Source organism: Salvelinus alpinus, chromosome 29 (genome assembly GCF_045679555.1).
Source record: "Salvelinus alpinus chromosome 29, SLU_Salpinus.1, whole genome shotgun sequence".
Classification (NCBI taxonomy): Eukaryota; Metazoa; Chordata; class Actinopteri; order Salmoniformes; family Salmonidae; genus Salvelinus; species Salvelinus alpinus.
Genome location: NC_092114.1, coordinates 39,446,108 through 39,590,286, shown reverse-complemented (window position 1 = coordinate 39,590,286; position 144,179 = coordinate 39,446,108). Strand labels below are relative to the sequence as shown.

Sequence of the window (144,179 nt, the reverse complement as noted above, 5' to 3'; positions counted from 1 at the left end):
TTCTCCTTCCTCGCACACTTTGATCTTGCTTCTGGTGAAGAATCGGGTGCAAGCTGTCAAGTTTGTGTGTGAAGTAGCGTGAGAAAGGATGGAGTCCACACTGCCGTGTTCTCACCAGTCCAGCCTTCACACAGGCTTATGTTCAAGGAGACGCGCTTCAGAATCTCACTGAGAGTACACCACTAACACAAACATTAGCTTGAAGTAAAAACACACTACCACACACACATGTGGAAAAGCGAAAGCCACAAGGATCCAGAGAGAGTTTTGACAGACACAGGCGAGACAAAACCTCAGGGTTCCCACCAAATCCAAGGCTGGAGCAGACAAAAAAAAATACCCATGATGCTCCCCTCCGTCCACAAGCCACAGGACAGAGCAACCAGCACTATTGACAGCTTGGGGGACAAAGATTGCCATGGGTGAATGATGTGATGGTGTTAATTGTGTCCAAATGCAGTCCTTTTGCATTAAAACAAATAGTGTACTAGAAAAACTGTCTACAGATCTGTTAAACACCAAATGGTATACTTTAACTGATAAATGTCAGACATTTTGGTCCCTTTGACACAGTGATTATAACAACTCAAACATCTGATTATGTGAAGCCCATGGGCATTGGATGGGAACATTCCAGCTCAGAAGAGAATATTAGCATATCTATGCTAAATATTCAATTCTGTATCTTAGACGAGGGTTTTGGTAATGATTTTCAAGATTTTGAAAACCATACATAAAACCGGTCCTTAAAGTGTGTGGCATAGTACTTCAAAGTTCATCTTTCTCCGATTATGCCCGTTTCATTTAGGCTAGACTTAAACCTTTAAAAATGTTAGTTGAAGACCAAAGGACTAGATTTGAAAGCAAAAACATTTAAAATAAAAGTCTGTTCAGATTTCAAATGGGGGAGAAAAGCCCACCATAAAAGCCTAAGTATTCATGACATTCTAGAAAGAAATGCGCCTCTTCCAGAGTAAAATGTATCCAAGTTTACTTAAAATTGATGGGTCACATCAAGCTCTGAGTTTGTGAATTTGTGTAGAAGGCGGAACCTCTGTATCCTGTCAGGTGTTCACAGATCGAGAAGCCCTGACATGTTATCTGCTAAGCGGCCAAAATATTATTTGGTTACACTTGGGCTACCCTGGCGTTTCATCACACTGCAGGAGCCCTTTCAACCATGGAGCCGGGAGGGGGAGCTACCCTACTGTAGTAGTACAAATAGTCTACTGTAGTCAGTCAGTGGGTAACGGACTATGGTGCGTGCTTTTGTTTGACCTGCATTACCTGGGCTTGGTGTGTGTGTTTCCAGGCAACAACAAAAAAAATCTTCCTGCGCGTCATCATCACGGGTCAGAATACGGAGTTCACTTGCGATGGTGCAGGTTTCCAATCAGACGCTTGAAGTCTGACGACAGTCATAACCTGTTTGTTAGGGGTTTTCCACAACCATCTATTACTTGGTCAGCTAGGCCTAGCCAACATGTTGGGGAAACATAGTCATGTTTAAAAATGTAGACAGGAACAATGTTGAATATTCCCAGTGACAAACATGAGCACCCCAGCAGTCACATGCAGTGGCCTGTGCAGGCTAATTGCTCATGTGTGGGTCCTTTCACTTCGCACACAGAAGACAACAAAAAGTGCCCGGCTACAGCTGTGATGTCTTACGCGGCGGGTTGACATAATGAGTAACACAAGTGGAAAATTGGAGCTAGCGGGCCAGACTCCACTCGCGTCCTACCAGGTTGGGAGCAGTGTGACCCATTTAACTGGACTCCCGGTGCAGTTGACAAGGCACCGCTGCGCTGTTTCACCTGGGCCAGTCAGCAAGGAGCACGCAATGTTCCGAATGAAACAGACTTCACTCTCTGTGGATTTGAGAACCATGTACACCTATATGACATTCTATAATCTACAACATAAAATGTGCCTGAATATCATTGCCTATAGAGAGAATTATTATTACTTTTTTGTAATCACACTATCAATATTTCCTGGAATGTTGGCATGAATCTACATTACAATATTAACACAGAGTAGCATGAAGTAACTCCCGTATGGCATAATGACTTGGACTGTCTCCGACCAAAAAATAAAATATTGGTCGACCAAGAGTCTGTTCTTTCAACCAATCGATTGCTAGAAATGTTAAAACGTGTATTTGTCCATATATAGACACATCCTACGTGTTTAAATCAAATCAACTATATTATTATGAGCATTATTAAAAATGTAAGTTCTGACAATTTGGAACAGCGCAAACACTAAATAAATTATAAATAATACCGGAGAGGCTGATCTAATGAAAAGAAAATGTTTTTTAAAATTAAGTGGTAACCCTTTATTACAGCATAGATTAAAAAGGGAAATGGGGATACCTAGTCAGTTGTACAACCGAATGCATTCAACTCAAATGTGTATTCTGCATTTAACCCAACCCCTCTGAATCAGAGAGGTGCGGAGGGCTGCCTTAAATCGACATCCACGTCTTTGGCGCCGCGGAACAGTGGGTTAACTGCCTTGCTCAGGGGCAGAACGACAGATTTTCCCTTGTCAGCTCTGGGATTCGATCCAGCAACTTTTTCAGTTACATGTTGTGGTTGCCTGAGGCTTGGTGCTCTTGGAATCAGTAGGCTACTAAACAAACACTCAAACAGATGCAGAATCTGTCTTATTTATGTAGATATGATGTATAAAGCCAGGCACATTTAAAAAGTACGGTTATTGATTATAGGCCTAATTAAGTTGGAGTTTCTTCTCTCCTTATTTTTCTTAGACAATTATGTCCAGGGCTGTTTTCTCATCCGACACCGCTGTTGCCTCTGCTGCGTTGTTCTCAATACTAATATGCTGACTAACTCTGCTATTATGCACATAGCAACACGGTCTAGGAAAAGGTGTCAATTCAACAATGCACTGATGTGTTTCAGAACTCCAGACAGCGACCATTATCCAACGCGGGAGAAGGCGCATTTGTTATAAAATAAATGTATTTGTTGCACAATTCTTCTTACATAATATAACCATATACAATTTCCATAGCAAATGTCTTCTTCGACTGGATGGACTGTGCCCCGGCCTCCACAATGGATTAGTCCAAACAGACAGGCACGAACCAGACAGGTGTCTTGTACACCAGGATTATTTTTTGCTACTGCTCGACTAAAAGGACTCTCGGTCAACCGACAGCCTATCGACCAGTCGACTAAATGGGGTCAGCCCTAATAATGACCCATTTGTTAGACAGCGGAGTTGGGACACAGATGTGGGAGGACAGTGGCTGAGCCTACAAGATGGATTCCCGAAATGTGACGCATTCAGGAACAAATTGAACCAATGAGTGGATTGCAGATGAGTGAACGCCATGAAACTACTTAGGAACACTAAATCTGCCTTGGGGGATGTACAACTGCTCCTCCTGCAATCTTTCTTTTCAGAGGTAGTAAGAGATACCTGGAATCCTGCACAATAGAGGAACCTGGGTGGGGTGCTGACTGATGGCCCAAGGCAAGAATAACATTTGGTGTATGAAAACAAAATCCCCATTTTACCTCACCCTTTAGTTTCCCAGTTCCCACATCCCATTAGTCACCTTTTCTGGTGTTACAATGTGGGATTAAAATGAATTAAAGTAATTTTCTGTCAACAATCTACACAAAATACTGTGTAAAGGTGGAAGAAGAATTCTAACATTTGTAAAAAAATAAATAAAAATAAAAAAACACACTAGCTAATATATCTTGATTAGATATGTTTTCAACACCCTGAGTCAATACATGTTAGAGTCACCGTTGGCAGCGATTACAGCTGCAAGTCTTTCTGGGTAAGTCTCTAATAACGTTCCAGACCTGGATTGTGCAACATTTACCCATTATTCTTTTCAAAATTCTTCAAGCTCTGTCAAATTGGTTGTTGATCATTGCTAGACAACCATTTTCAGGTCTTGCCATAGATTTAAGTCAAAACTGTTAACTCAGCCACTCAGGAACATTCAATGTCTTCTTGGTAAGACCCTCCAGTGTAGATTTGGCCTTGTGTTTTAGGTTGTCTGCCAAAAAGGTGAATTAATCTCCCGGTGTCTGGTGGAAAGCAGACAAACATTTTCCTCTAGGATATTGCCTGTGCTTAGCTCCATTCAGTTAATTTTTTTATCCCGAAATACTCCTGAATGATTACACACATACCCGTAACATGATGCAGCCACAAGTATGTGTGGAATTGGATTTGCCCGAAGCATAACACTTTGTATTCAGGATAAAAAGTGAATTTCTTTGACACCTTTTTTTGCAGTATTACGTTAGTGCCTTGTTGCAAACAGGATGCATGTTTTGGAATATTTTTATTCTGTGCAGGCTTCCTTTTCACTCCGTCAATTACGTTGTGGGGTAACTACAATGTTGATGCATCCTCAGTTCTCCTATCACCGCCATTAAACTCTAACCGTTTTAAAGTCACCATTGGCCTCATGGTGAAATCCTGGAGCAGTTTCCTTGCTCTCCGGCAACTGAGTTAGGAAGGACACCTGTATCTTTGTAGTGACTGTGTGTATTAATACACCATCCTAAAAGTAATTTATAACTTCACCATGCTCAAAGGGATATTCAATGTCTGCTTTTAAAAATGTTGACCCATCTACCAATAGGTTCCTTTCTTTGCGAGGCATTGGAAATTCTCCACAGTCTTTGCGGTTGAATCAGTGTTTGAAATTCACTGCTCAACTGAGGGACCTTGCAGATAATTGTGCGTGTGGTGTACAGAGATGAGGTAGTCATTCAAAAATCACATTAAACACTATTATTGCACACAGCGTGAATCCATGCAACGTATGTGAGTTGTTACGCAAATGTTTTGTCCTGAACTTATTTAGGCTTGCCATAACAAAAGGGGTTGAACACTTATTGACTCAAGACATTTCAGCTTTAATTAATTTGGAAAAACATACACAGAACAAAAATATAAAAACGCAAAATGTTAGTCCCATGTTTCTGAACTAAAAGATCCCAGAAGTGTTCCAGACGCACAAAACTCTTCTCAGATTTTGCCCACAAATTTGATTACATACCTGTTAGTGAGCATTTCTCCTTTGCCAAGATAATCGATCCACCTGACAGGTGTGGCATATCAAGAAGCCGATTAAAAAGCATGATCATTACACATGTGCACCTTGTGCTGGGGACAAATGACAACTCTAAAATGTGCATGTTTTGTCACAGGACACAATGCCACAGATGTCTCAAGTTGAGGGAACATGCAATTGGCATGCTGACTGAAGGAATGTCCACCAGAGCTGTTGCCAGATAATTTAATGTTAATTTCTCTACCAACTTTGTTTTAGAGAATTTGGCAGTACGTCCAACAGGCCTCACAATCGCAGACCATGTGTAACCACACCAGCCCAGTACCTCCACATCCAGCTTCTTCATCTGTGGGATCGTCTGAGACCAGCCACATGGACAGCTGATGAAACTGTGGGTTTGCCCAACCAAATAATTGTTCATAAACTGTCAGAAACTCGTTGTCCTTACCAGGGTCTTGACCTGACTAAAGTTTGGTGTTGTAGCCGACTTCAGTGAGCAATTGCTCACCATCGATAGCCACAAGCACGCTAGAGAAGTATGCTCTTCACAGATGAATCCTGTGCAGGTTTCAACTGTGCCTGGCAGATGGCGGACAGAGTATGGCGCCATGTGGGCGAGCGGTTTGCTGATGTCAACGTTATGAACAGAGTGCGCTATGGTGGCCGTAAGATTATGGTATGGGCAGGCATAAGCTACGGACAACGAACACAATTGCATTTTATCAATGGCAATTTGAATGCACAGAGATACTTTGATGAGATCCTGAGGCCCATTGTCGTGCCATTCATCCGTCTCCATCACCTCATGTTTCAGCATGATAATGCACGGCCCCATGTCGCAAGGATCTGGGCACAATTCCTGGAAGCTGAAAATGTCTCAGTTCTTCCATGGCCTGTATACTCACCAGACATGTCACCCATTGAGCATGTTTGGGATGCTCTGGATCGACGTGTACGACAGCGTGTTCCAGTTCCCGCCAGTATCCAGCAACTTGTCTCAGTCCTCTTCAATGGCAGTGCAAACATTCCACAGGCAACAATCAACTGCCTGATCAACTCTATGCGAAGGAGATGTGTCTCGCTGCATGAGGCAAATGGTGGTCACACCAGATACTGACTGGTTTTCTGATCCACGACCCTAGCTTTCTTTTTTTTTAAAAGGCAACTGTGATCAACAGATGCATATCTGCATTCCCAGTCATGTGAAATCCATAGATTAGGGCCTAATGAATTTATTTAAAATTGACTGATTTCCTCATTTGAACTGCAACTCAGTAAAGTCTTAAATTGTTGCATGTTGCAACAAAGAAAAATCTCAATTGAATCCTTTAAATTCAGGTAGTAACAACAAAATGTGGAAAAAGTCAAGTGGTGTGAAAATACTTTATCAAGGCACTGTATAGGCTGGTTAACATAGCACCATGCTCTGAAATACAGTGAGGAAACCAAACTTTAGAAACACCTTCGTAATATTGCGTTTGATTATCAGGGTGTAGTGTAATATTTGTATTTATTTAACTAGGGTAAGTCAGTTAAGAACAAATTCTTATTTACAATGACGGCCTAGGAACAGTGCCTTGTTCAGGGGCAGAAAGACAGATTTTTACCTTATCAGTACGGGGATTCGATCTAGCAACCTTGCGGTTACTGGCACAACGCTCTAACCACTAGGCTACCTGCCACCCCTTTGCCGTGTGACATGATGCAAGACACACCTCTTTGTACTAAACTAGAGAACGACTCGATCTTGCGAACTAGACCTACTCAGGGATGCAGAAGGGTGTGATTGCGGCCCACAATTCAGGGTGTTCCTGCATATATACTTCTATTGGCCCATTTTTAAACCACAAACAAAGGGCATAGGGATTTGCAAATGACTGGAACTACAGTAGCTACTTTGCTATGGATTCAACAATTAATAAGAATAACAATACTAATACAAAAACGTTCAATTGCCTAGTGTTTGTTGGCTGGCAACATTTTTGATTAGCCGAAATCTTCCCAAATGTAGGGCACACTCACAAGAAATATCGGACCAATGACAATGGTATCGGACAGGCATGTCCCCCATGATGCATGTAACGTTGGCATTCTACAACTTAGCTACTCTAGCTAGCTAGTTAATGGAACTTCGAAAAGTTGTGCCTGAGTTAAAAGGGCAATTCACTTTTCAACCTTTTTCATTATATCCAGCACCATAACAAATTGCAAAAATCACTGAAGTTGGAGACTTCCTCACTACCTTTAAGCATCAGCTGTCAGAGCAGCTTACCGATCGCTGCAGCTGTACACAGCCCATCTGTAAATAGCCCATCCAACCAACTACCTACCTCATCCCCATATTGTTTTTCTGCTCTTTTGCACACCAGTATTTCTACTTGCACATCATCATCTGCACATCTATCACTCCAGTGTTAATTACTAAATTGTAATTACTTCACCACTATGGCCTATTTGTGTCCTTACCTCCTTACTTAATTTGCACACACTGTATAGAGGTTTTTCTACTGTGTTATTGACTGTACGCTTGTTTATCCCATGTGTAACTCGCACTGCTTTGCTTTATCTTGGCCAGGTCCCAATTGTAAATGAGAACTTGTTCTCAACTGGCCTACCTGGTTAAATAAAGGTGAAAAAAATATATATAATAATAATAAATAACAGCGGCGGTCGTTGACGTTTAAGATGAGGGAGGACAACACATCTGAAAATTGGGTGTTTATATGATCTGTAGTTAAAAAATAAAGGTCCTAAAAAAATGCTTCTCTGTGACGTCACCGGGTAGAATGAAAAATTGTTTCAATCTTTGATTTTCAAAATCTGAAAAATGTCTATCTGGGTGGGGGGGATTTTAATGCTCCCCACGTCATGGGGAAACTCAGTGTTTGAAATGTTTATAATTGAAACGTAGAAAAGTTCGCACATATGTAGACACTGGTTTTGTGCTGAAGATAATGAAAATCGGGCTGAAAAGCAGTGGCTAAACGTCGAATGGGTGTCCTACAATGCCCAACTAACATCCCTGGTTGCTAATTAGCTAATGGAGAAAACTAAGAAAACAAACAAACTATTTTGTTTATCAACAGGTCAGTAGTGCCCGTTTGATAGCTAACGTTACCTTGCTTAACATGGGCTAATGTTACTCGCCAGGAATGTCAATTTTGGGCGAATTGGCTAGTTAGCTAGTCAAGTGTGGAAGTTTGAAAGTTGGTTAGCTAACTGCATCGACTAATAATAGCCATGTAAACTTCGCTATCAGACACCGATATAGTAAACTGTACGCTAACAAATAGACAGTGGTGTGAGCAACGGATTTCCCGTAATTACTTCACAAACTTCCCCTGACAAGTTAGCTAGCTAGCTCTGCTTGGACTCGAGTGGGAAATTGCGGCAATTCATTTCTAACGTTAGTTAGCTAACTAGCCTAGTGCAATAGCTTGTATGGATTTTCAGTCTCATTACGCAGAGTTCTCACTAAGTTATTAGTACGATAACCATGGGTCATTTATCACACAATGGTAGATCATTACAACTGTATCATTTACCATTACCAAATGTATCCAGGTGAGATTGTGTTGTTACGTGAAACAATAACAAGTGCCAGTCGAGCGCCATAAAGTATCAAGCACTTTCCAGTGGACAACAGGGACAGACAGTTCCATTCGGACAATAGTTGGTCCGCGAACATTATCGTAACTTACCCGTATCCCCCGGGGTTTTCATGGTGACTCTGGTCAATTCAGACAGTTTCCCGTTTGGTTTCTAGCTCGCTTGGTATCCGACACCCAGACTTCGTTGTTCTTCTTGATATGTTGCAAAATTCCTCGTTAGCTTTAAAACTTTCCCGTTTCTAAGCTTAGCCTAAATCCCTCTGTTCTCAAGCGCTCTAAACCCCTGGCCCCCTACTGTTCCCTAGTTACTTTTGAGCTCCAAGTTGTCTTTTTTGTCTTCTTTTTTTACAAATCGTTGAGACGAATAATGTTCTAGCTTTGTATAAATCCAATCGTCAGCTCTGAATGGCGTTGAACTTTATGTCCGTCGTGCTGATAGCGGGGGAATGCCTTGTAACACTCGGTTCTAATTATTTAGCTCATCAATTTAACCGCGTTACAATGTTGCATAGTCGAATCTTCCACATCATCATTCCAGCAGTCAAAACAACGCAAGAAAAATTCTCAATCTGAGTAGTATGGAACCACGTTTTTTTTCTTTCTCTTTCTACAGACTTTTCATTTTCCACTCACTCCGTATTCTCTACCCCCCTTCCTCTCTAGGGGTGTCGTGTTTCGCTCTCCCTACCACACGGGGCCGCCCACGCGGACCTGGGAAGGAGCTACGCCTACTTGCCATCCGCCTAGTTGGCGTCACTACACCGTGCGACGTTGCTGTGGAGACCCGCCGCTGGTAAATTGATGTATCCTGTTTTGCCGCGAATATGTAACCGCGTCAAATCATAATCAGTGATTATTGTGTAGTCTTCCCACTTACTGGACAAACAAACATATGGTTTCAAAGTGGTGCACCTGTAAAGCAGGATAGCATCAGAAACCACCAAATCAAAGTAAGCATCAACAAACTCAACATACATTTTTTTTTTACCTTGCATCTGTGTCCCTCTGGGCCGTGGCTCCGGTGGACTTGCTATCAAGTGGGGCCAAAGCCAGACCACTAGTACTTTTCAGCATTCATTTAAACAACAATGGCTAACTGTGAACTTTAGCACCTTCTCACAAAGCAACTGTTTTGATTATACAGAGGTTGTTGATTGTGCGCTTCACAAGTCCTTACTGTCAGCCCTAGCTATGAAAACACAATTTCCCTTGTATAACATAAGGGTAAGTATACACAATGCACTAAACCCCTGACCCCCTACTGTAACACTGGTGTCACAGTCGAAAAGCAGCATATTTTGTGTATTGATGGTAAGATATTGGCTAGTGCAACATTGTGGACTCAATTTGAACCTGAATGCATCACCAACATGTCCTGTTATCCTTTTCAGTCATAGTTTTTTTTTTAAATGTATTTGACCTTTATGACCAAAGTTATCCTATTTCCACTTTGTTCTCAATTGACACTAGAATAAATGTTTCTGACTAATATCAATGCCACATAAGCTGTTTTCTACCAGAGAAATTGTTTATTGCCTTCAGTTGCTCTTTAATTGCGTTTCTCATTCTATTCGGGCCTCATGAAGGATCCTTCAGACTTTTCGTTATAGGAGTATTTCTTTAGAGATCCGGGAGAGAACATAAATGATATTACGGGAGAAAGAAAAAGTTGATGAGACCCAAGAGGAGGGTTGGAGAGGAGATGATATGTGCGCCGTTGAAGAAACCGATGGAGGGGAAATTGAAGTGGAGAACAACAAGGGATCGTAGGTGGCCTTCTATTTCTTTTCATCCAACTCTCTCTCACTCTCACTCACTCGCGTTGCTCCCACTCCCTCTGTCTCTCCCTCCCCTGTTCTTGTTTCCTCTGAGTGGTTGTGTGTGGAAACTGAAGGGTAGTAGGTGACATTTCATAGGCTGTCATACACAAGCAACAGAGTAACAGAACAGTGTTAACGTAGCCGAAAACAGTCCTCCACCACTGCGCCAAGCATCTCCTCTGCCTCCCTTCTACCAACCATTGGCATCATATGTTTCCATACACTAGTTATTAATCCAAAACCTCAAGCCATATTCCATTATTCTTTTCATCCCTCGCTCCCATTCCTTCTCCAAAGAGTGTGAAGAAACTGTGACCCCCAGTAGCCAACTTGTCTAGGGTGAGGTAACAGTTTTGCTGTTATACACAATAACGTAAGTAAGTAAGCACACTATATACAGGAAATATTTAAAAAGTTAGTTCCAATACCATATTTACAGTTGAAGTCGGAAGTTTACATACACTTAGGTTGGAGTCATTAAAACTTATTTTTCAACCACTCCACAAATGTCTTGTTAACAAACTATAGTTTTGGCAAGTTGGTTAGGACATCTACTTTGTGCATGACACAAGTCATTTTTCCAACAATTGTTTACAGACAGATTATTTCACTGTACCACAATTCCAGTGGGTCAGAAGTTTACATACACTAAGTTGACTGTGCCTTTAAACAGCTTGGAAAATTCCAGAAAATGATGTCATGGCTTTAGAAGCCTCTGATAGGCTAATTGACATCATTTGAGTCAATTGAAGGTGTACCTGTGGATGTATTTCAAGGCCTACCTTCAAACTCAGTGCCTTTTTGCTTGACAATGGGAAAATCAAAAGAAATCAGCCAAGACCTCAGATAAAAAATTGTAGACCTCCAAAAGTCTGGTTCATCCTTGGGAGCAATTTCCAAACGCCTGAAGGTACCACGTTCATCTGTACAAACAATAGTACACAAGTATAAACACCATGGGACCACGCAGCCGTCATACCACTCAGGAAGGAGACGCGTTCTGTCTCCTAGAGATGAATGTACTTTGGTGTGAAAAGTGCAAATCAATCCCAGAACAACAGCAAAGGACCTTGTGAAGATGCTGGAGGAAACAGGTACAAAAGTATCTATATCCACAGTAAAACGAGTCCTATATCGACATAACCTGAAAGGCTGCTCAGCAAGGAAGAAGCCACGGCTCCAAAACCGCCATAAAAAAGCCAGACTACGGTTTGCAACTGCACATGGGGACAAAGACTTTTTGGAGAAATGTCCTCTGGTCTGATGAAACAAAAATAGAACTGTTTGGCCATAATGACCATCATTATGTTAGGAGGAAAAAGGGGGAGGCTTGCAAGCCGAAGAACACCATCCCAACCGTGAAGCACGGGGGTGGCAGCATCATGTTGTGGGGGTGCTTTGTTGCAGGAGGGACTGGTGCACTTCACAAAATAGATGGCATCATTCTTTTGGCGAGATTGGAAACCCAAATTGGTCTACACGGACAAGTTATGGCCTGGTTCTAGATCTTATCTGTCGGAAAGATATCAGTTTGTCTCTGTGAATGGTTTGTCCTCTGACAAATCAACTGTAAATTTCGATGTTCCTCAAGGTTCCGTTTTAGGACCACTATTGTTTTCACTATATATTTTACCTCTTGGGGATATCATTCGAAAACATAATGTTAACTTTCACTGCTATGCGGATGACACACAGCTGTACATTTCAATGAAACATGGTGAAGCCCCAAAAGTTGCCCTCGCCTGTGTTTCAGACATAAGGAAGTGGATGGCTGCAAACTTTCTACTTTTAAACTTGGACAAAACAGAGATACTTGTTCTAGGTCCCAAGAAACAAAGAGATTGATTCTGTTGAATTAATCTTGATGGTTGTACAGTCGTCTCAAATAAAACTGTGAAGGACCTCGGCGTTACTCTGGACCCTGATTTTGACGAACATATCAAGACTGTTTCAAGGACAGCTTTTTTCCATTTACGTAACATTGCAAAAATCAGACATTTTCTGTCCAAAAATTATGCAGAAAAAGTAATCCATGCTTTTGTTACTTCTAGGTTAGACTACTGCAATGCTCTACTTTCCGGCTACCCGGATAAAGCACTAAATAAACTTCAGTTAGTGCTAAATACGGCTGCTAGAATCCTGACTGGAACCCAAAATTGTATCATATTACTCCAGTGCTAGCCTCCCTACACTGGCTTCCTGTTAAGGCAAGGGCTGATTTCAAGGTTTTACTGCTAACCTACAAAGCATTACATGGGCTTGCTCCTACCTATCTTTCCGATTTGGTCCTGCCGTACATACCTACACGTACACTACGGTCACAAGACGCAGGCCTCCTTATTTTCCCTAGAATTTTTAAGCAAACAGCTGGAGGCAGGGCTTTCTCCTATAGAGCTCCATTTTTATGGAATGGTCTGCCTACCCATGTGAGAGACGCAGACTCGGTCTCAACCTTTAAGTCTTTACTGAAGACTCATCTCTTCAGTAGGTCATATGATTGAGTGTAGTCTGGCCCAGGAGTGTGAAGGTGAACGGAAAGGCACTGGAGCAACGAACCGCCCTTGCTGTCTTTGCCTGGCCGGTTCCCCTCTCTCCACTGGGATTCTCTGCCTTTAACCCTATTACAGGGGCTGAGTCACTGGCTTACTGGTGCTCTTCCATGCCGTCCCTAGGAGGGGTGCGTCACTTGAGTGGGTTGAGTCACTGACGTGGTCTTCCTGTCTGGGTTGGCGCTCCCCCCTTGGGTTGTGCTGTGGCGGAGAGCATTGTGGGCTATACTCGGCCTTGTCTCAGGATGGTAAGTTGGTGGTTGAAGATATCCCTCTAGTGGTGTGGAGGCTGTGCTTTGGCAAAGTGGGTGGGGTTATATCCTGCCTGTTTGGCTCTGTCCGGAGGTATCATCGGATGGGGCCACAGTGTCTCCTGACCCCTCCTGTCTCAGCCTCCAGTATTTATGCTGCAGTAGTTTGTGTTGGGGGCTAGGGTCAGTCTGTTATATCTGGAGTATTTATCCTGTCTTATCCGGTGTCCTGTGTGAATTTAAGTAGGCTCTCTCTAATTCTCTCTTTCTTTCTCTCTCTCGGAGTACCTGAGCCCTAGGACCATGCCTCAGGACTACCTGGCATGATGACTCCTTGTTGTCCCCAGTCCACCTGGCCGTGCTGCTGCTCCAGTTTCAACTGTTCTGCCTGCGGGTATGGAACCCTGACCTGTTCACTGTGATTACTATTATTGGACCATGCTGGTCATTTATGAACATTTGAACATCTTGGCCATGTTCTGTTATAATCTCCACCCGGCACAGCCAGAAGAGGACTGGCCACCCCTCATAGCCTGGTTCCTCTCTAGGTTTCTTCCTAGGTTTTGGCCTTTCGAGGGAGTTTTCCCTAGCCACCGTGCTTCTACACCTGCATTGCTTGCTGTTTGGGGTTTTAGGCTGGGTTTCTGTACAGCACTTTGATATATCAGCTGATGTAAGAAGGGCTATATAAATACATTTGATTTGATGAGGAAGGGAAATTATGTGGATATATTGAAGCAACATCTCAAGACATCAGTCAGGAAGTTAAAGCTTGGTCGCTTGGTCGCAAATCTTCCAATGGACAATGACCCAAAGCATGCTTCCAAAGTTGTGGCAAAATGGCTTAAGGACAACAAAGTCAAGGTATTGGAGTGGCCATCACAAAGCCCTGACCTCAATTCTATTGAAAATTTGTGGGCAGAACTAAAAAAGCATGTGCGAGCAAGGAGGCCTACAATCCTGACTCAGTTACACCAGCTCTGTTAGGAGGAATGGGCCAAAATTCACCCAACTTATTGTGGCAAGCTTGTGGAAGGCTACCCGAAACGTTTGACCCAAGTTAAACTATTTAAAGGCAATGCTACTAAACACTAATTGAGTGTATGTAAACTTCTGACAAACTGGAAATGTGATGAAAGAAATAAAAGCTGAAATAAATCATTCTCTCTACTATTGTTCTGCCATTTCACATTCTTAAAATAAAGTGGTGATCCTAACTGACCTAAGACAAGGAATTTTGACTAGTATTAAATGTCAGGAATTGTGAAAAACTGAGTTTAAATGTATTTGGCTGAGGTGTATGTAAACTTCCGACTTCAACTGTACATGTGCAAGGACACTGGAGTGATGGAGGTAGATGCAGTGCATTCAGGAAAGTATTCAGACCCATTGACTTTTTCCACATTTTGTTACATTACAGCCTTATTCTAAATTGTATTTTTTTCCTTATCAATCTACACACAATACCCCATAATGACAAATCCAAAACAGATTTTTAGATAAACCTTAAATAATTACGTTTACATAAGTATTCAGACCCTTTACGCAGTACTTTGTGGAAGCACCATTGGCAGCGATTACAGCCTTGAGTCTTCTTGGGTATGATCCTACAAGCTTGGCACACCTGTATTTGGGGAGTTTCTCCCATTCTTCTCTACAAATCCCCTCAAGCTCTGTCAGGTTGGATAGGGAGCGTCGCTGCATAGCTATTTTCAGGTCTCTCCAGAGATGTTCCATCGGGCACTCTGGAGCAGGTTCTCATCAAGGGTCTCTCTGTAATTTTCTCTGTTCATCTTTCCCTCGATCCTGACTAGTCGCCGTTCCCTGTCACTGAGGAGTGGCTTCCATCTGACCACTCTACCATAAAGGCCTGATTGGTGGAGTGCTGCAGAGATGGTTGTCCTTCTAGAAGGTTCTTCCATCTCTACAGAGGAGCTCTGTCAGAGTGACCATCGGGTTCTTGGTCACTTACCTGACCAAGGCACTTCTCCCCCGATGGCTCAGTTTGGCCAGGCTGCCAGCTCCAGGAAGAGTCTTGTTGGTTACAAACTTCTTCCATTCAAGAATGATGAAGGCCACTGTGTTCTTGGATACCTTCAATGCTGCAAAAATGTTTTTGTACCCTTCCCCAGATCTGTGCCTCAACACAATCCTGTCTCAGAGCTTTTTGCTCTGACATGCACTGTCAACTGTGAGACCTTATATAGACAGGTTTGTGACTCCAAATCATGTCCTATCAATTGAATTTACCACAGGTGGACTACAACCAAGTTGTAGAAACATCTCAAGGATGATCAATTGAAACAGGAGTCACCTGAACTCAATTTCGAGTCTCATAGCAAAGGGTTTGAATATTATGTATAATGGTGCCGGAGGGGATGGCTTCCGTTTTACGGGCTCCTAACCAACTGTGTCATTTTTTGTATTTTTTTTGCATTGTTTGTAACTCATTTTGTACATAATGTTGCTGCTACCGTCTCTTATGACCGAAAAAAGCTTCTGGATATCAGAACAGTGATTACTCACATTGAACTGGATAAAGATATTTTCTTAAATGAGTCCGACGCGAAGGATGTACGGTTTCTCCGAGACCAGTCCCAAATCCTCGTCATTTGTGTCAAGAAAAGACGAAGGTACAGGGGGCGGAGATCGGGGTGCCTTGTGAGAATTACCCGCCTCTACCATCCGTTCAATTGGCCAACATGCAATCACTGGAGAATAGAGTAGCAGATGCTTGCATGTGAGTGGGTGTGCGGGTGTCTGGAGTCAGTATAAATGTATGTGCATATTATGTGTGAGTGAGTGTTTGTTTGTGTGTTGGAGTGACAGTGTGTGTGTAGGGCCCTGTGAGTGTGGATAGAGGAATAAAACGTCAATAAAGATACAAGCTAAACCCAGTCCGTGTAGCTATTTTGTTAGCTATCTTTCATTCGTATTGCTTCGGGATAGAAGCTGTTCAAGAGCCTGTTGGTGTCAGACTTGATGCACCAGTACCTCTTGTCATTTTGCAGCAGAGAAAATAGTCTATGGCTTGGGTGGTTGGGCTCTTTGATGATTTTTTCTAGCCTTCTTTTCACACTGCCTGATATAGAGGTCCTGGATGGCAGGGAGCTCGTCCCCAGTGATGTACTGGGCTGTCCGCACAACCCTCTGTAGTGCCATGCAATCGAGGGCCGTGCTATTGTCAGAACAAGCAGTGATGCAGCCAGTCAATATGCTCTCAATGGTACAGCTGTAGAACCTTTTCAGGATCTGAGGGCCCATGCCAAACTTTTTCAACCTCCTGAGGGGGAAGAGGCACTGTCGTGAGGGGGAAGAGGCACTGTCATGAGGGGGAAGAGGCACTGAGGCACGACTGTGCGTGTGTGTGTTTGGACCATTTTAAGTATTTCGTGATTTGGACACCGAGGAACTTGAAGCCGTCTACCTGCTCCACTGCCGCCCCGTTAATGTGGATGCCCCCCGTTTCCTATATTCCACGATCAGCTCATTTGGTCTTGCTGACGTTGAGGGAGAGGTTGTTGCTCCGACACCACACTGCCAAAACAATAAGGGTTCTTCTACTCCTTTGTGAGGCGACCTTGGCGTCCCTAATCAGAGTGACAGACAGACGCTGGAGGCGAGAAAGGGGGGAGACGGAGAGACAGGGTATATTTTCAGGACCTACTGTGCCTTCAGAATGTATTCATACCCCTTGATTTATTCCACATTTTGTTGTTTTACAGCCTGAATTCAAAATGGATTCAGTTTTTTTCTCTCTCTCTCACCCATCTACACACAATACCTCATAATGGCAAAGTGAAAACATGTTTGTAGAAATGTTTGCAAATATATTGAAAATGAAATACAGAAATATCTAATTTACATAAGTAGTCATACCCCTGAGTCAATACTTTGTAGAAGCGCCTTTGGGAGCGATTACATTTGTGAGTCTTTCTGGGTAAATCTCTAAGAGCTTTCCACACCTGGATTATGCATAATTTGTCCATTATACTTTTCAAAACTCTTCAAGCTCTGTTGTTGACCATTGCTAGACATCCATTTTCAGGTCTTTACATAGATTTTTTAAAGTAGATTTAAGTCAAAACTGTAACTCGGCCACTCAGGAACATTCACTTTCTTCTTGGTAAGCAACTCCAGTGTAGATTTGGCCTTGTGTTTTAGGTTATTGTCCTGCTGAAAGGTGAATTCATCTCACGATGTCTGGTGGAAAGCAGACTGAACCAGGTTTCCCTTTGGGATTTTACCTGTGCTTAGCTCCATTCCGTTTATTTTTTATCCTGAAAAACTCCCCAGTCCTTAACAATTACAAGCATACCAATAACATGATGCAGTGACCACTATGCTTGAAAATATGGAGAGTGGTACACAGTAATGGGTTGTATTGGATTTTCCCCAAACATGACACTTTCTATTCAGGACAAAAAGTGAATTGCTCTGCCAATCTTTTTGTAGTATTACTTTAGTGCCTTGTTGCAAACAGGTTGCATGTTTTGGAATATTTTTCTTCTGTAGAGGCTTCCTCCTTTTCATTCAATTAGGTTAGTATTGTGGAGTAACTACAATGTGGTTGATCCATCCTCAGTTTTCTCTTATCACAGCCATTCAACTCTGTAACTGTTTTAAAATCACCATTGGCCTCATTGTGAAATCCCGGAGCGTTTTTCTTCCTCTCTGGCAACTGAGTTAGAAAGGATTCCTGTATCTTTGTAGTGACTGTGTGTATTGATAAACCATCCAAAATGTAATTAATAACTTCACCATGCTCATAGGGGTATTCAATGTTTTTTTTACCCATCTACCAATTGGTGCCCTTCTTTGCGAGGCATTGGAAAACCTCCCTGGTCTTTGTGGTTGAATCTGTGTTTGAAATTCACTGCTCGACTGATAATTGTGTGGGGGTACAGAGATGAGGTAGTCATTAAAAAATCAAAACCGTTGAATACTTATTGACTCAAGACATTTCAGACATTTTAATGTATTTGTAAATATTTAGAAAAACATAATTCCACTTTGACATTATGGGGTATTGTGTGTGTAGGCCAGTGACAAAAAAATCTCAATTTAATCCATTTTAAATTCAGGCTGCAACACAATAAAATGTTGAAAAAGTCAAGTGGTGTGAATACTTTCGGGAGGCACTGTAAACGTAGTACTATACACTTTTCATCTTCTGTCTTAGTTTAATTAAAACACTGTTGCTTTGTCTGTTGTGCTTACCAGTATTACAACTAGCCTAAATGCAGCCTTGGAATCGAACTATAGGCCTATATACAAAGTATAACTAATTATGACTAGTTCATTTATGGTACAAGGAAACTAGTTTCCACAACAGGGTCTTGAGATCAGGGTATCAGGTGCATACCGTTGTGGGTGAAGCTTATTGCTTGTCAAAAGATATTTAACAAAAGCTAGATGGGGAACCTTGTTTTGTAGGTGTGAACTGTTGTTTGTGATGGAGGTAATTGATAATGAAGCTTATTCACTACTGACTTGTTAACAACACGTTATTGTTAAGCTGCAGTAAACAATCTATCATGATGAATAGTTCGTAATGGTTAATCAATGTTAGCCTATCTATATTGTGAGATCTGAAATATAGGGTAAGCAACCTGATGATTGGCTAAGGTTTTATAATCTGACCAGAGGTTACATAAAATGTATTTGATTTGTCTCCCTTCTCCCCCCTTATTTTAAACTGCAGTATTGTAATGAGGAACTCTATTTTTCTTTCCTAAGTGGTGCTGAATAGCATAGGGAACCACACTGAACAACAGAACACACGAGCCGACACTGATATGGGGAGAGTCCAATTCACATCAACACATCTGCAATTATTTAAAAAACACATAGGCACACACTAAAGAGCCATTGAGTAGGGGATGAAGGAGAGTTAAGTGAGGTTGGCATTTGTCACTGACTACCATTGCGTGTCAATGATGTTATGATGAAGATATTTTCAATGTGACAGTCTCCTCAACACTCTACAGCTCTCTTCCCCCACAAGATGATAGGGGGGCCCCATATCTTCAAGGCCTTTTAAAAGCCCAAAGACAATATCAACTGAGGCCCTCAAGTCATACAAGTGACAGACACACAGTTGAGGCACAGCTCCTGAGGAAAAGAGAAGTGAAATGGAGGGAAGAGAGGGAGGAAGGGATTTTAAAGGAGGAAAGGGGATTAATAAAGAGAAGGGTCAGAGGGAGAGTGGAGATTTAATGGCCAGAGTAGCAAGGGTAAGTGGAAGGCTCAGAACGGAGGGGGGAGGGGGAGGCGCTGAGAGAGAGGGAGACGGAGTGAATGGGGCCTTTGTGATCAAAAGGCTTGTTTATTTTCTTGGTGCTTGAACTCTTCAGGAAACACATTGGGTCTGTCTCTGCTGTCTAGCGTCCTCACCTTACAAACCCTCCCCGAGCTAACCTCTACTGTGCCTGCCTGTGCCCTTTCGCCTCTCACCAGCACTGAAATACTTCCAACACTAGATTACATACTTTAGACTGAGGAAAGTGGAGACGTATACATTATAGACACACACGCACACACGGTTCATTTTCTCCTCTCTCCCCACTCCTTCCCTCTCCCAGCTGGTATTCACACGTGTGTAATGGGATTACTACGCTCTTGCATTGGGGAAAGGGGGCCGAAATGGAGGGAAGAAGAGGGGATGATGAGGCCATGGAAGATAAGAGCCGGGGGAGGAAGAGGGTGGGGAGGTTATACAGGGGATGGTTGAGGAAAAGACGAAGGTACAAGGGGCGGAGATTGGAGTGCCTTGTGAGGATTCATCGGGGAGTGGGTAATCAGCTTCTACCATCAGTCCTATTGGCCAACGTGCAAGCATTGGATGACAAAATGGATGATCTCCGATCAAGGCTAACCTACCAACGGGACATTAAAAACTGTCATAGGTTATGTTTCACCGAGTTGTGGCTGAACGACGACATGGATAACATACAGCTGGCTGGGTTTACTGTGCATCTGCAAGATAGAACAGCTGCCTCCGGTAAGACAAGGGGTGGCGGTCTGTGTCTATTTGTAAATAACAGCTGGTGCACGAAATCTAATATTAAGGAAGTCTCAAGGTTTTGCTCACCTGAGGTAGAGTATCTCATGATAAGCTGTAGACCACACTATTTATCAAGACAGTTTGCATAAAAAAAATGTCGTAACTGTCTATTTACCACCACAAACCGATGCTGGCACTAAGACCGCACTCAACGAGCTGTATAAGGCCATAAGCAAACAAGAAAATGCTCATCCAGAGGCGGCGCTCCTAGAGGCCGGGGAATTTAATGCAAGGAAATGTAAATACGTTTTACCTCATTTCTACCAGCATGTTACATGTGCAACCAGAGGAAAAATAACTCTAGACCACCTTTACCCCACACACAGAGATGTGTACAAAGCTCTCCCTCGCCCTCCATTTGGCAAATCTGACCATAACTCTATCCTCCTGATTTCTACTTACAAGCAAAACCTAAAGCAGGAAGTACCAGTGACTCACTCAATACGGAAGTGGTCAGATGACGCAGATGCTATGCTACAGGACTGTTTTGCTAGCACAGACTGGAATATGTTCCGGGATTCTTCCGATGGCATTGAGGAGTACACCACATCAGTCACTGGCTTCATCAATAAGTGCAATCATGACGTCGTCCCCATAGTGACCGTATGTACATCAACACCATTTTCCCAGAAACCCTAGACCCACTCCAATTTGCATACCTCCACAACAGATCCACAGATGACGCTTTCTCTATTGCACTCCACACTGCCCTTTCCCACCTGGACAAAAGGAACACCTACGTGAGAATGCTATTCATTGATTACAGCTCAGCGTTCAACACCATACCATAGTGCCTTGAAAACTCATCACTAAGCTAAGTACACTGGGATTATACACCTCCCTCTGCAACTAGATCCTGGACTTCCTGATGGGCCACCCCCAGGTGGTAAGGGTAGGTAATAAAACATCTGCCACGCTGATCCTTAACACGGAGGCCCCTCAGGGGTGCGTGCTCAGTCCCTTCCTGTACTCCCTGTTCACCCATGACTGCATGGCCAAGCATGACTCCAACACCATTAAGTTTGACGAAAACACAACAGTGGTAGGCCTGATCACCGATGATGCAGCCTATAGGGAGGAGGTCAGAGACCTGGCAGTGTGTTGCCAGGATAACCTCTCCTGCAACGTGATCAAGACAAAGGAGATGATTGTGGACTACATGAAAAGGAGAGCCGAGCATGCCCCCATTCTCATCGACGGGGCTGTAGTGGAGCAGGTTGAGAGCTTCAAGTTCCTTGGTGTCCACATCACCAACAAACTATCACGGTCCAAACACACCAAGACAGTTGTGAAGAGCCTATTTCCCTCAGGAGACTGAAAAGATTTGTCATGGGTCCTCAGATCCTCAAAAAGTTAGACAGCTGCACTGTCGAGGGTATCCTGACTGGTTGCATCACCGCCTGGTATGGCAACTGCTCGACCTCCGACCGCAAGGCATTACAGAGGGTAGTGCGTATGATCCAGTACATCACTGGGGCCAAGCTTCCTGCCAACCAGGACCTCTATACCAGGCAGTGTTAGAGGAAGGCCCTAAAAATTGGCACAGACTCCAGCCACCTTAGGCATAGACTGTTCTCTCTGCTACCGCACGGCAAGCGGTAACAGAGCGCCAAGTCAAGGTCCAAAAGGCAGCTTCTATCCCCAAGCCATAAGACTCCTGAACAGCTAATCAAATGGCTACCCAGACTACTTGCATTGTGTATATATATATATATATATATACACACACAGGGCCAGTCAAAAGTTTGGACACACCTAGTCATTCAATTTTTTTCCTTCATTTGTACTATTTTCTACATTGTAAAATAATAGTGAAGACAAAACTATGAAATAACACATATGGAATCATGTAGTAACCAAAATATATTTGAGATTTGAGATTTTTTAAAGTAGCCACCCTTTGCCTTGACGATAGCTTTGCACACTCAAAAAAATTAAGAAAAACCCTTGAACGAGTAGATGTGTCCAAACTTGGGCTCAATTTTGAGTCTCATAGCAAAGGGTCTGAATACTTATGTACAGTGGCTTGCGAAAGTATTCACCCCCTTGGTATTTTTCCTATTTTGTTGCCTTACAACCTGGAGTTAAAATATATTTTTTTTGGGGGGGTTGTATCATTTGATTTACACAACATGCCTACCGCTTTCAAGATGCAAAATATTTTTTATTGTGAAACAAACAAGAAATAAGACAAAAAAACAGAAAACTTGAGCGTGGATAACTATTCACCACCCCAAAGTCAATACTTTGTAGAGACATCTTTTGCAGCAATTACAGCTGCAAGTGTCTTGGGGTATGTCTCTATAAGCTTGGCACATCTAGCCACTGGGTTTTTTGCCCATTCTTCAAGGCAAAACTGCTCCAGCTCCTTCAAGTTGGATGGGTTCCACTGGTGTACAGCAATCTTTAAGTCATACCACAGATTCTCAACTGGATTGAGGTCTGGGCTTTGACTAGGCCATTCCAAGACATTTAAATGTTTCCCCTTAAATCACTCAAGTGTTGCTTTAGCAGTATGCTCAGGGTCATTGTCCTGCTGGAAGGTGAAACTCCGTCCCAGTCTCAAATCTCTTGAAGACTGAAACTGGTTTCCCTCAAGAATTTCCCTGTATTTAGCGCCATCCATCATTCCTTCAATTCTGACCAGTTTCTCAGTCCCTGCCGATGAAAAACATACCCACAGCATGATGCTGCCACCACCATGCTTCACTGTGGGGATGGTGTTCTCGGGGTGATGAGAGGTGTTGGGTTTGCGCCAGACATAGCGTTTTCCTTGATGGCCAAAAAGCTAAATTTTAGTCTCATCTAACCAAAGTACCTTCTTCCATATGTTTGGGGAGTCTCCCACATGCATTTTGGCGAACACCAAGCGTGTTTGCTTATTTGTTTCTTTAAGCAATGGCTTTTTTTCTGGCCACTCTTCCATAAAGCCCAGCTCTGTGGAGTGTACGGCTTAAAGTGGTCCTATGGACAGATACTCCAATCTCTGCTGTGGAGCTTTGCAGCTCCTACAGGGTTATCTTTGGTCTCTTTGTTGCCTCTCTGATTAATGCCCTCCTTGCCTGGTCCGTGAGTTTTGGTGGGCGGCCCTCTCTTGGCAGGTTTGTTGTGGAGCCATATTCTTTCAATTTTTTAATAATGGACTTAATGGTGCTCTGTGGGATGTTCAAAGTTTAGAATATTTTGCAAGGCACTGTAAATAAGGTATTTCTGTTTTTTACTTTGAATAAATTAGCAGAAAATAATAATAATGTTTTGCTTTGTCATTATTGGGTATTGTGTGTAGATTGATGAGGAAAACAATTTATTTAATCCACTTTAGAATAAGGCTGTAACATAACAAAATGCGGAAAAAGTCAAGGGGTCTGAATATTTACGAATGCACTGTAAACATTACTAAAGTGACCAGTGTTCCATGTCTATGTACATAGGGCAGATCCTCTAAGGTGCAGGGTTGAGTAACCGGGTGGTAGCCAGCTAGTGACAGTGACTAAGTTCAGGGCAGGGTACTTGGTGAAGGCCAGCTAGTGATGGCTATTTAACAGTCTGATGGCCTTGATATAGAAGCTGTTTTTCAGTCTCTGTCCTGCTTTGATGCACCTGTACTGTCCTCGCCTTCTGGACGATAGCGGGGTGAAAAGGCTGTGGCTTGGTGGCTGAGGTGCTTGATAATCTTCTTGGCCTTCCTGTGACACCGGGTTCTGTAGATGTCCTGGAGGGTATGCAGTGTGCCCTTGGTGATGCATTGGGAAAACCGCACCACCCTCTGGAGAGCCCTGTGGTTGCGAACGGTGCAGTTGCCGTACCAGGCGGTGATACAGCCCAACAGGATGTTCTCAATGGTGCATCTGTAAAAGTTTTTGAGGGTCTTAGGGGCCAAGCTGAATTTCTTCAGCCTCTTGAGGTTGAACATGTGCTGTTGCAATTTCAGATTGTCAGTGATGTGTACACCAAGGAACTTGAAGCTTTTCACCTTCTCCACTGCAGCCTCAGCTGATATGGATGGGGGCGTACTTCCTCTACTGTCTCCTGACGTCCACAATCAGCTCCTTAGTGTTGTTGACGTTGAGGGAGAGGTTATTTTCCTGGCAGCACTCCGCCAGGGCCCTCATTTCCTCCCTGTAGGTAAGGTAAGTTGGCAAAAGAAAATGACAAACTGATGGCAAAGATAACTGAATTTACAGTCAGCATGAATTCGGTATGGTTTGTGTTTTGGGGTTGCAGGTGGTTAGACGTAGCCTGAGGACCACAAAGTACCTTCCAGACCATGTAATCAATTTAGTCCACCCCCCTTCCCTTTTTGTAAAACGCAGGTTATCTAGAGTCATTCCACAGTGCCCTGCTGAAAATATCCCAAAGTGGGGGCATTTTGGGTACACAAGCATGTGGGAGCAGACACACCTTGCGGTTATGGAGCACAACAAGATTGTGGGACAGAAACCAGCAATGGACACTGAAAAGTGTCAAATCAAGACTACAACAGTAATGACACAACTACCTCATTCTTCTCTCTGCAGATTCTCAAAACACAATACAAAGACATGTCTACTAAACTCCCCTGCAAAGGGCTACTACTGACAAGAATGACCTGTCAACGTTAATGGGCTGGGGGAGGTTTACTGACAATACTTTGAGATGAGGAAGGGGGTTTTGGTTGTGCTTAGACAGTAAATGTATTGTTGTGTATGAGCGATTGAGGTGCCATTTCTCCTCAATCTCCCATACACAACAATTCATACTGTGTAAGATCAGCCTTCGTAAGACTTTTCACATCTTTAGCCCCCCCCAGCCAATTCACGTTGTTGACTGATCTTTCCTCTCAAACGCAGCTCCCAATGTCCCCTCATTGTCCCTAAACAATACGTTAGCCGGTCCCATTCGGTTGATACCTTTACCAACAAAGGCGTGTTACCCTACGTCCCTTCCACAAAAAGTGCAAAATGCTAATGCCACAACCATGTCATTCCAGGAGACGTGCAGTACCAGCAAATCTTCTCCAAAAGGACCCTAGACAGTTGGTGGTTAAGAATCCCTACACCACTTTTGGCAGAGCCTTATCCAGCTGGCTGTTCACCGCAGACAGGACAAGCCCATTGCCATAAGCACAAAGAGTCTCCGCTTCCCCAGCCCACCATGCTGATTACAATTGCCAGTGTACCGAAGCCGGATAAAGGATTATGGCTGCGTTTACACAGGCAGCCCAATTCGGATCTTTTTTTCACTAATTGGTCTTTTAACCAATCAGATCAGTTCTGAAAAAGATCTGATGTGATTAAGACCAGTTAGTGGAAATAAATATCAGATTTGGGCTGCCTGTGTAAATACAGGCAGTGTGGCTCAACATAAAACCATGTAGAACAGGGGTCTCCAACCCTGTTCCCTTCTGTAGGTTTTAGCTCCAACCACAGTTGTAACTAACCTGTTTCAGGTTATCAACCAGCTAATTATTAGAATCAGGTGTGCTAGATTAGGGTTGGAGCAAAAACCTACCTAGAATCAGGTGTGCTAGATTAGGGTTGGAACAAAAACCTACCTAGAATCAGGTGTGCTAGATTAGGGTTGGAGCAAAACCTATCTAGAATCAGGTGTGCTAGATTAGGGTTGGAGCAAAAACCTACCTAGAATCAGGTGTGCTAGATTAGGGTTGGAGCAAAAACCTACCTAGGAGGGTAGCTCTCCAGGAACAGGGTTGGAGAGCCCTGATGTAGAACCACCATAAAATATATATATAGTGATATTTTCTATCAATCTTTGACATTTGACTGCTCTTATGGATTCACCTAAGATATGTATATTAGCTGTACAGGGCTCTTTAGCATCAAGCAGACACTAGACATTCAGATATCAAAATAATGTTTTTGTCAAATTCTAAAATACAGGGGAGTGTCCACTATTTAATGCTAACTCAAGAGAGCTGGGTATTCAACAAGAATGTTACATACTAAAAGTAACATACATTTTTGTTATGAACAGTGTAATACAGTTCAATGTGTCTCAGGTGTAGAGACACACAAGTTGTGACATTGTGAGGTTGGACCCAGGTGCAGAGAAGAGACCAGCTCAGGAATCAGCGGTTAAGGATAAACATAATACTTCACTGAGACCGGTAACGGAAGGATCACAGTAACACTGGGAAAACAACAAACACTAAGTCTCACCAACTCACTCAGGAGACAAACTCACACAATTCCAGCTTGAGCAAAGGACAATAGAAAACACACCTCTTTTAACAGGGAAATCATAGCGAGTAAATAGTACACACCTGAGTGTCGTTAATGTCTCTAGGAGGGTCTCTGCCGCCCTCTTTAGACAGGTGGAACCATGACACAAGTGCAGAGAACTGTAGCTACAGATTGTTACACCAGATGAGGTGATTTTTGCTGATATCTTTTCTATTTCAAGTCTTCTCTCATTGATTGAGACAGGTGGATGTCCACCCCAAAGTACTGCATGTCATGATGACAGATACCTGTCTTGATCAATGAGTGAGAAGACTTGAAATAGACACGATAGCAGCGCACATATTGTTGGATTATTTTATGGAGCAAAATAAGTATTTATTTTAATAACGGAGCATTTTCTAAATTCAAACGGACCTGCTGCAACTGGACACAGGCTTTTTATGAGACTCCTGTTTCCCCCGAAACAAGGGCGAAGAATGCATCGCTAAGGTTCGTCGAAAATTCTCTGTGCTACACCAAACTGTACATATCCTGTAACTCCCAGTAATGGATACCAAAAATCTTTTGTTAAATCACATTATCTGGTGTAACAATCTGTAGCTAATAGAACTGGTGATCAGCAGATGATGGGAGAGGTGGTCATGATGAAATTGCCATTCCAAAGAAACATACAGTAAGTTCAGGGAATACTTGTAAAGATGTGGGAGGAGTTTTGTCCATACCTTTTTTTTTAAGGTATCTGTGACCAACAGATGCATATCTTTATTCCCAGTCAGGTGAAATCCATAGATTAGGGCATCATTTATTTATTTAAATGAACTGATTTCCTTATATGAACTGTAACTCAGTAAAATCTTTGAAATTGTTGCACCTTGCGTTTATATTTTTGTTCAGTATAAATGGAGTATTTTGGATTTACGTACAGAATAATAAGAAATGCTCTGAGACCAGGTTGGAGAGGGAAAGTTTACGGGATTAATGAGGGGAAAGAAGTGATGGGAAAGTGTGTGAGAGGGTTGCACAATGGGGGAGGGGGAGAGAGAGAGGCAGCAGCCTGAGGTATGTGTGGAACGATGTCAGTCTATATTGAGTACAGTATGTATGTGAGGACAGGGTCTCCTGTGTCTCAGCAAGCAACTTTCCCTTCCTATTCCTATTGGCACTATGCACTCCACTTCCCAGTACTCTCTCTCTCTCTCTCTCTCTCTCTCTCTCTCTCTCTCTCTCTCTCTCTCTCTCTCTCTCTCTCTCTCTCTCTCTCTCTCTCCCTCTCTCTCTCTCTCTCTCTCTCTCTCTCTCTCTCTCTCTCTCTCTCTCTCTCTCTCTCTCTCTCTCTCACGCTCTCTCTCTATGCCCTTCCTTTCTGCAAACTATGTATGAAATCAACACACCCACTACTTAAAAACTTGGACTGGGTAAGAGAAACTCCTGCCTCGACCTTAAATTACAACTCTGGGAATTTTTGTCACTCTTTGGCTAGGCTCCCTTTGGGCACATAAGGAAAAGGATCATGGCGGTGGGCACAGGTTGCCAGCCGGGCGGTCCAGAGGCGAGTGCCAACTTCAACCACGTGAGGCCGAACACTGAACAGACAGGCATTTGCGTCACCAGGATTACGCGTCTGCAAGAGCTGACACATTGAGAGGGTGCCTGTTGTCAAAAGCAACGTGGTCTCAGAACATTTTGTATTATTCTGTACGTAAATCCGGGACACTGAATTTAGTATATGCTACAAATTTCAATTCGTATGATATGTTACCAATTGCAATTCGTATATTATATTTCTAATTTGCAAAACGTACAATATGTTCCAAATTGCGAAACATATTATATGTTACAAATTCCAATTTATTGTGGCTAATGTTAGCTAGGTGGCTAACGCTAATGTTAGCTAGCTGGCTAACGTTAGCTCTAGGTGTTAGGGGTCAAGGTTAGGGTTAGGGTTAAGTTAGATTAAAGGGTTAAGGGAAGGGTTAGCTAAACTGCTTAAGGTTAGGGTTAGCTAAAATGCAAAGTAGTTGCAAAGTAGCTAATAAGTAGTAAGTACAGTTGAAGTCGGAAGTTTACATACACCTCAGCCAAATACATTTAAACTCAGTTTTTCACAATTCCTGACATTTAATCCTAGTAAAAATGTCCTGTCTTAGGTCAGTTAGGATCACCACTTTATTTAAAAAATGTGAAATGGCAGAATAACAGTAGAGAGAAGGATTTATTCAGCTTTTATTTCTTTCATCACATTCCCAATGGGTCAGAAGTTTACATACACTCAATTAGTATTTGGTAGCATTGCCTTTCAATTGTTAAACTTGGGTCAAACGTTTTGGGTAGCCTTCCACAAGCTTGCCACAATAAGTTGGGTGAATTTTGGCCCATTCCTCCTAACAGAGCTGGTGTAACTGAGTCAGGATTGTAGGCCTCCTTGCTCGCACATGCTTTTTTAGTTCTGCCCACAAATTTTCAATAGGATTGAGGTCAGGGCTTTGTGATGGCCTCTCCAATACCTTGACTTTGTTGTCCTTAGGCCATTGTGCCACAACTTTGGAAGTATGCTTGGGGTCATCGTCCATTTGGAAGACCCATTTGCGACCAAGCTTTAACTTCCTGACTGATGTCTTGAGATGTTGCTTCAATATATCCACATAATTTCCCTTCCTCATGATGCCATCTATTTTGTGAAGTGCACCAGTCCCTCCTGCAGCAAAGCACCCCCACAACATGATGCTGCCACCCCCGTGCTTCATGGTTGGGATGATGTTCTTCGGCTTGCAAGCCTCCCCCTTTTTCCTCCAAACATAACGATGGTCATTATGGCCAAACAGTTCTATTTTTGTTTCATCAGACCAGAGGACATTTCTCCAAAAAGTATGATCTTTGACCCCATGTGCAGCAAACCGTAGTTTGGCTTTTGTTATGGCGGTTTTGGAGCAGTGGTTTCTTCCTTGCTGAGCGGCCTTTCAGGTTATGTCAATATAGGACTCGTTTTACTGTGGATATAGATACTTTGTACCCGTTTCCTCCAGCATCTTCACAAGGTCCTTTGCTGTTGTTCTGGGATTGAGTTGCACTTTTCGCACCAAAGTACGTTCATCTCTAGGAGACAGAACGCATCTCCTTCCTGAGCGGTATGATGGCTGTGTGGTCCCATGGTGTTTATACTTGCGTACTATTGTTTGTACAGATGAACATGGTACCTTCAGGCCCTTAGAAATTGCTCCCAAGGATGAACCAGACTTGTGGAGGTCTTGGCTGATTTCTTTTGATTTTCCCATGATGTCAAGCAAAGAGGCCCTGAGTTTGAAATACATCCACAGGTACACCTGTAATTGACTCAAATGATGTCAATTAGCCTATCAGAAGCTTCTAAAGCCATGACATCATTTTCTGGAGTTTTCCAAGCTGTTTAAAGGCACAGTCAACTTAGTGAATGTAAACTTCTGACCCACTGGAATTGTCATACAGGGAATTATAAGTGAAATAACCTGTCTGTAAACAATTGTTGTAAAAAATACTTGTTTCATGCACAAAGTAGATGTCCTAACCGACTTGCCAAAACTATAGTTTGTTAACAAGAAATTTTGTGGAGTGGTTGAAAAACGAGTTTTAAGGATTCCAACCAAAGTGTATGTAAACTTCCGACTTCAACTGTAGTTGCAAAGTTGCTATTTAGCTAAAATTCTTAAATTGTCTGTGATGAGATTCGAACACGCAAACTTTTTACCTTAAGTAACCTTCTACATGCCAAACGTAACATATCATACTCATTTGAGTGTCTTGGGTTTTACTTTTCCTATGTTACGTCTAGACAAAACTTAGGAAGATAGTTATAACCATATTTTATACTCGGGTCCTGGCCAGGTCATGTTAGTTACAGAGAGACTCCCTAACCGACTCAACTGTGTAAATAAGTACAGTGCATTTTCTGTGACAGTTAATGTGACAGGTGGAAATGAAGTGGGCTACAGGTTAAGACATGTCCACGTCTGCATGTGATTCATTCATTTTCACAATGAAACTTCCTACACATAAACTTGTGATTCATTCATTAGCACAATGGAAATCCTCTGTTCGTTCACATCGGAATACACTTACCGGTTTATATGGCATTTATCAGTGAAAAGTAAAGGGTCTCTTCCTTATTCCGGTCAGAATCTAAATCAAACAGTACAAATTTGCACATGTTTCGGGCGTAACATCTAAAAACAAACAAAAAAACCTCTCCAATTGTTCCTCCTCAGTACATGGTGTTACCTGCACAACTACTTGTGTTTACCTCAAATTCAAATATGTATTCAAAATAAGTTAAACCGGCATGACCGCGTCTGTACCGGTTATGATGCTACCAGGACAGTTTAACAGTATTTTTGGGAATAGCGTAGCACCTTGCCAGTCATTCTCAAGTCAGGAATGCAAGGTACTCAACTTCCAGTACATTTGTTTTCTTTGTCATTCTCAAGAATTATTGTTTTGTACTCAGTTCTATATTGGTCTGAATAAAATACTCAGTAAGGTTGTCTTTGAATTAGGTCCCCTTCCAAAATTATACATGAAAAACACTTCCATGTTCAAACGGCAACAGTACATGGGAGACATGATTGGCTGTCTGCCAATTCTAAAATGTAGCCTACACACAGGCCAGCCAGGCTTTCTCAAATTATGTTTTCGCATTCTAGTGTATGTGTCCATCTAGTGGTGGCTGTGGTTAGCAGCACCAATGTATCAGATGCCAAGGCATTGGCCAATGACAACATAGAATGTGTTGGGCCATGCCACACTACATTATAAATAGGCCAGTGTGGGCATGGATGTGGCCTTTCACTAAGCCCGCACCAGTCTGTGTGGTGTCTGGTTGTGAATTTTATACATACCGGCAATAAACATTAGGAGAGAGATAGCCAATAGCCTCAGCACTGTATTAAACTATGAGCCACTCAAATTTGCCACAAAATTTGTTGTCCTTGTAATATCAAAATGTTGTTTCTATTATATTACGCCCCTCCTTGTATTCAGCTCTGTGTGGCAGAATATGTTAAAGCGTGAACAGAGAGTGTTATTCATGGTCACTGAACATGAGGAGGAAGTTAGTGTGGTGTGTGTGGTGTGTGACACTGTGAATGTGTTACATTGTATGTGTGTGACACTGTGTGTGTGTGTGTGTGTGTGTGTGTGTGTGTGTGTGTGTGTGTGTGTGTGTGTGTGTGTGTGTGTGTGTGTGTGTGTGTGTGTGTGTGTGTGTGTGTGTGTGTGTGTGTGTGTGTGTGGGGGCGTGGGGGTATTTTCCTCACCACATCAGGCAGTGGAACGTGTGTTAATGGCCGACACACACAGACACTCTGTGAAACAGCCCAGCAGGCTCTCCACTCATTACTAGGCCTTGATGGATTCCTCGGTTAACACATGTAGGATAAACAAGAGTTCCCAGAAGAGAGGAGGAAGGACTGGGCTGGGACTGACTGGAAAGATCCCTCGTCGCACCCCCCCCACTCCTCCCTTCCTCCTACTGGGCCACCCAGATCTACCACACCAGACCAAAAGCATCAGCAGTTTGTTACCCGCGGTAACGCTCAGACAGACACTACGCAGTCTTATGAAAGGATGATTTAAGATGAGCACTGTCACTCGATTAAGATGACGCGAGTGTCCGTTTGGTTTTGAGTACTTGGTATCCAAGTAACCAAAACACACACACACAATCTCCCAGAGTGGGCTCTAGTCCTATTATTTTAATGTACCGAAGAGGATGATATTTTCTAATTCACGTCATGAGGGAGGCTACCTCTGTTTACGACTTTCTCATATGAACTGTTTGCTTATCAGAGACACTAAACACGCACGTCTTTGACACTGACCCCATTTCCATTTGTGATGATGTTTCCATTTGTTGAGTGTGTGGCTGACGTACTAAATACGTTTTGACAGGAGATGTTTCACCGTGAGGCTTCTTCCATGCGTCTGGAAAGCAGCAAGTCTAATCTCAATGAATGAATGTAGCAATCATGTAGGATGAGTATTGTAAATCATTTCAAGAGAAGGATCCATGGAATATCCTTGATTACATTTTAAAAACACTATGTGCCCCGCATTTGCGACCAACTAATTTACTAGAAAGTCTGCACAAAGTCTGACCAAACTCCAATAGCATACTATAGCTGAGTTTGGGTTCATCATGACGATATTATAAAATTATACTATAATATCTTACACCCATTAAAGTAACAGTAGCGTTTCTGAGTGAACAGTGGAAAGCGGTTGAAAGTGTCAAGAGACAATGGACCTCTAACCTACTTTTCTTTGTATACCTACTGTGCAGATCCCTCTTATCAAGGTCTCTATTTTGCATATAGACAGTTATTCTTGAGTTTACCAATTTAGGACTCTCTTGATCAAAACCGGTAATAGGGTTTCAGGGATAAGACATTCATGCATTGATAAGACAATATACAATGCATTCAGAAAGTATTCAGACCCCTTTTACTTTTTCCACATTTTGTTACGTTACAGCCTTATTCTAAAATGGATTCAGTTGTTTTTCCCCCCATTAATCTACACACAATCCACCATAACGACAAAGCAAAAACAGTTTTTTAGAAATGTAGCAAATGTATAAAAATTTTAAAAACAGAAATACCTTATTTACATGATTTGGAAAGGCACACACCTGTCTATATAAGGTCCCACTGTTGACAGTGCATGTCAGAACAAAAACCAAGCCATGAGGTTGAAGGAATTGTCCGTAGAGCTCCGAGACAGGATTGTATCAAGGCACAGATCTGGGGAAGGGTACCAAAAAATGTCTGCAGCATTGAAGGTCCCCAAGAACACATTGGCCTCCATCATTCTTAAATGGAAGAAGTTTGGAACCACCAAGACTGTTCCTAGAGCTGGCCAAACTGAGCAATCGGGGGGAGAACCTTCCAGAAGGACAACCATCTCTGCAGCACTCCACTAATCAGGCCTTTATGGTAGAGTGGCCAGATGTAAGCCACTCCTCAGTAAAAGGCATGTGGCAGCGACTTGGAGTGTGCCAAAAGGCACCTAAAGGACTCTCAGACCATGAGAAACAAGATTCTCTGATTTGATGAAACCAAGATTGAACTATTTTGCCTGAATGCCAAGCTTCACGTGTGGAGGAAACCTGGCACCATCCCTACGGTGAAGCATGGTGGTGGCAGCATCATGCTGTGAGAATGTTTTTCAGCGGCAGGAACTGGGAGACTTGTCAGGATTGAGGGAAAGATGAATGGAGCAAAGTACAGAGAGATCCTTGATGAAAACCTGCTCCAGAGCGCTCAGGACCTCAGACTGGGGCGAAGGTTCATCTTACAACAGGACAACGACCCTAAGCACACAGCCAAGACAATGCCAAGGGGCTTCGGGACAAGTCTCTGAATGTCCTTGAGTGGCCCAGCCAGAGACCGGACTTGAACCAGATCGAACATCTCTGGAGAGACCTGAAAATGGCTGTGCAGCAATGCTGCCCATTCAAGGAGGATCTGCAGAGAAGAATGGGAGAAACTTCCCAAATACAGGTGTGCCAAGCTTGCAACGTGATACCCAGGAAGACTCAAGGCTGTAATCGCTGCCAAAATTGCATGAACAAAGTAATGAGTAAAGGCCTGAATACTTATGTAAATGTGATATTTCAGTTTTTAATTTTTAATACATTTGCAAAAATGTCTAAACCTGTTTTTGCTCTGTCATTATCGTATATTGTGTGTAAATTGACGAGGAACAAAACAATTGAATCAATTTTAGAATAAGGCTGTAACGTAACAAAATGTGGAAAAAGCCAAGGGGTCTGAATACTTTCCGAATGCACTGTACTATATTCTTCCCTTGATGCAGAAATACCCATTTGGATCCTTTTTGGTCAATAAAACAATGTTAACCGTAAATTATGATTGAACTCAGCTTAAAACGTAGATCAAAATACTGCTTTAAATCTACATACTGGCACTGTAAAAGTATCTCTTTAGTCAAATGCTAGATATTCAATAATTGAATGAATACCTATTTGAAAACACAAAGAGGATGAATAAATAGAAGACATAGAGAGATTGGTCTAAATTTGCACTTTATTCCTAACACTTACTGTTTCATTTGTCCCCCTCCCCCCAAACAACAGGCACACCGATAGCGATGAGTAAGGGGCAGTTTAACAGTTGGGAACAAAATCAAAAAACGGGTTACTAACTCAGAGAGAGCCTTGAGGTAAAAGCAGGTTACTCACAAACAGAAAGGAAATGGGTCGTAACAGATACAAAGTTACAGAGCAGTGTTTTTGTTATCATCAGCATCATAGTTATCATCATCATCAAACATCATTGTATTAAAGAGAACTTTTGCCGTTTTTATCATCGAAAAGAAAAATGCAAAGTTTTTACTTGTAAAAGAAAGAAGGTGTGGTGGAGCTCTTTGGTTTTCACTATTGAGGTTTTCATTAGTAAAATCTTTCTTTGCCATCCTCATTAAATGACCTTTGGATTTAAGCTGTATTGTAGAAAAAAATATGTTTAAAAAATAAACAAAGCATATGGGGCAAATTGACTATGTTTGTTCTCTCTTTTACTATATCCACTTTGATTTGGGCAAATTGAGTATGTTTGTTCTCTCTTTTACTATATCCTCTTTGATTTGATGTGACGTTCAGACATATTTGTGTTCTCAAGGCCAAAGAAATATCTTAGTTCATGGAGACCTATAAGTTGAGGACATTCTTAATAAGCACATAAAACAAACATTCATAGCCACTTATAACTACTGTATAAAATGGTCACAATTCAAGGCGCATAGCTTCATAGCATTAAGTGCTCTTGAAGACAGTAGTATGTCTTTTGATATCAATGAAGGGTAAATAAATACCATTATGTAGCATTTAGTCTTCATGAAGACTCCTGAATGTTTATATACACATGGATTAACTGTGTGTGTGTGTGTTTGTGTGTGTGTTCTCCGTGTGTGTGTGTGTGTGTTGTGTGTGTCGGGTCTCACTGTGGTGGTTTAACTTTGGTATCATTCTCCGTCCATCACAGGAGAGCCCTTCACAGGCACACATACTGTACAGCATCATCATCACGCTAATATCCCACACACACCTTCTCAGAAGAGACATTGCCATAAACACCTCCAGTACCCTCACAGCATTGTCAACAGAAATCAAAGACCCACTGAAGGAGAGACGAGTGGTGCATCTACTTCTGAGGAGTGAGGTCATAGCACGTGTTACCTATAAAACCGAGGAAACTGCTTACAAACTGTTCTTTTTAAAAGTTTTGGAAAGTCTTGTTCGTCAAACTCAATAGCCAGGCCAGTTATTGTATCCCTCGGCTGAGCCAAGACGACCATGGTCACATGTCTTATTAAAGCTTCTGTTTATTTGGTTTTTCATCAAAGTACATGAGGTATATATGACGTCGCTCTCTTGAAATAAAAGACTGGATCAGAGAGCAAGAGAGAGAGCTGGAGATAGTATGAACATATAGAGGCATCTAGACGTGTTTGAACTCCTATTGGCACACACAGGTGTAAGTAGAAAAGCGAAAGGAGACATTTCAGGGGCCACTATTACTCTAAAATGGACCCATTTCATGGATCAGTTTGATTCTCTCTCTCTCTCTCTCTCTCTGTCAGGTTAGGGCTTTTATCAGTTGAGACGGGCTCTGAGATGACACCCATTACAAGAACAGTCTTTACATTTGGTTTCAGTTTTTGTTTTAAAGCTTGGCCTTTTGTCTTTGTGTTTTAAAGCATTTTGTCTTCTTGTCTTAATCTCAAGAACACCTCTCTTCAAAATACAACCTCACAATCCCCAACTGTTACAAAGGTCCGAATCCAGAAATAGAAAAAAGGAATTACATCATTGAATAAATCAATAAACAGACAAGTGAGAGTTCGTAACACACAAAGCTTTTGCAGAGAAACTCATCTTCCACCTCACATGAATAGATATACACCTTCAAAACAAAGATCCCAAGAGAGATAGTTTAAAGCTTTTGGTCTAAAATCAAGTCATCGTTATCATCAACATTTTTATCAAGGATCATTTCACAGCCTTTTATACATTAGCAGTAGAAGATATAGCTTTTTTTCCTACAAAATCTATTGAAGCACTAACAGATACATTCCTTATAAAGGGTAGCTCAACTGGTTTTCAGTTGATTTTCCGCCCGCCCCTCCCCACAATATTATCATTGGTTGCCTTTAATATCTGCCTATATGTGCCCAAGTATGCCTCATTTCACGTGTGAAGTTCCATGTGTTTATCGAACAGTATTCTGTGGCACACTAGACAGAAGAGTGTGTACTGAATCTTTATGGTTTGGTTAATATGCGAGAGAATGGCTCTTTCTGCACACTCATTCGGTCTCTCTTTTGCTCTCCTGTCACATACACACCATCCATATCTCACACACAGGTATGTGTGCAATCATGTATGGAAGCATGCCTGAATGCACACACGCGCGCACACACACACACACACACACACACACACACACACACACACACACACACACACACACACACACACACACACACACACACACACACACACACACACACACACACACACACACACACACACACACACACACACACACACACACACACACACACACACACACACACACACACACACGCACACCTTTCTCTCTCAACCAGTCTCTCTACATATCTGTCCAGAAAACCCTAGCACAAACACAGTTATCCAACTGTTCCTCTCCGACAATTGTGCATTGATTTGGTTGTTATTTGGTATGTCTGTGTGTCAAACAGTTTTGCTTTTGGTATTCAGTTTTGGCTTTTTCAGAACATTCTTGATCAAAGAAAAAATGTGGAAGCTACATTTTCACAGTATTATTTCCAACCACCTAATGAAAAAAAGCCAGAGCACACCAATAATACCCCAGACCAGATATGAAAATAGGCAATAAATCACCCCATCATCTCCATTACAAGTAGAAAGCAATGAGACAAAGTCATACAGCAATCGACAGACCGACCGCGAAAAGCAAAAAAACGAAAAATATATATTCTTAAATTCAGTTCCGTGAGGTCATTAGCTGTTCCTCCATCCAGGAAAAGGGTGAACAAAGTGAGGTCACAAATGGAGGAGGGAGGAGAGAGTGAGAGAGGGAGCCTCTCCGGCTGTGACAGACTCTAAAGCCTCCTCCTCTTCCTTATCTTCCTCCTCCACTTCTTTGTCCACAACGTGTTGTATTTGGTTTTTGGTTTCTCATCTGTTCAGTTAAGTCGCTCATGCGTAGGTTTTGGTAAGGTTATTTTTTGGTTTTGGTCCTTCGTTCCAGCTTTCTCCTCCGTTTTCCCCTGCAGTTTCCAACAGATCCTCTTTCTGCCTTTGACTCCTCTGGGCAGTCTTTTTGTTTTCTTCTCATCTTCTTTTTTTTGGCTCTTTGACCCCATCTTTCGAGGCAAAGGAGAGGGGCAGAAGGGGTGGAGGGCAGGGGGTTGGGGGCTCGGAGGGATGCTGTCCGTTTTTTGTTGTTGGTGTGGAGTCGTCCTCTGTTATGGGGTGTTTGGTTTTTGACACGGCTGAGGTCTCTGTCTGAACACTTGTTTTCCCGGCTCTTCCGGCCGGGAGAAACAATGCTTTGGTATCCAAGAGTGACTGACTAGAAGTGACTGATATGAAGTCGGTGGAATGATAGGAAAATGAATTATATTGAGAGAAAAACAGGCTAACAAATATAATGAAAGGCATTAAAGATTATTTAGCTTCAACATCTCGATACATTCTAGTGTAGTGTGTGTGTGTGTGTGTGTGTGTGTGTGTGTGTGTGTGTGTGTGTGTGTGTGTGTGTGTGTGTGTGTGTGTGTGTGTGTGTGTGTGTGTGTGTGTGTGTGTGTGTGTGTGTGTGTGTGTGTATGCATGTGTGCTTGAAGCAACAGCCATTAGAGTACATTTTGGTGTTCATATATACATTGATAAAGATTAGCAAAAAATACAGTATAAAATAAATTATACAAATTGTTTTTGTTTGCAAAAAAAGTGGGGAAATTATATTTTTTTATACTAATACAATTGCTCAGAGAAAGAAAATTAAGAAAGATAAGATAAGAGATAAGGATCAAAATTATTCATTTTTAATACTCTAGCACCCTCCCCTTGCAAGGATAACTACATTGAGCCTTCAAACAACAGGTAGCCATTGCAAAATTGAGATTTCGTGGTCAATTAACCATTTCTTTGTGGATTTTGATTTGTGTTTGGGGTTATTGTCTTGCTGGAAGATCCACTTTTGGCCAACTGTCAGCCTCCTGGCAGAGGCAACCAGGTTTTTGTTTAAAATGGCTGGTTGGTACTTGGTAAAGTTCATGATGCCGTTGACCTTAACAATGGCCCCAGGATCAGTGGAAGCAAAATAGCCCCATAATATCAAAGATCCACCACCATATTTTAACATTGGCATGAGGTACTTTTATACATTTTCTTCTGTTTTTCAAAACCAAACCCACCACTGGTGTATGTGGCCAAAGAGCTCTATTTCCATGTCATTTGACCAAAGCACCCGGTTCCAATCCAAGTGCCAATGCTGTTTATAAAACTCCAGGCAGTGCTATGATCAGATGACATGAAAAGAGATCTCTTTGGTCACGCACACCAGTGGTGGGTTTGGCGTTGAAATACAGAAGAATATGCAGAAATGTACCTCATGCGGTAAAATATGGTGGTGGATCTTTGACATTATGGGGCTATTTTGCCACAAGTGGATCTTCCAGCAAGACAATAACTCCCAAGCACTAATCAAAATCCACAAAGAAAAGTTTAATTGGCCACAAAAATCAACATTTTGCAACGGCCCTCTCATTCTCCAGACTTGAACCCCATTGTCGTTTGAATTGAAGCGGGAAGTCCATAAGAGCAGACAAAGGATCTGGAAATATTCTGCATGGAGGTATGGTCTAACGTCCCTCCCAATGTGTTCTCCAATCTCATAAAACATTTGAGAAAAAGGCCCAGTGCCCTTATCTTCGCAAGGGGAGGGTGCTAGAGAATTGTACATAAGATGTTATGAAACAAAGGAGGCAACAATATCTCATCATATTAAACAAATGTTGAAGTTAATAACCCTAATGACAAGGGTGATAATTATGATGATCATGACAATGAGGATTCAATGAGCAAAATGTGAAATCAACAAAGGAAATTGATTAGGAAAATAAACCACAAAATAAGTTGTAAAGTTACTAATTCGAGGTGACTGCTAAATCCACAACAAGGCTTTGTACTATAAATAGGTTGAAACTGTACAGCCACTAGAGAGGTAGGCAAAGATATGTGGGAGGACTGACACCACTAAGATATCTATATCAAATCATGCTCATTTGGTATGACATAACCCAATGCTCAAATCATATAAAATACAAAAATAAGTGTTGAAAACTTTTAAAAAACATATTACGATGAACTCATACATGTTTTTGGCGTTGTTGAGTGTGGGTGATGTGCTGATCCTGGACAGATCAGAATCATAAGTCTTTTAAGTAAAGCTTTTCTCTCCGTTTTTTTGGTTTCAGTTTTTGGTATTTCGGTTTTGGAGATTTTGGCATGTTTGTCATTTTTATCTTTGTGTGTTTTTCCCTTCTAGGTATTTTTACATTTGGTTTTCTTTCCATCCTTCCGCTGAAGCTTGTTTAAAGTCTTTCCTTCCTTTCCTGTCCTTGCCACCCATCTCTCACACAAAGTCTTAGTTCAGTTGTCATCCCTGCCCTCTTTTTCCGACGTTTTTTTTCAGCTCGTTTGTTCTTTTCAGAGAAAGGAGTAAATGTACATTAGCATTCACTGCCGACAAAACGTTCCACAATGCCACCTCTCCAACTGTATAGATAGATCATTTTTTTGGTTTAAATCTCCCCGTTCTCCTGTTCTCTCCTCCTCTCCATTCTTCCTCGCTCTCTTCTTCCTCTTTCAATCTGTGTATTTTTTGGCTTCGAAAGACTCCGGGAGAGAGAGCGAAGGCGACAAATGGAGGGAGAGAGAGATGGCTTTGGTTGAAAGGCGAGGTGTTTCTGTAAAGCTCCACTAAAACTCCTCCTCCTCCTCCTCCTCCTCCTCCTCCTGATAGGATCCTTTGGGTTGTGTCGTCGTCACTCGGCCATGGCCCCGCCAAGCGGCGGCGGTGAGGCTTCGCTGAACGAGCAGAAGGAGGCAGGGCTGGAGCAGGGAGAGGCGGAGCAGGAGTCGACGTCCATGCCGCTGGCGCGGGGGGGCGGAGAGTCGCCCCTGGGACCGCCGACCAATCCCACGCACGCTTGGTGGGACGCCATAGGCAGGAGGGTGTGGCGGTTGAGGAATAGGGAGGGGCGAACCCCAGCCCCGCCCAGGATCATCTGACCTCCGGCCTCAAGACTGGAAATGGGCAGCTGCCCACCACTGGCAGCCAGAGCTGAAGCATGATAGAGTTACAGGGGACGGGGTGAGAGAGGCAGGTGGAAGGATTGGAAGGGAAAAGAAAGGTAGAGGAGAAAGAATATAAGTTAATACACCTACCAGAGATACGTGGGCATCGATTTGGTACATGGGCATCGATTTGGGTGACACTGTAACTGATGAGATGGTGAGATGAAGGATGGCGATGACGAAGGTGAGATATTGCAACAGATGAGAGAAAGTAGTGTGACTAAAGCAGGGAGAGCTTAGTCAGTCAGAGCTTGCAGGAAAGCTAACTCATGCTTGGCACACGCACAGACACACACGACACTCACATTATCTACTTGGCGGCGATATGGATGGGATGGAGTGAAGACATGCAATTTCAATTGATTTGAAATCCCATGTTGAAATGATAGCAAACTGAGGCACATCTTCCTTTCTGCCTTGAGATCTGCACGGTTAACTCAACATTTTCTCCTCTCGTCATCAGAGCATGGTGTATGTGAGAGTCAGAGTTGCGCGCGCTTATTACAAATCAGAATACTAATCTATCATCTGGATAGACACTGATTCTGTCAGACTAACACACCTTGCATTGTGGCCAGGGGATTGCTGCTGACGAGAGCCTGGTTCATCCCTGTGCTTACTCCCATCATTGTGTTCCTGGAATATGTATGGATCCATATTCATCCATGTGCACATACACACACATTAAAATACACACACATTCAAACACACACACATTCAAACACACACACATGCAGAGATAGAGAAAGGACCAAGAGGGTTAATCGAGAAAGCACCAAGAGGGTTAAGTGAAAGCTCATTAATCAAACGCCCTCATTTATGTCTCATATGGAAGCACAACGTGTTTTGATTGTATGCATTGGCTTGGTTCTGAGTTTGGGTTGACTAGCACGTCTATGCCTGCAGACAAACACTACAGTTCAAAAGTTTGGGGTCAATTAGAAATTGTACAAGATCTTCAGTTTCTTGGCAATTTCTCGCATGGAATAGCCTTCATTTCTCAGAACAAGAATAGACTGACGAGTTTCAGAAGAAAGTTTCTGGCCATTTTGAGCCTGTAACAATGCTGATGCCACAGATACTCAACTAGTCTAAAGAAGGCCAGTTTTATTGCTTCTTTAATCAGGACAACAGTTTTTAGCTGTGCTAACATAATTGTAAAAGGGTTTTCTAATGATCAATTAGCCTTTTAAAATGATAAACTTGGATTAGCTAACACAACGTGCCATTGGAACACAGGAGTGATGGTTGCTGATAATGGGCCTCTGTACGCCTAGGTAGATATTCCATAAAAAATCTGCCGTTTCCAGCTACTGTATTTCTGATCAATTTGATGTTATTTTAATTGACACATTGTTTTTGATTTTCTTTGAAAAACAAGGACATTTCTAAGTGACCCCAAACTTTTGAACGGTGGTGTATGTGCATGTTTCTTCATATGTGTGAGAACTTGCAGATTTGCTGCAAAACAGGTGGGGTAGCTTGACATACCACATGTAGTCCCATACCATGAATTCCCAGCAAGTCAGTAAATATCACCAATTCCAGTTTATTGTTCGTGTTCACAGTTTAGCAGATGTTATAGCAGATGTTATAGCAGATGTTATAGCAGATGTTATAGCAGATGTTATAGCAGATGCAGCGAAATGCTTGTAAGTCTCAGAATGTCAGTTACGCTAGGTACTGTAGCTTGTCATTGCGAGCATTCTGCTATTTGTTTCATCAATCTCCTCAACCTGAATCTAACTAGGTAGGTCCATTGGGAAATCATTCTAATTTGAAATGACAACCTGGCAAAGTGGTGAAACACAGAAAAGTGTGTTGAGCATTCAGTGTTCGGAGTCAGTGTTAGATTGAGCACATGTGCAGTAGTCGTTGACTGTGCAAGGGGCAGAGAGAGGATAGAGGAGATCACAAAGTTTGAGTTATATAATCAGGGGACACTAACCCAGCATCTACTATCAAAGTGTATTTGTTGAGTATGAGGGATTGTTCAGTGTTAGATTGAGTAAGTGTAGAGTAGTAGGAGAGAGAGAGTGAGAGTGAGAGTGAGAGTGAGAGAGAGAGAGAGAGAGAGAGAGAGAGAGAGAGAGAGAGAGAGAGAGAGAGAGAGAAAGAGAGAGAGAGAGAGAGACTCACCCAGCGTTCAGGCTGTGGGCACTGAGGGTGGGAGGGGCGTTGCTGGCTGTGCTGTGTTGAGGCGGAGTCACAGTTGCGGAGCTCATAGTTGCAGAGCCACTGGGGGTCAGAGGGCAGGTTGCCGAGGGCGATGGACTGGTCACTGAGAAAGAGAGAGAGAACCATCAGTAATATGAATGGTATACAGTACATTTGGTTACATTGATTACAGGAGGTTGGTGGCAGCTTGATTGGGGAGAACGGTTTTGTGGTAATGACTGGAGCGGAATCAGTGGAATGGTATCAAATACATCAAACACATGATTTCCATTATTATGAGCTGTTGTTCCCTCAGCAGCCTACTGTGACATTGATAGGTTGTCCCAATGCCCATGGTACTGGGTTTGAGAACCATCTGAACTCGTCTCTGTCTTAGTCCACGAAAGGGAAGTTAGACCTCTGGCACTTGTGGCCTAGCTTCACAAAAACACAAATGTATCCAAAAATCAAATTTCCTCACCTGTTGTGCTGAGGCTGGTGACAGCCTGGTGCAGCCCCTGACTAGACATCTGGAGAGAGAGAGAGAGAGAGAAAGAGAGAGAAAGAGAGAGAGAGAAAGTGAGAGAGAGAGAGGTGGATAGGTTGTGAGCAGGAGAGAGACAGAAGAAACACGCTCTCGTGGTGTAACTGTGGTGACGCGTGGGTTGGTGTGTAACGTATCACACCTCGTACAACACTGTAGTCATTTGCACGGCGCTGAGAGTGGAGCAGTGCTGGATGGGTTAGGCCACAGGGTCATACGTGGGGTCATGCAGAGGGAGGGGGCATGTCCATAGATACAGCGAGTCAGAGCTCTGTTCCTCTCATGATGACAGACTTGTATTTAGACAGAGTTTGTTTCCAAACTAAGGAACAGGGAGGCAAAGGACCAAAGGCCTGCCAATGACAGGCATGGTGAGGGTTGGTGGGGAGGGGGGGGATGGGGTGAGGTGAGTGCGGGGTCATACCATGTGTGGGCTGTAGCAGGGGGGTTTGTGCGTCACAAGGGGGGACTGGCTGGGCAGGGGAGGGGTGGCACTGCAGGGGTTGATGCGTTTCTCTTTCTGGCGCCGGTTGCAGAACCAGACCCGAATCACCTCCTTCTCCATGTTGAGCTGCTTTCCCATCAGGAGGATCTCCTCTGAGTTAGGCTTCTGGTTCTGAAGGGAACACGGTCAGAAATCATGATCAAACATGTTGTCACAGGCCACAAACATTTTATAACGCATAAATCGGACATGTTGTCAATGTTACTTTCAATAGTGGTATTTAGATAATGAAAGGTTCATTAAAAAAAAGGAAATAAACTTCATCAAACTGTTGTGGACAGAATCGTTGGTTTATGTACTCTACTGCGAGTGCAGTGTCGAGAGTTAATGTGATTTGAGTGTGTTCCCCAGTGGTCTGGTGTGGGACCTCTCTCTTTCTCACCGAGATGAAGTTGCGCTCTAAGGCCACGCGGACGTTGGTCTCGATGCTGGTGCGTTTCTTCCTGCGGCGCCCCGTCATGCCCTCAAACCCCATCATGGGGGAGGAGAGGGAGCTGGGGCTGGGAAGCATGTTGTCTATCGCCATGGTCTCCGCGTCGTTTAGCCACTTCTCAAGCAGAGGCTTGAGCTTGCACATGTTCTTGAAGCTCAGGTTGAGGGCCTCGAAGCGAGAGATGGTGGTCTGGCTGAAGTCATTCCCATACAGTTTCCCCATTGCCATGCCAACGTCACCCTGGGGGGGAGAGATCATTTGTGTTAAACATTCATCTTCATTCAGGCATCCAGCGCCTCCTGACCCCCGTCACTGCAAACACACACACTCCGACCCATGTGAAGCCTAGCTTGATCAAATTGCTCACGCTCCTCTTGACCTCTATCACATTTCACGCACGCACGCACGCGCGCACGCACGCACGCACGCACGCACGCACGCACGCACACACACACACACACACACGTGTACCTGTGTGAAGCCCAGTTTGATGCGTCTCTGTTTGAAGGTGCGGGCGAACTGCTCCAGCTCCTCCAGGTCACTTGGCTCCTCGCCGTGCGGGCCAGAGGTCACCGAGGTCATGGGGGCGGTCGAGGCCCCAGAGGACACGCCGCCGTCCCCGCTCTTGTCCCTCTGTAACGACGTGAGGCCGTCACCGTGACGACGCTACAGTGCGTGAGACATAAACCTATATCATTGCTGTGGAATGGCGAAGGGTGGCTGGCACACCGGCGTTAGCTATTGAAGGCTGATGAAAGATCTATGGCGAGGTTGTGAAGATTCATTTTCTTGTCTTAATCTATTTACTTACAAGTATGTAGTACAGTATGTTATAAAGTGTAGTCTCAACACACACACACACACACACATTCGAGGTGGTTTTCAATAATACTATACCTGTGCTTGCAGTCCCAGCCTGGGTGGAGTAGTTAGAAGACTCCCCTGGCTTTGCTGATGCTGAGGTAGCGAAATTAAATTTGGTGTCGAGAGCAAACCTGAGGAACACAACGGACAAGCAGTTAACACTATTAGTATTGTAATTATATGAACACTATTTTATTGTATTTTAACTGTATTCTAACACTTTATTCTAACTCATTTTAGAACTAAGCAGTTAGATCATAGTGCCAAGCTATACATTATGTTTTGTGCGAAGAGTAAGTCACAGTGTTGATGATGGTGGTTCCCACTTACTTAGTAGGTCCCACTTACCCTGCTGCCCCTGTTGTCCCTGGGCCTGAGGCAGGAGGAACTGAGGAGACTGCAGGTGATGGCCAGGCATCAGGACTAACTGCTGCAGCTGCAACAGTTGCTGGATATCCTACAGGAGGGAGGGAGGGAGGGAGGGAGAGCAAGAGAGAGCGAGAGAGAGAGAGAGAGAGAGAGAGAGAGAGAGAGAGAGAGAGAGAGAGAGAGAGAGAGAGAGAGAGAGAGAGAGAGAGAGAGAGAGAGAGAGAGAGAGAGAGAGAATCAACAAGTCATGTATGATTTCTGAAAAGAGCAACATACACACACACCCTTGGAGGAAATATAATGCAAAGAAATGAGCAAAGCCCCAGCCTTTAAAGTAACATCACCCAAGAGTATATGGAGAAACACTTCTGACATAGACGAGTGTTGGTTAGTGTGTTAAATTGGCTTAAAGCTGGTCATATCTGATCCGTGACTGGCCGCTCCTACCTGGGCGGTGAGCTGGATAGGCTGAGAGAGCGTGAGCTGGGGCTGGGCATGCTCTTGTTTGGTCAGCTGCTGCTGCTGTTGTTGCTGCTGCTGATTGGCTTGGGCTGCTGCGTGGGCGGCATGAGCAGCGTGAGCCGCGTTGGACTGCTGCACGGCAGCGGCCAGGAGCTGAGCCTGGGCCTGCTGAAGCAACAGCTGCTGCTGCGCAGGCAAGAGGGCAGCCAGCTGAGGAACAGGAGGAAGAGGAGGAGGGGAGGAAAGGGTAGGGTTTGCCCAAAGAGAGGAGGGGGGAAAAGCAAAAGAGGTAGAGAATAGTGTCACTCAGCGTTTGAGCAAGCAGTAAGAGGCAGAGGTCGGATCAATTCCATTTTAATTCAGTCAATTCAGGAATGAGGAAAATCTGAATCGACAGAATTGAGTTGAAATGGAATTCGCCCCAACCTTGGTAAGACGCAAGCAAGAGCAAAGCAGAAGAAGCCTACCCTAACCGCCTACACACTACACTCAAAAAAAAGGTGCTATCTAGAACCTTAAATGGCTCGCCTGTCCCCATAGGAGAACCCTTTGAGGAACCCTTTTTGGTTCCATGTAGAACCCTTTTGGGTTCCATGTAGAAGCCTTTCTACAGTGGGTTCTACATGGAACCCAAAAGGGTTCTGTCTGGAACCAAAAAGGGTTCTCCTATGGGGATAGCCGAAAAACCTTTTGGAAGTGTATACATTCAGTGTATACATTCAGCTAGTGTGTCTGTGCCAATGCTTACCCCTGCCAGCTGACTCCCTGCCAACATGAGTTGTGTGTGAGGGTGACGTGTCTGCTGCTGGGAGGGAGGCGGCACATGGGTGGAGGTCATCTCAGGGCCAGCCTCACTTTTACTCTGCAGGGGGAATAATATCAAAACATTGAATAGGGTGAAAACTCTAAAGGCAAATACATGCAAAAATAATAATCGTGAAGATATTGGCATCTGGTACACAGGCCTCAGTCTAGTTGCCAAAATGGGTCCCTTAAATGGACAGAAATATGGTGCAATTAGAGCAAAATCTGATTAGAGCAAAATCATATTTTTTGCCTAAAACTAAGGATTTGGGTGGTTTCATGAGATAAAACATGTATTAATATCAGAGGATCATCTATATACTGTATGAATCATACAGCCAACATTCAAGAAAAAAATTGACAAAAACAATTAGCAACTTCCACAATTTTTTACTGAATTGCATTCAGTTGAAGTCGGAAGTTTACATACACTTAGGTTGGAGTCATTAAAACTCCTTTTTCAACCACTCCAAAAAATGTCTTGTTAACAAACTATAGTTTTGGCAAGTTGGTTAGGACATCTACTTTGTGCATGACACAAGTAATTTTTCCAAAAATTGTTTACAGACAGATTATTTTACTTATAATTCACTGTATCACAATTCCAGTGGGTCAGAAGTTTACATACACTAAGTTGACTGTGCCTTTAAACAACTTGGAAAATTACAGAAAATTATGTCATGGCTTTAGAAGCTTCTGATAGGCTAATTGACATAATTTGAGTCAATTGGAGGTGTACCTGTGGATGTATTTCAAGGCCTACCTTCAAACTCAGTGCCACTCTGCTTGACATCATGGGAAAATCAAAAGAAATCAGCCAAGACCTCAGAAAAAAAATTGTAGACCTACACAAGTCTGGTTCATCCTTGGGAGCAATTTCCAAATGCCTGAAGGTACCACGTTCATCTGTACAAACAATAGTACGCAAGTATAAACACCATGGGACCACGCAGCCGTCATACCACTCAGGAAGGAGACGCGTTCTGTCTCCTAGAGATGAACGTACTTCGGTGCGAAAAGTGCAAATCAATCCCAGAACAACAGCAAATGACCTTATGAAGATGCTGGAGGAAACAGGTATAAAAGTATCTATATCCACAGTAAAACGAGTCCTATATCGACATAACCTGAAAGGCCGCTCAGCAAACTGCTCCAAAATCGCCAGTTTGCAACTGCACATGGGGACAAATATCGTACTTTTTGGAGAAATGTTCTCTAGTCTGATGAAACAAAACTAGAACTGTTTGGCCATAATGACCATCATTATGTTTGAAGGAAAAAGGGGGATGCTTGCAAGCCGAAGAACACCATCCCAACCGTGAAGCACGGGGGTGGCAGCATCATGTTGTGGGGGTGCTTTGCTGCAGGAGGGACTGGTGCACTTCACAAAATAGATGGCATCATGAGGGGGGAAACTGATGTGGATATATTGAAGCAACATCTCAAGACATCAGTCAGGAAGTTAAAGCTTGGTCGCAAATGGGTCTTCCAAATGGACGATGACCCCAAGCAGACTTCCAAAGTTGTGGCACAATGGCATAAGGACAACAAAGTCAAGGTATTGGAGTGGCCATCACAAAGCCCTGACCTCAATCCTATAGAAAATATGTGGGCAGAACTGAAAAAGCGTGTGTGAGCAAGGAGGCCTACAAACCTGACTCAGTTACACCAGCTCCGTCAGGAGGAATGGGACAAAATTCACCCAACTTATTGTGGGAAGCTTGTGGAAGGCTACCTGAAACATTTGACCCAAGTTAAACAATTTAAAGGCAATGCTACCAAATACTAATTGAGTGTATGTAAACTTCTGACCCACAGGGAATGTGACAAAATAAATAAAAGCTGAATAAATCATTCTCTCTACTATTATTCTGACATTTCACATTCTTAAAATAAAGTGGTGATCCTAACTGACCTAAGACAAGGGAATCTTTACTAGGATTAAATGTCAGGAATTGTGAAAAACTGAGTTTAAATGTATTTGGCTGAGGTGTATGTAAACTTCCGACTTCAACTGTACATAACTGATTTTCTATGCATACTGTGTCACCAGTCACACAATACTATACAACTGAATCAAGAGTACTTTTGAATGAAGAAGTTAAAGTAAAAAATGTAATCTGCAATAAATAAAATATGTCAACAGATTTTTTTCAAGTCTCCTGCTCTTGTCAGTAAACGAGTCTTAACCTGTTTAACTGTAGATAAATGAATGTGATCTCCATTTTAGGCCCTAATGGGGCCCCACAACATATAGTAAGAAATATATTACCATGCATAACATGTTGAGCTCTGTTGTGTAAATAATTTCAGAATATTCCAAGTTGGCTGATGATTACTGACCTGAGGAAGCTCCTATCCATCCATCCATCTACCCATAACTCTCTTTTTTCTCCATCTCCCTTCATTTCGATATATTAATGTCTACAGTCTCTCTTCTGCAGCATGTCTTTATAAAGTGAGTTGTGCTCGTTCTTACGCTCTAGTTCTCAGGAGTTGATGGGCATGTCAGCATTCGTAATGGCCCAAACGTCCTCATTTGCATATTGGCCTATGTCTATGCGGCACCTGAGGTATGTCTGTGGGGTCTAAATAGATAAGCCACTCACACACACAAGCACACACACTGTCTCTCGCTCTCTCTCGCTCTCTCTCTCTCGCATGTGAGTGCACTAATTCCCTCACCTTGGTGTTGCTCAAGGAAGGAGAAAGACTGAAGGGACTCGTTTTCATTGGCTGAACCTGCGAGGAGACGAACGGCAACAAAATCTTTAAACTGACACAGATCTTTAAATCTACTCATGTGCAAAGCCATTAACACAGTTGCCATTCCAGGTTGATAGAACTCATCAATTTAATCCACGTGTCTCCTAATAATTTTCATTTTTTAAAACCTATCCAAAACAAGTACCATGGTAGGACCTTAGAGATAGGACAACTTGGGGAATTGAGGTGGTCCTGAACACTGAAATATCTGTAACACTTCCAAATTCACTTAAAAACAGCATCAAACCTTTTATAGAAAATCATTTTGCCAGATACTGTAAATATCGGATATGTTTTTAGCCAATCTAAGCAGCACTTATGTTTCTCTGTAGGCTACAGAGTTTTTTTTTGCATTCAATAGGCCTACATGTCCCGGATTTAATATTGCCCTTTCGATTTCTGGTTGGTGCCGAACTCTGACCTTTGTATCTTTTAGGTTCTACTGTATACACTTATTCAAATAATGGTATTACAACCTGAGAGCAAACAACAAGAATACATCAAAAACAAATAACAGTAAATAAACAACAGCAAACATCCTTTTACGTTCAATGGAATTAAATTGAGATGACAAACCTGATCATTTGCATCGGGACTGTTCCTCTCGGAGTCTGGTAAGATAAAAAGAGAGACAGAGAGACAGGGGTGAGAAAAGAGAGAGAGAGAGACAGGGGTGAGAAAAGAGAGAGACAGAGAGACAGGTGTGAGAAAAGAGAGAGAAGAGAGACAGGGGTGAGAAAAGAGAGAGACAGAGAGACAGGGGTGAGAAAAGAGAGAGACAGAGAGACAGGGGTGAGAAAAGAGAGAGAAGAGAAAATGAAAAGTGCAAGATTGAATTCTAATAACCCCGTAATGATCTACTGCAAATGCCTCAGGCTGTAGTTTGAAATAGGTTACTTCAAATGTCAATTACTAGCATTCCGCATCCTAGCTGTCAGCTAAATCTACTTAGAGACATAGGTGTGCCACGATATGACTCTGAGCAGTGACCTATATGGAGGTATAGTGTCACGTGCATAAGTCATACAAACAGGCTGACTAAAACATTCTCGTTTTCTGTTCGGAAAATGTGAGAAACGTGATCAAAGTAGAAGATTTGCGGTCTGTTATTGTGGGTGTTTTCTGTCATAGGGCGGCAGGTACCCTATAGCGGTTAAGAGCATTAGGCCAGTAACCGAAAGGTCGCTGGTTCAAATCCCCGAGCTGACTAGGTGAAAAATCTGTTGATGTGCCGTTGAGCAAGGTACAAACAACATACCTTGATTCAAACATTCATATAAAATGTTGATAAATGATATCAAAGCAAAACATAATGCAGTCTCAAAATGGTTACCTGTGCTCTCCTCTGGAAAGTCTGCCCCAGGCTTCTCATCCTCTGCTGGTTTTGACATCCTTATATCTGCAGGGGAGAGAGGGAGGCAGGTTAAATATAACATGTTTCCAACTGACAAACATCCCCAGCCCAGCGTATATGGAGGGATGAAGATGAGAGATTCACTGGGAGAAAGTCTCCCTCACCCTTTTTCCCCCCTTTCCCCCCTCCATCCATCTCCTCTTCTCCTTGGCTCACACAGTGGCTTCTCGACTCATGAGTGTCACAGGGCCATGTTCAGTCTTACGCGGTAACATGCTATGCACCCAAGACTCGAGAGCGAGAGGCCAAAAACAACATTTCCATCCGACTGGATTAATGAACACAAATGAAATGGTTAGGAGACCTGGCACGAGGCTAGGTGGCACAGACAAATCTATTCAAATCTCCCCACCATAAATCCAACTAATCTGTTTGTAATAAAATCCGCGTTGGTAACGGAATGTGATTTTCTGGAAGGTAAATTGCAGCATGAATAACAGTCATATGTTTTTACAGAACCGGACAAACAAACGATTTCATGTCAAACATAAATGTGAAAGTGGTATTCAAGATTTCCAAATACATTACACATAATAAATGCACAATACAAATGATAATAATACTTGTTTCACATAATTGGAGATAGGAAAACATGAACTAATTTCATACAGAATAGGTCTACATATGTGGGAATGTCTGTCAAAAAACTCGATCATTTAAGTGTATGTCTAGGCAAATGATTACAACAGGTCATTTTTGTAGAACAGATAAGATGCTCAAATTGAAGTTAATTTATTTCGACATACACGCTTTTAACAGAAATGTAGTATGCTCCAAAATTAGCCTTATACCTTTAAATTGATTTTAATTTGTTTTAATCAAAACTATTCTTCAAAATTTGTCTTGAATAGATGAAAAAACAAAGGTTAAGTTTGACCTACAATCAATGACACAACACGTTTTCATGAATATTTGAATAATTATTTATGATGGAACGCATGCAATTTAACAAGCTAATAGGCTATGCTTTTTGCATGCATGTCTTTTAAGATTTAGTAATAGTCTATCTACACTTGTTTTAATTGCAGAATAGGCCTACCTATGTTATAACAGCTGCAGTAATTATGTTTCAAATAATCATTTATTTTAGGCCTATTGAACCTGAAATGAACCTAGGTAGTGTCACGGAAAACAACTCCGACATTTTCCACTCGATGTTTTTACCTCTAATCTAAATATCTACATTTGAATAGACAAACGTTTAGCCTAGCTGTTACGAAAGCATAAAAACGTTAACAACAATGATACAATTGAAGAGTTAACTGGGTTATCGACATTCATGAGAAAATCAAAGTATTTATCGGAAGCTTTGGTATGGTAATGTCCTTCCTAACATGTATATTTGCGCGGCTTATTTTGCATACCTGCAGATGTCCTCAAGCCCGTTGATTAATTTCTTGCCATTTATTGGGCCAAACAAGGAGCCTAAATAGTTTTCACAAGACTAAAGTGAACGCACTGTTTCATTACATTTTCGGGACCAAAAAAAGCCTACTTAAAGAGGAGGTCAAATAGATTGTCTACAGTATTAAGCTTCTATGCATATAAGCGAAACTTTGAGTATCATCCACCCACCCGTTCATTCTCTGTAGGCCTACCATTTCTAGGATCTTTTTTTGGATGCCTACATTCTTCCACTCTCAACACTAACACCATGGTGAGTCACAGGTTTAGCATTGTTATAATTCCAATGGCTCTAATTACAATTATAATATACCTATAATTATATGAAGCAAAAGTTGAGTGCGCTGCTCTGAGTAAAACCAATCAAACTGCAAAAGAATTCCAGTAGCCTAGTCTGAAATTGATCTCTCTGATTCCTCCCCATGTTTAAGTGGAAACAATTTATGGCAATTATGGCAGGTAGTGTTGGGCAAATTGAGCCTATTCTGAGATGTTTTTTACTGATAACAACCAAAATAAAATATAAATCAGTAGACCTACTTATCTTTCTGATTCCTCCCCTATCTGTAGGTGAAAGGCAGACAATAGGCATACTACTGTATATGGCTGCGTGTTAATAGCTCATTTACATTTTCGAGAATGTGACCAAAGCATAGTCCTGATTTCTGCTTTTATGACCATAATGTCAAGCCCTGCCTCTGACCTGCTGTGATTCATTGTTATGACATATCCTACAACTTGACACACTTGCCTTTCCATCACTAGTCTTCATATTGTATTGCCTCCATCCCCAGAAAGAGAGGGGGTGTTACAGAATATCAAAAAGACATGCAAATACACACTGCCAAATACACAACGCCTAACAATGGTTATACACATCTAGAAGTAGCTGTGAAATGTTACCCTGGTAGCCTGTACATACATGAGTCTATGCTTTACGTGCGCACACACACACACACACACACACACACACACTTCGGTCTTCCTCAGGAGAGACGAACTGACATTTCACTGGAACTATGAACGGCAGAGCTCGTTGTGATGTTCACTAATTAGCTGTGCTTGTTACTGACGGCAACGCTAATTAACTCCCAAAGCCTCCACCCCAGGAGAGACCATTAACCAGTAATTGGTACAAGACGAAGAGCATAGTACTTACCTGGGAATCAGACATTATTGTTCACCATAGCCACCATCTTACAGCACGAAAAGGATTCTTCTGTGCTGACCTCCCTGCTTTTTTGTCTTTTTTCCACATTCACTCTTTCACGCTAAGATGTAGCTACACAAATCATGCAAATTGAGCATTTCAATCTATAGCTGAGCCTGAATAGTCAAATGAGAAAACAAATAAATCCTACATGTGAATATTAGGTCTCTTGGGAGTCAGGTTTGAGCTCTATTCTACATGCTAATGTGTGAGTTTAAAAAGATGGTGATGATGAGCAGTACCTTATCACTCTTAATCCTCCCTCCTCCCACTAGGACTGCCTCCACCCTTTCACCATCCCCCTCTTACACCACCTTCCTCCTCCCCCCACATCCTTTAACATATGTAGTGCATGAGCGAAGGAAAGAACACTAGAAAGAGGGGGATATTGGAACAAATATGACAATGCAGGTTGTGTTTTGAGGGGGGAGCGGAAGGGGAGGAGGAGGGCACATTTTTCAGATGTAAGTGGTATATTGCCAGAACTCTAATGACAAAACTCTAGACTGATAACACTTGTAATGCCCCCTATCTTATGTCCAGAACCTTTGATTGTGCATTCACTGAGGTTTTACACATCTTTCACCCTTGAGTCATTCATGCAAAATCTGTTTTCTGTGAATTAGCATGAGCACACAGGCTCACCATTTAGTCATTTTAACTACCATTTAATGAGAAGAAACCCGCACACCGTTCTTGCTAGTATCTCTGCTCTTTATTAAGCTCTGACGAAGGCCTTGAGGCCGATACGTAAAGCTTATTAAAGAGCAGTGGTACTATCAAGAGCAGTGTGCGGGTTTCTTATTTTTTCTCATCTTATTCAACTGTTACCATGCGCCTGCAACAAAGATAGCTCAGATGTGCGAGTGCCTTTTGAATTGACCATTTAATCCAAGAGCAAAAAACACAAGATACACACTTCAAAATTGTTATTTTTGAAGTTGTAAAGGCAGTCATTGTTGTTCTCCCCCTTAGACGAGGAGGAGCATGGATAGGACCAAGATGCGGATTGAGGGAAATAAGCCATCTTTTAATGAAAACAGCAAACAAGACACTACAAAACTACAAAACAACAAAACAACAAACGTGACTAACCTTCAACCGTCCATGTGTGGACACAGGAACAAACACCCACAAAACCCCAGTGAAACCCTGGCTGCCTTAGTATGACTCTCAATTAGAGACAAACGATACACACCTGTCTCTAATTGAGAATCATACCAGGCCGAACACAAAAACCAACCTAGAAATACAAAACATAGACTGCCCACCCAAAACACACGCCCTGACCATAAACACATACAAAAACAACATAAAACACGTCAGGACCGTTACAGAACCCCCCCCTCAAGGTGCGAACGCCGGGCGCACCAGCACAAAGTCCAGGGGAGGGTCTGGGTGGGCAGTTGACCACGGTGGTGGCTCAGGCTCTGGACGCTGTCCCCACACCACCATAGTCACTCCCCGCTTCTGTCTTCCCCTCCCAATGACCACCCTAAAACTAACATCCCCTAAATGAACGGGCAGCACCGGGACAAGGGGCAGCACCGGGACAAGGGGCAGCACCGGGACAAGGGGCAGCACCGGGACAAGGGGCAGCACCGGGATAAGGACCAGCACCGGGACAAGGACCAGCACCGGGACAAGGACCAGCACCGGGATAAGGGGCGGCAGGTCCTGGCTGAGGGACTCCGGCAGGTCCTGGCTGAGGGACTCCGGCAGGTCCTGGCTGAGGGACTCCGGCAGGTCCTGGCTGAGGGACTCCGGCAGGTCCTGGCTGAGGGACTCCGGCAGGTCCTGGCTGAGGGACTCCGGCAGGTCCTGGCTGAGGGACTCCGGCAGGTCCTGGCTGAGGGACTCCGGCAGGTCCGGGCGTAGGGACTCCGGCAGGTCCGGGCGTAGGGACTCCGGCAGGTCCGGGCGTAGGGACTCCGGCAGGTCCGGGCGTAGGGACTCCGGCAGGTCCGGGCTGAGGGACTCCGGCAGGTCCGGGCTGAGGGACTCCGGCAGGTCCGGGCTGAGGGACTCCGGCAGGTCCGGGGACTCCGGCAGGTCCGGGCTGAGGGACTCCGGCAGGTCCGGGCTGAGGGACTCCGGCAGGTCCGGGCTGAGGGACTCCGGCAGGTCCGGGCTGAGGGACTCCGGCAGGTCCGGGCTGGACGGCTCAGGCAGGTCCTGGCTGGACGGCTCTGGCAGGTCCTGGCTGGACGGCTCTGGCAGGTCCTGGCTGGTCATGGCAGGACGGCTCTGGCTGGTCATGGCAGGACGGCTCTGGCTGGTCATGGCAGGACGGCTCTGGCTGGTCATGGCAGGACGGCTCTGGCTGGTCATGGCAGGACGGCTCTGGCTGGTCATGGCAGGACGGCTCTGGCTGGTCATGGCAGGACGGCTCTGGCTGGTCATGGCAGGACGGCTCTGGCTGGTCATGGCAGGACGGCTCTGGCTGGTCATGGCAGGACGGCTCTGGCTGGTCATGGCAGGACGGCTCTGGCTGGTCATGGCAGGACGGCTCTGGCTGGTCATGGCAGGACGGCTCTGGCTGGTCATGGCAGGACGGCTCTGGCTGGTCATGGCAGGACGGCTCTGGCGCTAGGCAGACGGCAGACTCTGGCCGGCTGAGACGCACTATAGGCCTGGTGCGTGGTACCGGAACTGGAGGTACCGGGCTGAGGGCACGCACCTCAGGGCGAGTGCGGGGAACAGGAACTGGGCACACTGGACTCTCGTGGCGCACTCTAGGCCTGGTGCGTGGTACCGGAACTGGAGGTACCGGGCTGGAGACACGCACCATAGGGAGAGTGCGTGGAAGAGGAACAGGGCTCTGGAGATGCACTGGAAGCCTGGTGCGTGGTGTAGGCACTGGTGGTACTGAGTTGGGGTGGGAAGGTGGCGCCGGATATACCGGACCGTGAAGGAGGACACGTGCTCTTGAGCACCGAGCCTCCCCAACCCTACCAGGTTGAATGGTCCCCGTAGCCCTGCCAGTGCGGCGAGGTGGAATAGCCCGCACTGGGCTATGCAGGCGAACCGGGGACACCACCTGTAAGGCTGGTGCCATGTACGCCGGCCCGAGGAGACGTACTGGAGACCAGATACGTTGGGCCGGCTTCATGGCACTCGGCTCGATGCCCAACCTAGCCCTCCCAGTGCGGCAAGGTGGAATAGCCCGCACTGGGCTAAGCACGCGTACTGGGGACACCGTGCGCTTTACCGCATAACACGGTGTCTGACCAGTACGACGCCCTCTTACTCCACGGCAAGCCCGGGGAGTTGGCTCAGGTATCCAACCCGGCTTCGCCACACTCCCCTTTAGCCCCCCCCCCAAGAAATTTTTGGGTGAGCCTCTCGGGCTTCCGGCCTCTCCTATGTGCTGCCTCCTCATACCAGCGCTCCTGGGCTGTGGCTGCCTTCCTCTCCTCCCGAGAGCGGCGATTCTCTCCAACCCTTCCCCAGGGTCCCTTTCCGTCCATGATCTCCCAAGACCATTCCTCCTGTGTCCAGTGCTTTAGTTCCTTTTCTCTCTCCTCAATCCGCTTGGTCCTGTTGTGGTGGGTGTTTCTGTAAAGGCAGTCATTGTTGTTCTCCCCCTTAGACGAGGAGGAGCATGGATAGGACCAAGATGCGGATTGAGGGAAATAAGCCATCTTTTAATGAAAACAGCAAACAAGACACTACAAAACTACAAAACAACAAACGTGACTAACCTTCAACCGTCCATGTGTGGACACAGGAACAAACACCCACAAAACCCCAGTGAAACCCTGGCTGCCTTAGTATGACTCTCAATTAGAGACAAACGATACACACCTGTCTCTAATTGAGAATCATACCAGGCCGAACACAAAAACCAACCTAGAAATACAAAACATAGACTGCCCACCCAAAACACACGCCCTGACCATAAACACATACAAAAACAACATAAAACAGGTCAGGACCGTTACAGAAGTACAATAGAAAGAGTATTAGATGGTGAATATAACTTTCCATACAGTTCTTGACTATAACTTGACATTTTTTAAATCCTTTCTGTCCAAGGGCAGGTTGTAAGCATGTTGACAAATCTGTCAGTCTAGTAGTTTCATTATCCTTATACGGTACATACGTCGGGCAAATCATCAGAAATAGTGGTATTGTAAAAGCTACTGTAAAAACGTATCACGGCGTTGTATGCCATTTCTGCCCCATGCAACATTTTACAAGATCATCTTTTCTATGTGATTTGTGATACAGTATCGCCTGTCTCTCTGCTTGAAATTCATCAGCTTACAGTGTATCAATGACATTCAGATAATGAGCGGAAAATATTGTTATACACAACCCAGGTATTTCTGCAGTGCATTTTACACTACACTATAATTCCAAATGGTAGCACATAGAGTGTGACTCTTTCCACTCTGTACTATTGAAGCACACTGGCTGATGGATAATGAGGATGTAGTATTTACAGCCACATCCATATATGATTTGGTTTTACCTTCCAACATCAATTGATGTCATATCGATAGTTATCAAACTACACACGTTAACGAGGCACTACATCATTTCTATTCAGTAGTTATCCTTTTTGAGCAGTTTGATTAAGTGATAGTTCATTCTATTGTAAAGAAATGTCAAGAAAATCCTATAACAAATTTAAAGCAGAAACTGTAACTGTGGTATCGACTGTGGTATTTTCGACGCAGTGATTGCAGAATAACTGCAGTGTACAGAATAACTGCACTTTAACTGCAATTATACTGCAATATTACTGCAGGGGGATTTTTTTCAATTTTGGACGCAGTATTTGCAGCATATTGCAGTTCTACTGTATTGTAACTACAGTTAGACTATAGTGTACTGCAGTTAAACTGAACTCTGACTGCAATCTTTTTTCGTATGAGGTCACTTCATCCAGAAAGTATACAGACCCCTTCCCCTTTTCCACATTTTGTTTGTTTGGATCTGGGACGATTCCGGCTGAGAGTCAGACTCGGCCGACATCATGTGACCCAAATCTGGGCTGCCTTCGGCAGTATTACTTATGGCTAGGATGCGGGGATTGAGCTCGGGCCGATTCCGGTGTGAGTTATCTGGCCCAAATGTATTACTTGGGGCTCGGGCCGATTCCGGTGTTAGTTATCTGGCCCAAATGTATTACTTGGGGCTCGGGCCGATTCCGGTGTGAGTTATCTGGCCCAAATGTATTACTTGGGGCTCGGGCCGTTTCCGGTGTGAGTTATCTGGCCCAAATGTATTACTTGGGGCTCGGGCCGATTCCGGTGTGAGTTATCTGGCCCAAATGTATTACTTGGGGCTCGGGCCGATTGGGGCTACTCTCTGGCAGATGATTACATGAGCTGCTTTATATAAGTAACATTTCATAATTTTTTCCTCCAGATTTTCTCATTGTTTCTGTGATTAAAAAAATGCAATTGACATTTAAATGAAATTCTTTAAGAGTCCTGTGTAGTATTTTAGTATGTTGATACTTTGTGGAAGGCAATTGATAAGCATTAAAAACTTTGTGGATGGAGCCTCCCGAGTGGCGCAGCGGTCTAAGATATTCCATCGCAGTGCAAACTGTGTTGCTACAGATGCTGGTTCGAGACACGTGCCGGCCGCGACCGGGAGACCCATGAGGTGACGCACAATTGGCCCAGCGTCGTCCGAATTAGGGGAGGGTTTGGCCGGGCCGGGATGTCCTTGTCCCATCGCGCTGTAGCGACTCCTGTGGCGGGCCAGGCACATACACGGTGTTTCCTCCGACACAAAAGTTTTTTTTGTGAATGGGTATAATTTGTATGTATAAAATGTATAATAGTAATATTTAAAATTACTAAATCGGGTAATTTTGTATACATTTACTTAAATTTGCATCGGGCCGCTTCTGGGGGATTCTGGTAAGATGCTGGCAAAGTCGGCTGAATTCCGGTAGACGATTCAATCAGTTCCGCCCCCCCTGGAAAAGGGCCGCTTCTGCGCCAAATCCTCATTGCTAGCTGGGACAGATCTGGGGAAGGATACAAAAAAACTCTGCAGCATTGAAGGTCCCCAAGAACACAGTGGCCTCCATCATTCTTAAATGGTGCAGCACTCCACCAATCAGGCCTTTATGGTAGAGTGGCCAGACGGAAGACACTCCTCAGTAAAAGGCACATCACAGCCCTTTGGAGTTTGCCAAACGGCACCTAAAGGACTCTCAGACCATGAGAAACAAGATTCTCTGGTCTGATGAAACCAAGATTGAACTCTTTGGCCTGAATGCCAAGCATCACGTCTGTAGGAAACCTCGCACCATCCCTACGATGAAGCATGGTGGGGGCATCATCATGCTGTGGGGATGTATTTCAGTGGCAGGGACTGGGAGACTAGTCAGGATCGAGGGAAAGATGAACGAACGGCGCAAAGTACAGAGAGATCCTTGATGAAAACCTGCTCCAGAGCGCTCAGGACCTCAGACTGGGGACGAAGGTTCACCTTCCAACATGACAACGATCCTAAGCACACAGCCAAGACAATGCAGGAGTGGCTTCGGGACAAGTCTCTGAATGTCCTTGAGTGACCCAGCCAGAGCCCGGACTTGATCCTGATCGAAGATCTCTTGAGAGACCTGAAAATAGCGACGCTCTCCATCCAACCTGACAGAGCTTGAGAGGATCTGCAGTCATACCCAAGAAGACTCAAGGCTGTAATCGCTGCCAAAGGTGCTTCAACAAAGTACTAAGTAAAGGGTCTGAATACTTATGTATTCAGTTGTTTTATAATTTGTTATTGTTTTTTATTGAACCTTTATTTAACTAGGCAAGTCTATGTTTATTTTTAATACATTTGCAAAAAAAAATCTTAAAACCTGTTTTTGCTTTGTCACTATGGGGTATTGTGTGTAGATTGATGAGGGAAAAAACAATTGAATCCATTTTAGAATAAGGCTGTAGAGTAACAAAATGTGGAAAAAGTAAACAGGTCTGAATACTTTACGCAGGCACTGTTGATTGAATATGTATACAAATTAAAAGAGTGATTTGGTGCAGTGAGCAGTTGCCTTTGTGAATGAGTTTGTTGTACTCAGTCAATTGAAACTGCTTAGTTTTGAAACATGAGCCATTTTGATGATCTGTGTAGATTTTTGTGCTTAGAGTTGTGAAAATGTACCACAAACTGTATTAGGGTCAGTATCAAGTTCAAGGTCTCCGAAGGAGGAAGGAGAGAGAGGTGGTTTCAGAACGTACAGAGTGGGAGAAAGAAATTGAGAAGCTGGGCAGAAGAAGAGAGAACCACAAGCCGAAAGAGGAAAAGGAAAGAACGGGTGAAAGTGTCGCAGTTGGAAAGTGCTTGGGTGGCTGCTGGAAACTACTAGTCATACAATGAGAAATAGCCTGCCGCCCGCCTTCACTCACCATGCGCTCTTTCTCTCTAATTTTCCAATTTCTTACTCTCACCTCTTCACAGTCGCCTATGTAGGCAGATATGTTCTTATCATTACATACTGTGTGTGATTGAAATTTGGACCAGAAATTCAGTTTCGTTTGAGAATCGGTTGGATAAGATTAACAGGGCTTGGGGAAATTGCAGTAGCTAAAGACCGCCACATGGTGGCAGCACTAACCTGCTGATTCTGAGGAGGGGCTGAGTGACTGCTGTAGGACAACCAGCAGGATGAGACCTGCTGTGGTGCTTCACTCATCAACGTCACACTATATTTTCTCATAACAGCAGCGCATAAGCTCTCACATTTCAACTACCTTAGATTAAGTTTTACTACATATACTCAATATTGCCTGCTTCTAGCATGGTAAGAGCCCGGACAGTCTGTAACTCTGAATCTCTCAAACACAGCAAAACACTGCTCACTGTTCAAAGTCTATGATGCCAAGCATATGGTTCAAGTTCATTGCATCTCCACAAGATTTATATAAAAAGAGGAGATGGAAATACTGGAAGATGACAGATATAAAACTGCTTTCATGCACACTCACCATCCGCATTCACACCTCATCCACATAATACATGAAAAGAGTCCACGTAAACAGTGTTTTTAACAGTCATACCCCATCATCACTCCTCTTGCCAGGGGTACTAGTCCCCCCCCCCCCCCCAGCCCATCTCTATATACCTCGGCCAGCAGGCTGTGAGGGTCCCCAGTCTATCAGTGCTAATGGGAGTGGGGGGCCTCTCGGCAGATGATGTATCTGTCTTTGGGCAGCGTGGGGCTCTGACAGGGGCCGAGGCAGGGGAGGAGAGGGATGCTCAGGGTCACTGTCAGGGAATTAGGAGGAGAGGGGGAGGGGATAGGAGGGAGGGTGGCTGCAGGGGGTCTTGCTCCATCTCGCTCACGCCTGTCAGGGGACGGGGACAGACGGCGCGTGGGTTGTGTGTTTGGGGGTGGAGGGGGCCAGTGTGAGGAGGTTCAGGGGCAACAGGGGGGCCTTTTTGGGGAGAGGAGGAGCCAGGCAGGCGTGTGGATGTCAAGAGGTCAGCCACATGGCCCCGACCAACAGCAAACACCCTATACCACCCGCGCCTCCTGCCTCGCTCGGCCCCGGCCCCAACCCCCCACCTCTCTCTCTCTCTCTCTCTCTCTCTCTCTCTCTCTCTCTCTCTCTCTCTCTCTCTCTCTCTCTCTCTCTCTCTCTCTCTCTCTCTCTCTCTCTCTCTCTCTCTCTCTCGCTCACACACACACACACACACACACACACACACACACACACACACACACACACACACACACACACACACACACACACACACACACACACACACACACACACACACACACACACACACACACACACACACACACACACACACACACACACACACACACACACACACACAGGACTCATCTGGGGACCCTCTGGGGGGCCCTGTGGTCTATGGGGCTCTAGAGACCACGCTCACTTGTGCCCTTCCCCCACAGGACCAAATGTTACTGCTAACTGCTATTCCCCATGTATGCACTATCACTGTCCTGGGGACGTTTAGAAAACTACAGGACCTGTGTGTTCTAAGAATTTCAACAGTCAGAGAGATCGGTAAATCAGTGTAGAGGCTTACTGAGTTGTATCTGAGCCCAATGAGGAGATGGAGAAAAAGACGTGACCGTTGCATTATCCACTGACAAGAAACTATACCGCTACTGCTGTACTGCCAAGCTGCCTCACACCGACACACAAATGGCCAATGTAACTCAGTACATGCTTTTCTTTTCAAAGTCCCTCAAGGAGTCGGACCACTACCTGGTTATATGTTGACCTGGTTTACAGACAATGGAATGGAACAATGGCTGGTTTTACAATGGGGCGCTAAAGGTTTAAAATGAGACCGTAGTCTCTTCTCAAGACATACGGTCAACCACACGGACATGAAGGGGGGAGTTGATCGTAAGCGATCGGGTTTGTGAAGAGGTGTTGTTGGTAGTTGATGACCACACACGCACACATTCAACAATTTCTACTACTGCTTTTCACATCTTCAGCTGTAAGCAATTGCGGATGTTTTATATTCATTTCTGTACACATGACGAATTCTGTAAATAGATGAATCTCTGGAAAAAATATATGCTTTTCTGAGGATATACTACTGGACAAAGATTGATGCTGCATTAAGGCCACTTTGTTGCAGACTTGATAAGGTTAATCCAATCAGCTTGGATTGTAAAGCAACATTGACAGCTGCTCATCTTTCACTTTCTCCCCTCTCAATCTGCACCTATCACTGCTCTCCTCTGCTACGTTCTCTCTTTTAATATCTCTCTATCCCTCTATCTCTCCCCATACCTCTTTCCTTCTCTCCTATTCATCCCCGGTACACAGAACTAGAGGGTGCAGCATCACTGGTCAGCAGCGGCGGTCATGACATCACTGGTCAGCAGCGGCGGTCATGACATCACTGGTCAGCAGCGGCGGTCATGGCATCACTGGTCAGCAGCGGCGGTCATGACATCACTGGTCAGCAGCGGCGGTCATGGCATCACTGGTCAGCAGCGGCGGTCATGGCATCACTGGTCAGCAGCAGCGGTCATGACATCACTGGTCAGCAGCGGCGGTCATGACATCACTGGTCAGCAGCGGCGGTCCAATAGGACACATGGGCCCGTTGCCAGGCAACAGCAGTGAAAGATCACTGTGTATGCGCCTGTGTGTGTGTGTGTGTGTGTGTGTGTGTGTGTGTGTGTGTGTGTGTGTGTGTGTGTGTGTGTGTGTGTGTGTGTGTGTGTGTGTGTGTGTGTGTGTGTGTGTGTGTGTGTGTGTGTATGTGTGCGTGTGTTAATCATTAAGTACAAGTATGTTTTTCCACCCTGTAGCCCAACTCATTGAAAGGCTTGAATAGGAAGAGAACACAGTGCTGAAAGGCGTAAATGTTGTTTAGACTTTCTGAAACCTTTGTAAGGTGTCTGCACATACTTGAATGGCATTGAACACGTCCTTAAGGACCAATACAGTTTTATCTACAGTTAAATAACTGCGCCCTTCTTTTGTTTGTCTCTCACAGCAAAGTTGAATGTCTTTCAGAGTTTTTCAGTGGCCCTCCAGATTGAGTGTGTGCAGATAGGCAATTATTTGTGCAGATGTATGTCTGTACGTGTGTCTAAGTGTGTGTGTGTGTGTGTGTGTGTGTGTGTGTGTGTGTGTGTGTGTGTGTGTGTGTGTGTGTGTGTGTGTGTGTGTGTGTGTGTGTGTGTGTGTGTGTGTGTGTGTGTGTGTGTGTGTGTGTGTGTGTGTGTGTGTGTGCGTGCGTGCGTATACAAGTGTGTGTGTGCGAATGCTTCTCCGGAGTGTTTATTATATCCGATACAGTACCTCTTTCTCGCACCACATATGTCTGGGCCGATCGATCCCTCTGACTCCCGACAAGACAATAATCGCAGCTCCCTCCCTCACTCTGTCTCCACCGTTATTACTGATCTCCCCAGGGAGTGAGATGGAGGGATGCAGATAAACAAAGAAATGGAGGGAGAGGAGAAGGGGAAATAGCCACTGCGTGTTACTTTCCTCTCTTTATCCCTTCCTCCGTTGGGGTGGACGACTGGACGCAAAAAAAAGATTGAGGAAGAGGAAGATAGAGCGAGGAAGGAAGGCTGGTGTTGGGGCAGTGGCGGGGACAGAATGGAATGAGGGATGACCAGATTATTAGAGAAAGAGAGAGAGAGAGAAAAAGAGAAAGAGAGAGAGAGACAAAGAGAGAGCGAGAGAGAAAGAGAGAGACAAATAAAGAGAAAGAGAGAGAGTGCAGGGGACTTGGGATAAAGGGACAAATTCACAAGGATGGAGGGGTCTATGGAAAACGGAGGAGAGGAAGAGATGGAAAGGACAGTAGTGGAAGTAGTGCATTGGGCTTTTCCAATAAAAGGTGGAATGACAAAAGGAAGAGGGAGTGACAATGAGAGTAACAAAGACACAGTGCCTCTTCCGAATAGAGAGGGAACAGATAGGACTCAAGAGAATAAAATGACAAGACAGACAAACCGACGGACATACAGTCCAGAGAGAGAGAGAGAGGGAGAAAAAGAGATCTGGATGTGGCCAAAACGAAAGCCTAAAGCCTTTAGGTACAAGAATGTCGAGTGAACTTGAACAACACGGAACATAAACTTAGACATAGAAGGACCAGAATTAATAGAATAGATTCCATTTCTATGGACATAAACTGGGCTAAACTGCTGTGAATATCCATCTGAATGAAAAGTGTGAATGAAAGCGCGGACAGAGAGACAGTCATTCGACATGACAGCGCCTCCTCACTAACCAAACAGTGTGATCTACAGTATGCGTTATGGCCGGCGTGAGATTGCTCGGTTTACAGGTCTATCGATTAGCCTAGACTTAAAATGGCTCTCAATTAAAGATAACGGTTATTTGACCTCTTTATCCCACCTGTCTTCCTCTCTTCCTGTCCTGTTAAATATTCCCCCTTTCCGCCCTCCTTCCTCCCTCCATCCATCGGCACATCCATCTCTATCAGTGTAATACCAATTTCCTCCCTTCCCCCTTCCTCTACGACCATCACTCTATCCCCATCTCTTCTTTCTTCATACACCCCCCTTTAAACCTCTCATCTCTCTTCGCTCTCTCTCTCCTTCCCTCCGTCCTATTTTCTCTCTGCGTTTCACCTTTCCTTTGGGCACACACTTTCTCAGTTCCTCTCCTTCTTCCGCTTGATCAATCTCTTTAAAATAACAATGATGAGTTTCTGAGTCTATTTATTCAAACACCATTAATTATATAATACGGGATGTAGGTGCACGTGAAGAGCCGTGGAAAAAAACGGAGGGGAAAAGAAGGGTCTGAAAGAAAAAGAGAGAGAGTGAGAGAGAAGAAGGTGGTGGTTTGTGGTTGGGGTTGAAGGGGAGGGATGGGGGGGTTAGGAAATTGGTCTGGCTAGCGGAACAGCTTTTCACCCCTCTCCCCCCCCCCCTCTCCCTCCCTTCCTTCCCCATTCTGCTTTGTATTCTGTGGAGATGACAGGGAGAAAGCTTTATTGCTCTGAGTTTGTATCGATCGGGGCCCCTCACAGGGGTTGCACCGACCCACACGCTCCAGAGGCACTTTCGCAATGGCCGATGCCTCCGCTCTGCACTCCCCTCCTCTTCCCCCCTCCCCCCTTTCTTCCCCTCACCCCTCTCTCCTCTCCTCTCTCTCTGGCTCGGCTCGCTGGGGGATTCAAATTCGCGTCTCCCTATTTTCAGAGGTTAAGAGGCAGGGCGCCCAGCTTTTTATTTACCTAACCGCACTCCAAACACTACGCCCGAGTCACACACATGAACCTCAGAGGCCAGAGAATATAAATGTGAATGAAAACACGAGTATAAGTCTCCAGATATTCCCCCCACTGGTCTCCCATATTCTCTCTGTTCCGTTCCTCCTTTGTCATTCCCTCCAGTCAGATTTTTGATAGTCTACCAAGTGCCAGTAAAAAAGACCCAGCAAAAGCACCAAAAATATATAGAAATTAGAAAAGTCAGTTCTAACACTAAATATATCCCCCAAATTTTTTTTTACACGTGTGTAAACAGATACATATATTTCTGATGAAAGATGCTAGATTCGACCAGTCGCAACAACACAACACACAACTGGCATCCTGACTAGAAATTCAGCAGAAATCCCTGAGCTTGAAGCGTGACCGCTCACGGTTGGACAAGGGATAAGAGGAGCAGATTCTGAATTTGGGGATAAGAGGGGATTCAATCGGCGGTCCAACAAATTCCCCGGGGAGTGCGTTTGGACGATTGGGCCTCTTGCGATGTCGCCGTGTGCCCTTGGGCCTGGGATTTGGACCCACAGTTCCCTGAGGCAGACTCTAGCCCGAGTTACGCAGACTACACTGTCTCGTCGTTCAGTTAACAAACTCCATTTTGTGGAAGGCGAGGGTGGGGGTTGGCGGGTTGGCTGATTCCGAGGGCCATACTTCCATTTGTGGCTGTGACAGTTGCTGGCCACAGCCCCCCCCCAGTCAAATATGGCTCTTATCTCTCTATTTTTACCTTGCCTCCATCAGCGGACCCTCTGACCGTCTCGTTGCCACTTATGTTCACTCACCAAATGACACACGCAAAAAGACCCTTCTCCCCTCAGATGGTGAATGTCGTGTTGCCATGTCGGCGCTGTATGGTCGTCAAGCACGGCAATTTTAGCCAAGGACAAAAAACAATGCGTCTGAGTGTGCGTGAGTGTGTGTCGGCTCGGATTCGAGATCCTATGGAAAATACACTGCTTTGTTCCATTTGGTAAAATCCTCAGACTGGCAAATTGTTTAGAGAGCAGGCTTGTGTACTTCTTAAGTTTTTACCATATTAATACTTACGAGGTCAAATGCAAATGTATCAGACAACAAAAAAATCTGTTTGAATTATCAAACATAATTGATTAAATTATTTCTGTAGATTCAGGCTCTTAGATTCAGGCACCTAATAAGCATGATTATATAGTTACAGATGTAGGATCTTAGTTGGATCACTCTGTGGCAGGAGAACCTTCCTGCAATTCAGGAAATGTTAAACTTGCAGTGTATTTGAGGTTTAAAAAGGCTTCTGAAGTTTGTAATTTCCACTTAGAAATTTCAGAGTTGATTTTCCATTTCAAAAAGTGTATCAACTCCTACAAAAATGCCCATTGACTACAATCCACATAATAATTCCCATTTCCTGTTGCTGCAGGATTATTTGTCTGCTGTAGCAAACTGGCTCAAATTAACATCCTACATCTGTAATGACCAATGCAATAGGAGAGGACGTAGGAATAATCTAGCTAAATTCTCAGATGATTACTAGTTATAGCTTGAAACAACAACACAAATATTTCTGAAGCATTATTATAAAGGCTTCAACACTTACGAGATATAAACGTTATACCTGCAGGCTAAGTAAGGTAAGTAAAGTGTTACCATGGTTTTTTCCAACATATCGATGCATGTATTTTCATCTCTTCAATTCACATCCCTGGAAATCCATTTTGTCAGGAAGAGAAACTGTCAAAGTGGAACATAATTGTGGAAGAATGCAGCAACTGCCCATTTGAGCAATCATACAATCGTACAATTACCGATTGTCCTGCTCAAAAAAGGTTTCCTTATATACCGGTAGTCTGTGTAATGCTGCAGCAATTGTGTGTGTGTGTTTGTTCGTCTTTTGTACTAGTTGAAACCGCAGGGGAGACTATAACAGTGATAACGTTATAAAAAATTAAAAAAACGACTTCATATATAAGACAGAGGTTTGCACTTTTTATAAAACAACAGGGAAAGGGGGAACCATATACAATACAGGAGTATAGAGGGTTGAAAGATCTGTGTGTGTTTTGTGTGTGTGTCCTGCCCATGTGCCGCGGTTCTAGGCATGCAGGACCAGCACAGTGTCATGTTCATCTAGGACCATTTAAACACAGCTGCAATGAGGCCCGAGTGGCTGGAGAGCCCTTCGCGTCCCCTCCTGACCGCCATTTCACACCACTGACCAGTATAAATTGGATCAGGGTTCGTTCACATCGCAGGCGGCAAAACAAGAGAAACAAAATGGCCGCAATGGCTCTCCATCGGGTCTCTCGGTTTCTCTGTCGCACTCAAGTTGTTGAACGGAGTGAGAAGAAGCACAGATCATAACAGCTGGGGGAGAGAGAACAGGATAAGCTTTAGATTTGAAATTGTGTACAGGAAGTACAACGTGTACAAATGCATGTACAGACATATCTACAGTACGTAAATAGATTCCACTCTATAATGTTCTCTGCGGTAGTTCTTTTCCATTCATGCATTTGTGGATATAGTTGCTTAGTTATAGTTCCATATGACATTTCTATAGGCCTATTCAAACTAAATATGCTAATAGGTCGGCACGTACATTTGTAACATTTTCCACTTTGTGTGTTCATATGTGCTCTCGCTCTGTATATTTTGGCCTTGCCTGCCATACCTAATGTCTGTTTAGAATATCCATAGCCTTTCACCTTCTGTACATACGCCCGTTGCATGCTATTGGTTTCAGGGTTTTGTACGTGGTGTGCTGGATCACATCACTGCCCAGTGTGGAGTCTAGCTCTTTTGACATGATTTGAGGCGTTTTGTGTATAAACCATGAAATTACAGTGTGGCCTTGCCCCTACTGTATAAAGCCAGCTAGGTAATCCTTCTAGTGCATGATTGGGCCCACGCTAGTCGATGTATTATGCGCATTTAGTTGGACTTACGACACAACACGTGTTTTGCGTTTGTCAATGTGAGCAAAGAGTACATCAATTCGATCATTTTTTTTAGGACTTAAAAAAATGAGATATTATTGAATTGTAATACAGCTTGTTCAGTGAATATGTGTGTGACTGACAGGGAAATGGGTGCAGAGTAACGGGGCCGTGTCATGAGTGCGTGTGTATCCACGTGTGTGTTTGTACTCACAAACGCCACGTGTTCGTTGTGTTTACATTCGTAGAAGGGGCACACGGGGCAATATCTCACGCCGATCAATGAACGAGGGAGCCGGGGGGGGGGAGAAAATCGGTAAGGAAAGCAGGTTATCTCCTGTCATTAATGGAGGGATTCCCGGGCGAAGGGAGGGGGAGGGAGGGGTGCGGAGGGGAAAGACCTGGATTCATTGAGAAAAAACACAGACTGTTTGGCATCGGGAGAAAGCAGACAATTATCTGTATTGATTAAAGCCAGCCAGCCAGCACAGTGAAGACGGAAAACTCTGACTGGATCAATAGAGAGAGGTGGGGAGGGAGAGAGGAGAGAGAGAGAGGGGGAGGGAGGGAGAGAGGAGATAGAGAGGGGGGGAGGGAGGGAGGGAGGGAGAGAGGAGAGAGAGAGGTGGGGAGGGAGAGAGGAGAGAGAGAGGGGGGGAGGGAGGGAGGGAGAGAGGAGAGAGAGAGAGAGAGGAGGGAGGGAGGGAGGGAGAGAGAGAGAGGGGGAGGGAGGGAGAGAGAGAGGAGAGAGAGAGGGTGGGGAGGGAGAGAGGAGAGAGAGAGGTGGGGAGGGAGAGAGGAGAGAGAGAGAGGGGGAGGGAGGGAGGGAGAGAGGAGAGAGAGAGAGGGGGAGGGAGGGAGGGAGGGAGGGAGGGAGGGAGGGAGGGAGGGAGGGAGAGAGGGGGAGGGAGGGAGAGAGAGAGGAGAGAGAGAGGGGGAGGGAGGGAGAGAGGAGAGAGAGAGACAGGGCAGGGGAGTCGGAAACAGGGAAGGTGAGGCGCAACAGTTGCGGCGGCAGAGGGAGAAAAAGTTGAAATGGGAGCAAAAGAGGGGAGGGCACGGGGGAAACAAATTGTCAGAGTTTGTAAAAACTGATCCAACACGGATAATGTTGTCCTATTTCCACCCCTCGACTCCACCCCTGTTGATGGTAAATATCTCAGACTACAAGACCCATCCCAACACAGCGAATCAGAAAGCAGTGAACTTAACACATTGCGGTCTTTTTTCGGGTAGTAAGAGAGTAAGAGAAAAAGAACATGGCAACGGCCCATGGTGAGGGGTCAAGCTGATGTACTACAGTACCCATAATGCTCTGACAACATATCCGGTGTTATCGTAGTAAAGATGAAGCTAACATAATGGAGTCCTGTCTGCTCAGAAGTGGGATCTTTCTACCAATATGCAGTCAATGCCTACTGAGGACCCTGGAAATGAAGTGCAAAACACAAGTCTCCACTATCGTAGTAAAACAAATAGGAATAAACACATTGATAATGGAGTACATGACCGAAATGAATCCTCTTTACACCTACAAATATTTAGCACTCAGAAAATATTTATTTTGAGCTGAGTTGATGTTCGGTGGTTATGTGGTTATGAGACGGACTGCTGTAAGCCGGAAAGGAGGCTGAGCACCGAAGCAGAGGGATACAGCCTGGGAGGGATGAAGTGGTAGTAACTACAGGTGTATAGTGGTAGTAACTACAGGTGTATAGTGGTAGTAACTACAGGTGTATAGTGGTAGTAACTACAGGTGTATAGTGGTAGTAACTACAGGTGTATAGTGGTAGTAACTACAGGTGTATAGTGGTAGTAACTACAGGTGTATAGTGGTAGTAACTACAGGTGTATAGTGGTAGTAACTACAGGTGTATAGTGGTAGTAACTACAGGTGTATAGTGGTAGTAACTACAGGTGTATAGTGGTAGTAACTACAGGTGTATAGTGGTAGTAACTACAGGTGTATAGTGGTAGTAACTACAGGTGTATAGTGGTAGTAACTACAGGTGTATAGTTATGCATGCCTGAAATCACAAGCCCCCTCCTCTGGCAGTCACTAAGGGAACAGTGTGTGTGTGCGAGAGAGAGAGTGGGGGGGGCTTGTGGGGGTGTTATCGAGGATGAAATGAAAAGACACATAGAAACCTCATGAGTGTGTGATGTGTGTGTGTGTGTGTGTGTGTGTGTGTGTGTGATGTGCTTGTGTGTACCCGGAAACTACAGATTAACACACAGTACGTATATATTATTTTGCATAACGAGACAGTTCTATCCATGCAATTCATGACTTGCATTCACACCCACACACACACAGACACAGAGAACCATCCCCTGCAGTATAGTGTTAAGACAGGCCGTGCTGTACCACCTCCATGGTTCTAATTGGGCGGTGTGTCACAGCGGGTCCAGGGAAGTGCTGTAGGGCCTGAGAGAAATGGACCTTAAATGGCTCTCACTAGCTCTCAAACTTCAGTTGGCTTTACTGATGCCTTGGCCCGCTGCCAACCAGACACATTTCCACTTCAAATGGTTCCCCCCATTCACCGACATGCATCCTGCACCTGCGTGGACTGGACGTCTACTTACTGGCTCAGTGCACTCTGCATTCTCAGCGACGTAAGTGGACAATACTCTGTTACACAGAGTATTAGCCACTGCTATTGACATTATCTAGCTGTGGATACCGTCCTCCCAATGTGGTGAACACACAGCTGCGCACCACATGCACACTTGCAGTCACACCACATACATACTATATGACATTACACTCGCTCCAACTCCCAAGAGCCCTAGAAATTCATACGTCCAACCTTCACTCAAATACTCCTATCTTACGATGTTCAAAAAGTGTACGCACAACAACTCTCTCTCTCTCTCACACACACACACACACACACACACACACACACACACACACACACACACACACACACACACACACACACACACACACACACACACACACACACACACACACACACACACACACACACACACACACACACAACACACACGGTCATATTGAGTTAGCTGGCTCATCCATATTCTGACTGAATATCCGGTTCATTTCTTCAGTTGATGTTGGCACCTGAGTGTGAAGAGAGAGAGGCTATACATGAACCCAACCCAGAACACACCACCACATGGGAAAAAAGATGTAAATAACGATCAATTATTGATTCAAAATGTATAAATAATGTTACTGTAAGTTAATCATTAAAGAAAAAAAGAAAGATATCAAAAATATATATATTTTCCAGCTTTTGTATGAAATGTTCTAACTGCGGGCAAATATTTAACATTTTCAAAATATTATGCATATGCCCTTTCAGTTACTAGTCACTTTGAAATTGCTTTGGGACCCAATTCATGAGTGACTGAACGTAATAAACCCTTATCTACTCTAGTTGACTTGTTGAGGAAATTTCGAATGCAAACGTATGTAAATGCAAAACACACGTGTGTGTGCAGAGATGATCCTTATGAAAAATACATTTTCAAAAAAGCCAATATTACCCAACATGCCAGAGGTGCACCCGTTGCATTTCAATGTGGATCGGCTCCCTCCATTATTTATGACGGTTTACGCCTCAAAACCACCGGCCCTAGCTCACACCTATCGCCATAGTAACCACCGGTCCTCATCCTATATATATATATATATATATATATATACGGAGCGGAGATCTTCCCTCTAGCTCACCACTACCACCACTACAGTACAGCAAGGAATGTTGTTTCAAAGCCCACCTGACTTAGATGCATATATACGCACCTCTGTCAGGGTTGGGGTTCCAATGGAGAGTTGCTGGATTTTTTTCCAGTGTGTGTGGGTGCTGTTTTGGTGTGTGTGTGGGTCCCCTGATGCTCGGACAATAGGGCCCGCTGTGCATCCAACACTGTTGGTCAGACTTAATGAACCCTTAGTCTCCCTCCCCCACCATTGTCCAGCCCTATTTTTACCTTGGCCTGCAGTGGCTGTGTCACTGGTAATATTGATGACCCCCCCCCCTCTCCTCTCCTCCACTCCTCTCTCCCTCCCTCCCTGGCCCGCAACCACTGTTGTCCACTGTTCACCTCATCCATAGTAGACAGTATTGATTTTCAGCACAGAAAATAAAAAAGGCTATGAATTTTAATGCCTTCTGTCTGCCCCCCCTCATCCGACCCATCCCTCCACCTCTTTCTTCTCTCCCCTCTCTTTCTCTCTTTCTTTCCTGGGGGAAGGATAAAGGAGAGGAGTGTTGGAGAGGGGGGTGTTGGGTGGGGGGGTGGGGGGGGGTGTTAGGGGTATGAGGTTGGGTCATTTCTCATTTCCTAGCCTGGTCTCCTACCTACACCCCCTGTTAACTACAGTGTGTGCAAGAGAAATGAGAGACAGGAAGTGTCAAATAAAAAAGCTCTCGTTTGATTGAGTTTATTGGATGCTGAACCAAAATTCGATTAAATAAATCTACTTTAAAAAATTGCGTTCATTAGTAATTTTTCTTGTAAGGAGCGAAGTGGTGTATCCAAATATAAACATATCATACAACACTTTATGAATGTATTACTCCCTTCCACATTTGATGCCACAGTCATTATTTGACCAATCATTTGTTGACTTACAGTAGAAATCAATTAAAACATACAGTATGTACAATTTGTCTAGAGAAAATGTATGATAATAATTATGTACATGCATGTGAAAAACCTAATTATAAAAATAAAAAACTATCTAGTCATTTCAGCACCCTGTCTATCTAGTCATTTCAGCACCGTGTCTCTCTAGTCATTTCAGAAACATGTCTATCTAGTCATTTCAGCACCCTGTCTATCTAGTCATTTCAGCACCCTGTCTCTCTAGTCAGGTCAGCACCCTGTCTCTCTAGTAATTTCAGAAACATGTCTATCTAGTCATTTCAGCACCCTGTCTATCTAGTCATTTCAGCACCCTGTCTCTCTAGTCATTTCAGCACCCTGTCTATCTAGTCATTTCAGCACTGTGTCTCTCTAGTCATTTCAGCACCCTGTCTATCTAGTAATTTCAGCACCCTGTCTATCTAGTTATTTCAGCACCCTGTCTCTCTAGTCAGTTCAGCACCCTGTCTATCTAGTCATTTCAGCACCCTGTCTATCTAGTAATTTCAGCACCCTGTCTATCTAGTTATTTCAGCACCCTGTCTCTCTAGTCAGTTCAGCACCCTGTCTATCTAGTCATTTCAGCACCCTGTCTATCTAGTCATTTCAGCACCCTGTCTCTCTAGTCAGTTCAGCACCCTGTCTCTCTAGTCATTTCAGCACCCTGTCTATCTAGTCATTTCAGCACCCTGTCTATCTAGTCATTTCAGCACCCTGTCTCTCTAGTCAGTTCAGCACCCTGTCTCTCTAGTTATTTCAGCACCCTGTCTCTCTAGTCAGTTCAGCACCCTGTCTATCTAGTCATTTCAGCACCCTGTCTATCTAGTCATTTCAGCACCCTGTCTCTCTAGTCAGTTCAGCACCCTGTCTATCTAGTCATTTCAGCACCCTGTCTATCTAGTCATTTCAGCACCCTGTCTCTCTAGTCAGTTCAGCACCCTGTCTATCTAGTCATTTCAGCACCCTGTCTATCTAGTCATTTCAGCACCCTGTCTCTCTAGTCAGTTCAGCACCGTGTCTCTCTGGTAATTTCAGCACCCTGTCTATCTAGTCATTTCAGCACCCTGTCTCTCTAGTCAGTTCAGCACCGTGTCTCTCTGGTCATTTCAGCACCCTGTCTCTCTAGTCAGTTCAGCACTCTGTCTCTCTAGTAATTTCAGCACCCTGTCTATCTAGTCATTTCAGAAACATGTCTATCTAGTAATTTCAGCACCGTGTCTCTCTAGTCATTTCAGCATCCTGTCTCTCTAGTCAGTTCAGCACCCTGTCTCTCTAGTAATTTCAGAAACATGTCTATCTAGTAATTTCAGCACCCTGTCTCTCTAGTCATTTCAGCACCCTGTCTCTCTAGTCATTTCAGCACCCTGTCTCTCTAGTCAGTTCAGCACCCTGTCTATCTAGTCATTTCAGCACCCTGTCTCTCTAGTCATTTCAGCACCCTGTCTCTCTAGTCAGTTCAGCACCCTGTCTATCTAGTCATTTCAGCACCCTGTCTCTCTAGTCATTTCAGCACCCTGTCTCTCTAGTAATTTCAGCACCCTGTCTATCTAGTCAGTTCAGCACCCTGTCTATCTAGTCATTTCAGCACCCTGTACAGCACTTTGATATATCAGCTGATGTAAGAAGGGCTAGATGAATAAATGTGATTTGATTTGATTTGATTCGGTACCCTGTCACTAGTCATTTCAGCACACAGTCTTTCTAGTCATTTCATTCAACCCAGTGGTGTGAGTTTGATCCTCGCTTACACCTTCTCTCTCTACTGTAGTCTATCACCCCCTTTTAGTAATTCACAATAAAGCATCTAAAAGATGTGTAAAAAAATATATATATATAAAATACAGTCGTACTGTCGGCCCGAGACGTTGCGGACACCAGGCTTTGTGGGATTTGTAGGATACGGTGCAATACTTCCACCACGAATGGAAGCTCTTGAACACGGACCGACTACAGTCATACAGCAGGAGCACAACCTCGAGGTTACCTTAATAATCATTCAATTATGTCGCTTCTAAAAGAAAATGGCGCTCGGCGCTCCATTATGACCAGGAATGCCATGGACACAGTCATTTGCTAACGCTCGGAGGGGCCACAAATTGCTTCCCGCAATGCATTCAGAGGGGCATCCTTGGGAGTTGTGCAGCTGCAATTTCTGCAAAGAATGCACAATGTGGTTTTACACAATGTAAAGCTTTTAACCAATGGCCATTTTCTTGGACTTATTCTACCTGTGTGGGTATAACGGTATGGTTCCACAATAGAGGCGTTTCCTCAGATTGGTTTTATGTTTGGGCCTTACGTTATGTTCAATGACAATGAGAGCTACCTTTCATAGAAGCACTTGCGTTGGCAATGGAGTGGGTGTGATGCGTGTGTGTGTGTGTGTTTGTGTGTGTGCGAGTGTGCGTGCACAAGCGCTTGTATGAGTTTGTATGAGCTTGTATGAGTTTGTATGAGCTTGTATGAGTTTGTATGAGCTTTTATGAGTTTGTATGAGTTTGTATGAGCTTGTATGAGCTTGTATGAGCTTGCATGTAAAACATTGTCAAATCTAATAAAGAAATGACCAAACTAACTATTTGACTGAGAATTGTATCCCAAGACAGACAAAATACCCTGAGTGGGTATCCAACCAATCTGGATCATATCTGTTGCATCTGTTCAGAAAGCATTTTCAACATCTAGTACATTTTAATTTAATTTTAGGGGAGGCAGGTAGCCTAGAGGTTAAGCCATTAAGTGAAAGGCCATTAAGTGAAAGGTCGCTGGTTCGAATCCCCGAGGAGACGAGGTGAAACAAATCTGACGATGTGCCCTCGAGCAAGGTACTTAACACCGAATTGCTCCTGCAAGTCGCTCTGGATACGAGTGTCTACTAAAATATAAATAAGAGAAATGGAATTTCAAGGCCCCCTTACACAAAGATCACAGCTTTTAACCCCACTGTCTAAATATCTTCGTCGGTGTCTTTAATATACAGAGTAGCCAGGTAATTAACTTAATGTCATGGTCAGTCTGGCCCAGCTACTCCAGAGCTCCGGGCCTTGAACTTGAGACGTGACACAACAGATAGGCCAGGCCGTGGACAGATGAAAGAGAAGAATAGAATGGGGTTGATGGGCCGGCTGCATATGAATTAGCAGAAGGGGGAACAACAGAGGGAGGGCAGTGAGGAAGGATAAAGGTCAGGGGTCAACCCCCCTTGCACACCTCACGGAGAGACAAAGGAGAGCAGAGGGGTAAGGGCCACGGGCTGTGCTCCAAGAGGGGGGCTGGTAAAAGCACACACACACTTAGCCCATTTCATCCAAACACATACTCACACCTCAGCTCACATAAATTAGGCACATAACATTTGAGCATAGTAGCATTAATATTTTAGCATAGCTACATTTAAATGCTAACATTTGGGCATATTTAACATGGTGAAGTGGGTGAGTATTGAAGCATATTTAGGGGACATCTATATGGACAATTGATTTCTCCATGAAATATTTAGCATGTTTAGCACAATCAAATATGAATTAAGATATATCATATATATATATAGACTCATTATATATTATAGGGAGACATTTTCAAATAGACCCATTTAATCTATCACAGATTCACCCACCTATAAAATGTAAAGTGTGAGTGGTCAATAATTTGATACTCAAATCTAATTCCAGCGGATATGTTGAGAATGCAAATGATCTCTTTAAAATCAAGCCTGACCGCAGTCTTTGGCCTTTACAAGGATGGGTCGTAAAAACCTCAGAGCTACACAACCACACATGGTTCATCACAGATAATTTACTGCCTTAGGGCCAGCGGCTAAACGCACCTTGCTACAGCTAGCTATCTACACAGAGGGGTAGGGAGGGGGAACGACGGCTGACAAAAAGCCATGCATGGACTGAAGAAGATAGCACTTCGGGGTAGTAAGTGAACACTGGGCCATCCAACATCAGCCTTAGCTTTGCGTGCTCGGCTCTGTGTTCTATTCTGTGTGCAACACCATGATAGATAGATAGCTGGATCGGAGGGAGCTAGCTAGGCTTTTAAAAGCCCCCAGAAAAAAAGGAGAAGGGAGAGCTAGCCTAAATATCAGAATCTCCTTAAGAAATCCCCCTTAGGAATACCGGTATACTAGGACCCATTTTCTATAGAGAATTATGCCACCGAGCGGACTGGAGACTTACCATATTCATACCGTGGATGAGTGGTGGGGGAGGATTCGGCTTCACCTGTCCTACCTCAGCACTATGTGTGCAGACTTGCACTACTAAATCCCTGAGGGGTGCCATTAGGGAGAAGGGAGAAGTAGCTCTCTCCCGCGTCTTTATGTAATGCAGGCTCCTCGTCATTCAATACACTCCTCTTAATAAGGGCTAGGTTCAACAAAGGCCACAGCCCAAATAGGCAACAACAAAAAGAAGTGTGGAGGAAAAAGGGCCTCTAAATATCTCCATACTAGGGGCCTTCAACACGATGCAGCCTTTAAAAAGTGTTGCTGCTGCATTGGTGAGGCACACAGATTCACAATAATGTGTTTGATTGAAGCCCCCAGAGAAAGCGACAGAGGACGGTTTGTCGGTGTGTCAAGTGTGTGTGTCGGTCTGTGTGTGTGTGTGTCTGTGTGAACGTGTATGTGTACGTGTGTGTGTGGATTAGGGCAGGGGAGTGTTGCTGCGAGAGTGAGGCTGGCTAACAGATTCACATCCAATATGGAGAGGTTAAAGTGACGACTTCAATTCTCCCCATAGTGCAAAGAGAGAATGAGATTGAGCTGGGGGTAGGGGGGGAGAGGGGGAGAGGAGGATGGGGGGGGTGTACTACAACAGATTAATTTCATTTTAGGACGGGGCACTCCTCTCCTGGAGCAAAACGAGAGGATGAAAAAGAACAGAGGGAGACGGTGATAAGGAGGTGAGCATGGTAAATAAAAATATATTTTCCCCCTCTGATAGGCTAATGTGTGCCTCTGTTAAAGGGGGGATACCCTTGTAATGTGTGTCTGTGTTAAAGGGAGTGTACCCTTGTAATGTGTGTCTGTGTTAAAGGGAGTGTACCCTTGTAATGTGTGTCTGCGTCAAAGGGAGTGCACCTTTGTAATGTGCGTCTATTGTGAGCACACACAGTGGGGTCTAAAACTCCTCAGTGGTCCATGGTGATGTGTACTGGTATCTGATTATTCATACACTTGGGTTTGGTGAATCTGTACCATCTGTGTGTCTGTACTCTTGTCTATAGCCTGCAGCCACTTTGGTTCAACCCAATGTTAATAAATCCCTGTGTACGTACATACATACATACTGAATGTGTGAATGCAAATGTGTGAGTGTGTGTAAAGTGCATGTATGTATTTGAGAATGGGGGGTGGGGGGGTGGGGTTGGATAGGGGGCAGGTGGGGGTTGAAGCGCCCGAGCACTCAGATATATTAAAAGCCGGACCCCGAGCATCCGCTGGCCCCCGAGCCGCTCCATTGTTGTCACGTTACTTCTGTCTGCTGCACGCACACATTTGTGGGTGCATGATATTACATTTTTCACTCAAACCCCTGGCAGTCACCCCTTGCACTCACAAAGGCAGGAGGGAGAAAGGAGGGAGGAAGGAGGAAGGAGGGAGGAAGGGAGGAGGGAGGAGGGAGGAAGGAGGAGGGAGGAAGGACAGTGTGTCCCTGAGGTATATAAGGGAACCCCCCCCCCCCCCCCCCCCCCTCCACACCTCCCATCTCATCCTTTCATTATCATAACTCCCATCCTCTAAATTAAATTGGGGGGGCCTAAATCTCTCCCAAAACTGCACTAGCCTACAACCAGTGGAGGGGAATGGGTGAGGGGGGCAAAATTCAATCAAACAGAACCAAGTTGTATTATTCCCCTTTATTGCTTAAATGTATCAACAGCCACAACATTATGCCTGCCAAGGCACACACAAACATGTGAAATGGCCACACAAAGGACACGTTTCTGGTGTCTAGTTAATCCAACTACATGGCTTGTTGTTGCCAACACATCTCTATGTGTGTAGGGGAGTGGGATTACATTGCACACACACACACACACACACACACACACACACACACACACACACACACACACACACACACACACACACACACACACACACACACACACACACACACACACACACACACACACACACACACACACACACACACACACACACACACACACACACACAATGTGCATCGTTCTCTTTCCCTTTAATCTCACCCCGACTAAAGTTACATTCAACAGCAAGGGGCTTTAGCCCGGTGCTACTATCTTACTAAAATAGAAAAAAGTCACACATTCTTCCTCGTTATGATAAGCCCCCCCGAAATCAAAAGAGCGGGTCCTTTTTTCTCCAGGGCGCTTTTCCCTTCTTTTCCCTCGTTTCATACCAGGCCTCATTGAGAAGCACACAAAAGAGGGGATGGGATAACAGCCTAGCGTGTGTCACAAAGGGCCAAAGCGCCGCCGCTCCTTTCCTCCCTTGCTCACTGTGTTATGTTGCTGTACAGTGTGAAATCGAATTATTCTGCTTAATTAAGAGGTGGCTAACCTTGACCCCAGATCAGCAGCTCATCAGCAGAAAAGCCTGCAGGTTTTCCACTATGGCGTAGTCGGCGGGGCTAGTTCGCTAGGCTATTCATCTCCATGTGCTATTGCAGGGCCAAGGTAATGTATTGTGGGAGGGAGAGGGGAATGTAGTATGAGCTGTATGTATAGACATTGCTTGCTCCCCCTACGACGTGCCTGCTTGTACGCTATTTGTTTGTTCATTTGAGAAAAGGGGCCCGTGGCTAAGTGCATTCGATTAGGGGTTGAGAATGAGTTCCATTCCACGGGCGTGCAGACACTGCCCATTGAGCACTGAGAGGTTTGTGCATTGGAAAAGGAGGCCCTGCTGTGCTTGGAGTCATCATTTGGGTGATGTGCGATGGACACTGGCACATGCACACTCACACACTCACAAAGATTCCACACACACACGCGCGCGCAAAGATGTACAAAGACACACGCACAGACACATACAGAGACACACAAAGATGTACAAGGACATGCACACACACACACACACACACGCACACGCACACGCACACGCACACGCACACGCACACGCACACACACACACACACACACACACACACACACACACACACACACCAATACACACACTCACTCAGGCCAGTCAAATATAGCATTGTGTCCTGAATACGGCCAATTTGGCTCCTAATGGTCTTTGTGACCATCAAGGCTCCGAAGGTAAGCTGAGTGGAGGACAGAGAGAGAGAAGAGAGAAAGTGTTTACCTTTATAACTATATGTGTCTAATGGCCTATGGATGTCTCCATGGTAACATGGGCAGTAGGTGGCGAGCTAGGGAGCAGGCGGGCGGTGAGGCCGAGCCGAAATCTGCCCTCCATATTTAGTTCTATCGAGAGGACCATTTATAGTTCTCATCGCTACAGCTCGGCTACATCAGTGGTCTGCAATGAGTTCATTATCGGCGGACCAAAAAAAGAAGCGGCTGTGTTTAAGTGTCCAAGAGAGAAGGGAGCGAGAGAGGCAGAGAGAGGCAGATAGAGTGGGTCGGTGTTAGGGGCAGGGATGGGAGAGGTGGCTTAATGCAATAAAGCATGTTGTATTGACACCTCTGTTGTGTCTATTGATTCCTCATTATGTCCCTAACAAACCTTGGTGGACATATTGTCATTCGCAATCATGTTAGCACTGGGACTCGCTAACGCTCCCCCTTAAATCCGATCTATACACACACACACACACACACACGACCCACATTCCCTCACAAACACACGCTACGTACATGCTGCACACACATACACACACACTAGACACACAGACGGAGAGTAGTCAATGAAACCTGATCAATATCAGAGCGAGGTTAAAACCACTCTGACAGTATGTACCTGTGAATTCATACTGGTTCAGATAAGATACATACACAGATCTATAATTGACCTCAATATGCAATTATCGAGTATACAACCTGTCCGCCCTCTCGCAGACCTGAGCTGTCACGCACGCACGCACGCACACACACACACACACACATAAATGCTAGCCAATTAATCCAGGCCTCCAAGCCTTCACCCATCCACCCCCACCTCACTCCCCTCGCCAAGCCCAGGTACACAGCCTCATCCTGGGCAGAGAGAGGTGAGGAGTTGGGGTGTGGGCTGGAGGCAGTTATCAAGCAGCATGGAGGCAACAGTGTGTGTTGGTGGAGTGGTTAGGGAGCTGGACCAGAAAACTGCCTGTTAGATACTATACCGCTGCAATTGTGAACTCTCCAACTAAACGTTGACCTAACGTGGAATAGACGTTGAAATGATGTCAGTGCCCAGTGGGTAGTCCATAGATTTTTGTCTAGGATGTCATTGTTGAGCACTTTATCAGAGTTATCTTACCATGCTGTAACGAAAGTCAAAACCAACCTTTGGTTGTGTTAAAATACAATGATGAATCTGAATCTGATGAATTAAAAACTCAAAGTTTTGCCTGGATAGTCAAAACATGCAGTATACTTGATAGCATGACCGCAAGTATCAACACAGCTACAAAACATGCACAGTCCCTCACCAGACCGAGTGCCGACACTCTGGATGTGATAGCTTTTTATGTGCAAAAAGAACTCTGGAGATTATAAAGCCAAATAAAACTCATTTTTTTTAATGATTTGTTCTGGCTGCGACCAATGTCAAAGCCTAAGGCGCTAACGGGGTAATGGCAGGTCCCAATACACTCAAGTACCTGAGAAAAGAAACGTTTTGCACACTTATATCTGACGAAACCATCCATTTCAACGGGACTTCAGTAACCTTTCCCTCACCTTTCTATGGAGATAACAACATATGTTATTACTATTAATATGGTACTACTTGCTTCTACTATTAATACTGCAGATATACCTCTAATACTATACTTCACCTTCTTTCTAAACTTGGAAACTGACCCTGAAACCATTTCCAAATGCATCTCAAACCATGTCTGAACCCTTGAGCCAGTCCCATTTAGCCTAATGCTGTGCTTGCTGACTGGCCATGCACATCCAGACAAAAACTCCAAGATAATTTGACAAACCGCCATCAAAATGGTGGCCGGAAAAACCCCTTCATGGGGTTAGTGGGTTTGCCACACCACCACGGTCAACCTAACACATAAGCTCTTAGCTTAGATCCACTTGGTAGCCCAATAGCCCATCTTTGCTAACGTATGCTGTTTGTACCCTCTCTCTTTCTCTCCCTCCTTCTCTCGTTCTTTCCCTCCTTAACACCCCCACTTTAGCCTCTATCTCTCTCTCCCTCTAAGCATGCTGGGATTGAACCCCCAGCAGCCCCCTCTCTCTCTGCCCATCATCTGGACCTTAGATCAGAAGGGGAAGTGTGGGTAACAGACTTAGCTAAACAGGCTTATGGGCAAGACCAAAACACCAGGAAAATCCAATTGAAAGCCCACCCGGGCCCAAAGGGAACACAGGAAAGACAGACAGAACGAGAGAGCGAGCGAGAGAAAGACAGAGCGCGAGAGAGAGAGAGAGAGAGCGAGAGATACTTCTATGTTAGATGCTCTTTATTGGCTGACCGACCATCTGTGTCTTTATGTTGTTACCCAATTCCTCATGGGACATGGAGGAATGAAAGTAGAGAGAAGAAAAGAAGGGGGTATATTCACTTTTCTACCACTGATGTTTTCTACCAGTATTGACTTATACCCTTCTATTCAAGCCTGCATACGGGAGTATGTTCACTTTATAGGCTACTCACTCACACCTCTATACTGGCATAAGCTAGTAGGTGTGTTACCCAGGGATGTAGGTGTGTTACCCAGCGATGTAGGTGTGTTACCCAGGGATGTAGGTGTGTTACCCAGGGATGTAGCTGGGTCAACCTTGAACATTAGGGGTAAATAGGTGGGTAAACCCATATGCAAATAAATTATTATCTAGCATTATAAGTGGATAACCCCTTTTCACAAAATAAAAAAGGTGTAAACTGAGTTTACTTTAGTTAACCCTCAACCACATCACGAATGTTATACTTTGTTAATCCCATTTGAAACATTTTCCAAAATGTGTTAATTATTATTCACTCGTAACCTATACTTTACCTTCATTTCATTCAGTGACCTACCTATAACGGTTGTCCCCTCTTCCCACCCCTCTCTGTCACAACAAAAGCAAAGGACATACGTGCCCTGTCAAGCCGTCCTCCTGCATGGCTACCACAACCAGTGCTCATTAAAAATTTCAACCGTTCTTCTCCTGGTGACATGTAGTTAAGTAGATAGCCTGCATTATCATCACAGCCCTGGAGAGGAGCATATATTCGGCCCCATCTGTCATTTGAATTTTCCACTTGGATGGAGACAGGGACAGCATCATCTTCCCGCCCCCTTCCCTATCTCCTCGTTGTTAGATAAAACCACCTCCACCAAAAAGTGACAAAGATCGTAAAAGACAAGATAGTTCATATACTCCACAGGTTGTTGCAACACTACAGTCACCAATCATTTCTCATGTCATTCATTGATAATTACCTAACCTGACTAGGCCTATCAACTTTACGCATCAACACTTTGACTGAGAATATGATAATTAAAGTAGAATGGCCTGTAATTCGTTCAATCTTTTCCACTCCCCACTCCCAGCCTTGTCGCAAGGTTTCTCACTCTCTATCCCTCTTTTTTTCCCGCGGCCCCGGGATCGATCTCCGCTGGGTCGATAAATTACCATGAATATTCCCTTAACCGTCCGTGAGACGAAAGCGGGAGAGACGGGTGCATAGACAGAGGCAGACGGAGCGGAGAAGACAGATGGGGATGGAAGTGAGGAGAGAAAACGGTCTGGGAACAGCATGGGACACAGCACATAGGCAAATGTTTAAAGGATGTAAATAATGAACCACATTTTCTTGACAACATTTTGGGGATAAGATGTTTTTTTACACTTTGGATTTTTATACAAATATTCTAATGTCTTTTGGAGGAAAATTCGACTCGGACAGAAATGTAACTTATGTCTATAAACAATTCAAGCTAAATGTTCTCATCCTTTTTGAGGAATCAAGAGGTGGTCTAAGGACTTGCCAGTGCAGTGGACAATTATTAGCTGACCGACCAAGTTTTTTTTCATGTATGTGAAATGTAGAGGAGCATGGCCAATGAAACAGCTATAGCGGGATAAGTAACGGTCTTACCGGAGCTGGAGCGTAGAGCCAGCGGGGACTTGAGACGCCAGGCGCTGAAGTCGGAAGCAGTTCTCTGAAAGACGAACGGCACCGGCAAGGGAACAAACATGATCCGCTGTCGTTCTTGGTTTTTATTTGCAGTTTTCTTCGAATTGCGCTTGTCTTCTCTTCTTTGTTGCTTTTCTTCGTATGCTTTCCAGGTAGACGTTTCAAAATATGTTTGGTAGTAAGAATATTTGGTTGAGTTTGTGTCTAGCCTATGCTACGTTCACATTTTTGGTTTTGTGCCTCTATCTATGTCATATCGATGTGGATATATGGTCCCTTAGCAGTTCAGTGAACGGTGCTCACTTGAGACTAACACACAGACGGATAGTCGGGATACCGGATACACAGCGCCAGCTATGTAAAATAGGCTTCTGTTGATATTAGTCATTAACAGAATTAATAGACTCTCTAACGCTGGTATTCTCTCATTGGTAAAAGTTAGGCCTGTATGTAGCTACAAAATAGCCTAGATATGAACTGTGTGGAGTATTCCTTTTTATATTCTTGAAGGTATTTCCATATGTTTTGCTTATCACGACAGGTGTGCGACTCTTCCCGTCACAGTGGCCTCTTTTACCTCGATCGGTTTTGCTTTGGTTTACACTTGTAAATAAATATCTCTCCAGTTTTACTTTGATGAAAAACTGTACTTTCTCGCTGTCCGTTGTAGCAGGTGTATGGTCGGAACAGAAAAGGTTAACAACTGTTTGTGTGGTGTTGTTATTTGTGGTTCTCTATATTTGGTTCTAAGCAGAAATGGCTATGGTCAGCTCACGAATACATGCACACAAGAAGCATTATGATAAAATATACAATGACATTATTTGAAACATTTAAATAATCAAATAATAAGTAAGGCTACACAGGGACGCCTCTGGTTTTCGCTCCTCCCCCTCTCTGTCACAGGCCGGTAATTAAAACGCAATCAATCGATAAATAAAAGATAAATAAATATACCAGCTTTTTTTTTTTACGAAATGAAAGCTAAACGAAAAACATAAACACGGTACCCGTTATGCGGTATCTTTTCTTTGGCTCTGTCCCGCCATCCGTCTGTGTGTCTGTCTCAATGTTCCCGTTATTTGGGAACCCCAGTTCGTTCGGTCCGACTCCCTCCAGTCTGAAAGCGCTCTGACAACGCTGCTCGCAACATTGAAGCGAGAGAGCACCCGCCGTACAGCCTACAGTCCCCCACCCCCTTTCTCCCCCTCTTTCTTTTCCTCCCCCCGCTTCCTTCTACCCCTGCTCTCTCCCTTTTTCTTACTAATCCCATATAAAATGACCTATACTCTGCATTGATCTCTTGATTAAACTTAATTCACAATGATGCCAATAATCGTGATGGTCTCCTAATCGATTGGTTTACACAATAGACACGTATTCAGAGTTGGTGTTTGGTGTATTTTTGTTCAGGTGATTTTTCGCATCGCTCCCCCTACATTTACCTTGGCTAAATCTACGCATTGCAAGGTCATAGGCAGCATTGCCAGCATAGTAATACAGTAGTCTTATGGTATGAGTAATTGAGCTAGTTATAGAGATACTAAATTGGTGAATTGGGGGCATTTGGACATCATTGTGTTGTGTGCGTAAAGATCCCTTAACTGCAGGTGTTTTGGTCAGTTTGTGAGCTTCTACAGCTGTAGCCTAGCATGTGCACATTTTAGGATAGTCATCCATTCCTACACCTACACCCACGCCCCCTCCCATCCCTCCGCCGATACGTTTTGTGCTGTCAGTTATAAAGCCACAATCTGTGCAGCGCACTTACACTCAAGATTATTGCCGACATAGATTTTTTAAATAGAAAAATCTATACGCTAAACATCGCAGTCAATATGGGAAAATCGAAAGCGCTGAGCCTGATCTCTCTCTCTCTATACCTCTTCCTCTCACTGCTTCTGTGGTGTTGTTAATGAGTTATCGATAAATTATGGGCCTATGTCATAAAAAGCCAGAGGCATTGACAATGCCAATAACCAAACTGGAGGGTGAAAAAAGTCACAAAATAAATATAACCTCAGTTGTGGATAAAACATTATTAATATTGTTCAACATATCGGTTACCAAGCCTATTCTAACAATGGAGACGGGGATCTGTTCTGGATGTGAATTTGATTTCAGCTTCGCATAGACACCACAATGGTGCGGTGAGGTTTATTGTCCCCGTTCTCTCCCTCTCCCCCCGCTTACGCCCCACTCCATTTGACAGATGACATCCGCATGTCCAACGAACGAGAGAGAGGGACAGAAAAAAAGAGAAGCGACTAGTTGTCCTTCAGGAACCCCCCTCGCAGGAGAGGGCACGCGCTGAGACCCCCCCCCCAAACTCCTTCCAGACAAAAGCAATTATTTATTGTAGAATATAGTGTGTTTTGCGCGACTGAGGAAGGAAGGTGTGTGGATTAGAAGGAGAGGAGAGGACGATAGTGGTAGACCCATCATCACGGGCTTCCTTTCATTTTATAACCATTTTATAACAAGCATGCGGTTTGCCACCATGTTGATCTCCTGACCATGATCACACATGAGCACACAATGAAAAAATGGGCAAACATAGGCTACACAAACATTACCCGCACACAATTACGCACGCACGCACGCGCGTACACACGCTCACACAAAGAGCAAGGCAAACAAACATTGGCGCACATAATAGAGAACATCCCACACACACAGGCCTGAACAGACTGGTCTCATAGACTACACTTAACATAGTAAACATAAATCCGAGACACTCAAATTAAGCGTTGTGAACAGAGTGCCCCATGGTGGCTGGTGAGGCTATGGTATGGGCAGGCATAAGCTACGGACAACGAACACTATTGCATTCTATCGATGGCAATTTGAATGCACAGAGATACAGTGACGAAATCCTGAGGCCCATTGTCGTGCCATTCATCCGCCACCATCAACTCATGTTTCAGCATGATAATGCACGGCCCCATGTCACAAGGATCTGTACACAATTCCTGGAAGCTGAAAATGGCCCAGTTCTTCCATGGCCTGCATACTCACCTGACATGTCACCCATTGAGCATGTTTGGTATGCTCTGGATCGACGTGTACGACAGCTTGTTCCAGTTCCCGCAAATATCCAGCAACTTTGCACAGCCATTGAAGAGGTGTGGAACAACATTCCACAGGCCACAATCACCAGCCTGATCAACTCTATGCAAAGGAGATATGTCTCGCTGCATGAGGCAAATGGTGGTCACACCAGATACTGACTGGTTTTCTGATATACGCCCCTACCTTTTTTTTAAGTATCTGTGACCAACAGATGCAAATCTGTATTCTCAGTCATGTGAAATCCATAGATTAGGGCCTAATTAATTTATAAAATCTTTGAAATTGTTGCATGTTGCATTTAGATTTTTGTTCAGTGTAGTATGATATGTTATGTTTGATATGGCCTGAACAGACTGGTCTCATACACCAGTCTATTCAGAAGGTTACTTTAGACAAAATCCAAAGTCATTTGTAACATATCATATGATGGGTTAATACTTACCATACGAAACATAACATATCATACTAAATTAAGTGCCTCAGATGTACTTACAGGATAATACGATATGCTCTGAGACCACGTTGGCCTGAAAGTGGTTCCATTGAGTTCCGGTAATACTGGCATACGTGCATATCACGTCAACAGAGTCAACATCATACGAACAAAAGTAGGTTGAACCAGTGACGGGCAGACATACACAGGCTACTGTAGTGTAGTAGACTACATTGCCTGCCTTCAGTCTTCAGCGCTCTTTCACACAATCCCAGAGCTGGCTAGCTGGCGCACGTTCACTAACGCTGGTTGCTGCACGGCATGCAGGGAAATCGGCTGATTTTGCGGTGGATCATTTTCACATCACTAAAGAAAGAGCTTGGTAAATACAGACATTCCATGTTATTGTAAAAAGTTATTGTAAAGTGAACATCTAGGCATGTGTAGCCCATCATCATTTGACTCTTCTTCTCCATAATGTATTTCTTTGAAATCAAATCAAGATGACATTATGACACTGAATCCCAATATGCAATGATAAGTATTATTATTGAAATTATAATAAACCTATGTTTATCCTAAAAATCTGTGAATTCATATTTTGGCATAGTAAAACATGCTGGTCTTTCTGCAGCAATTTTATATACACTTTGCATTTGTATAGCTTTGTTAGTCTTGTGAGAATGTAATGACAATGTGTGTGTGTGTGTGTGTGTGTGTGTGTGTGTGTGTGTGTGTGTGTGTGTGTGTGTGTGTGTGTGTGTGTGTGTGTGTGTGTGTGTGTGTGTGTGTGTGTGTGTGTGTGCTTGTGTGCGAGCGAGATAAAGTTCATTGTTAAATGGCAATGTCATGTTGACAAACGAGTTGGTTGAATTAAATTCTCTCTCGTCAATAACAAGGCGCCCCCAATCAATACCAGCTTACAATTATATCACCACCTCGTTCGCCGCTCTAACAAGCCCCTAATACAGAGAAACAGAGCTCTACTGTCCCTGACACACACACACACACACACACACACACACACACACACACACACACACACACACACACACACACACACACACACACACACACACACACACACACACACACACTTTCTATTTAATACAATTCAATTATCACTCTCTCAAGCTCTTGTAATTTCCTTATTATCTGTCCTTTTGACATTGATCTACCATGATGTCTCTCTCTTTCTCTCTCTTTCTCTCTCTTTCGCTTTCGCTTTCTCTTTCTTTCTCTCTCTCTCTCTCTCTCTCTCTCTCTCTCTCTCTCTCTCTCTCTCTCTCTCTCTCTCTCTCTCTCTCTCTCTCTCTCTCTCTCCTTGCAGCTTGACTAAATGATCAATGCTGACACATTGTCAATAGCCCATCCAGCCCCTGCCAATAGTCACCCTACATGTCCATTATTATACTTACACCCGCGGAAGACAGATAAAGATGGTCGCAAAACATTAGCAGTCAATACGGCACAAATAAGATGATCATTGCCGCAGCAACGCCATGAGCACATCAGCATCAATAATTACAGTTTACAAGCTCAGCTGATCCCATGGAAAACATGGCAAAGTCATAGTAAGAACATGTGCCAAATGTGGGCTTTGACTCGGGAATTCATTTCACACATAGCCTCCTACTCTTCTTATCCTCCAGGTACTGTACATTTCATACATTATCTGAACACATCCGTATTTCACAGTCACACACACACATTCTTATTCCGATTGAGCCTGTTTTCTTTCCACTGTCTACATTTCACACATATTCTGCATCCTATTTCATCCTTGTACTGGGGTGTAATGGATTGAAGACATGTAAAGGGACTTTCCATTGCCACATCGGGTGGAGTCTTTATGCTGAGCCTATGTCTAGCCCTGTGAGCTGGGTTTCCAAATAGCTTAGCTTAGTGCTAACGCAGCATCAAGGCTCCATTTAATGCAATGACATGGAGGAGGCTATCCGGCTATCCGACCCATGCAGGCTGGCCTGCACAGGGAGTAGATCCCCCCTCCCTCCATCACAGCCTTGGTGGGCGGGGGTATGTGAGCCTTAGCTACGCTCAGGGGATAAGAGCCACTACTGCCCAATCTGGTGGGAGACCGTGGCTATGGGTGTGTGTGTGTGTGTGTGTGTGTGTGTGTGTGTGTGTGTGTGTGTGTGTGTGTGTGTGTGTGTGTGTGTGTGTGTGTGTGTGTGTGTGTGTGTGTGTGTGTGTGTGTGTGTGTGTGTGTGTGTGTGTTTGCACTAGTTCACCAGCAGCACAGTGGCCCTCTACTACACACATTCTCGATACCACTGACCATATCATAACAAAAAAACATCCAACTTAACATGACCAGAAACCCCCATAGCATGACCGACTAAAACCAAGCCGTGTCAAGTTATTTCCCCCTGAAATCGTTCTCTCATATCCACTCTTGCCTCGTTCAGATTCTCGATTTGGTAACATTCATTTACTTTAAACACGGACACGTTATTTTTTATTCCACTGTACTAATAGGATCAACTACTCTCTAACCTTTCTCCTCTATCCCTTGTACTCCCTCTGTTTTGCCCTCTTTCCCCCTCTCGCTCCCCCTCCATCTCTCATTCACTCTGGGCTGTGGCCACGTGCACTGAGACTGTGTGTGTGGGTAGATCTAGAACCGGGATCAATAAGAAATGTAGAAATCAATGCACTTAGCACGGGGAAATCAATGCGCCCTAATCAGGATGCCAATGGCACAAGTCAAAACAATTAAGAGAGAAGAAAAATGTTTAACAACCTCTCTTGCTTACACGACGGAGGGAGAGAGAGAGAGGGGGAAAGACAAAGAGAGAGAGACGGAGGGGGAGAGATAAGAGGAGAGTACTGTGGGGAATCGGTGAGAGTGAAAGGAGAGAGGAAGGACGTGTTGAGCGAGGAATGAAGGAGGGGGCAATAGAGTGATGCAGAGAACAAGAGAAGGATCCATGTGAGAGAAACGAGGAAACTGTCAATAAAAGAGACGTCTTTTATGGAATTTACTCTAAATATTTCACAATATATGGCAGTTGTTCGGCTTTCAAACGAATACGAAAACAAAGAAACTCTATACTGCTGCTCAAGGTGATTTTCAGAGAAAAATAACCAAAATGGTGGCCGTTCACTCCTTTCATTTATGGTCACTGTGTGAATAACGTGCTTCTGTCTGCGTGTTGGTTGGTCAGCATGGCCAGTTGGCGCAACGGTCCATCAGATGGCCAAATGAAGGGTCACTCATTCATGTGTGATTATGTGAGTCCACCTGTCAATCAATTCGTCCAACTAATACAATACAATTATTACACCCCAAATGCTATGGCTGACCAATTGTGTTCCGGCTTTCCACCATGGTATCGAATAGTATCCAATCAGGAAAGAAGAGAGAGGTGCTGCGGGATAGGTGAGAGGGGCGTGCAGGGTTTATTTGAGGTCGATCAATAGTTGCACAGCCTCCCCGACCCCCAGCTTTTCCTGGCATTACTTGTGGTGCAAAAATCAATGGTGAGGCCAATAACTCCTCACTTGTGTGTGGATTAGTGAACTAGCAACTAATCAGGGAGTTACTGAATCTGACACTGCAGCTATTAACCTATCGATATGACACTTGCACCCATACACACACTTGCATACTCACACAGACACTCACGTACATACCCTCATACCCAGCCAAACCCAAAGGTATTTTGTTACGTCATATCCACACACACACGCACACAGAGAGAGAGAGAGAGGGAGAGAGAGAGAGAGAGAGAGAGAGAGAGAGAGAGAGAGAGAGAGAGAGAGAGAGAGAGAGAGAGAGAGAGAGAGAGAGAGAGAGAGAGAGAGAGAGAGAGAGAGAGAGAGAGAGAGAGAGAGAATAAAGATACAAACACGTGAGCAAAAGGATCAATAAGAACTATAGAAATCATTTTATAAAAACACTGCACCTTGGGCAGACTATACAGTCTATTTACAATTGAAAAAAAGTATTTGTATATATAATACAAATGTATATAAGTTGAGTTTAGCCTATTAAGGATGTATTCACTTGGTTAAACATTTTATTCTTTAGATGTCACATTTTCTATGGAATCCTGATACTGACAACTAACTGCCAATGCCCAAAATGTACCCAGCCAGTTCAATAAAATGGCATGCATGAACCTCCTTTACATTGTTTATAATATGTTATGTCTGTCTATGTCATTTACAACTGATTCAATGGTTGTTATTTAGTCAAGATCGTTATGTGATTAAAACATTATAGGGGCTAATTAAGTCTTACAGCGCATTACAATAACAACATTGTAACATATTATATAGGCTTTCAAAAAAAAAATACCAAAATGTATATTGCTTGTTATACATAGGTGCATTCATGTATAACAGACAAACATAGGTGAGCATCATTTTAGGCCTTAAAAGGGGAAAGGGCCACAGTCCAATTTCTCTTCACTGTCAGCATCCCACTGTAGAAATAAATGCACTCAGCATCGAACACTCTCCACCCTTGTTCAGCGAGAAAATGGGGTGCAATTGCATAGATGAACACCCTCTACCTCAGAATGGCAGTCTCAGACCATTACCGCTGGACATCGGATTAAGAGACAGCCACTCACATGACGTAATGACCTTTGCTGAGCCGCAGTAGCATCATTATTTACTATTGGACGAGGGCGATAATTAGAAAGCAAGCAGGTATTTTATGAGTGTTGGGTGAGAGGCAGGGAGTACACCCCCTGGGTGTAGGGAACGGTGTACGTTAAAAATATAAAGACATATTGTGCGATGAAAGAGCAATAGCGGTATTATGTATTCCGGTCTTTTCTTGTCTTTTCTGTTCTCCTTCGATAGGGAGAGATCATTTCCAAGTAAGTCCATTGACGAGGGCTTTAAAATAACATGACTTGGTGTGTTCGAACAACGTCTGACAAAAGATATGGGAATTCTATTCAACAAAGGGAAAGTACAGAGGAGGGATAAAGTGTGAGTGCGGTGGTGCGTGCGTGCGTGCGTGCGGGAACCGTGAACCAGTGTGTACGTACGTGCTCTAGGAACCGCAGAAAAATGGCGAGAAAGAGAACGACAGCTGCGCGAGAGAATTGGAAGGAGACCAAAATATGTCGGAGAAAGAGAGATGAAAAGGTGCTGGTGAGGAATGGGGAGAGGCGTGGAGAGGGCATGCTGAGAGTGTTGGGCAGTGATAAGAGAGAGAGCCAGAGTCCAGCCCAGAGAGGAATCAACGGAGGTTACGGCATTACAGGCACAAAGATGGGAGACTGGGGGCCCCCACATATTCGGGATTAAGGAACATATGCAGGGGAGTAAAGAGGGATTAGGGGCAAAAGGGAGGTAGAAAAGAGAGAGAGGGATGTTCTGGGAGGGAGAGGGGAGCTATCGAGATACAAGTGCTTGGTGAGGCGTATTTCCACCCTCCTTTCATCTTTGGCTGGCTCCCCCCAAATCACCCCCCTCACCTTTCTCTTTGAACCCCTGGGCTGGTGAGATTGGTGGGGAAGTTAAGAGGGAGAGGCAGCCGCTCGCTGGCGCCATCCATTGACTGTGGTCTCTCACTGCACTGAAATCCCAGTGCCAAGATAATCAGCCCCACAAGTATATAGATACATAGCAACAACTAATTATTGTGATTGGGAGGGAAAGGAACCCCTAGTATTATACTACAGAGATGTGGGCGTGCCAATGGGAGGAACCTCTAGTATTATACTACAGAGATGTGGGCGTGCCAGAGGGAGGAACCCCTATTATTATACTACAGAGATGTGGGCGTGCCAGAGGGAGGAACCTCTATTATTATACTACAGAGATGTGGGCGTGCCAGAGGGAGGAACCTCTAGTATTATACTACAGAGATGTGGGCGTGCCAATGGGAGGAACCTCTAGTATTATACTACAGAGATGTGGGCGTGCCAGAGGGAGGAATCCCTAGTATTATACTACAGAGATGTGGGCGTGCCAAAGGGAGGAACCTCTAGTATTATACTACAGAGATGTGGGCGTGCCAGAGGGAGGAACCTCTAGTATTATACTACAGAGATGTGGGCGTGCCAGAGGGAGGAACCTCTAGTATTATACTACAGAGATGTGGGCGTGCCAATGGGAGGAACCTCTAGTATTATACTACAGAGATGTGGGCGTGCCAGAGGGAGGAACCTCTAGTATTATACTACAGAGATGTGGGCGTGCCAGATGGGAGGAACCTCTAGTATTATACTACAGAGATGTGGGCGTGCCAGAGGGAGGAACCTCTATTATTATACTACAGAGATGTGGGCGTGCCAGAGGGAGGAACCTCTAGTATTATACTACAGAGATGTGGGCGTGCCAATGGGAGGAACCTCTAGTATTATACTACAGAGATGTGGGCGTGCCAAAGGGAGGAACCTCTAGTATTATACTACAGAGATGTGGGCGTGCCAATGGGAGGAACCTCTAGTATTATACTACAGAGATGTGGGCGTGCCAGAGGGAGGAACCTCTAGTATTATACTACAGAGATGTGGGCGTGCCAATGGGAGGAACCTCTAGTATTATACTACAGAGATGTGGGCGTGCCAGAGGGAGGAACCTCTAGTATTATACTACAGAGATGTGGGCGTGCCAGAGGGAGGAACCTCTAGTATTATACTACAGAGATGTGGGCGTGCCAGAGGGAGGAACCTCTAGTATTATACTACAGAGATGTGGGCGTGCCAGAGGGAGTAATTAACAAATTAGAGTGTGCCCGTTTGACTAAACTCAATGTACATTTGATTCGATTTTACAGTTTTTCAGTAAAAGGAGTAATTGCGAACTTAAATCAAAGGGTTTTATTTATTTTTTGTGTCTCAAAAGGAGAATTTAACAACAGTTAGCAAACTATATAATTGTGTGTTTTTACACTAGTCAATTATTGTCATAGAATCAAAACTCCTAAGCTGATGACCAACAAATGTAGAAGTCTGAAAAGGGTCTGTGTGTTTCTGCAGAGTGAACGGGTGTCATCAAGACAGAGTGCATGTATTAAAGCAATGGTGGCTGAGAGGTGAGGGGTGTGGAGTGTGAGGAGGGTCAGGGGTTGAGGGATGAGGGGTGTGGAGTGTGAGGAGGGTCAGGGGCTGAGGGATGAGGGGTGTGGAGTGTGAGGAGGGTCAGGGGTTGAGGGATGAGGGGTGTGGAGTGTGAGGAGGGTCAGGGGTTGAGGGATGAGGGGTGTGGAGTGTGAGGAGGGTCAGGGGCTGAGGGATGAGGGGTGTGGGGTGTGAGGAGGGTCAGGGGTTGAGGGATGAGGGGTGTGGAGTGTGAGGAGGATCAGGGGCTGAGGGATGAGGGATGAGGGGTGTGAGCAGGGTCAGGGGCTGAGGGATGAGGGGTGTGGAGTGTGAGGAGGGTCAGGGGTTGAGGGATGAGGGGTGTGGAGTGTGAGGAGGGTCAGGGGTTGAGGGATGAGGGGTGTGGAGTGTGAGGAGGATCAGGGGCTGAGGGATGAGGGGTGTGGAGTGTGAGGAGGGTCAGGGGTTGAGGGATGAGGGGTGTGGAGTGTGAGGAGGATCAGGGGCTGAGGGATGAGGGGTGTGGAGTGTGAGGAGGGTCAGGGGCTGAGGGATGAGGGGTGTGGAGTGTGAGGAGGGTCAGGGGTTGAGGGATGAGGGGTGTGGAGTGTGAGGAGGATCAGGGGCTGAGGGATGAGGGGTGTGGAGTGTGAGGAGGATCAGGGGCTGAGGGATGAGGGGTGTGGAGTGTGAGGTGGGTCAGGGGCTGAGGGATGAGGGGTGTGGAGTGTGATGAGGATCAGGGGCTGAGGGATGAGGGGTGTGGAGTGTGAGCAGGGTCAGGGGCTGAGGGATGAGGGGTGTGGAGTGTGAGGAGGGTCAGGGGCTGAGGGATGAGGGGTGTGGAGTGTGAGGAGGGTCAGGGGCTGAGGGATGAGGGGTGTGGAGTGTGAGGAGGGTCAGGGGTTGAGGGATGAGGGGTGTGGAGTGTGAGGAGGATCAGGGGCTGAGGGATGAGGGGTGTGGAGTGTGATGAGGATCAGGGGCTGAGGGATGAGGGGTGTGGAGTGTGAGGAGGGTCAGGGGCTGAGGGATGAGGGGTGTGGAGTGTGAGGAGGGTCAGGGGTTGAGGGATGAGGGGTGTGGAGTGTGAGGAGGATCAGGGGCTGAGGGATGAGGGGTGTGGAGTGTGAGGAGGATCAGGGGCTGAGGGATGAGGGGTGTGGAGTGTGAGGTGGGTCAGGGGCTGAGGGATGAGGGGTGTGGAGTGTGATGAGGATCAGGGGCTGAGGGATGAGGGGTGTGGAGTGTGAGCAGGGTCAGGGGCTGAGGGATGAGGGGTGTGGAGTGTGAGGAGGGTCAGGGGCTGAGGGATGAGGGGTGTGGAGTGTGAGCAGGGTCAGGGGCTGAGGGATGAGGAGTGTGGAGTGTGAAGTGGATCAGGGGCTGAGGGATGAGGAGTGTGGAGTGTGAAGTGGATCAGGGGCTGAGGGATGAGGGGTGTGGAGTGTGAGGAGGGTCAGGGGCTGAGGGATGAGGGGTGTGGAGTGTGAGGAGGGTCAGGGGCTGAGGGATGAGGGGTGTGGAGTGTGAGGAGGGTCAGGGGCTGAGGGATGAGGGGTGTGGAGTGTGAGGAGGATCAGGGGCTGAGGGATGAGGGGTGTGGAGTGTGAAGTGGATCAGGGGCTGAGGGATGAGGGGTGTGGAGTGTGAGGAGGGTCAGGGGCTGAGGGATGAGGGGTGTGGAGTGTGAGCAGGGTCAGGGGCTGAGGGATGAGGAGTGTGGAGTGTGAGGAGGATCAGGGGCTGAGGGATGAGGGGTGTGGAGTGTGAGGAGGATCAGGGGCTGAGGGATGAGGGGTGTGGAGTGTGAGGAGGATCAGGGGCTGAGGGATGAGGGGTGTGGAGTGTGAGGAGGATCAGGGGCTGAGGGATGAGGGGTGTGGAGTGTGAGGAGGATCAGGGGCTGAGGGATGAGGGGTGTGGAGTGTGAGGAGGATCAGGGGCTGAGGGATGAGGGGTGTGGAGTGTGAGGTGGGTCAGGGGCTGAGGGATGAGGGGTGTGGAGCGTGAAGTGGATCAGGGGCTGAGGGATGAAGGATGAGGGGTGTGGAGTGTGAGGAGGGTCAGGGGCTGAGGGATGAGGGGTGTGAAGCGTGAGGAGGGTTAGGGGCTGAGGGATGAGGGGTGTGGAGTGTGAGGAGGTTCAGGGGTCGAGGGGGTAGGCCGGGGTACACCAGTCAAGGTCAAGTGTTAATTCGCCACACGGCGAGGGGAGGAGAGATGTAGGGAGAGTGGACTGAACGAGGGGGGAGAGGTGTAGGGAGAGTGGACTGAACGAGGGGGGAGAGATGTAGGGAGAGTGGACTGAACGAGGGGGGAGAGGTTGGGGTGACCACCACCACCACACCAGTGGCTGAGGGACAGGAGCAGGACATTCCAGGGGGAGCAAGTTCGATGTTCACCCCCTCCCTCCTCCCTCTACCTCTCTCCCTCTCTACTCCACATCCCCCGCCAGCAGCAGCTTGACCACAGGGGTCAGCCTCAGTCGAATGAGGTCAGCCGTCTGGGATGAAATTGACCCTTGGCCCCGTCTGCTTGATGCCTGCTTGCATCCCAATCACCTGGACAATGAACCCGCAGACAGTGGTGGTTATGGGTTAGAGATTGGGCGACTGTGTGTGTATGTGTATACAAGATGCTACAATATTTATTCACCACTTTCTATAGATGGGGCTACTGGTTAAAATCATGTTTAACACAACATTGACTTTCCGTTTCTAGTTCGGAATTATTTCCTCACTGCGATTGTCAGCGGCAGCCATTTTGTTTGATCAGAAGTAATATCTGGTTCATCACTATTACCCTCTGGCTACTAATACTAATAATCAGTACACAGGGACATTGATTACTCCCTGTGGTATGCTATCGCATTTCCAGTCCATTCGTGGTCTGACTACCAATGCCCATGCCTGCATAAATCTATCCATCCGGTTAAATCTTTCTCTGACTTTGCTCTTGATAGTGTTTCCACAATTCATTGAGTAATGTTAGCCAAATTCAGAACCATTGAGTATATGGATACTTCAGGGAATTAAGGCTATATGTTGATGTTTATTAGGGAGCTTAAACACATAACTCCTAATTTGTGATCAAGAAAATACATCATCCATATTGCATATGAGAGATAAAATGCTGAAATTGCATCAAATAAATAACAACGATGCAAATTCAGCAGAATTGATTGATTAAAGCAAACACATTTTGCTTTGAAGACTAACATATATTTTGGATGGGGAAAAGCTGCCGGTTTGCTGCATATTCCAGTATGATAGTCCTTCACAGAAGAGCAAAAGTTTTCGTCAAAAAACTTTATTCACGTGTGAACAAAGGTCAATATTTATATTCGTTTGTGGTGTTGATAGTGTCCACCGTAACGACGTCGTTATAGCACAAGGAGGAGCGGATACGATGCAGGATATAGGCTGCCTACTTTGCAGTTGAGGTCTGTCGTCATTCGCGAGAGTGACCACCTGCCCTTTGACACCGGGTCGTTCTAATGGGCTGGGTCTGGCGGCGGTGGGTGACAGAAGCTCTCCAAAAATTGATGAAAAAGGCAATACTAAAAATACCCTCTTTCGGTAATAATAATAAATATCTACCGTGACAAGTTAGATATTTAGTGTGTTCCTGCAAGCTTTAGGACTTTAGTAAAATTAGAGAAATGGTTTCAGTAATTATTTACAGGTTTGATTTTGATGTTTGCTAGTGTTATTGTAGGACCACTATTTATGCGGTTATATTGCAATGGATAGATAGGCTTTTATCTCGATACGTGTATTAGGTTTTTAGGATCTGTCTAAATCAGGGCTCTCCAACTCTGTTCCTGGAGAGCTACCGTCCTGTAGGTTTTCGCTCCAACCCTAATCTAGCGCACTTTATTCTAATAATTAGCTGGTTGATAAACTGAATCAGGTTAGTTACAACTTGGGTTGTAGCAAAAACCTACAGGAGGGTAGCTCTCCAGGAACAGGGTTGGAGAGCCCTGGTCTAAGTTATTCTGCGGCACAGTCGTACTCGTGAAACCTTGACTTCTGTAACAATAGGTTGGCCTACATTCAGTAGAGGTGTTGGCTACTATGTTGGCTACTATCTTGTATAAAGGGCTGGCACGTTATTTTCATGCATGTTAAAACTATAAATGAAATGTCCATATCGCATTTATTATGTTAATTTAAATAGCATCATTATATTATTCTTGAATCATGTTTATATTATTAGGATTATTAGGATGGTGATTGTTATTATTATTACTCATCGGTGAATATGCATTTAACCCAGTTGTTTATTGGGAAATCAGTGGATAATGATGAAACATTTGTCAATTCATTCCGACCTTTACAACACTAAAGAAGAAGACGGAAGTAGCGACCATACAAATATATTATATTAAAATGCAATGTTCAGAGGGAATATTCATATGCAAATAATTAGGCCTAGCTATGTAAATAAAATTCGAAAATCCTTTGACGGTAATTTCCTACTAAATCCAATGATGTTTTACATTTCCCCACGTAAAACCTCGTTAAATGAATGTCAAAACATGGAGCAACTTTACTTGTTGCTTTATAAAAAGAGGAACATGCTCATTCGCTTTCTATGTCCATCTAACTGAGTCGTCAAGGACCTTCTCGTTATAGGCATTACCCAAACTCTTCCCAAATGAAGCCGCATTTGTCAAGTTCATTCAAATCGCTTACTTGATCAATACAATGATTCGAATGAATGCATGATGCCAAATAGCCTATTGCCTACATCTTCACTGTATTGCATTTTAATAAAATAGGATTTGGAATATCAACTTCAATTTACATGAATAAAAAAATTATAATATTTCATATTGCTTGAGGAAAGCCCACTTCATACAGTTAATCATTATTTAAATAAAATCGTATCGCCTTTATACTTTGGTAGAGAACGGTAAGAATTATTTCATTGGGCTACTAAGAATAGATGAATAGCATATGAGCAAATGTACATTTCAGTAGCGTACAATATGAATATGAATATTTCACATTAACATAATTTGGCATATCTAGCCTAATTGAGAGACATTTTAAATGCCAAAACATGTAAATGTATATATCCAATATTGGTTTAGCAGCCCAAATACATGAAGTAGGCTAACTTCCAATATGGTTTGGTAAAAAAAAAAAAAACGCTCACATTAGGTTGATTGTATACATGATATCAAACCAAGTGCACACATAACAAATGTTATCCTAACACTTATAATAATACATTATAAAGGCCCATATAAAGCATAAACTATTATACCTTCACGCTTTAAGAAAGTAAAGAGTTACCATTAGTAGTATTCACTTTTAGCTCATGTTACATGGTTGTAGATTCATCGACTTTGGACCTAATTTGCATACTTTGCTAAGATCTCTGATGTATCCGTTTTCATCCATAGCCTACCAACACAGTGAGATTTACAGCGAGTTTGTAAGGCTATTCTATAGAAATTAGAAAAAGCTGACGTCAGTGCACTTGGTTTCATATCATGTGAGTACAATCAACCTAATATGAGTCAATTATTTAAAGTACGTAAATTATGTCCACAGTTGATTCATCTACAACAATGTAACACGAGTTAGAAGGCTAAAATATGTTACGTCTTCAACATTTCAAATGACAATTTTGGGGGGAATGTAATAATACTATTAATAAAAAATTATAGAAACAAAAAGAGCCTGAGGAATTTGTCAAGTCGTGGGCGCGAGGGAGAAAAACGTAAAGTGCAAATGTGTTTCTGGCTATGTGTTCATCGTTAACCCAGTCTCTAACTAGGGGTGAAATCACATTGACGTTGTGGGGCACACCCTTGACCGATAGGATTTCTATTTATTTATCAGCCTATAGCTTCTGCTTGAAAGGAAATTATTCTGAAATGTGTAGTGACCACAAGCCACTGCCATGTGTTCTACCTGATATGTGTTATTATCATAAAAGCTTTGATGTCAGAGAGACTGTATTTAAGTCTGTAATGACTGTGCGTATGTGTGTGTGTGTGTTTGTGTGTTGTGTGTGTGTCTCTGTGTGTGTGTGAGAGAGAGAGAGAGAGAGAGAGAGAGAGAGACTATAATGAAGTTCACATTGCCAGCAAATTAACACGAAGCAATTGGCATTAAACAAAGCAACAAAAAAAAAATACCACGAACAAGTTTAATTAGGTTTCAATCATCTGCCAAGTGTCTGCCATACAACAGAAACACAGGATTCCCATTGGCCTCCCATTGTGCCTCGCTTGGCCGAAATAACATGTAGCAGGTGCGCGGGTGAGAAAGATTCAGGAGCTTAGAACTGCACGCGGACAGCCGAGCCAAGTGAGTCGCTTCCTCTCCTTAATCTCCGACAATTTATAAATGGCAGTGCGCTCTTTAAAGGGACAATTCCCTCCTCTTAATTGATTTCTCATAATTAACTCAGTCTGTTCATCGATTTTCCCATGACAGCGTATCGGCCTTGGATATACGCTAACACACTGGTCTGCTCATAGAGCCTTATTATTTTCATGTTTACCGAAGTCATCTGGAGTGCCCCGGAATAAATATTGACCACATTCGATAATAATTACGGTTCAACCGCAGTAAATAATCAAAGTTCAGGAACAAAGGCACCTCGACCGGCAGTGCGACTATGAGGTCATCATTATATCTTATCACTAGAATCTACCTGTAAAAAACGCATCTATTTAAATCACATTTTGATTATGTAGGTAGCCTACAACTAAGTTCCTCGTGAAAAATCAAGCTTTACAACAAAAATGTTGTTGTGAGGGAGGAGTGTGCTCTCTCCCCGGTGGCGTGGAGCACCTGAAGGTCAAAGCCTATGGCGTGGGCAGTGTCCAAATGAGTGGCCTATACAGCGGCAGTTTACCCCCAACATTATGGCTGACCGACCATCTTGTGTGCGTTGTCATGGGTCACAAGTCTGCTCAAAGTGGCAGAATTGTAACATGAGGATAAACATATAGTTATAAAGGCCTACAAACCGTGATGAACTGCAGTAATTAATTTATATCTGTTGTATTGTTTATCTTGTTTGCAAAATTGATGAATAGCAGTAGATGGAAATGTTGATGAAATGGATTAAATATCAAGCATTTTCTGTTTTATAGGAATGTCATTTCCAAGTAATTTGACTTTACACGTGTAACTGGAACTTGTATGTGTAGCGCAGCCTATTTCATATGGTATAAATATTTTTTTTTAATTCTAATTACATGCTACTATTGACATATCACAATTCTCAGAGGTCTCTGGATGCTGTCGATTCAGCGGGACGCCGCTGAATGTCTATAACATCGAATCCATACCAAATACAGGAAAACATTCTGTTGTTTTTCCATCCACGTAGTTTGCTACGTAGCAGCTAACCCTCATCTTAAAATATAGAACCTGCATACAGAAACGGAGCTGCATACCATAGATTAATTGATAAAACCACAACATGCGTTTACAAAAATAGAACACCAAAATTGTAAATGCACAATCTTATAAATAGGTTTAAAATAGATCTTATTAAGAAGCTATTCCATTACAACAGCATAAAATAAGAGCTACACTTTGGGAGCGAGTATAGATAGGTAGCTATTAACTTTACTTTTAGTTTTGGGTTGCCAGATTACAATTCAATTTTGGTAGGGAGGGATACATCTAGAACCCCCCTCACAATCACCCTCCTCCCTCATCTAACAGCATGGTGAATCAGTGATTGTTAGAGCCTTTTGCACTGCCAAAGGGGTGAGATAGAGAGAGCAAGAGAGCAATAGTGTGTGTGTGTGTGTGTCTGTAAGAGAGTGAGAAAGAGAGGATTGTTGGGGCCTCCCTTGTAAGGAAGGGGGGGGGGGGGGTCTGTCTCATGAATTTAACGCTTTAAGGTACTCTGTCTGAGGCACGTGCATAAGGCCCCTTGTGAATAAGAGGGCCTCTGTCCATCTGGCTTTTTCAGAGAGAGAACGATGAACAGAGGGAGGGAGAGAAAGCAGGTGAGAGAGGAAAGTGGTGAAACTAATAGTTAAGGCAGCAGTGCAAAGGTGTGTAAGGGGGTTTGAGTGAGAGAGAGAGAGGCAGCCTTGAGGGAAAATCGAGTGTGGGGGCGCAACCACTGAGGTAGTTTCATTGAACAGCCACAGTTTAAGACCTGGTGGGTTAAAAGAGGCCCGTCACATACACAAGTAGCGTTACAAAACACTCACCTTTAATCTGTACATGTCCTTCAGCCACATTTTCTATACCTCTTGTGCTCCATCTCTCCCTCATCCTCCCTCTCTCTCCTACTCCGCATCTTGGCTGTTTCCATGACAACTGAGTTGTCGGCTCTACAGAGAGAAAGGGGGAAAGGGGGCACGTGTGTGTGTGTGTGTGTGTGTGTGTGTGTGTGTGTGTGTGTGTGTGTGTGTGTGTGTATGTGTGTGTGTGTGTGTGTGTGTGTGTGTGTGTGTGTGTGTGTGTGTGTGTGTGTGTGTGTGTGTGTGTGTGTGTGTGTACAGAGGCAGATTAAAGCCGGGGCAGCAGGTGATGGACATCAGCTCATGGCCCAACCACCATGTGTGCCGAAGCTTTAAAGGAAGAAGTTATTCAACAATAACTGTTGTTCTTTCATAATTATATTCAAGAGGGGAATATAATGTGAATGTCAATACAGTACTTTCTATTTATTTATTTTGAATTCATTTAATCAGATAAGCAAATGATTACAGCCAAAGAGTATGAGACAGTGACAACTGAATCTATGGCATTCACACAGTATGTTTCTTGTTTCATTTCAGTGGAACATAAACTCAATATCAAAAAGATTGGTAAGGCCTACTGAAAATGGAGTAGGAAGCCTTATATAGGAAATAGCCTTGTTAATTGCTGCCATGTGCAGGTTCATGAGAGATAAAATTGGAAATTCCATTAATTTGAAAAAGAGAGAAGTTTCAACTCAGCAGATAGCCTGCCCTAGGCCACACCTGTGATCTTCTCGAACCCCAGAACCAAATTCTCGCGTGAAGGCTGGCCTCTGGCCTGCTAATGGGTTTATGGATGTTAGGAGACAGACTACATCTGTGGGCAGAAAACATTGAGGAAAGATGGCAGATGGCGAGATGACACAAGGCAGAAAGAAGGGCGCGAGGTACGAACCTTACAAACCGACGTCTGTGAAATACAAGCCTAGTACTTTCTCATTTGAGTCAATTACAGCAGGAGAGATAATTACATGTTCCTCTCCTGAAAACCCTGAGCAGTCGACGCATAGTGAAATCTCCAAAATGGATGACTCTGGCCCAGTTGAAAGTGGATCCATGCCGTTTGGCCGAACGGTTTGTGGTATCAGGCTGGGTGAGGAAGGAGATGTGTTCTGCCAATTCAGTCAAGGTACCCAGAGGTGGACTGGTGTAGGATTTTCTGTCTGCTGCCCAGAGGGACAGGGCGAAAGTGTTTCGCGACTCGGGACGAGAGCTGTGTCCTACTTTGCTCTCCGGAACAGAGCGCCGCTGAAAGGAGTGATAACTGGGGGTGCGTTGAGTATTGAGGTGGATTGACTGAAGTTAAGGATCCCCATTGTCTGTAATGCACGCGGTTCGGTGCGACAGACCCGATGGCGAGTGCGAGACTGAGGAAACCCTGTCTGTCCTTCTGAGTTTTGATGCAGAGTGTTTGCTGGATAAAGTCATGCTAGGGTATATAAGTTATCCTGTGAGAGCTTTTGTTTCGAACCCACTACGGTGTTTCAGGTGCCACGTTTATGGTCATGTTGCAGGAGTATGTAGAAAGGAGATTCCGAGGTGTGAGCATTGTGGGGCATGGGGCAAAAGAGTGTGTCGTTTCGGTGAAAAAAGAAGTGTTTCAATTGTGGGGGTGGTCATGTTGCTGGGGATCAGAAATGTCCTGTGCGAGTGAGACAGGTTGACGTTTCCGGGGTGAGAGCAGTGCAGAAAGTGTCATATGCTGAGGCAGTGGGGAAAGTAGAGGATTGTGGGCTAAGGGTGAGGGAGCCTGAGAGGATCCATGTGAGTAGTAGGCCAGTACAGAGTGACCCGAACAGTTTGTGCTTTAGTAAGGTTGGCTTCTTGGTGTTTATTGCTATGGTCATTAAGTGTCCTACACAGACGGAAAGGAAATCCCAGAAGATTGAATTGGTAGTAGCAGCAATAGAGCATTTATGGTGTTTCAGAGATTTTAGTGCAGAAGAACTAGAGGGGGGTTTAGAGGAGGGGCTCTAGCCTCCCAGGCCCACGGCCTGGTGTAGAATCTGTAGATGGGGTGGTGGTATATACACATTACATATAGGGTTAGATGGTGGAGTATATACAGTATATATATAGGGTTAGATGGTGGTATATATACAGTATATAGGGTTAGATGGTGGTATATATACAGTATATATAGGGTTAGATGGTGGTATATATACAGTATATATAGGGTTAGATGGTGGTATATATACAGTATATATATAGGGTTAGATGGTGGTATATATACAGTATATAGGGTTACATGGTGGTGTATATACAGTACATAGGGTTAGATTGTGGTATATATACAGTATATATAGGGTTAGATGGTGGTATATATACAGTATATATATAGGGTTAGATGGTGGTGTATATACAGTATATAGGGTTAGATGGTGGTATATATACAGTATATATATAGGGTTAGATGGTGGTATATATACAGTAAATAGGGTTAGATGGTGGTATATATACAGTATATATAGGGTTAGATGGTGGTATATATACAGTATATATAGGGTTAGATAAAAGGTATATATACAGTAAATAGGGTTAGATGGTGGTATATTTACAGTATATAGGGTTAGATCAAATGAAATCAAATCAAATTTTATTTGTCACGCGCTGAATACAACAGTGAAATGCTTACTTACAAGCCCTCAACCAACAATGCAGTTTTAAGAAAATCTTTTTTTTAAAGTAAGAGATAAGAATAACAAATAATTAAAGAGCAGCAGTAAATAACAATAGCGGGGCTATATACAGGGGTACCGGTACAGAGGCAATTTGTCAATGTGAGGGGGCACCGGTGTCGAGGTAATTGAGGTAATTATGTACATGTAGGTAGTTATTAAAGTGGCTATGGGGGGCAATGCAAATAGTCTCGGTAGCCATTTGATTAGCTGTTCAGGAGTCCTATGGCTTGGGGGTTAAAGCTGTTTTGAAGCCTCTTGGACCTAGACTTGGCGCTCCGGTACTGCTTGCCGTGTGGTAGCAGAGAGAACAGTCTATGCCTAGGGTGCTGGAGTCTTTGACAATTTTTAGGGCCTTCCTCTGACATCGCCTGGTATAGAGGTCCTGGATGGCAGGAAGCTTAGCCCCGGTGATGTACTGGGCCGTACGCACTACCCTCTGTAGTGCCTTGTGGTTGGAGGCCGAGCAGTTGCCATACCAGGCAGTGATGCAACCTGTCAGGATGCTCTTGATGGTGCAGCTGTAGAACCTTTTGAGGATCTGTGGACCCATGCCAAATCTTTTTAGTCTCTTGAGGGGTAATAGGTTTTGTCATGCCCTCTTCACGACTGTCTTGGTGTGCTTGTGTAACCGATGTGAAATGGTTAGCTAGTTAGCGGTGGTGCACGCTAATAGCGTTTCAATCGGTGACATCACTAGCTCTGAGACCTTGAAGTAGTTGTTCCCCTTGCTCTGCAAGGGCTGCGGATTTTGTGGCGCGATGGGTAACGATGCTTCGTGGGTGTCAGTTGTTGATGTGTGCAGAGCGTCCCTGGTTTGAGCCCAGGTAGGGGCGAGGAGAGGGACGGAAGCAATACTGTTACATTGATGCTGTTGACCCGGATCACTGGTTTTCTGTCTGTGTGCAGAGTGTCCCTGGTTCGAGCCCAGGTAGGGGCGAGGAGAGGGACGGAAGCTATACTGTTATATTGATGCTGTTGACACGGATCACTGGTTGCTGCGGAAAAGGACGAGGTCAAAAGGGGGGTGAGTGTAACCGATGTGAAATGGCTAGCTAGTTAGCATTTGTGCGCGCTAATAGCGTTTCAATCGTTGACGTCACTCGCTCTGAGACCTTGAAGTAGTTGTTCCCCTTGCTCTGCAAGGGCCGCGGCCTTTGTGGAGTGATGGGTAACGATGCTTTGAGGGTGGCTGTTGTCGATGTGTGCAGAGCGTCCCTGGTTCAACCCCAGGTAGGGGCGAGGAGAGGGACGGAAGCAATACTATTACACTTGGACCATGTTAGTTTGTTGGTGATGTGGACGCCAAGGAACTTGAAGCTCTCAACCTGCTCCACTACAGCCCCGTCGATGAGAATGGGGGCGTGCTTGGTCCTCCTTTTCCTGTAGTTCACAATCATCTCCTTTGTCTTGATCACGTTGAGGGAGAGGTTGTTGTCCTTGCACCACACGGTCAGGTCTCTGACCTCCTCGCTATAGGCTGTCTCATCGTTGTCAGTGATCAGGCCTACCACTGTTGTATCATCAGCAAACTTAATGATGGTGTTGGAGTTGTGCCTGGCCGTGAACAGGGAGTACAGGATGGGACTGAGCATGCACCCCTGAGGGGCCCCCGTGTTGAGGATCAGCGTGGCGGATGTGTTGTTACCTACCCTTACCACCTGGGGGTGGCCCGTCAGGAAGTCCAGGATCCTGTTGCAGAGGGAGGTGTTTAGTCCCAGGGTCCTTAGCTTATTGATGAGCTTTGAGGGCACTACGGTGTTGAATGCTGAGCTGTAGTCAATTAATAGCATTCTCACATAGGTGTTCCTTTTGTCCAAGTCGGAAAAGGCAGTGTGGAGTGCAATAGAGATTGCGTCATCTGTGGATCTGTTGTGGAGGTATGCAAATTGCAATGGGTCTAGGGTTTCTGGGATAATGGTGTTGATGTGAGCCATGACCAGCCTTTCAAAGCATTTCATGGCTACAGACATGAGTGCTACGGGTTGGTAGTCATTTAGGCAGGTTACCTTAGTGTTCTTGGGCACAGGGACTATGGTGGTCTGCTTGAAACATGTTGGTATTACAGACTAAGACAGGGAGAGGTTGAAAATGTCAGTATAGACACCTGCCAGTTGGTCAGCACATGATCGGAGTACACGTCCTGGTAATCTGCCTGGCCCTGCGGCCTTGTGAATGTTAACCTGTTTAAAGGTCTTACTCACATCGGCTGTGGAGAGCGTGATCACACAGTCGTCTGGAACAGCTGATGCTCTCATGCATGTTTCAGTGTTACTTGCCTCGAAGTGAGCATAGAAGTTATTTAGCTCATCTGGCAGGCTCGTGTCACTGGGCAGCTCTCGGCTGTGTTTCCCTTTGTAGTCTGTAATAGTTTGCAAGCCCTGCCACATCCAGGTCATCCAGGTCATCTACAAGACCCTACTAGGTAAAGTCCCCCCTTATCTCAGCTCGCTGGTCACCATAGCAGCACCCACCTGTAGCACGCGCTCCAGCAGGTATATCTCTCTGGTCACCCCTATATAGGGTTAGATGGTGGTATATATACAGTGTATAGGTTAGATGGTGGTACATATACAGTATATATAGGGTTAGATGGTGGTATATGTGCAGTATATAGGGTTAGATGGTGGTATATGTACAGTATTTAGGGTTAGATGGTGGTATATGTGCAGTATATAGGGTTAGATGGTGGTATATATACAGTATATATATAGGGTTAGGTGGTGGTATATATACAGTATATATATAGGGTTAGATGGTGGTATATATACAGTATATATACAGTATATATATAGGGTTAGATGGTGGTATTTATACAGTATATATATAGGGTTAAGTGGTGGTATATATACAGTATATATATAGGGTTAGATGGTGGTATATATACAGTATATATATGGGGTTAGATGGTGGTATATATACAGTATATAGGGTTAGGTGGTGGTATATATACAGTATATATATAGTGTTAGATGGTGGTATTTATACAGTATATATATAGGGTTAGATGGTGGTATATATACAGTATATAGGGTTAGGTGGTGGTATATATACAGTATATATATAGGGTTAGAGGGTGGTATATATACAGTATATAGGGTTAGGTGGTGGTATATATACAGTATATATATAGGGTTAGATGGTGGTGTATATACAGTATATAGGGTTAGATGGTGGTATATATACAGTATATATAGGGTTAGATGGTGGTATATATACAGTATATAGGGTTAGATGGTGGTATATATACAGTATATATATAGGGTTAGGTGGTGGTATATATACAGTATATATACAGTATATATATAGGGTTAGATGGTGGTATTTATACAGTATATATATAGGGTTAGATGGTGGTATATATACAGTATATAGGGTTAGATACAGTATATATAGGGTTAGATGGTGGTACAATTTCCTTTTTCCCCATTTTCCATTTCCCTTTTTTGTGAACCAATTTGCAATGCACTTTCCAAACAGTGAAGGCAGCAATACATAACAAAGTGTCTAGTCTGCCGGAAAACCATCAGAGGAAGAAGACTACACCTGTGATTGCCTGATTAGGAGCATACCTTGAGACAGAAATACAGCACACAATTTAAAATGGAGACATAGGAAATCGTTTTAGGCTAGGCTACCATCACAACTGAGAGAAAAGTTTAAATGTATCCCTAAGGTCTGTTGTGTAAATTGAGGGGGAAACAAAGCCTTTGGTAGACCAGATTGCCTGCGATAGCCTAGGGGGACATTTTTTAAATGTTTGGTGGTTCATTTGGCAAACACGATAACTGTCATGACCAGAACACAAAGAACGCTAAACGTGTGGCATTGTTATCTTTCTTCACATTTTGTAAATTAAGACATTTTGGCCCACGACGAACAAACTACTAGCAGTCGTTCACCTTGCAAAAGTTTTTCAAGAGAAACTCTGCGCGCTCAAGACATTTAAATAAATGTTATGTCTGGAGCAACCAGCCTGGTATTGGCCGCGTTCTCCTGCTCAGACTTCACATGCATCAACCTATGGTTACGTGCCAGGTCATCGATTGTGCCATCGGGCACCAGATTGCTATAACATGATGTGGTTAGCTGATACGCAACATACCTATCCAGGCGTTGTAAAATCTGGCAGGCGTCAGCAACGCCTGGGCAAAGGAAACGTGCCCATTGTTTTCAATGCAGATATTGGGCACGTTCCTCTGCCCAGGCGTTGCTAACGCATATGCTTTAATAATCTGTCAGTCGATGACTTGGCACGCAACCATTGGTTGATGCATGCAACGTCTGAGCAGGGGAACACAACCAATGAATTAATTATGACTTTTGTTGGGTAGGCTATGCAACCTTAATATGTTTATTATTAAAAAATATATACTTTCTTTGTTGCTTTCACGGCTCAAATAACCTTACTTTAGACCTGTTAATCTTATTACGTTTCTGTCTTGATTACCTGATTTGTGGAGAAGCTATTAGAATGAATTTCTTACAAGATTCAAGTTTGTATATCAAAATGTAGGGCCTTATAATAAGTCACTCAGAGGAATACCTTGTATTATTTCTCTGTAATAAGTCAATATTTGTACAATGATTACAGAGCAATTATGCTAACATAGTTACCAGTCATTCGTTTCCTACTATGTAACTCCCTTTACTTTCACCTGTTACGATGTAGTTGTGTCAAGGACTTCTCTGTTATTACCCTGGAACAATGAATAATGTAAAGTGCTGCCCTTTTTTGGGGTGGGGGACTGAGAATGTACAGGTGATGTTCAGACTTCTCACTAGGCGTCTCAAAGCAAGAGGGGTCATGGGAGTCATACTGCCAGTGCCATCTTCTGGCTGCAGACCCTCTCTGCAATCTGACTGGATGAATCCAAGAGCTTATTAGATGCTTGGCATCGTGATCATTAGGATGCTGGAGAAACTTGACACTTTTCATGGCTTATTACCTGTTCTTATTCTTATTTTTTATGAATAAGTTCCTAGTCATGAATTGCAATGGTTTGGGGTTTATTCGTATGACAATAGATTCATTGTCATTTCCCCTCATGCATGGAATGGATTATCTCTCTCCATCTTCCTATTTCATAGGTTCGGTTACCCAACACGGCTGCCAACAATAGTGAGTGCTTTTATTTATCCTGTCCGTCAAAAGTCTACAAAAAGTGCTCTTCAATCTTAAATGTCATCCAATAAAATATACCTGTCCAGGGTTCTGCCTGTTGCAGTTTACATGATTTTCTTTTCAACTATTTTAGGGTTGACTACATTGAATACATCTTCAGAGAACTTTTCAGAGAACAGGGTCATTATTCTGATTTGGCGATTAACTGTGCAGCTATGGATAGATAGTCATGTGTTTCACCATGTTAGCGGTCTAAGGCACTGCATCTCAGTGCAAGAGGAGTCACTACAGTCCCTGGTTCGAATCCAGGCTGTATCACATCCGGCCGTGATTGGGATTCCCATAGTGCGGCGCACAAATGGCCCAGCGTCGTCCGGGTTTGGCCAGGGTAGGCCATCATTGTAAATAAGAATTTGTTCTTAACTGACTTGCCTAGTTAAATAAAGGTTAAATAAAAATGTAATTAAAAAAAAAGAATACATCCTCAGCAGCCCCAATTCCTTTTATACCTACTGTCCAAATGATGGGTTCCTGTCTTACTCATCAGACCACCCACGATCCTGATTTTGTAAACCTACATAAAACTAAAAGTGTTGCACACCCTTATCTCATGTCAGGGTTGAACCACTTTGAGTATCCACATTTGATCTCTCTCCTGTTGACTCTTGTCTCTTTCCTATCCCCGAACTGTGCTTTTACCCTTACTTGGATCCCATTTTGCAGTGGGTTGCGCTGTGCTGTGCTCACTATAGAACCTAGCAGGATCATCCCTCATAAATGGAAGAAGTCACAGTGAAGACCGTGAACTTTGACCTTTATGTCTAAAAATGGTCCTAACATCCTGATGAAGGCTCTTTAGCCAAAATCCACAGCAAGGAGAGGTATGTGTGACTTCCTTTTTCATTTATATAGATTATACATCATTAGCCAGCTCCTTATGGTCCTTTCCCAGAAGTTTGTGCTTAAAACATTTTTTTTTTTACATCTAAAGTTGTATTTTTTTCAGTCGGTGCATGTAAATAAAGTTGTATTACTACATTGTGAAAATAAAAAATTATATTTGTACACTGTTCAGGTGCTTGCTCTAGAAGAATTTACTGTAAATCATGTGGCTATTGTCTTTTCTCGTTATACGGTTTACACCTGTAAAATATGCTGACTATATACAGATGTAGGATCTAAATTGATAAAGGAAAATTACAACTGATTGTGTATTTGAGGTTTAAAAAAGCTTCTGAAGTTTGTAATTTTCACTTTGAAATTTCGGATTTGATTTTCCCTTACGAAAAACGAATCAACCCCTACAAAAAGGGCCATTCATTATAACCCACATAGTAATTCACATATTCTGTGGCAAACTGGCTCAAATGTCCTGTTTATATTTTCCTGTGTGTGTTTGTGTGTGTTTTTGTGTTTGGGTTTGTGTTTGTGTGTTTGTGTGAAAGAAAGGCCTGTAAAATGTACATGACGATGTCACACCCTGTATCCACACATTCATTACTGACACTCCATTATTGCAGGAGCTCTCCCCACCCCCAACCCCCCTTACCCATTAAGCGACACCCAAACAGATTTGGCCGACCCACTGACCCCTCCCCCACCACCTGACCCCGGCGACCTAGGAGCCATGGCAACCCTCTGACCCATCCTCCTGTTGCCAAGGAAACAACCTTGGAGCATGTCTGACCATACCCTCCCTTCTCCCCCCTCAATGACGCGCTGAGACGAGCGATCGATATTCTATCACACAGAACAGTGGAGCGCGAGAGAGGGGGGCACGGTGCGGGGAGATTACAGAGTGGAGGGGAGAGGATGGCTGACAAAGAGAGCCCCTGTGTGTGTGTGTGTGTGTGTGTGTGCGCATCATAATGAGCAGACATATTTGTGCTGTGCTGAGAGGTACAGTAGCTAGCTTCAAGGTATGTTTTCCTATGCTAAGAAGCAGATGCTACTGTTTGTGTTTGTGAATTGTGTTTAATATGAAGAAATAGTGTGAGCTCGACAATTAAAGATGTGTTGTGCATTTCAGAGGCTCACAAAGGCCCCTGGCTCCAGGAGCTGCTGCAGTAATTTATGTGCTGCAACAATGAAGGGTTATATGTGCCCCATTTAGGTGAACCTGGTTTCTAGTAATTGACAGACAATGAAGAGAGATCAGAAGACAGTCTCATGAGAGAGAAGGTCTAGAAAGCTGGATCCAGTGCAAATGGGGTGACCTATATCCCCAGGATATAGGTGTGTGTGTGTGTGTGTGTGTATTTGTGTGTATTTGTGTGCGACAAATGGGCAAGCCATCTTTGGCTCCCTCAGCCCTGTAATAGTATTCATGAAACACAAACTCTCCCCCTCTCTCTCTCACACACACACACACACACACGGTCAGAGGCCCATTACTAGAGCAAACAAACACACACACACACCATTCGCCGTAAACCTATGAGATAAACAGTTAAAACCTTCAGAAGGCCCCTAACACTGCCCTAAGGCTTACATTATAGGCATACATGTTCAAATATAATTTTAAAATAAACATTAAGGTAATACATCTCAACCACAATACGTCATTATGATTAGTGGTTCATGAATACTAATAAATGTCTGTATCAAATCATGTGTGGGCTCTGCGATATCAAGGGACCTTCCTATACCCATTCAAGTAAAGGGAAGTATGACTGAGTCTATCAGCTTGGTGTGAGGAACTCATTATTGAACATACTAGAATCAAGCTCTTGATGGTTCCTGAACTATTCATCTCGCGTAGTATATTGCAAAGTATGTTGTTAGAATTTACGTTTCTTTTTCAAAAGTGTTCACTTTGTGTTTTCAGGACTTTCATATATTGATATATCTAAGGACTTAATATTCACAAATATATATATATGTGATGTGTTTTCAGGACTCGTGTATAGTTTCCTCGGGACTTATATGGCTTTCATTGCACTAGCAGTGTATCAGGATTTAAATGGGAGAAGAAAAACAGCAATGGACGTACAGAAATGTGACAGACTGGCGGCGTACAGAGAGGATGTGAGCATCATCATTTATGCCCAGATGTATTCTGCAGATGTGGGGAATGGATACCTATATTATTCATTTGCATATTTCCATGATTTTATTACATTTTTCTTTATGGCCTTTTTGTATTATTTTTGATTTGATTTGCCCAACCATGATGAGTGAGTAGGTAGAGCAGCATAATTGTGTGCTGTGTGAAAATAAGGGTAGTAAGAAGTGTTGCTCACTATCTATCAGCGCTCCCAACGCACCTCATTGCAGACAACCCTTCAATCCCCCTGGTATGTAAGTCGAGACATTCTGTCTGCCTTAAAGTGGTATCAGGAGCATTGATAGTATGAACGATGTATTTACAGTCTTGTCTTTCTCTGCCAAACCCCACATACTAAAAAACTAACTGAGACCAAACTGAAAAAAAGAGGGATCCTTTTTTATGATTATTTTTTTTTGCTGCTGTTTTTCTCCTAGGACACAGAAAGAATGTTATTATATTTTTTCAACAGGGGGGAGTGAGGGGGGAAGTTTACAAGGACAATGGAGGTCGCACGGTTCTCACAGACAAGTAGCTCTCAGAGCCGCTCCTAGCATAAAAAAAAAGAAACCCAGAAATGTTACGAACAATTGTTAAAAAAAACAAAAAAAACACTAAGTTTTCTAATATAAAACAACAACAACATTGGCAAAACAGGAGGAAGAGGGAGAGGAGGGACATTTCCCCCCCCCCTGTAGAGGGAGCGAGTGAGTGTCCCACGTTTACTGGAGTGGCGGGAGTGGCTGGAGGGGAACGTTAAGTCGAAGATTGGTGGAAGGAGTGAGAGTGTCAAGAGGGGACGTCGGGGTAGAACGGGTGACAACGACGCCACAGCGCTCACCGTGGGATCTAGATGCAGCTGCCATTTTGTTATTGATAGAGACGAGTGACACCGGTATGTTGTACTTTACAGTGTATTAGCACATTTATGAACAGTGTTATCATAACAGTATAGTAAACAGTGTTGACAGTATTGACTGTGCTGTGTACTTTGGGTAGGAAAAAAAGTGGGCGAGACAGAGAGGGACGCAGGGATCTGGAGTGATCATCCTGTTCCTCTCCTTCTCTGTAGTTGGTTCTTTGTTCCTCAAGGCGATGTTGGAGGAAAATACAGGATGGGGAACGGAGGAGTTTTCAGGTGTGGTTTCTCGTGTGGTTGGTATGTCATTAGAGGGATGGGCGGAGGTAGGGAGGAGAGAAAGAGGGGAATGAATTTAGGGGAGGAAGGGGGAGAGAAGAATGGTTTGATAATCTAATAGTATGTCTCTTTTTCCACCCAGCCTGGAGAGAAAGGGAACAGAGAGAAAGAAAGATAAATCATTTTTTTATTGAAATAGAAAACATTTGTATCAAAGGAAACTTGAATTCCCCTAAGATGGTTTAGTGCAGGGCTCTCCAATCCTGTTCCTGGACAGCTACCGTCCAGTAGGTTTTTGCGCCAAACCTAATCTAGCATACCCGATTCTAATAATTAGCTGGTTGATAAGCTGAATCAGTGTAGTTACAACTGGGGTTGGAGCGAAAACCTACAGGAGGGTAGCACTCCCGGAACAGGGTTGGAGAACCCTGGTTTAGTGTATGCAAACGTGCATGTCTTTTCTACATGTTTGTATGTGAGTTTGCGTGGGTTTGTGCATGTAGGATTTTGTGGCATGATGTACAACAGTACCCACAATGCTCTGTAAAAGATATCTGGTTCTATCTTAGTAAATGTTATTATGGGTACTGTAGTACATTGTGCTATAGATTTGTGTGAGTACACTAAGTGGGTTTGTGAGAGAGTAGTACCTCCGGGGTTCCTACGCAGGATGAGTTTTCGGATCTCATCATAAACGAAGATGAGGAAACTGTACGGGAACGCACAGAACCACCAGCTGGGCCTGAGAGAGAAAGAGACGGGTGGAGAGAACATAGAAGAAAAATACACGTTTTTGTTACAGCCAGAGTCCCATTCAGTTGAATCAATAATTGTCCTTAAAGAGGATTTTTTTCTCCCCCCATTCATGGATTGAAATAGTCTCCAGTCCACACATTGGTACATTACTGTTAAGTAACTGCTATATAAACATCCCTCAGTAGAGGGCGCTGTTGCTATGTGGGAATGAGGACAGAGAGGCTGGTGTACAGTACTTACTTGAGGGGGTACATCCTGAGAGCCACGTCCATGCCTGGGGTGTAGGACAGGAAGGCAGCCAGGGCCGTCTCCTCAAACAGCCCAAATATCAGGATCTTATTCCTGTAAACAAACAAATAATTCATCTCAACATTTATCCTAGCTATGAGAGACATAACGTAGAGGGGCGTCATAAACCTGCAAACACATGGTTTATCTAAATGGAGAAGAGAAGAGGTCTGTTATTTAGTCATGCTAAAGATGCAAAGATAAAGGGTTCTGACCTCATGCCCTGCTGGAAGACAGAGTTGCGCCTGGTCTTGCAGATGATGACATCAGCCCACTGTACCACCACAATACTGACGAAGAAGGCTGTGTGACAGGTGTACTCCACTATCTTCCTCTGTTCATAGGTCTGGCATGCGAGGGAGAGGAAATCACAACGAAGGAGAGTTAAAGAGTGAACGAGAGTAGAGGTAGAGATGACTAAGTGGAAAGTGGTGGTGATGACTAAGTGGAAAGTGGTGGTGATGACTAAGTGGAAAGTGGTGGTGATGACTAAGTGGAAAGTGGTGGTGATGACTAAGTGGAAAGTGGTGGTGATGACTAAGTGGAAATTGGCCGTGATGACTAAGTGGAAAGTGGTGGTGATGACTAAGTGGAAAGTGGTGGTGATGACTAAGTGGAAAGTGGTGGTGATGACTAAGTGGAAAGTGGTGGTGATGACTAAGTGGAAAGTGGTGGTGATGACTAAGTGGAAATTGGCCGTGATGACTAAGTGGAAAGTGGTGGTGATGACTAAGTGGAAAGTGGTGGTGATGACTAAGTGGAAATTGGTCGTGATGACTAAGAAAGCAATTCATTTTATAAGACTAATAAGGACTGGATGAAAGAAAACAAGATGAAAGAGTGGTAAAAGTGAGTGAGTAAAGACGAGCGAGCAAAGAAAAAAAGAGAGAAAGAAAGAAACTGAAAGAAAAAAAACATGAAAACGGAGAGAGAAAAAAAAGAGGCAATCTAGCATACCCATTGCTGTCCGTAGCTGTCCTCTAGGTCGTTGTTGGAACGGTCGTCCCAGTTTAGCCTGATGCCCACCAATAAAGAGGGAAGGAAACCGTTCTCCGCCAGGATCACAAAGTAGGAGAAGAACCCTCCCAGAGCCTGGATCATCCCTACAGAGACAGAGGGAGGAGAGGAAGATATGTTAGCTTTATCTACTCTGCCCATAGAATTAGAATTAGGCCGGGAGTCAATCTAACACAGACTAACGACCTGAACACAGAGATAGACTTTTAAAGACCCACCAATCTGTCCGTAGGCGATACTGATCAGCCTCTCGTTAACCAGTTTGTCCCTGGCTGGGTTCCTGGGCTGTCTCTTCATGATGTCACTCTCTGCTGCCTCGTAGGCCAGAGAGATAGCTGGCACCTGTAGACATAAATTAGGGTTAGGAGAAGACAGTGGATATCAGTACACTGCCTCACATTGTGGTGCAATAAACAATAGATCAAACCACACACTTGGATAAGATGACTGACCTTCACTTCAAATTGTATTTTTAATCTTCATAGTGTATGAATTGAACAAACACAATTTGCCTGTGTGTTCGTGTGCCATGCATGTGTGTGTGTGTGTGTGTGTGTGTGTGTGTGTGTGTGTGTGTGTGTGTGTGTGTGTGTGTGTGTGTGTGTGTGTGTGTATCTCACCATGTCGGTTCCCAGGTCGATACAGAGGATGGTGATGGTCCCTAAGGGGAGTGGGATGTTGACCAGGATGAAGAAGAGGAAGGGGGTGATCTCAGGAATGTTACTAGTCAGGGTGTAGGCAATGGACTTCTTCAGGTTGTCAAATATCAGGCGGCCTGGAGGGACAAGAGAAAGGGCTTGTATAGGCTACCCCAGGACAACATCATTATATATTTTATTTTCAAACAATGGGCTCATATTACAGATAAGTTATCTTTCTAACCAGCACATTTTCTTTTGTCTCCAAATATTCCATTACCCCTCCTTCCTCTCCTCTCGCTGAGCTTTTTTTTAACTCTCTCTATCCTACCTGTCATTCATACCACCCTCTTTCTCTCCTTCGTTTTCTTCCTCCCTACAGATGTAGGATCTTAATTTGAGCCAGTTTGATACAGCAGGAAAATAATCCTGCAGTAACAGGAAAACATAATTTTTTTTGTATTGGATGATACATTTTTCGTAAGGGAAAATCAAGTCTGAAATGTAAAACTTCAGAAGCCTTTTTAAAACCTCAAATACATTACAAGTTTTACATTTCCTGTATTGCATGAAAGTTCTCCTGCAACAGGGTGATCAAATTAAGATTCAACATATGTATACCTTTTTTCCTCCCTGCTAATATCAATTTTTTACCCTCCCTCCCTTTCTTCTTCCAACACTCCTTCCTTCCCTCCCTCCCTCTCTCTCACCCTCTTCCACTCCTTCCTTCCCTCCCTCCCTCTCTCTCACCCTCTTCCACTCCGGTGACGATGGAGGCAAAGTTGTCGTCCAGCAGGATCATGTCAGCGGCTTGTTTGGACACGTCTGAGCCGGAGATCCCCATGGCGACGCCGATGTCAGCCTTCTTCAGGGCTGGAGAGTCGTTCACACCATCACCAGTCACAGCCACAATGGCACCCTGAGAGGCAGGGAGGAGGGGGTGGGGGGGTAGTGAATATTGTGAAAAGCCTCCTCTTTGTCTACTACTGTATAATAGAATATGTAGGAAGTGTGTACGTGTGCGTGTGTGTGTGCCTCACCTGTCTCTGGCAGCCCTCCACGATGATGAGTTTCTGCTGGGGGGAGGTCCTGGCGAACACAATCTCAGTGTGGTTCCTCAGGATCTCATCCATCTGATCCTGAGACAGATCCTTCAGGTCTGTTCCGTGGATCACACACGCCTTGGCATCCCTGGAACACACACACGCAGGAAGACAGTGAGTGAGAGTATGTTTGCTCTCGCTGATACACACACACAGAAATGCAGAAAGTGAGTGTTTTTGGTGAATAGGTATATTCAGGCATTTGGATGTGACTGACTGACTGAGTATTTGAGTGAGGGAGTGAGGTGACTGACTGACTGACTGACTGACTGACTGACTGACTGACTGACTGACTGACTGACAGACAGACAGACAGACAGTCAGTCAGATAGTCAGACTGACAGTCAGATAGTCAGACTGACTGACTGACAGATAGTCAGTCAGATACACAGACTTTCAGTCAGTCAGAGAGTCAGTCAGTCAGTCAGATAGTCAGTCAGTCAGACTATCTGAGTGACTGACTGACGGAGTGACTGACTGATGGACGGACTGACTGATGGACGGACGGAGTGACTGACTGTGTGAAAGAGTGACTGACTGTGTGAAAGAGTGACTAACTGTGTGAAAGAGTGACTAACTGTGTGAAAGAGTGACTAACTGTGTGAAAGAGTGACTGCCTGTGTGAAAGTGACTGACTGTGTGAAAGAGTGACTGACTGTGTGAAAGAGTGACTGACTGTGTGAAAGAGTGACTGACTGTGTGAAAGAGTGACTGACTGTGTGAAAGAGTGACTGACTGTGTGAAAGAGTGACTGACTGTGTGAGAGAGTGACTGACTGTGTGAAAGAGTGACTGACTGTGTGAAAGAGTGACTGACTTGTGTGAAAGAGACATATACCATACAGTATGTGTTGGTACACACCCAAACACACTCCGTCCTCATATCTCTTACCTGGGGTTGACCTGGCTGACGGGGATATTGAGGCGGGAGGCGATGTCCTCCACTGTCTCGTTGCCCTCGGAGATGATGCCCACGCCCTTAGCGATAGCCTTGGCTGTGATTGGATGATCGCCGGTCACCATAATGACTTTGATGCCAGCGGAGCGACATTTGCCCACGGCATCAGGCACGGCGGCACGAGGAGGGTCAATCATGGACATGAGGCCCACGAAGCACAGGTTCTCTGTGGTGAAGTTGACGTCGTCACAGTCGAAGGCAAAGCCCTTGGGGTACTGGTCCTCAGGCATTAGCAGGTGGCAGAAACCTGGGGAGTGACAGTATTAGATTGGTATTATTATTCGTATATGCGTTCTGAAATGCCTCTTTAGGTTCCCATTTGCTTACTCTCTTCTCATCTCTTCCCACCCTCTCTCTCACCGAGTACTCTCTCTCCCAGTCCTCCCAGCTCCATGTAGGCGTTCTGGAAGGCCTCCTTCATCTCCTCGTCCATGGGCTGCTCCTTGCCCTGGATGATGATGGTGGAGCAGCGGTCCAGGATCCTCTCTGGCGCTCCCTTCATCACCAGCAGGTAGCGGTTGTCGTTCTCATCCTCCGTCTCATGCACAGAGAGCTGGTGGTTGGTGGTGGGGGGTGGGGGGGGGCACAATCACACACTTGTGTTCAGCCTCTTATACAAACCCTTGTTTTCCCTAAACCTAACTTCAAGTCTACACCCCGGCTAAACCCTAACCCTAACCCAGACCCAGACCCAGGTCAGACCCACCTCTAGACCTGCGGCCGTATGTATCAAGCTGATTCAGGATCAGTTTTGCCCTTTATACCACAATGAATAAGATCACATAGATAGGTGGAATCTGATCCTAGATCAGCACTTCCACTATGAGATGTTTGACACCTACAGGATCCAGGGTGTACGCTTGTGCTCCATGTTTCTCACTCACCTGGTACTTGTTGGTGGAGTTGAAGGGGATCTCGGCCACCTTCTTGTTCTTCTCCCTCATCTGTTTGACGCTGCCGCAGGACAGCTCGATACATTTCAGCAGCGCAGACTCGGAGGCGTCACCCGCCACGCCCCTCTTCAGGATGGGCAGCTGGTCTTGAGCTGCCTTGAACTGCGCCCGGTTACACAGGGCCGCCACGCGCGCCAGCGCCAACCACGTCTCCGAGCTCTTGTCGAAGGAGGCGCCTGGGGAGGAGAGAGGGGGGGGGGGTTGTTAGTGAGAGACACATGGTTGTTGCGTTCATGTGCCCACAGGCAGCCTTGAAGCCTTCTTCAAGGCCTGCATAAGTAAACTTACTATCATTAAAAATGCAAAGCCTTTGCTACAAGACGTTACAAACAACATAAGGCCAATCTTTGATGGCCTAGTTATTCACTAACACAGTGGTCTGAAACTTCTGGCTCGGGTGCCTCATCAGGCCTGCAAGCCACATTATGCTGGTTTGCTAAATTATATCTAATTCCAGTCAGTTCCAAGGAGGGAACAATCAATATACAAGACTATCTAAATCACCTTAAACGTTGCAACCAGCTCAATAACTGTGATCACGATATGCAAAGCCAAGATATATTTACTTTGCTATTATATAGTAAGGACATAAATGAGTTCAGTGAACTTAAACCCCTCTCTCTTACCAGACTGGTCCTCCGTGGTGTCGGCCTCGTGGATCTGGTTGTCGAACCACATGTGGGCCACGGTCATCCTGTTCTGGGTCAGGGTACCGGTTTTATCAGAGCAGATGGTTGAGGTGGAGCCCAGGGTCTCCACAGCCTCAAGGTTCTTGACCAGGCAGTTCTTACGAGCCATACGCTTAGCGGTCAAGGTCAGACACACCTGAGAGAGAGAGAGAGAGAGAGAGAGAGAGAGAGAGAGAGAGAGGAAGAAGAAGAAGAAGAAGAAGAAGAAGAAGAAGAAGGAGGGAAAATGAGAGAGAGAGAGACAAAGAGAGCGAGAGAGAGAGAGAGAGACAAAGAGAGCGAGAGAGAGAGAGAGAGAGAGAGAGAGAGAGAGAGAAGAGAGAGAGAGAGAGAGAGAGAGAGAGAGAGAGAGAGAGAGAGAGAGAGAGAGAGAGAGAGAGAGAGAGAGAGAGAGAGAGAGAGAGAGAGAGAGAGAGAGAGAGAGAGAGAGAGAGAGAAGAAGAAGAAGGAGGGAAAATGAGAGAGAGAGAGACAAAGAGAGCGAGAATGCAACAGGGATTGGGAAAAGAAGACAGGGCGACAGAAAGTAGGAGAGAGAGAATTGGAGAGAATAAAATAAAAGATTAGTACCAAGTCAGTAAAGTAAAGACATGGGGTGCACAACTCCAGGGGTGGACGCCCTATACCAGGGCTGCCCAACCCTCTTCCTTGAGATCTACCGTCCTGTGGGTTTTCAGTCCAACCCTCTTCCTGGAGATCTACCGTCCTGTGGGTTTTCAGTCCAACCCTCTTCCTGGAGATCTACCGTCCTGTGGGTTTTCGGTCCAACCCTAATGTAACACACCTGATTCTACTAATTAGCTGCTGAACAAGACCTTAACTAGCTGAATGAGATATGCTAAATTAGGGTTGGACTGAAAACCTACAGGACAGTAGATCTTCAGGAAGAGGATTGGGCAGCCCTGCCCTAGACCCTCAAACCAATCAACAACTTACTTGCGTCTACAGATAAGTAAAACCATGACAAATCAATACAAGAAAGCTAAACACCTACCCTTGAGACCTGGAGTTGTGTAAACCCCTGTCAGTCCACATCCCCACCTCTCCACTACATTCAAATGTGCTAGAGTCAAATAAAATACTCAAATATATTTCACAGCCCAGAGCTGCAATGCAGAAAGATAGAAAGAGTAGCAAAGCCAAGCACAGAGTAAAAGCAGCGAAAAGGCGGGCGCCGGTGTATCATGCTACTTTCAAAATATCATGGCTGCAACTAGCCAAGCAGTGAGAGTAGCAACAGCCCAGCATTTATATTAGCATTAGCCTAGCATTTATATTAACATTAGCCTAGCATTTACATTAACATTAGCCTAGCATTTATATTAACAGTAGCCTAGCATTTATATTAACATTAGCCTAGCATATATATTAACATTAGCCTAGCATTTATATTAACATTAGCCTAGCATATATCAATCTCTCTTAACAGTTGTCATAGAAGACAACTGACCAGGGGGTGTCACTGACCGAGGCGCAAAGACAGCCTGAAAAAGAGAGACAAACACAAAGAGGGAAGGAGAGAAAAAAGAAACAGCCTGAAAAAGAGAGAGAGGGACAGAGAGAAAAAAGAAACAGCCTCACACATCTCTCCTCACTACACACACACACACACCTCTCCTCACTACACACACACACATCTCTCCTCACTACACACACCTCTCCTCACTACACACACCTCTCCTCACTACACACACACACACACACACACACACACACACACACACACACACACACACACACACACACCTCTCCTCACTACCCTCAACTACCCTTTCCAACCCCACCCCACACCACACAACATAAAAATCCACGAAAATATCCCCTCACAGTGACAGTAGCCAGTAGGCCCTCGGGCACGTTGGCCACGATGATGCACACCCACACACAACCCTCTCCTCACTACACACACACACACCTCTCCTCACTACACACACACATCTCTCCTCACTACACACACACACACACACACACACACACACACACACACACACACACACACACACACACACACACACACACACACACACACACACACACACACACACAAACACACACACACACACACACACACACACCTCTCCTCACTACACACACACACACACCTCTCCTCACTACACACACACACATCTCTCCTCACTACACACACACACACACCTCTCCTCACTACACACACACACATCTCTCCTCACTACACACACCTCTCCTCACTACACACACACACATCTCTCCTCACTACACACACCTCTCCTCACTACACACACCTCTCCTCACTACACACACACACACACACACACCTCTCCTCACTACACACACACACACACACCTCTCCTCACTACACACACACACATCTCTCCTCACTACACACACACACACACCTCTCCTCACTACACACACACACATCTCTCCTCACTACACACACCTCTCCTCACTACACACACCTCTCCTCACTACACACACACACACACACACACACACACACACACACACACACACACACACACACACACACACACACACACACACACACACACACACACACACCTCTCCTCACTACCCTCAACTACCCTTTCCAACCCCACCCCACACCACACAACATAAAAATCCACGAAAATATCCCCTCACAGTGACAGTAGCCAGTAGGCCCTCGGGCACGTTGGCCACGATGATGCACACCCACACACAACCCTCTCCTCACTACACACACACACACCTCTCCTCACTACACACACACATCTCTCCTCACTACACACACACACACACACACACACACACACACACACACACACACACACACACACACACACACACACACACACACACACACACACACACACACCTCTCCTCACTACACACACACACACACACCTCTCCTCACTACACACACACACACATCTCTCCTCACTACACACACACACACCTCTCCTCACTACACACACACACATCTCTCCTCACTACACACACCTCTCCTCACTACACACACCTCTCCTCACTACACACACACACACACACACACCCCCACACACACACACACACACACACACACACACACACACACACACACACACACACACACACACACACACACACACACACACACACACACACACACACACACACACACACCTCTCCTCACTACCCTCAACTACCCTTTCCAACCCCACCCCACACCACACAACATAAAAATCCACGAAAATATCCCCTCACAGTGACAGTAGCCAGTAGGCCCTCGGGTACGTTGGCCACGATGATGCCGATGAGGAAGATGACGGCCTCTAGCCAGGTGTAGCCCAGGCAGACGGCCAGGATGAAGAAGGTGATGCCCAGGAACACAGCCACGCCTGTGATCAGGTGGATGAAGTGCTCGATCTCCTTGGCGATGGGGGTCTTGCCCGACTCCAGGCCGGAGGTGAGGGTGGCGATACGGCCCATGACGGTACGGTCACCGGTGCATACCACGATGCCACGCGCCGTGCCTGGTGACGGTGAGGACGAGAGAAGGAAGTTAGATGACTTGACTTACATGTTACAGTATATTATATTTGTAATACCATTTGTGGTATGTTGCGTAAAATGATGGTGCGTTACCCCCATTCAGTGTAAAGAACTGAGTTTGAGTGCAAATCATACGTTTTTTGTGCAAATTTTTTGTTGCTGTCATTTCTTCCCCTTTTTTTCTCCCCAATTTCGTGATTACGTTCTTGTCTCATTGCTGCAACTCCCCAACGAGCTCGGGAGAGGCGAAGGTCGAGTCATGCGTCCTTCCGAAACATGACCCGCCAAGCCACACTGAACCCGAAAGCCAGCCCCACCAATGTGTCGGAGGAAACACCGTTCAACTGACTGCCGAAGTCAGCCTGCAGGCGCCCAACCCGTCACAAGGAGTCGCTAGAGCGCAATAAGTCAAGTAAAGCCCCCCCGGCCAAACCCTCCCCTAACCCGGAAGACGCTGGGCCAATTGCACGCCACCCCATGGGACTTCATTAAATCATACGTTTTTAATAATAATTTGTCTATCACTCCCTTATAATGAATAGTCCTAAAGTACTCATTCAAAAAAAAATCTAATCGTGAATTGCTGAAGTGTTCTTCACTCAAATACCACTGATGTTTTTCTTGTTGCCACCAATTCAGGTGCAATACACCATCCAGACCACATGGGGGCAGCATATACCATTCTATGAGGTAAATATTTTTGTGGCCTACAGGTAACCAGAGGCCTTCGCTTCATCAGACAACAATGGCCTAGATTCAATCAGATTAGCGTTTACCTGCCGGAACCGAAAATTGCATAGCATATTATTGTTTTTTTGTTTCGGCGATGTCAGGGGTGTAACTGCGTTGGAGCTGTCAAATCGGTGAGCAGCTGCTCTTGTGGTCATTGTCACGAAGCCACACCCTTCCCACCCGTGTCAAAAGTTTACAAAGAGAAAGTGTAGGCTATATAGAAATAATCACACTCACATTGAAAAATCATGAAACAAAATAATAATAAATAAATAAAAAATAATAAAATAAGGATTTATATCAGCCTAATCGAGGTGTAGATCACAATGTAAGATGGCTGCATGGGATTTCTACTAATGACCCTCGGAGCGTTCAATGGCAATGTCCACAGCAGGTATAACGATGGGGCCGCCGCTTGTGGATTCGACACAGTTACAACTCCGACGCCGCCTAAACAAAAACAAAAAGATAGGCTATGCAGTTGTCGGCTACCGCGGGTTAATGCGGATCTGATTGAATCTAGACCGTAGCTGTTTATGTATGTCGTCCTGTATTGACACTACCATTAGACCGCTGAGCCGGAGGGAGAGGATGAGGTAATATTGACACCAGATGGAGTGTTCTCAAAGATGAAAAGATGCGGACAGATGGGAAGGAAAAGGCACCTGGGGAATTGAAAGGAGCGAGAGGAAAAGAGAGGGTGTAAGAAAGCAGGAGAGAGAGAGACAGAGTGTGTGTGGGCGCTGGGTAGGGTGCTTGTTAAAATGGTGGGTGCCTTGATGCTATGGCAGCCACAATGTTCACCTTCAACCTGTTGAGGGGATAAAGAGAAAGGGAGGGAAGGAAAGAGAGAAAACAGTAGAGTGATGGGGGAATGCTGGTTATGACGACGACAGCGAGGATGAGGATTATGGCGATGGCAACGAGAAAAAGGAAAGGGGTCAGGAGGAAGAGGAGGGTGGAGATGAGGAGGATGCAGTTGCCAACACGATTGTACCTTCCACACAGTTGGTGGAGAAGAAAGCGACGTTGCGGGTCTCCAGGGGGTTGTCATGGGTACAGTCAGGTGACCTGCTCTGGGGTTCTGATTCGCCTGTCAGGGAGGAGTTATCCACCTATAGGAGAAGAACAAAATCCAGGGAACATGTTTACAATTTTAAAAAGCTTGTATGTCAAATGTGTAGGTGTGAGTGTGTGCTATATTTTAATGTGAGCCGTGTGTGTGGGGGGGGGGGGGGGGGGGGGGGGTTTAGGCTTAGGGGTTAGGTTTACAATTAGGGTTATGGTTAGAATTAGAGTTAGGAGTTAGATTTAGGAGTTAGGGTCAGGGGTTAGGTTTAGGGTTGGGAGATAGGTTTAGGAGTTAGGGCTTTAAATGTAAATACATTTTAGGTCCCCACAACAATAGTAAAACATATGCTGTGTGTGTGTGTTTACCTTGCAGCCGTGAGCAGAGACGATCCTGAGGTCGGCGGGGATCCTATCTCCTCCCTTCACCTCCACCAGGTCTCCAGCCACCACCTCCTCAGCGTTGATCTGCATCTTCTCGCCCTCACGGATCACCAGGGCTTGCTGCGGACAGAGGAACCCCAATGGTAAAGTAGGAACCATAAACCAACCATTAGCTGACTATACATACAGGTGTAACACTAGGGTAACAGTAAAACTCACCAGCAACCACAGACTGATCACAGACAAACTACACTATCACTGACCATAAACTAACCAGTAATGATGGGTTATTATGTTATAACTATGCAACTGCATAGAGATTGGCAGATGAATAACAGACTAAAGTAACCGACTAACCATTGACACTGACCATAGATGGACTGCGGATAGACAAGACGTATGAATTGCATACAGACTGACCATATGAGACAATGTCTGTGTGGCTACTAACTCACCACTGAATGGCAATATGCATCATATTCACTCGCGAAGATGTAGAATAGACGAATCCCTAACTGACCATGAATACAAGGGCCACAACAACGTCGGCTACGTGTGTTTTGAGAGGGGGGAACATCTGGATTAGGGTCACAGGTTATTTTGTGTCACTGCCACAACTACCCCACCCATAGTCATCTAGGAAAAACAAGTTAGGATTACGATTTGTTAAACACTTATGATGGGACTAATAGGATTGGAATTAGGATTATAGACACTGAGCTCTATGGTCAGGGCCGCGGGCTGATTTTTGTCTTGAGCGGAGGGTCAGGGGGACGGAACATAATTACAAATCATTTGTAGACCGCAAGAAGCCCAAACAGATGACTAAAACATAATAATTTCAAACCTTGCTTACATTTGTATATACAATCACATATATCTCTATATTATGTGTGGGAATACTTTGGAACAGATTCCCATAATTTAAATTATCACTTGGAGCTGATTTGCTGGTGTTTTTATAATCTTTTATGTCCCACAAAAAACAATCAAACAAAAAATGCTTTATTTGTTTTTGGTTCAGAAAACTCGGTTGGGGGATGGGGGGGTAGCAAATCACCGGAGGGACAAATTGGTATTGGTGGTGGTATTGTAGGAGACAAGCGGATAGGGTGGTAAGGCGATCTAACGTGTTGACCAAACTGGACACCTGCGTGCGCCATCGCGCGCATGTTGATTTTGTCCCCCCACACCAGACACGATCACCACACGCAGGTTGAAATATCAAAACAAACTCTGAACCAATTATATTAATTTGGGGGCAGGTCGAAAAGCGTTAAACATTTACAGCAATTTAGCTAACTAGTTTGCTGTTGCTAGCTAATTTGTCCTGGGATATAAACATTGGGTTGTTATTTTACCTGAAATGCACAAGGTCCTCTACTCCGACAATTAATCCACAGATGAGAAAGGAATTTGGTTTACCGTTTTGTCATCTCTCCTCCTTCCTCAGGCTTCTTATTTACTTCTTTGGAGTTTATATGGCAGTTGGCAACCAACTTTACGGTCCATTACTACAACCAACTGGAGCGTCGACGTCAGTTTATCTTTCAAATCACCCACATGGGTATATGCTCCTAAACACCAATGAGGAGATGGCACATGCTCCTAAACACCAATGAGGAGATGGCACATGCTCCTAAACACCAATGGGGAGATGGCACGTGGGTATGTGCTCTTAAAAACCAATAAGAAGATGGGAGAGGCCGGACTTGCAGAGCGTTGAGCGTCACAAATAGAACCTATTTCTATTTTAGCGCCTGGCCACGCAGACGCTCGCGAGCAGTGTGGGTGCAATGACTGAATAACATGTATGTGTACATTTATTTTGCAACGCTCGCGGACGGACGAAGAGCAGTGCTTGACTTGGGCAGGAGCTCAGCGGAGCTGAGTACCGGCACCTCAAATGTTCTACTGCTTAAGCTCCTGTTCCTCTTATAGAATATTATCTCAAAAGTATTGTGGAGCTCCTGCACCTAAATATAAACAGTATCAGCACCCAACATGAGTACTGTATTCTATTTCAGTCCAAGCCATGCACTAAAGAAGAGGTTTGTTTACCTGGGGCACCATGTTCTTGAAGGACTCCATGATTTTGGAGCTCTTGGCCTCCTGGAAGTAGGAGAAACAGCCGGTGATGATGACCACAGCCGAGAGAACGATACCCAGGTACAACTGGAGAGAGAGAACCCAGCAAACAATGTAAAAAACAAACAGTATTGGAACATTTTAACAAACGTTCTTACAACCATTGTGTCCTTCTACTAATGTTTATCAAATAACATTTTACCAGCATTCATGAGGTGTTGTCATGCTATGTTATCTGAAAAACAAATTGAAACTCAATTGGAACATTACTTAACATTGTAGGAACATTTGCTGTTTTTGCTGGGGGGAAAAAATCGAACTTAATTGTTTGATAGTGTTATTATGGTGCCTAGCTTTTTAATGAATTGAGGGTTGGTTGAAGCATATAGCTGGATCTAAAATACCACATGCCATGCAGGTTTGAGGTCAATTCAGAGTTGAATTGGGAATGGCTGATGAATTCCAATTCAGTTCTTGAATTGAAATAGTAAACGGGATGCAGAATTATTTGAATTTGACTTTGAATTAATGGGAATATATAGGATAGGAAATACATCATTGATACATTCAATGAAATTCAAATGCCTCATTTAGTATTACCCGGGTACAACTGGAGAGAGAGAGAGCAAGGAGAGAGAGACATAAATATTGTTTAACCATTTATCATTTTAGACAGTGCCTATATTTCCCATTCATTTGGGGTTGGTTGAGGCATATAGCTGGATCTAAGAAACACATGGGACATTGAACTCATATCAACAGTAGACCACTAGACACTTAATTGAGTTTGCCAAATCTTTTAGTGCCAAGTAGGAATCAGCCACAACCTCACAAGTTGAATCTTAATGCTACATTTTGGAAACACTACATTAAGCTGAACCAAAAAGGCCATGTATACCTTTGCATCCCTTTATCCCCTGCCAAGTGATGATGGGGGCCATTTTGTATGTGTCTGTCACTCACATTGTCTCCGGCGGGCTCATCCTCGGTGGCGGCTTGGATGGCGTAGGCCAAGAAACAGAGGATGGCGCCAGTCCACAGCAGGATGGAGAAGCCACCGAACAGCTGGCGACAGAACTTGACCCACTCGGGGGTGGTGGGGGGAGGTGTGAGGGCGTTGGGGCCGTCTCGAGCCAGGTACTCAGCGGCCTTAGCGTTGGTCAGACCCTGAGGAGGGGGGCGAGAAAGGAGGGAGAGGGAGAGAGGAAGGAGAGGGATTGCTGTTAAAATGGTACAACCTTGGGCATCATTTGTGATGTGGTTGTTGGCTAGCTAGATATTTTGTGTGATAACTGATATTTCCTTTAATGTTACAATATATTTCATTTTAAAAGCCCCAACACAGGTTTTGAGAAAACTCTTGAGGTGATGAACTTACCTGGACTATATCAGTAGCGTACTTCTGGCATACCTCCTCGATGGACATCTTGTGTTCCGTCTAAAATTAAAAAGTAAAAAACATTGAATAAAACTCTAGTTTTAACTAAATATTTGCAAATATATTGTGAATAGCGCTTGGGGATATTTTAAGGCTGTGTTTCAGAAGGATATTCATATTATCATGGTTTGGCCATATGCCTCATGTCATGTTTACTCTCGCTCCCCCTCTCCGGCGCTCGACGTCGCCAGTTGTCTCATCATTACGCACACCTGCCACCATCGCTACGCGTACCTGCGCCTCATGACACTCACCTGGACTCCATCACCTTGCTGATTCCCTCCCCTATATCTGTCACTCCCCTTGGTTCTTTCCTCAGGTGTTATTGACTCTGTTTCTGTTTGTTTTCATGTCTGTACACATTTCGTGTTTCTTGTTTTGTGCTATGTTCGATTTATTATTACATTTGCACTCCCTGTACTTGCTTCCCGACTTCCAGCGTACACGTTATACCTCATAACAGAGTACATTCTCTTCAAACAGGATTAGTTTACATTGGCATTGCCTCTAACCACAAACTATTCATACAAAATATAAATCCTTTGTTTGACACCCATGAGATTCACTTACTGCCACCAATAAAATAGATTTTCAGGAATACAGACTACCAAAATCCATTGTCCAATCATCTGAGAAGTGATCGTTTTGTTGTCGCAAGCAGAATAAACAAAGACTGCCCACTGGGAACACATTGGTTGAATACATTTTTATTTTATTTAACTAGGCAAGTCAGTTAAGAACAAATTCTTATTTACAATGACAGCCTAGGAACAGTGGGTTAACTGCCTTGTTCAGGGGCAGAATGACAGATACATTTTTTACCTTGTCAGCTCGGGGATTCAATCTCGCAACCTTTCGGGTTACTGGCCCAACACTCTAACCACTACGCTACCCGCCGCCCAGTGGGTGCTCTTTAGCATTGTGTTTCTCAGCCTTTTATTATACTATGGTCTGGCAAGTTATGGTCCTTCCTTCTTAGATTAAAACTAGCACTTTGGACTCAATTGGTCTCAGCCAACCATCTGAGGGACCAGTTAGCAACATTCCAGAACACACTGCTCTAGGGCACGGTGCACGGACAGGAAACAGGAAGTAGGAATTATGCACTACATACCAAGGGAACTTCCTTCTTCAGTTCATCCATGTCCTTGGTCTTCTTGTCCGCCTTGGAGTTCGCCTTCTTGGGGGACTCCTTCTCTTCCTTCTCCGTCGTGGTGGCCACACGGTAGCTGTCTGACCGTCCATACTGAAAGACAAACACAGAGAGAAAACAGATCCCTGACCAGTCCATATTTTATATAGAAAAAGGTTGGGTTAATACACAGTGTGGGTTAGCTAATCCTAAATCCACAATTTTAGGCTTTGAACGCGTCAATGCTGCCCTAGTAACTTTGAGTTTTGCAGTGACTTGGGCTTTCTGGTGCCAGTGTAGACTTTGATCTGAAGCCATTCTTGTGATTATTGTGACTTTGCCATTGTAATTGTTTGTAAGCTTGTGAGGTCTAAAATGAATCTATGATCGTATGCTATCCATTTGTTTTTTGTATGCTGTTCTTTGTATGCCATTTTAATATTTGAGAATTAACCAATGATATTAGGCCACTCTTGGCCATGATTACAGACACCTGTGTATCTTTTGACACTATATAAACGAGTCATCCCGCAGTGTTTGTGATTATACCCTGATGAAGACAGCTTGGCTGTCGAAACATTGGATATTACATTTTAGCACCTGAGCTCCTAGAGTGTGCGGCTCTCCTTTATTTTCAAGTTTTCTACTCCGCTAGCCAGCACCTCGCCTAAATAGGTGTGCGTTTCTTTTTCTTCTAGACAGCTGGAATCCTACCTGCACCACAAGCTAAGCCACAACTTGATAGGAATTCACGCACTCAGATAATATCACTGTTAGCTACTTGAGTGGAGGCCACAATCAAACAAGCAAACAGAGAATTAAGTGCACGGCTGCCATAATTATATGGTTGGGCAAAGCTCCCTAAATATTTGCCACTCTAGCTTTGTATACTCCACATGAAAATGGTGAAAATTATAACAGCCAGGAAATGTATAACATGGTCCAGAATGGAAGGTTTTTCTAATCAAGACCTAATGGTTATGGTTTAAAACTAGGCTACTTTACTTTACTAGGTGTCTCCTACAGGTGGTGAGCTCTCCAAATTCCCATCATTTGAGAGTGTTTTATTTCCCCAATTTAATGATTCCCAACATTAAAATGCATTTCATTTTGACATGGTATGGTCCAAGGAGTGACCAAGTGTACAATATTTACAGTAAACGGCCATTTTGGGATTCTCTTGTCAGATCGGTTTTGGTATCGCAACAGGAAGGCTGCATTCGAGTCAGCTGTCTTTTATGGTATAGATTTTTTTTTTACCTGATTGAAGGCTTTTTATTTTAAATATTGAAGGTTGAAGTCTGAACTTTGTAAATATGTACAGTGATAAACGTCGCTTTGGAACATTAGCTCAATTTTGTAAATAAATCGAACCACTTCTACCCGCCCGCCTCCTGCTGCTTACCCTTATGACTCCTACAAGGTCCCTATTTTACAGTCAGTGACATGTCAGTGATTGCCTACATTACAAAGGCACCCAAACATGGTTCCTTCCTCTACCATTCCCTCTCTCAATTACTCCCTCCACACCCAACCTCTCTTTCACTCTTTCTGTCTAACCTTTCATTTCTCTCTCTCTCTCCCACACTCTCTTTAAATGTCTCCCTCTTTCTCTCGTCATGGACAATACAAGCCTTGTGAGAGTACAGTGCCACAGTGAGAGGGACCTCACATGGTCGTTTCTATGAAAAGCGCATGACGGTGGCCCTGTGGCCCCAGGTGCCGTGATGGTCAGAGACCACAGAAAGTCCTGAAAACGTCCTTAGAGGAGAAATGGTCCATGATACTAAATGTGTTATACTATGTGCCTTATATGTGCCTGTATGTGTTTATATACCTCTTATACTGTATGTCTATATACTGTACAATGAGTATACAAAACATAAAGAACACCTGCTCTTTCCATGACATAGACTGACCAGGGGAATCCAGGTGAAAACTATATTCCCATATTGATGTCACTTGTTAAATCTACTTCAGTCAGTGTAGATGAAGGCGAGGAGGATTTTTAAGCCTTGAGACAATTGAGACATGGATTGTGTATGTGTCACCTTAATTGGGGCGAACGGGCTCGTGTTAATAGCTGGAGCGTAATAAGTGGAATGCTATCAAATACATCAATGCCAGTCCATTCGCTCCGTTCCAGGCATTATTATGAGCCGTCCTCCCCTCAGCAGCCTCCACTGGTGTGTGTGCCATTCAGAGGGTCAATGGGCACATTTAAGTGCCTTTGAACTGGGTATGGTAGTAGGTGCCAGGCCCGACGAATTGAAGCTGTTCCGAGGGCAAAAGTGGAAGTGCAACTCAATATTAGGAAGGTGTTCTTAATGTTTTGTATACTCAGTGTATGTGCCTGTGTTTACGGCCCTAAAACACACAAAAGGCAATTTATCGTCTGAACTTTAATCACAGTAAGACAGTAAAAGACACTATGAGCAGACTTTGGGTTTGGTCACTGATACATTCATGTTGTATCCATCTTGTGCAGTCTACAAGGTAATCACATTTCATGGTTGAATTACAGTCTTCATCGCTCGATCAAAGACTAGACATTGCCACTGGGAGCGATTCAAGCAGACAATGACAGAGATTCAAAGATACACTGGGAGAGATTCAAGCAGACAATGAAAGAGATTCAAAGAGACACTGGGAGAGACTCAAAGACATATTGGGAGAGATTCAAAGAGACACTGGGAGAGACTCAAAGATACACTGGGAGAGATTCAAAGAGACACTGGGAGAGACTCAAAGAGACACTGGGAGAGATTCAAAGAGACACTGGGAGAGACTCAAATAGACACTGGGAGAGATTCAAAGAGACACTGGGAGAGACTCAAATAGACACTGGGAGAGACTCAAAGAGACACTGGGAGAGATTCAAAGAGACACTGGGAGAGACTCAAAGAGACACTGGGAGAGACTCAAAGAGACACTGGGAGAGACTCAAAGAGACACTGGGAGAGACTCAAAGAGACACTGGGAGAGATTCAAAGAGACACTGGGAGAGACTCAAAGAGACACTGGGAGAGACTCAAAGAGACACTGGGAGAGACTCAAAGAGACACTGGGAGAGATTCAAAGAGACACTGGGAGAGACTCAAAGAGACACTGGGAGAGACTCAAAGAGACACTGGGAGAGATTCAAAGAGACACTGGGAGAGATTCAGAGACACTGGGAGAGACTCAAAGAGACACTGGGAGAGATTCAAAGAGACACTGGGAGAGATTCAAAGATACATTGGGAGAGATTCAAAGAGACACTGGGAGAGATTCAAAGAGACACTGGGAGAGACTTAAAGAGACACTGGGAGAGATTCAAAGATACACTGGGAGAGACTCAAAGAAACACTGGAAGAGATTCAAAGAGATATTGGGAGAGACTCAAAGAGATATTGGGAGAGATTCAACGAGATATTGGGAGAGATTCAAAGATACACTGGGAGAGACTCGAAGACATATTGAGAGAGATTCAAAGAGACATTGGAAGAGACTCAAAGAGATATTGGGAGAGATTCAAAGAGATATTGGGAGAGATTCAAACAGACACTGGAAGAGAATCAAAGAGATATTGGGAGAGATTCAGAGACACTGGGAGAGACTCAAAGAGATATTGGGAGAGATTCAAAAGATAGAGATACAGAACCTGTCCTATCAGACAACTCCAAATCATTGTATCAGAGCTAAATCACACAGCCTGAGACTTTACAAGATATGCATCACAGGAGCCTTTGGTGGTTCATTTTCCTACTGCATCTCCTTCTGTTTCCCATCATGTAACACAAACAAACCAGGAAGGACCCCTGAGTCCTCCACAGGAGAGCCAAAATGTCATCCACTAAACACCGAAGTCGCCTAGCCCACCACTGGTTGACTATGCTAATAGTCCCCTTACATCCACTTGCTCTCAAATTAATTACAACAAATCCATAGGGAAGGGGGTCGTGAGGGGACATTTGGGGGTGCTCTTACCTGGTATTACTGTACACCAGGGGAGGCTCCTCAGAGGAGGAAGGGGAGGACCATCTTCCTCAGTGAATTTCATACAAATTAAAATAGTAAGACATTAAAAAAGTTCTCCTTTTTGGATAAAACGATACTAAATATATTCAAGTCACCAAATAATTGATTAAAACACACTGTTTTGAAATGAAGGTCTACAGTAGCCTCAACAGCACTCTGTAGGGTAGCATCATAGTGTAGCCCAGGCCTGGGCAACTCCAGTCCTTGGGGGCCTGATTGGTGTCACACTTTTGCCCCAGCCCCAGCTAACACACCTGACTCCAATAATCAACAAATCATGGTCTTCAGTTAAAAATGCAATTAGTTTAAATCAGCTGTGTTTGCTAGCGATGGGGGAAATGTGTGACACCAATCAGGCCCCTGAGGACTGGAATTGCCCAGGCCTGGTGTAGCCGGAGGACAGCTAGTTTCCAACCTCCTCTGGGTATATGGGAGACCAGATGCTGCTGGAAGTGGTGTTGGAGGGCCAGTAGGAGGCACTCTTTCCTCTGGTCTGAAAAATATCCCAATGCCCCAGGGCAGTGATTGGGGACACTGCCCTGTGTAGGGTGCCGTCTTTCGGATGGGACGTTAAACGGGTGTCCTGACTCTCTGAGGTCATTAAAGATCCCATGGCACTTATCGTAAGAGTAGGGGTGTTAACCCCGGTGTCCTGGCTAAATTCCCAATCTGGCCCTCAAACCATCATGGTCACCTAATAATCCCCAGTTTATAATTGGCTCATTCATCCCCCTCCTCTCCCCTGTAACTATTCCCCAGGTCGTTGCTGCAAATGAGAACGTGTTCTCAGTCAACTTACCTGGTAAAATAACGGTAAAATAAATAAATAAAAAATATTGACTTCAATACAAAACCTAGGAGGCTCATGGTTCTTACCTCCTTCCATAGACTTACACAGTAATTATGACGACTTCCGGAGGACGTCCTCCAACCTATCAGAACTCTTGCAGCATGAACTGACATGTGGTCCACCCAATCAAAGGATCAGAGAATGAATCTAATACTGAAAGCATAAGCTACCGCTATTTAGCACTGTTGTGCATAAAATATGGTGAGTAGTTGACTCAGAGAGAAAGACAATAGTTGAACAGTTTTGAACAAAGTAATTTCTTTAAAAAATGAAGGAAAAGCAAGAGAGAGAGAGCACTATCTATATTTTGTTGTATTTTTTTACTTTCATTTTCACCTAGCTAGTGAATGCAGCTAGCTAGTTTAGCCTACTCAAACACCCGGCTCAAACAGAGAGGGATGCTATGTTAATACTAGAACTCTTCCAAGTCAAGGTAAGATTTTGGTTTTATAATTTTTTTGCCAATGGGGCCCGCTGCTAAACTGCTTGCTGACTGTACACTGTACTGCATATTGTAGTGGGTTTACAAACGCTTTAGTTCTAGTAGCTATGTTGACTAGCTATGGCGTAAGCTAATATGGTGACACTGATGTAGGCTGTGTGTAGCGGTTAGAGGTTATGATATGAAGGTTTGGTTTGGAAAGGTTTTTTCACCTGGAATATGAATGACAGTAATCCAATAGGCTGTAATAGAAATAGTCCCTTTGTAGTCCATGATTGTCTATAGACCCTGCCACATACGTCTTGTGTCTGAGCCGTTGAATTGCGACTCCACTTTGTCCCTATACTGACGTTGTGCCTTTTTGATAACTACACTGTTTGTATTCGGCCATATTCCCAGTCATCTTGCCATGGTTAAATGCGGTGGTGCGCGTTTTCAGTTTTGCGCAAATGCTGCCATCTATCTACAGTTTCTGGTTCATTTTAATAAAATGTTTAAATGTAACCTTTATTTAACTAGGCATGTCAGTTAAGAACAAATTCTTACTTACAATGACGTCCTACTCCAGCCAAACCCGAACGACACTGGGCCAATTGTGCGCCGCCGTATGGGAACAACTATTGATTTATAACCAAAGAGAGTTACTGCAAGTCGCAAAGAATACAGGAGCTGCCTTCACTATTCCAGCACCATTTCAACTTGATCATTTCAACATCATCAAATCACCTCTACAGGAATAAATATCTCTCCAGGAAGAAGGGCAGGGGTGAATGTTTTATGATTAACTACTCATGGTTTGATTGTGATAATGTACAGGAACTCAAGTCCTTTTGTTCACCGGACCTAGAATACCTCACAATCAAATGCTGACCGTATTACCTCCCAAGATAATTCTCTTTAGTTATAGTCACAGCCTTGTATATTTCTCCTCAAGCCGATACCACAATGGCCCTCAAAGAACTTCACTGGACTTTATGCAAACTGGAAACCACATATCCTGAGGCCGCATGTATTGTAGCTGGGGATTTTTACAAAGCAAATTTGAGGAAAACACTATCGAAGTTCTATAGTACTCGCCCTGCTAAAACACTCGACCACTGCTACTCCAACTTCCGGGATGCCTACAAAGCCCTCAACTGCCCTCCCTTTGGGAAATCTGATCACGACCCCGTTTTGCTCCTCCCTTCCTATAAGCAGGAACTCAAAGGCAGGAACTTACTGTTGGGCCAGTAACCGAAAGGTTGCGAGATTGAATCCCCGAGCTGACAAGGTAAAAAAATTATCTGTCATTCTGCCCCTGAACAAGGCAGTTAACCCACTGTTCCTAGGCTGTCATTGTAAATAAGAATTTGTTCTTAACTGACTTGCCTAGTTAAAAAAAGGTTAAATTAAAAAAAATTAAATGTGTTTAGTGGTACAAAAAATGTCGGAAACATTAACTTGCTTGACCATGCTGTAGGTCTGTTACATGCAATATGCTTTGTGGACTTCATCGGACAGAGGTTGCTATCCCGTTTTGTAATAAAACAAAGATGTGGTTGAATTGTCTCAGCCTTTAGGCCTATATACCACGGTCGCAAGGCATATGACTTAACTTATAGAGCAAACAACGCACTGCTACTGCTGATGAAAGGCCTACTACTCATCCCGTGAGATCAACTGTCGACACAAATTAGGGCCGACTAAAGGAATAACTGTATTGGCCAGTGCCAATAATTTCATTGGCCAGTGCTATCCGTAATCCTTGAGATGTCCCTTCCCTTACCCCAACCCTAAACTTAACCATAAACATAACCTGAATTTTAGCCTTAACCCTTTTAAATTTCAACTTCAGCGGGGGGTAGAGACGTCCCAAGGGTACTGAAAAGCACGGACCATATTTCATCACAAACCATGAATCATGACATCATCGGCTTAAGGAAGGATACAGTGCATTCGGAAGGATTTCAGACCTCTTGACTTTTTCCACATTTTGTTACGTTACAGCCTTATTCTAAAATGGATTCAATAAATGCATTTCCTCATCAATCTATACACGATACCCCAAATTGACAAAGCGAAAACAGGTTTTTAGATTTTTTCAAATTTATGACAAACATAAAACTAAAATACCTTATTTCCATAAGTATTCAGACCCTTTGCTATGAGACTCGAAATTGAGCTCAGGTGCATCCTGTTTCCATTGATCATCCTTGAGATGTTTCTACAACTTGATTGTAGACCACCTGTGGTAAATTCAATTGATTGGACATGATTGGGAAAGGCACACATCTGTCTACATAAGGTCCCACATTCAACAGTGCATGTCAGAGCTCCGAGATAGGATTGTGTCGAGGCACAGATCTGGGGAAGGGTACCAAAAAATGGCCGAGCTGGCCGCACGGCCAAACTGTGCAATATGGTGAAAAGGGCCTTGATCAGCGAGGTGAACAAGAACCAGAGGGTCAGTCCTCAAGAACACAGTGGCCTCCATCATTCTTAAATGGAAGATGCTTGGAACCACCAAGACTCTTCATAGAGCTGGCAATCAGGGGAGAAGGGCCTTAGTCAGGGAGGTGACCAAGAACCCGATGGTCACTCTAAGTTCCTCTGTGGAGATGGGAGAAGCTTCCAGAAGGACAACCATCTCTGCAGCATACCACCAATCAGGCCTTTATGGTAGAGTAGCCAGATGGAAGCCATTCCACAGTAAAAGGCACATGACAGCATGCTTGGAGTTTGCCAAAAGGCACCTAAAGACTCACAGATCATGAGAAATAAGATTCTCTGGTCTGATGAAACCAAGACTGAACTCTTTGGCCTGAATGCCAAGCGTCACTTCTGGAGGAAACCTGGCACAATCCTTAAGGTGAAGCAAGATGGTGGCAACATCATGCTGTGGGGATGTTTTTTAGCAGCAGTGACTTGGAGACTAGTCAGAATTGAGGGAAAGATGAATGGAGCAAAGTACAGAGGTCCTTGACGAAAGCCTACTCCAGAGCGCTCAGGACCTCAGACTGGGGCAAAGGTTCACTTTCCAACAGGACAACGACCCTAAGCACACAGCCAAGACAACGCAGGAATGGCTTCGGGACAAGTCTCTAAATGTCCTTGAGTGACCCAGCCAGAGCCCGGATTTGAACTAGATCGAACATCTCTGGAGAGACCTGAAAATAGCTGTGCAGCGACACTCCCCATCCAACCTGACAGAGCTTGAGAGGATCTGCAGAGAAGAATGTGAGATACTACCAAAATACAGGTGTGCCACGCATGTAGCGTCATACCCAAGAAGACTTGAGGCTGTAATCGCAGCCAAAGGCGCTTCAACAAAGTACAGTAAAGGGTCTGAATACTTATGTAAATGTAATCTTTCAGTTTCTTTTCCAAAATGTTCTAAAAATCGTTTTTTGCTTAGTCATTATGGGGTATTGTGTGTAGATTTTTTTATCCATTTTAGAATAAGGCTGTAATGTAACAAAATAGGGAAAAATCAAGGGGTCTGAATACTTTCCGAACGCACTGTATACAACGATGAATAGGAACATTTTGTCCTTTTTGCCATGACTAATCAACAGGGTTTTGGCAGTCTGTGTCACCACTACACCGAGTCAAAATGGAAGATAGAAATAAGCAAGATTTTCTGTTACAACCAGTCACTGGCATGCTTGATTATTAGGCTATGACAACCTCCCTAACCCATATCAACATGGGGGAACTGGGCATCCATTTTGGCGCAACAGTCTGCGTTAATTGGTACCCCAACCGAACCTCTCCACTAATTCCCTATCTGTATATCCATAACCAACGACTGTCACAGTTTCAGTGACTTAATATATGACTCTGTAGGATGGGTATAAAACAAGTGGTGGACAACAATTCCAATATTCCAATTCAAGCATTTAGTATCCCACCCCCACCCTCTGAGTGTGTCCCTGTGGCCTCCTCATCAATTACAAATGGCAGTCATGGAGGCCATCACTGTGCCATAAAAGCAAGAGGTCTAAAAGTGAAACAATATTATGACAACTAGGCTAATAATGTAATGAAATTAGGCCTATTAATAGATCATCAGATTTAGAGGATGGATAAGGCATCCGTCTTGCATCCCCATTGCCTTCCTTCTGTAGACTAACCTAAATATTCCTAAATATTGTAATTCTTCTTGACAATTTGTCTATGTGCCATTCAAGTTCAATGGAATACATACAAAAAAGTAGAGAATGGCCAAAAAAACATCTGGCTAATTTGGGATTTAGGTTTGGCGAACAGCTTGTTTTCAATTTGTCACGAGGAACAGATTGCGCGCCTTTGCCCCACCGGCGACACGTTCCTTTTAATCGCCCAACAGAGTTCATCCCTCCGTAGCCTACATATGTTTAGTGATATAATTAAGCAATAAGGCCAATATACCACTGCTAAGGGCTGTGTCCAGGCACTTCGCGGAGCTATTATAAATTGGTCACCAACATAATTAGAGTAGTAAAAATACATGCTTTATCATACCCGTGGAATACCACGGCTGTCAGCCAATCAGCATTCAGGGCTCGAACCACCCAGTTTATAATCAAAATTTGGGACCAGATTCTCCTCTCCCGGTAACTAAATTATGCCGCACCCGCTGGCGGCTGGAGAGGAGAGGAGTGGAAGTGCGCAGCGGATCGGTTCGAGCGCAATTCGGAAAACGGTGCAGATAGCAGATTAGAACAATGTCAGTAATGTTTCTATTTAACACTTTAACAGAAGAATAGACAGCGATGAAATGTATTGGGCTGTAATTCGTCCAATTGCATTGAATCAACATAGAAATAGCTACCCTTCATGCGTTTAACTGTCATGCAAGTAAAGTCACACCAATTTGCAATAGTTTCACAAGCCATCGAAATCCAATAGTGGTTAATGTCATTCCAATATGATATTTCTTCCACATTTGAACCCTTTTGAGGTGAGTTACACATGTCTCATATGCTACTACAGCTATCCATTCATAAACGCATTTTTACGCACAATGGAAATAACTCTTACCCCCATCTCGGCGCAGTCAGTCGGGTATCCACAGCAGATGAAAAGGTTTTAGGCTGGATTCCACCGGAGTAGCTGATAGTATAGTGTAGAAACAGAAGAGAGAACTGTAACTGTACAATTTAAGAAGAACAAATGCTCTTCTTCCAGACGCTATTGGCTATTGTTCTAATAATACATGATCAGATCTCATTCATAAGAGGAACGGCACAGAAATACATGAGAAGGCAACGTTTCATTGAATACCTTTTTTAAAAGGGGCCGTTTTAGGTGTAAAATTATCAAATTAAAGGCAGTTTAGCAATACGCGTTGCTCTGTATCATGCGAAAATTATACCCAGTGAAATTGAAGAGCCGAGCCGCTTGTTTACGGTATTCGATTCTGTCTCCCTCCGCTGTTATGCTCAGCTGCCGTGCCACTCCCTTTCCACGCTCCCCAATACTCCTCGTGTGAAAGAAGCGCCAGTGGGTGTGTGAGATGCACTACCCTGGACCCACAAAGCAGGATAGACCTATTGCAAGTGTGCTATGTAATCAGTCTCACTCGTAACTATAATCCACCCACAGACCATTCTTTGCCCCAATAGGTCGCATAACAAACAGACAATTGAGAGATCACCAGTCCAATTCTGTTTCAGGATGTTCAGACAAAGGGCCAATAGAAGTGAGAGAAGACTTGATAGTTCAAAAGAACAGCTGTCTAACAACTATGAAAACGCTCTTAAGTTGTAGTTTGCTTGACAGTTAGCCTCCCTCACACATGAAATTGCAATCTCTTGAGAGATGACGGACTTAACAATACATGAATGATGTTATGAATCTCTTCTGCAGCTATAAATACAAAGGCTCTGCTCAAGTCTGTCATCCATATATCTGGAACATATGAACAGGCTATTCAATGTCCCTCCCCAATGACCAATCTGTCTCAACACTGTAGT

At 44.3% G+C, this 144,179-nt stretch overlaps 3 protein-coding genes across 7 annotated transcripts in view; all 3 read right to left on the bottom strand.

The window, feature by feature from the left end:
- LOC139558700 (ETS domain-containing transcription factor ERF-like) overlaps positions 1-9,481 on the bottom strand; it is a 25,517-nt gene extending 16,036 nt beyond the window's left edge. The window contains exon 1 of the mRNA XM_071374027.1: positions 8,782-9,481. Coding sequence (XP_071230128.1) covers positions 8,782-8,803 — 22 coding nt within the window. The 5' untranslated portion in view covers positions 8,804-9,481. The remainder of the gene's footprint in view (positions 1-8,781) is intronic.
- Positions 9,482-34,616: 25,135 nt separating this feature from the next.
- On the bottom strand, positions 34,617-86,576 carry LOC139558699 (POU domain, class 2, transcription factor 2-like). 2 transcript variants are annotated; one of them, XM_071374025.1, is made up of 15 exons: positions 85,396-86,576; positions 51,216-51,281; positions 50,459-50,493; positions 49,802-49,858; positions 47,061-47,174; positions 46,298-46,522; positions 45,812-45,938; positions 45,515-45,612; positions 45,089-45,283; positions 44,567-44,857; positions 44,104-44,295; positions 43,617-43,665; positions 43,118-43,259; positions 41,541-41,614; positions 34,617-40,964 (listed from the first exon to the last, which is right to left on the bottom strand). In XM_071374025.1, exons 1-15 carry the CDS (start codon positions 85,493-85,495, stop codon positions 40,666-40,668), a joined length of 2,064 nt encoding a protein of 687 aa, XP_071230126.1. In that variant the 5' UTR covers positions 85,496-86,576; the 3' UTR covers positions 34,617-40,665. The 2 variants fall into 2 exon arrangements, with proteins under 2 accessions (XP_071230126.1, XP_071230127.1); XM_071374026.1 differs by having other exon boundaries at positions 45,830-45,938.
- A 28,866-nt stretch (positions 86,577-115,442) lies between these two features.
- Positions 115,443-143,827, bottom strand: LOC139558698 (sodium/potassium-transporting ATPase subunit alpha-3). Of its 4 annotated transcripts, none has more exons than XM_071374020.1 (22): positions 143,488-143,827; positions 143,245-143,316; positions 132,914-133,045; positions 131,740-131,799; positions 131,325-131,528; positions 130,335-130,448; positions 128,259-128,393; positions 127,819-127,936; positions 125,802-126,070; positions 122,535-122,733; positions 121,840-122,084; positions 121,316-121,508; positions 120,890-121,202; positions 119,936-120,086; positions 119,646-119,814; positions 118,878-119,032; positions 118,476-118,599; positions 118,198-118,343; positions 117,456-117,586; positions 117,193-117,294; positions 116,847-116,938; positions 115,443-116,339 (listed from the first exon to the last, which is right to left on the bottom strand). In XM_071374020.1, the coding sequence occupies exons 2-22, from the start codon at positions 143,248-143,250 to the stop codon at positions 116,311-116,313; spliced, it is 3,087 nt and encodes a 1,028-aa protein (XP_071230121.1). In that variant the 5' UTR covers positions 143,251-143,316; positions 143,488-143,827; the 3' UTR covers positions 115,443-116,310. The 4 variants fall into 4 exon arrangements, with proteins under 4 accessions (XP_071230121.1, XP_071230122.1, XP_071230123.1 ...); XM_071374021.1 differs by having other exon boundaries at positions 143,579-143,827; XM_071374022.1 differs by lacking the exons at positions 125,802-126,070; positions 127,819-127,936; positions 128,259-128,393; ... (4 more) ...; positions 143,245-143,316; positions 143,488-143,827 and adding an exon at positions 124,425-124,812.
- Between the last annotated feature and the right edge of the window lie 352 nt (positions 143,828-144,179).

Excerpts from the sequence above, each read along its gene's own strand:
- LOC139558699 (XM_071374025.1), bottom strand. The coding sequence starts at position 85,495 with ATGTTTGTTCCCTTGCCGGTGCCGTTCGTCTTTCAGAGAACTGCTTCC. Across the intron at positions 47,175-49,801 it reads CTTCCTTGAGCAACACCAAG|AGTAAAAGTGAGGCTGGCCC; the intron begins GTGAGGGAATTA and ends TTCCCCCTGCAG. Across the intron at positions 46,523-47,060 it reads CAGGGAGTCAGCTGGCAGGG|CTGGCTGCCCTCTTGCCTGC; the intron begins GTAAGCATTGGC and ends CCTGTTCCTCAG.
- LOC139558698 (XM_071374020.1), bottom strand. Across the intron at positions 119,033-119,645 it reads CGTCACCGGAGTGGAAGAGG|GCCGCCTGATATTTGACAAC; the intron begins GTGAGAGAGAGG and ends TTGTCCCTCCAG. Across the intron at positions 116,939-117,192 it reads CTCAGGATGTACCCCCTCAA|GCCCAGCTGGTGGTTCTGTG; the intron begins GTAAGTACTGTA and ends TTTCTCTCTCAG.